Raw genomic sequence first — 121,896 nt, 5'->3', positions numbered from 1 at the left:
ATACATTTTTATTGAACATTTTCCTGTGAATTATCTCCCCTTGAACAAGGCTTACAACAATTCATGTTTGTAATTTTACCATACAAGTTTTTACATCAAAACTTGGAGAAAATAATGTCAACATCATTTTCACATCATTTAAACACTTTTAGTTAATAGAAAATATTTATGTCTATGATTTTGCAAGATGACAGATAAAATAGGTATTATTTACCTGAAGAATTACTTGTATACATCTTATATGGGAAACATGAAGTAGTTGAGTGAGGAAACTGAAAAGGTAAAACATGGTACAAGTAATGATTGCAAAGCAACATGACAAGATATTGAAGCATTCCCTCTGATAGGAGCCGAGAAATCAGTAACAGATAAGTATGATGGACGGATGGACAAGGTGATTGGATACATGTATAGAACACTTCAACAGTTTATAAGCAATCTATTCCTTTAATATGGCGTATATGTTCTCAGTATATATTTTTATGTTACTTGAGTATATAGGGGAAACTCTTTCGCTGTACTTGTGTATAAAGATGTTTTGGGACCAGCTGCTGCCAGTCCTGTTGTATGATATCCTTGTCATTCATTGAAGACCATTGGGTGGCCTTGGGCAGTCATTTTCATCCCGGTTGGGTTTTTTCTTTTTACAAATACACCATACCTGTTCTTGTTGTATAATAACATTATTTACAAGGTCTACATTGTGTGTACTGACCTTCTCTGTTTCATATGTTCATGTTTTTGGATTTTGATGTGTACCTTTTTTTGTATTCAAATCATCCAACTACTGATGCTTCAGTATTTTTTTGTCAATATTTACAAGCGCCACCAAATAATCTCTTTTATCAAATACACATAGTTTGAGTTCATAGAATTTCATTGTTATAATTAAGTTTGAATACTATCATCATAATCAAAGTGCTGCATGCAAACTGAAACAAAAGACAGAATGAGATAAGTGTCAAATGATAAATCTCACTAATGGGCAAGAGATGAGCAGTCAGGTAAAATACATGTTATTTAACTTGGTGAAATGGCCAAAAAAAAACATTTCACTCTGATATGCTGACCAATTACTATCACCTACATGTACATGAATATACTTGTACTGGATGTAACTAACAATCAAATACATGTAGGATTTAATATATTTATTATGTTGACTGTACATTTGTTCACAACTTCTTTGACAAATCTCTTTTTTTTTTTACACATCCTTGATTCATATAACTTACAAAATAAAAACAGTCCTTTACAATTAATGCATGATAATCCAATTTTTAATAAGTATGCCAAATAAAGATAAAAAGCTCAACACACCATGAACCAGAACCCTAAAACAGAATAAATCTGTCTCATGATTTTTCAATACGGAAATCTTAAAGTAAGCATTTTTTAATATTACACAATTTAAAATATGGAAACATTTGCATTTTGCAAAAATTTAAAAACAGTTTCACTATCACAGACAAATTCACAAATAAAAGCACGAAAACATACCTGCTATATTTACATAACGCTAAATACTACACTGTATAAAGTGAGAATAACAAGAGAGAGATTCATGATTTAATATTGGTTAAAACACAGGAACCACTAGATCAATCTCCTTTATATTTCAATATCATCTTGGGTTTCTTTGTAAATTATGATAAATTTCATTCAATTCATGGTTTATTAAAAAAACAAAACTCTTGTCACCTCTCAATCTATAGATAATCGGTTCTCTCTTGTGACCAATATCCAGCTGTCTGTGCCACAAACTTTTTACACTTTCTTGACTGAATAGTCACAATCAACATATACACTTATTCATTGAAACATGATTTTACTGAATTTTCTATCCTAATTCAATTTCAACTAGCATAGGTGTTAAGTCTCCCGCGTTTGGCAAGAGCCACCCAATATTTCATGGTTAATTCTACAATGGTCTCCTGTTTACATGCCAGTGTCAAAGTGTGAGTATAAGCTGAATACGCAGAAATTTCTCGTCTTATTTGAATTTTAATCACAAAATCATAAAAATTGCTTCGATTCTTGTCAAAACAGCAACGAAAACAAAAATTAGGCAAATCACCCACTTTGAGAAATTTTGAGAAGAAGATCTCAAGCTTCAGAATTTTCAAAGGTTTACACCTATGGACCAGTCACAGGTATTTAGGGATGGTATGTAAAGATGTAATTTGTTCCTATAGATATCAGAAATGCATACAGCTACCATAACAGTATTCACTGCAAATATATGCCACTGGCACAATCCAATTTGAAAATGAATTTTATACACTGACATAAATATTACCGACAATATAATATTGCTACCTATCAATGAAACTACTATGTAAATGATATCCAACATGGACAAATTCAATACTGGTTAAGAATAACAGATGACAGTTCCACAATATAAAATAGTTTTTCAGCTAACATTGCATTCTATATTGCCATCATGGTCAGCTGGGATGTGAAGTACATTAGCTAGAGATCGACATAGATATGACATTGTCCCATATCTACCACTAGGAGCACTGTCATAGAAGTGTAGACATATTCCTGTTGATCCTTCACACTGTTTAACACTTTCCTGTGGTATGTCCTGAAATGGTGAAAGAATAATAAATAGAAATTTATCTATTTACCTTCTGGGTAACACTCACAAATTTAGCTTGACACCCACATCACTCTGATGACCTGCTAGGTTTCATTAAAAATCAGCTCTTCTATATACATTTGTATTGAAAAAAGTCTAAAAAGAGTTCAAAGCCAGTAATTCTGTTAAAGATCTGTTTAGCTGAACAAAACATATATGTAACCCATCAAGATGTACATGTACTTTAATCAACTCAGTATCTACAAAGGTTTAGAAATCTATTTAATGAGGAAGGACACATGTGGAATAAGATATTGATGGATGGATAGACAACAGTGAAACTATCAGTCTAGTCACAATGCCTTGGGTTCAATGAAATTAAATCATTGAATCCGCAACATTTGGTGACCACATATATGTATCTAACACAATACCAACTGGTTACTAGTAATTTAAAATGTTTTCCATAAAATGAACTAAAAGGATGTTCACAGCTCTATATAAGAATGACAAAGATTTCAAAGGGTTATCTTTTTTGTAAGATATTTCACACTAGAACAATATAAGAAGAAAAAAATAGATGGGTCGGTGTTTGTTTTTTGAGATATAAGCATTTGAAATTATGGTGGGAAAAGATTTTCTCAAGATTTTTCATAGGTTTTTGTCTTAATAGGTTAAGACAAGAAAATAACAAGAATTTCACAAAAAAATTTCCAAATAACATTTTACGGTGTGTGTAAGGAAATTTTGAAAGAAAAGTGGGGGGTCACTGGGCAAAAAATATTTAATGCTCAAAATGGATAGAACCAGAGGAGTCCAAAAATCTGACAAAAATGGCTGGACACTACCTGCAAACGTCCTTAAATAAAATTCAATCCAAGTCTGAAGACTGTTGAACTATATAATCAGCAAGCCAAACAATTACCAGTAATATCTTGATCATTGTGGTTAAGGTACAAGATTATGTTTTGACAAATAGAATGTCCAAACTCCAATAAACTGCAACATGAAATTTGAATTTCATATGTAAACTGGCCATGTTTTAATATTCTATTCTACCCTGTATCACTATGATACTACTATCATGTACTGAAGGTGTTTTCTGTAAATGTATTCATTTTCACAGTGTTTCGATTTGTGCTTATTTCATGGCGGACTGAAAAGCATGAAAACAATTACCAGCGAAACTAATTTCTAAAACTATGTAACACTACTCATTGTTTTAAACCATGAAAATTGACATCCACAAATATGTCTACTTGACAAAATCTATGAAAATTAACAACCCCGAAAATCTATACATTTACAGTAATCCCTTCTTTTGGAGTTTGCAATAATCGGAAATAAACAGGTAATACAACAAATTTTCTATGAAAAATATTGTTATCATATAATATATGACTGTATGTTAACTAGAGTGTATGCTTAAGGTGAACCTAAAGTAGAGTTCTAGTCCATTGGTAAAGAAATTAACCTGTATAAATAACAAAATCAAATTAATTTTCCCCTTTCACAAATTTATCATAAAATGCAGCATAGCATACTATGGCACCACTACATAATTCCTGTAAAGTTACTGAGGTCAGAGATTTAGTATCAAAACCACTGAACTAAATTTTATTGTTTGTATATTTATCATTTTCAAGCACACATCTAATTTCATCTTACCCTGTAAGACCCCTGTTCCTATGGTATAACAAAAATTATCATAAAAAGGAAACCAAAATCTTTAAAACGTAAAATCTACATGTTTAGATACTATCATACATGTATCAGTAATTTTGTTCAGAATTTCTCAATCTAATTAAAATTACACGTATTTGTTATTCAATTCAGTCACAGGATCTAACAACACTCCATTCTACTGTCTGTTCAGATGACCTTTCTCATCAGCCAAATATATTTTAGCTTTCAAAATTGTGAAAGCATTATTGAAAGGAAAAACATGAGTATTATCATTGGCAGTTTTTAGTTTGTTTTATTTTTTTTTAGTTACAACAGTGTTTTACTATATAATTAATTGAGTGCTATAAATTAGTATACATTACATTCCAATAAGAAAAACAAGTTTTGACAGAACTAATTTAAATCTGTTTCCTATGGGAGTGTAAGAGGATAGAACATTTTTAAACTCTAAATGCAGTGACTGAATTAAATTATTTGTAGGTAAACTTTTGTTTTGCTTGCTAGTCCTCACATTAAATGAATTAAAATGGTCTTTTTTTCAACAATTATTCTTTCCATTTTAAACTACCATGATTTTGTATAACATTTTAATATTCACCTTTTGTTTGCTTTGAATAACATAAAATGTACAAATAAAATTATAATTTACAAAACAAAGCATGATGAGAACTGAAAAGGTGGAAAACCTTTCCACAAACATAATCATACCTGGTCCTTGATGAACAAAGCATTAGCTTCATGGACCAGTTTATCTACATGAATAACGTCCATTTTGCCTGACCAATCATTCTCAGCTACCATGGTAAGTACAATTAAAGCTTCGACCATTAACTGACGATATTCAGGCTGAGGTATAGTGTTTAAGACTGTTTCTACTCTCAAGGCAAACTTGAATTCTCCAGGCGTCATCTGAAATGAGTCATTTAATGAAGTCAGCTCATAAAATTTTAAAGTCTAAAACAGCAATAAGTAACATTAACATAATTTGGTGGTCTGGAATCAAGTTTGAGAAACCATCTTACACAAGAAACTTAAGTGGGTGTTTATTCTTATTCATCTATAACAAAATCATTTACAAATACTTAAGTGCAACTCTGCCTTAAAACCAGATAGATCCTTTTGATTAGTCATTCATGCCTTTCTTATTTCAAAAGATTTTTGATTGAATATCCTTCAGTAGGCCTCATTCAAACTGTATTTGAAAAAAAAAGTGCAAATGAAAGTTGTCCACTAGTGATATAATCACCTAAAATGTGGTTATGTTCTACTACAGAAAAAAAAAGTACAGGAAAATTTCCCATCAGAATTTTTTACACTTTGACCAGTAAAAAAACATTTCACGATATATAGCAGATACAAAAAAAATGAACGTATGAAGAATTGATTTTAGGACCCAACAAATGTATTTGAACAGTTTTATTGCTTTTCTTGAGATATAATGAATCCTTCCTGCCTGGTTTTTAGGCAGAACCATACTTGAATCATACGATCTTGATTTTTCATGTATGCATTGACCAAAATAATTAAACTACTCAAGTTAGTTTTTGAACTTTTGAATGACAAAGAGTAAACATTTGCAATCGGTAGAAGGGACATATTGACAGTTAATTATTCCAGGTTAACAAGATTAAGGTCATCTTCCTCGCTTAAATCTTGTTTTCTTTTTCAGAATCGTAATTTTGACCTTTGATCTTAAATGACCTCAATATCAATAGTATTCTTCTATGTTAATAGAACTTCAACCTGAGCAAAGTCAACTGAAACTAATAGGGACTGAAGAATTGACAGCTGAATTTTAAAACCAACCACTTGCAAAGGAACTGCATGTGATAAATAAAAGGATTACAAAATAACAAATGAGCAATATCAACATACCTCATTTGTCAAACTTCTAGGTAGGAACTGCCCCTCTATCGACAGACCAGAACACTGTAAAATTTAAATGTAAAGTTCATATATGTTCAATATATGTATCAAAAAGGAATGAAAGTATTACAGGTCAAGATAATTAGGACAAAAACTCAGACAGACAAAGTGATTCCAATATACCAACCACTTGTTGAGTATGGGTATAAAAATATCAAAGCCTTTGAGTCAGGTGACATTACATTGAAAAGTATACGGGTAAAGGCCAACTCCAAAAATTGTTGTTGAACTGAACAAAATTTATGTAATAACAAGAACTTTATACAAAAGATGTAACAATCTTACCATGGACAGCACCTTCCAAACTCTGGGATAGAATCCCTCAGGTACCCTGTTTAGTGCCCCATCCAAACGTCTCCTTCTCAACCATTGCCCCTGTCTGTCAGCTGATATATCTTCCTCTTCAGATTCTGGTTGGATTAATGCCATGTCTACCATCTAAATTATTAATTCAAATAATGATATCATTGCACAAGCAGATTTTTTTCATAACATACATTAAAATATTAAAATAGAGCATCTAATGATATCCTACCACTAGAAGTCACTTATTACAGCAAAATTCAATAAATTATCAGAAAGAAGCTAAATTTTCAATCCTGTCATAGTTAATTTTGGCTTTTCGATGGAAAATAGTCCTATGGAGAGTTGTCATTCAACATTTATCTTATTGGGACCTTTGGTCATTCAGCAACTGAAGATTCTTTCTATCTCTAAAATAAGAATTTGCAGCATCACTAGAGCCCAGCAGAAATATTTGTAGAACTGGAAAAGTAAGGTAGCATATAATTTTGTGCATTTCTTAATGCATATCTAACACACACATTATGTCTATTATTATCTTTACCTTGAAAGATACAATAGAAAAGGGGCACACATATTTGTAATTATGTATAAAAATACTACATCTCTGCATGTTTAAACAAAAACATAAACCATACCACCTGACACACATCATAATACTCCAAGACCAACTCAACCCAAATTACTGACCTCATGTGAAAAAAAACACATGAAATTATGAAGAGCTAGCTTAAATTCCACAAGGAAGTTTACTTAACACACAGACTTACAGACTGAAAATCCTTAGCCCTCATCTTTATGGTATCTTTTCTTACAATACTTTGTCCAATTGTGAAGAAATGTCCATCCTCTTGTTGAGAAAAACATAAAAGACCAAAAATTAGATTCAAGGAAGTGACAGTTCAAACAAGGAAATCTTTAGCAGATGCTAAGCAATGCTAAAATCCTTGCAACCACCAAGACAAATTGAACACATGACTACCCTAATTCACACACCCATGCTATCTGAAATTGATGAAATTGAAAACAAGGTTTCAAGACCAACACCATCTTCACACTTAAGTCAAATATAGTGTTGAAAGGCATCAAAGATTCAATGTACACAGTAAAAAAAACCTAATTTTTTCAAAGTCTTCTTAAAAATTTGCAACAATGTGATTGTAGCTGTTTTTGTGCTTTTATTCAAAATATGTAAACTTTTTACAAATAATTTATGAATTTGATTAATTTGCTTATTGAAACAATGAATGTAAAAAATCGGATATATAATGCAAAAATTATGACTTTTTGATTTTTTGTTTATACAAGAAAATGTACATCATAGAACCTTAAATGTCCAACAATACTTAAAATGTCACATGGCTAGTTGGCAATAATCATTTAACCTTTTGAGGAGACTTGCTGAGCCGCCGTGCAAACTGACTTGCTTCTTCTTGTTTTTTCTTTGATTTCACTCTTAAGCAGCTTTCATCTTCATTCTCTGAATGCACTGCAAATACACATGTAAATCACATGCTGAAATAATTGAACCTTTTAAAGCAAAGCAGGAATACAATTACATGCAGTGATGATATTTAATCTACAAATTATGTTGTGTGAAAGTGAATAAATGAAGAGCACCTGTGGCTAATTTTTATAATTCTTAATGATATGTACATTGTTTGGAAATAAAGATCCGAATTAATATTTTGAGTAAAATTTAAATGTTTGCAAAATGGTGTTAGAGATATAAGGAAAGAACATAGTAAAACAGCAATAAAATTACAAGGCACTTGCCTGACATTATTAGAAAAATAAAAACATTGAAATTTCTTTTTTATTTCTGAATACAAGTAAATAATACTAACTGTAACAAGAAAAATAACAAAAAAATACCAAAAACAGAATAGAGCATACCAAGAGGAAGTCCTCCTTTAAAAAAAAAATCATTCATTGGTATATTTTCAATTTAAATCAATTTATTATTACAATGATTGCTCTATAACCTTAATTCAACTTCAAACAAATGATGTTATCCTTAAATATTAAGTTTTCTATCACACATCCAGGAGAAATTTTATGGAAGACTGAAGACATAACTCATCTTTAATTGGTTATATCATAAATAAAAAACAGAACAGATATGATAAAATGCAACAAATCCACCTAAATAACCTAAATACAACATAATCAATTGAGAACCAATATTAGAAAATTAATAAATAATTTAGTACAGGAACTTGGATAACTGTAACATGGATTAAAGAACTGAGCTATATTTACAGTGTATATAAATACTAAATGGAAATTATAATATCATTGTCTTTTTAAAAACACAAACGATAAACATGACAGCACATTTTAAAGTACAGTATAAAACAGTAGTAAAGAATCAAAGAATGAACCTAAAAATATAACTAAATAGCAATAATTTGAATAAAGCACATCTCAATCAGAAGCTTTCATAAGTAAGCACAATAACAGCTTTTAAAGCGTTTAAACTATCCTTCACACAATCAGACAGGCCAGTGTATAAAACATGATCATTCTTATGCATTAGAGTTTATGTCTCCAAAAAAAAAAATACTTCAAAATACAGGGTGTATCATCAAACAATCACCATTTTTACTTCCTCAAATCTACAGGAGGGGAGCACTTTTGAAAATCCAACATACATGCTAATGTTTTTGATTGGATAACTTGCTGCCATCCAATTAAGAAATGACATACTCTGACAGGATTTACTAGGTCTCAGTATCGTATTAATTTTCCCATAGACTTCTATAGTGAAGTGCATATTTTTAGTTTTTTTTTAAATATATGTAAATTGATTCAATAAAACTTTCACTTATGTAGCATTTCTAAGGACATGTGAAAAAATAATTTCCTGCAAAGAAAATAGGGTGAGTCCACAAAGATCAGACAGAAAAGTAGTCTTTAATTATAAATAGCCATTTTCTCTACTTTCACTTTCGTTTTGCACTCATCAAACCAACCTTTTCAGTGGAACATTTTTATATTATAATGTTAGATTTTCTTTTAAAAAAATTTGTCATCTTATAGTGTGATGTTTGCTCTATTTCATGTCATTGTTCATATCTTTTGACAAAACACAAGTTTGTAGAGAGGCAAAAAGAAAATGCACTATATTTTTATAGCATCCATGATTTGATGTACACCCACTCAGGGATATGCAATGCAATACTGTTACCATAACCTTGTGTATACAAGCTACAGTCATTCATATTTCTGACATAGCATCAATACACAGAAATTTATAAATAGCCTAAAATTAAACAACAAGTACAAGCACTCCTATGTAGATTTGTTTTGGTGGGACCTATTGACAGATGTCAAAATAAAGAGCTGTGATATAGCACAAGGTATATGAAAACAGACAGGAGATGTGGTTGGTATCAAAGTCAATAAAACAGTCATCCACCAAAAGTCAAGCAACAAGCAATTAATGCACTTTTCTTCTATTTAAAGTAAAAGATCCCTTCCTCTAAAGAAAAAGAAAAAAGAAAAACAGTCAGGAATACACAATTTTTACCTCTAAAAACATTTTTGAGGCATTGTACAAAGATATACAAGTAGAATGTCTTCAGTATACCATAACAGCACATGGGAAGAAGATGTATAAAAATGGAATGATCATGATCACTAGCTGTCTGGCTGACTACTTTCTAACTTTCAAACATATAGCTGCTGGAAGCTATCACTATCAGTGATTTAATCATGCACCTCAAAACATTTTAAAATGTCAGTAAGAATCAGGCAGTGGGTATGAAAAACCATTCACTTTGACATAATATTACTTTTCATACCATTAGAATCAAGGAATAAGGACAAGATTTTTAATATCATGCAGGTAAAATTTCATTGGAAATGAACATTTCAAGAAAAATGTCACACAATTTTTCTATCATTTTAATAAAAATTTTCAAACATATCAAGTGATGAAGAAAAAAAAAGTGGTCATTTCCAACATAGAAAAAATCTTTGAGTAAAATAATAGTGTCAGATTGGTGGGTCTCTGACATGCATGTTTTTTAGTGTTTTCCATTTTGCCTGATTCTTACAGAGACTTGTACTTAAGTAAAAAAGAAAAAAAAAACTCTATAGCTTGAACTTTCTTTAGGTAACATTCAATCTTAAGAAACCTAAAAACTCCCTCCATAAATTTATTTCTCTATCTTACCTATGAAGTCATCTAGTAAAATGTGAAATTATACAAGTCATTTTCTTGAAAAAAAACTTATTACCAGAGGATTATTATCTTTCAAGACGTTAACACAGGTAGTTAGATAAAAAGAAATCAAAATGTCCAAAAATAACACACATATTCAGATTGGTTCCAAAAACTTAACACTCCTCAAAACATTTCACAAAACCACAAAATTGATATCCCTAAAAAAACAAGTAATTTTACAGTATGTTGTGTTCATTAAACACACCATATCACTTGATTAAATTTATTTGTGTGATTTTTTAAAATCTTCATTTAAAACTATTTACCTAAACATTACCATTAATACACATTTAGAATTATTTTCTTTGCTCCAAATATTAGTATACTGTGAACATATTAATTTTTGTGGTGTACTAATTTTTTCTACTTTTTTGCAGTTGAAAGAAAAGCGTGAAAAATAGTACCAGCAAAATTGAGTTTTAACACTATAGAATGCTTATCATTTTTTGGAAACCTAAAAATTGATATCCGTGAACACGTTCACTTGACAGAATCTTTGAAAATTAATACTTTTTAGTAGAAAAGTACAGAATATGTCAACATAAATATCTGGCACCATATTTTTTTGCCTGTATAAACAGGTCAGCAACACTACTTAAATATGGTGATTAACAAATAACCTATTTTTAAATATGTATAAAAAAATCCCATTTATTAAGGACTTTCCAATACTTCTGAAGTTATTTAGCCATGCATGATTATGGCTCAAATTAGGCCTTGAATCTTTCCAATTCCAATTTCATATAAGAAATTTACTGCTATTTTAATGGCATAAAAGAAAAGAAAAATACTGACATTGAAGTACCATATATATGAAAAAAGTCACCAGTTCAAAATCCAAGTAATATAGTGCTGCCTACCTGATAAATTGTTTAAAGAAAAATCTGGTATAAAGCTGTCATAAAACTTCTAAAAGTTAGTCAACTGCCTTATTCTTTCATTTGATAGAGATGAAACTATATGAAACATATAGTTTCACCTATAGCCATTGCAGATTGACAGAATATAATTATTTCATGACAACTTGTGAAACACTAAAATTTTTTAACTTGAGCAGCATAGAAAATACCCCATAACATAAGACAGTCAGATGATTACTGCAGTAAAGGAAATCGGATCATTATTGGCTAACAGTGAGTAATATAATTAACTTCAGGGAATACGGTTGGTCTACCCTTGATTGAATGACATTTCTTGATGAAATGTCTTTGGTTGTTAACTTGACAATTAACAAAGAGATTCCAAAACTGTTTTAATCTAAATTTAATAGAAAGTTTATATTTTGCAATTGTCCAGTTAAGTTGACTATCTAAGGAAGTTAAAGTCATTTAATCAAGGAAAGGCAAATTCGATTCCCTGGAGTTAACCATACTGCTCGCTGTAAAATTTCATAAAATTTGAATGTGATCTTCTTTTAAGATGGAGTTAAATCATAATATGCAGTGAAAGCTGTCCTAACCAAACCCCTTCTGCTTAAAAATTGGATCAGTTTAGACTGGTTTACTAAAGTTCAAAATATATTTAAATTGTAATACATTTAAAGGGAGTTTAAAAAGTGCCTGGTTTACACAGGTAATCAGTTATTCAGGGTTTGGTTTAGACAGGTTTTCAATTATTCAGGTGGTTGGTTTAGACAGATTTTCAGTTAGTCAGGGTTTGGTTTAGCTAGGTTGGCTGTATCACCATTAGTGCTATAAAATATTTGTAATTTTGTTAGAGTAAATAGTTGGTTTGGATTTGCTTATCCCTTTAAATTAACAACACTACACATTTTCAAGAAGTTACTTGTACCATATTTCATAAAGCATATCTAACTTAATAATCATCTAGCATCATATGTTTTTCAGGGGAAGAAAAAAAAAGAAAAGAAGTGTTTTTACCTGATGGTGCTGAAAATATTATATATATACATGTATATATAAATGGCAAATATCGAAGTTAATATATAAACCCTACAGTTCAAAGTGTGATAATTGAAAATGAAGTAACATGGCAAAAAATGAAGATGTGTTTATCTATTGATGTCAATATGTATGTGGATACACTAAGATTTGATCAACTAAGTAGCAAGGGTCATCTGATGGGTTACAGAACTCAATAACCATAAATATTCATTCATCGCAGTAACTAGAAAAATTATGAGCAACCCCCACTCCCCCACAATGGAAATAGTGTTACAAGAGTAGTAATGGAGAAGAGCTGGGTACCCTTTTATAAGATGGAAGAAAGGATGGATACCCCATTTACTACATGTATATAACCCCACTTGCAAGGGATTATAATTTTTAAAAAGTAGAATCAATTAAATGCAATTTATTCATTAGGTATTTATCAGACTTTCCACCAAACGACCAGACCTGCTACTTAGTTGCAGCCTATTCCACAAACATTAGCAATGGTTGTACTAAAGACCAAACACCATGCAATTATAACGGCTTAATCACAATATCGTACATCTCTAATTCAAATATGTTTTTAATTCTTAGCCTTTATTAATTTCAAAATACCAAATAAATAACCCACTTACAAGATTGTTCTAAGTTAGAAAATATCAATTATTATTAAGATTGAACCATAATAATGAAATAGCATGAACACATGACATCATTTGATAGTAAATAGAAAGTTTATTATGCAATAAAAAGATTTATTGATATTGAAAAAAGGAATGGTATACAGAAATAATAAAACTGATCAAAGCATCTACTTAAAAAAGTATTATTACTACTGTATATTTTCCCATAGAAAGCAAGGTAAAGTCAACGTGCAGTATAATCCCATATTGCATTGAGTGCAATGTAGCTTCAAAATCATGATATAAACAACTACAAAAAAACTTTATAAGTTTGTATATGCAATATAATAATAGGTTATTGCATAAATAATGGGAAGTATATTCCCTCCTAGAATATATATTGCACAAGCAAGCTCATGCAATATAAAATTCTACTTGAGAAAACAATTTCATACATAATATTTATGCAATAACCTGATAGTACAAATTGAAGTAAGGCCTACCTGCACTTATTATAAACTCTTTGCCACTAAGTATGTGGTGGAGTAAAGTTTTCATCTCAAATGGACTCAGATTTAAAAGGTGGTCAGATGCCTCTTCTCCTGAAATATGCAAAGCTTATAAGTAACTTAGCATTCAGATTTCCCCTCTTTCTTAAAAGATACAGATATATCAGTTTTTATCAAGAACAAAATAACACCGTGCTTCAAAGCACTTAAATTTTTTAGCATAACATTGTAATTTTTCTTTTATTATGAAGACCATCTAAACTACGACTACTACAATATCTTTATAGCATAAAACTGTGCTACATGTAGGATATATATGATTATTCCATCTACTAGATTATGTATTCCTTGTACATTATTATTATTGTTTACATTTTTTGCCTTAAGTGATGAACCTTGTGGATTTAGCAATTATCAAGTTGTTATTAAGATCCAAAATTTGCTGTTTTGACCATTTTTCAACAACCCTAACCACTGAGTTTTCTGGCTAACCAATTTGTCAACTGAATCATTTTCCATGATTGTTCTAGCTACATGTAGCTCTGACATTCTAACCCAAGTAACTTTTTACAAACCTGAACATTTGAGTGTTCTAGCTAACTCTGATGCCATAACCTGTATGATCAAACCAACTCTCAATCTCAACATCTCATTAAATAGTTTGGGTTCTGTTCTAATAAACATCGCAAGATAGATCAGTAATTCCTGAAATAAACAAAAAAATGAACTGATAAAAATCAAAGCGAAAAATCCTAAATCTATAGATGATTAAATAAATAAATATCGTCTCTGCTATAAATTGTTGAAGTAAACTTAGGGAGTTTATCTAATGTCAATCAGTAAGGCTGGGAAAATTTAAACTTCATGTCCCAACTAGTAAGTGGGGCAAGGAGGGAAAACCAACACATTTTTTAATCACAAAATCTACACTTTAATTCAGACTTCCAAGACAGTACATGTATTGAATGGTTTGAAAGATAGTTATCTGCTCTGTCCATTTAACTTTAAATATCATGACTATAGCTGTGAGTTATTTTAGGTACATGTTGGTCATTTGCATACATGTATGTTTACTGCTGTTTCATATGTGTTGCATGTTTTCATCCTTTATCATACCAGGGAACTTTTCTTTCCTAATTTTTTTTAAAGAAAAAAGCTTGATGAACTTAATTGTATGTCTGTCATGTCCAATATTCATTCTCAGTTGTCACTGTTTCTTTGTATTCAATGCTAAGCATTTTTTTAAGTCAGAGTGCATAGGCTTCATAACAAAATGTGGTTTATTCTTTTACTACAAAACCTGAGTAAGTGATGCTGTGCTCAAATCTTCACCATAGACCTCAAATATGATAGCAGCAAGTTCACCAGGGGGCAATGGTCTGTAATAAAGTAATAGCAGCAATTAATAGAATTGCTTTGCACGAAACAAGGCCAAACTTATAAGTTAATAAAATGAGAAATATCTTATACTGACGACACTTAAGTTTAAATAAGTCTAATAAATACAAAAAGTACTCTATACAAAGCCCTATATTGCCACCAACAGATTCAATGAAACAAACACAGTTAACTGAGCTTTCTTTTCATAACATGATGTTAATGTATTTCCCCCATTCTATGCCAGTGATTAAAAAATACAAGACTTTTAAATTATTTTGTGGTGAAATAAATTTCAATGAGATTTCCCTCCATTTTTCAATTTTCAAGTTTTCTACATATTTCAATTCAAGGGAAAAACTTATTCTCTTTCACCTTATTCTTGATATAAACTACATGTATTTCTCCAGTCTCTATGGTAAAATTTAGACTTAAACATGCTTGCTAAAGCTGGAATGTTGAAAATACTAATTTGACCATTCTCAGGTGGAGAACAAATTACACCTCTCATAACTGAAGGAAAATCTATACTTATACTGAACATGTGAAGAAAAATGAAATACAGTTGTACCATATAACTGGAAATTTTTGTGGCTATATAATTCTTGTGTTTTTTTGTGGTTACTAAAAGACTGCAAAAATTAAAATTGTAAAATAAAATTTTCTTTTATCTTGATAAGAGATCCATGACAAATATCCTTAAATACTGCTATATCCTCAGGTTATACTGGTATACATATATATATATACATGTAGACAATCGACCTTCCAAATTGCTTCTTTGCCATTATGGTGATGTCTTATTTGGCATATTTTTTCAAAGCAGATTTTGCATAATGTATATATTTATGCTACCATATTATATTAATTAAAATAATATGATGCTGGTTCTCTTTAATAGTTCAACTCAAATATTTATATTTCCTGTTGTGTGGAAATAAAGGGTATCACTAAAACAATGTAATCAATATCAACACCATCATAGTTATTAATAATAGGATAATCAATTGTAAAGAGTGAATAACCAAAATATGATTACGAGTGCCGAAAAAACACCTAGATTTAACGAGCATGTGGAACTTGTTCCGTGCAAAAGTTAAATCTTAATTTTTGGCATGAGTTATCATATCTTGGTTATTCATAATAACCAATTGATTATCCTATTTATTACATAGATTTTCTCAATTATTCGTTGCTATTTTCAACATAAATTTAAAATTTTGTGAATGGCAGATTGATATTAGTGTTGTAACGATTTGACGGGAGAAAGTGCGAGAGTGACATTACCGAATTTATTTCACATTGTGAATTATCAAAAATTTTTACACTGGGAACATTCGGTACACCAGTGCCAACTACATAATAATAATGTGATATTTTATATATGCCAAGCTCATTAAATTAATATTTTGACATCTAAATCATTTTATCATTTGGATTAAAGGATTAGTGAACATTGTTTTCACCTTTATAAACGATCTTTTATTATCTGATAATTAAATGGCAAAGTGCTCAAGGATAGCTTGGCACTCTCGTTACTGTGTGTTACATGCTCTATTGCTCACATAAGTGAAGATGTTTTGAGGAAATACTTTTTGTAAGTACATGTGTGTTAATATGTTTGATTAAATTTAAATGCATTTGAATTCAAAGTTATGTATGTTCCTCCCCCCCTCCCCCCCAACAAATACTGGTTATACAGTAATTCTTAACCGTCATTACTATCTAAAGAAAACAGGTGAACTTACGCAGTTATAACTTTTTCACTTGCCGAAGGTAAACCAACAGATAACTGTTTCTGTCTTACCAGGAGATCTGTAGCTGACTGAAAAATACAATTATCATGTATTTCAAGTTAACTATTTGTGAAAATGAATTAAATAACACATGCTTAGAACTCTGATACAGCATATGTCAAAGTCAACTTTAACATTCCATCTTCACTCCCTCTTCAAAGGTTTGAGGAAGTTAAAATGACCATAACCAGTAAATATGCAAAAACTCAATCAACTGCTATAACTTAACTGGTGGTAACAGAATACAGATAAATGCCCATTATTTTTTTTTATGATACGTATGTATACTTAGTAATAATTTTTTTTTTTTTATCTCAACAGGAACAAACTCAGAGCCACAGAAATGTTAAAGCATAAAGAATTTCAATTTTTACAGTCACTCTATCTAATACAGCAGAATTACACTCATGCTTACCAAGGCCAATTCTTCCACTCTTTTCTTTAACATACCAGCTGTATGTCTGACTAACCACCACTGCTTCCAATGTCCAGCCTGTACAAATAAGTTTTTAGGGTAAATACATTTTCAACTATGCATACTTTCAGATGATAGATGTCTAGGTATTTAGTCTTTTTCATTAAAAGCATGGCCACATGACAGTAAGGTAAACTTAAGGGTGTTGTGCTTGGATTTGTCAGTAAGAAGATATTGAAGTATTTTTTAATCATTTGCTCTCAGTGATAAATACTGTGATAATAGCACACTAAGGGATAACTTACAAACTTTGCATTACCTTTTCATAAAGTTCTACCAATAATTCTCTAAGGGAACATGGCTTTTTTCCAACTTCTGTCTTCCAATCAGGTCCACTGAAAAAGAACATGAGATTGATATATATAGAATCTATAATGACAGCAAGTTCATTATGGAAATTTTTCTTGATGTGAGATAAGTGTTGAAATAATCAACTAGCTAAAGTTGAAGTTGTAGATTCTGCTTTTTTTTTTTTCATTCAGCATCTACGTCATAGCATAAATTCTAGCTTTTGTCACTCTAAGATGTCAACAGTTGTTACTGCAGATCAACATTAGAAACATCACAACATAAATTTTGGACCAATGTGATACAAACACATAACAACCAATTGCCACTTTCAATTTTGGCCAATTTGTGCCTGAGAACTTAAATCTCTCTAGAGACAAGAAATATTTTTCTCACACCAATCATGAAATGTGAAAATCAATTTAAAAATTAAGAATTATGTATTATCTATATAGACTAGCTTGTGTACATACAATAAGGAACTAAGCCCTACATGTATATAACTGAATACTTCAGATTCAGATATTCATGCACACATAATTTAATAATTATATCATTTGCTTTTTTGGGGCTTAAAGCAATAAAATCATTTGAAGTTTCAGGGTAAAACTAAATTTTGTAATAATGAAGATTCCCAATTGTAAAAATCTAACTGATGGTTATAACAGTGTAACATTCTTACATATAATAACACATAACATTGATTAATTATGGTGTATTTCCAGAGGAATATCTTGTGAAGTCGTCAAGTATATGGTACTGAAATACACACTTTTTCATGACAAGATAGTGTATGATATCAGCTTGTTCATGTAAACTCTCAGTCTGGTTGAGTTGTTCAATGAGTTCCTCCTGGTTAATAGAGCCTTCACCGTTGAAGGGGAACTTGTGTCTAGGTACTGGGGAACCAACAGGACTGGGTGCCAGATCTGACTCTGAGGGATGGAGACCTCCCTTCAGGTGGTGTAATAAATGATCATCAGAATCTACAGAATAGATGTCAGAAAGTATTAATGAAGAAACTCATGCAATAAAAAAATCTTTTGAAGTTTCAGCTGGCTGAAACAGTTACTTCTAATAACAGTGTTATTACATTTTTAGTGAGTAGATCTCAATTAAGCTTAGCACTGTATCCAAAATACTACTAATTCATCATCTTAGGACTGTATGCAAATAATACTAATTTATCACCTTATGACTGAATCCAAAATGATACTAATTTACCACCTTCAGACTGTATCCAAAATGATTTACCACCTTATGACTGTATCCAAAATTATACTAATATACCACCTTAAGTCTGTATCCAAAATGACACTAAATTATCATCTTACGACTGTATCCAAAATGACACTAATTTATCACCTTATGACTGTATCCAAAATGACACTAATTTATCACCTTACGACTGTATCCAAAATAATACTAATTTATCACCTTACGACTGTATCCAAAATAATACTAATTTATCACCTTACGACTGTATCCAAAATGACACTAATTTATCACCTTACGACTGTATCCAAAATGATACTAATTTATCACCTTACGACTGTATCCAAAATGATACTAATTTATCACCTTACGACTGTAACCAAAATGACACTAATTTATCACCTTATGACTGTAACCAAAATGACACTAATTTATCACCTTATGACTGTATCCAAAATAATACTAATTTATCACCTTACGACTGTATCCAAAATAATACTAATTTATCACCTTACGACTGTATCCAAAATGATACTAATTTACCTTCCAAGGACTAAATTCAAAATAATTCTAATTTGTCACAGACCATAAAAATAGTTTTTTCCCAGTACTGATTTCTGGTCGGGCACATTTATATTTCCAAATATTTTCTAATTTCTGTTACTAAATCAGGAGAACAAAACACTACAAATCTAACGTAAAACAAAAGATTTAAGAAGTATTACACCATAAACATAACTTTCATGCTAAATGCTGATTAAAAAAAAATGATAGAAAACAGCAAATGTGTAATATATTAATACATATCTGAAGAAGTATGAAAAAAAAAGATTTGTACAGTTATTATTCTCTAATATGAGACATCCGTCTAAAACTTTACTGCACATGTAAAGCTGTTTTGCTTTTATTTATGGCTACTAGATTGGTAAAGGGTATTTGTGTAGGACAATTGCATTTCTAAGTGTGACAGGCTGTAAGCTACCCACTCACCTTTTTTTCTCATCCCACCTCCCCTTGCATCAGGCCCCTTCTCTATCAAAAGCAGAAAACAAAGCAAACTATCAAAAGCAGAAAATTAAAGCAAGAACTGTAATTATTGAAGTTTTTGTTTGTGTTGTACCACTTTTCATATACAACTTATATATATATCTATAGTACTACCGGCAATTCATACGAATTAGCTCAAAATATTATATGTGGTGAATACTTTATTATTTTAGACAAAAACTTCTATGATCACAGCAAGCAAATTATGGAGAAAATGCACATACAAAACTTGATAAAATACATGCAGTGATGCACATATAAAATCACCTACCATCAATGGGGGAAGAAGGGTCACTTAACCCTGGACTTGTACTTCCATCTATTAGTAGAAAACCACATAGTTATATTATATATATATATACACCACACACTGACATCACAGAACATTAGCAACTGAATATGTATTTACATCCAACAAATGTTCTTTCAGAAAGCTATGTGAAGTTATTTTAGATGTACACATTGTAAATTTTTAGTTATATCAGTGAACATGTATAATTAGCAAGGATGATAATAAAAAGGTTAGAAATCTTGGTATTTCTATTAGGCTATAAGCCATAAAAGTTTGTTAATAATGTAATAAACCAATAATTGGGATCAGAGGGGACCATGTGCTTTTTATCACATTCCTGCAGAAAATGTCCCACTGAAATCAGAATTTTTTACAAAGAATGTTAAAGAATGGCCCATAGTAATTACAAAGATCACTGAAAATAGCCCATTCCCAAAATTTTAATCCCAATCATTGATAAATCTTCAAATGAAAGATATCAAGTTACTTTTTATGAAAATGTCTTAAACAGGATTAAAAGTAACATAATGGAAGGGTTTTCTGCTAGTTTATCTTAAAACTGAATAAAAATTCTCTTAGGGTGCAGACTGTAAAACTTTATAAACCTTGTTGGTAAATAATTACTAATTATAAATGTTCACAAAATATACTTTTGTATGCATGAATACTGTGATGAGCAAAGCTTACAAAAGGATAATTCCAACACCCTTAAGACATACCAGCAAGCATATACTGCTAGAATTTCAATTTAAGAGGGACTTGTAGATACACTGTAGATACCATATGGGTATCTCATACCAACTTTTAACAAATGGCAAAGTCCATGTTATGCTATTTAAACCATTACTAGTAACTCTTTTGGAATAAAAATCAAAATATCAGGAGCACAATGGCAAATCCTCATAATAATTCCTAGGAAATCTTAAAATTAAATTATCATGTGAGGAGTTGCACATATAAAATTGTTACCACCACTACCAATCAACTGAGTTAAAGGTTAAATTTAAACTAAAAGAAACACCAAATCAATTAGGGTGGAAACTAAAATTAACAGGCCGACAATTGCATTATCTAATTATTAATACCATTCCTGTTAAGTGTCATAAAATGCAATTAGACTGTTCATGAAGAATTAAAGATACAAACAAAAAATAGATGATATATGGAAGAACCAAAGGAAGGACATCCTGATCACTGTATACTACCCAATTTAAAGATGAGTATGTATAATAAAAAGAAATCATGGGCTAAATAGTTGTAATGACTTTAATTTTCAAGTAAAAATTACCACACTTGTAATTAGTTTTTCCAGTTTAAAAATAATGTTCTTTAAAAACCAGTGCAGATTGCTCAATATCAGCTTCTTGTAAATTATTTGTTATTGTAACAATAAAATGAATAATCTTTACAAGTATAAGACATGGTTTTCTTGTATTCAGCCACAAGTCTTTTTATATAATATAAAATTGGATCAGCTACTGGAATAGAATGCATCATTTAAAGATGGTAATACTAGAGATTTGTTGTCAGTTTTACAAGTCAGAAATCTAGGTATTTATCTACTTATTTTTAATAACTATGATGTCACAAAAGAAGAGAGTCTAGTCCAATTACATACAGACAGTATTTGAAGGCAGGAAGCAGCTTAACAAAGACTGTAACCTTTATGTTAAAATAGAGAAAAAATGTGACATTTGATTATTATGGCAATTGCTATAGATTATCAATCATTATACAGTTACACTTCATGTTTACATTAAAGAAACTAATACTAGGATGAATCACAAAATTAAATACCCTTAAAACACTGAGGCATCATTCTTTGTATTGATATGATAGAACTTCTTGGTCCTAAATTTGGCTTACTATTTCCATATTTATGGTTTTCAGTACTTCTTGTATACAATTCATTTTGGATTTAGATCTTCCTATGCATGTGGTTTTAATGCTCTTAATGAGAGGTTACTCCTTGAAGTATGTGTACATTATAATGACATTTGCAATATCTTTGTTTTCTATACGCAGCCAATTTTCCTTATATATAAGGTTTCTACAAAGGTACATGGCCGTATAGGATTTCCATCGTCATAGAAATAAACTCAACCAAAAACCTGAGTTGTTCTTACTTTTTTTTAGAAAATTATAAAACGTTAAGACTATAAAACCTTGTCACCTGAGATTGGTAGAAAATTATATAAGTGTGTGTGTTATATATATATAAATTAATGAACATTATGAATAACCATAGTTTTCAGGAATGAAGTACTCTTTCAATATTGAAAGAAGAGAAACTAAATAAGTGTAGGTGAAATTTGGTGCTCAATACACATATGATGCTAAACTTAAGCATAATATCTTCAAGTACATAAAGAATCTAGAAATACCATATCAATATATGTTTTTTTTACAAAGTTATCTAGTTTATATTAAAATCCTTAAGACAAAATAAAATCAATTAAACATTCATAATCTATAATAATAATTAATTTTACTGTGAAATAATAATGAAAGTCCACAGCCATATTATATAGAACTTACAGAAAAAATACATGTGTTCATAAATTAATAAAGATTTTTTTTATTAAAAAAAAAAAAAAAAAAAAAACACAAACAAAAAAAACAACATGAATTTTGTATTGACACAAATAATAACAAAGATCAGACTATGAGAACACATTATTTGTAAATTTAAACTGCTGTCTACAGAAATCAAAATTTTTTCAATCTATCAAAAACTGAAGTCACGAGACTGAGTCCTGAAACATGTTTGAAACTGTTTATGTTAATCACTTCAAAGATATTACAATGAGAAACTAAATCCTTATATTAGAAATATTATGAGAGAAAACATGCAAGTAAAACCATCTAACCTATACGGAGTATAAGATTGTGCCTAAGTGAATTGGTTGATTCTTCTTCAATTCTTATTTCTGGTACCTCAACTGAACAATGCAAAACATCATCCAATGTAAAAGCACTTTACATAAAACATTTAAAAACAAAATTTATCCATTACAATTTACATCTAAATATCACAGCTTTCTCTTTAATGTATATCTGTATTGTTCATCTTTAAATTTCTAGACAAAATCTTATCTGCAGTAGCAACAATTAATTGTTGTTGCGATTATCTAAACAATGGCTATAAGGGGAGATAAGCAACATCCAAAATATATTTTTTTTCTCAATAATTACAAACTGTATCTATTCTATCCTCTTTATAATGTAAATTAGATATAGAATTATATTAGACTATAATGGTAACATTAACTAACTAAATAAGTGAAAAATCACATCAAAAGTGGAAAAAAAATTGTTAAAGCAAACTATATCCGAAGAATCACTAAACAATGAGGCACAATATAAAGAACAAATTATATACCTGTTGATGATGTTGTGCTTTGAAACCTTTTCAGGTGAGATTGAAGTTCTCAAATAAAAGGTAAAAAATATTTAAATACTTTATCACAGAGACAATGCTAGGCACTGAACACATAGAGGAACATCAGTCTGAAAAAAAGACTTGACCCAACACGGGAACACCATTATAATGACTGGACCGACACATAATTAGTATACTAGCCAGCATAGGTGATTGGCTGCATCAAAATGTAAAATTCCAGTTGGTGTACTGGAAAATCTTGATCACGTGCAATTTAAGTGTCCAGAAGGATTGTTTTAGGGGGTTGTATTTAATATTGCAAATGTAATGAAAAACAAATTCTACATAAAATTTCAGTTTAGTACATGTATTCTGGTTTAATATCTAGAAATTTGGCTAGTGCAGAAATATGCAATTATTAATAATGCAATGTAGAATCATTTGATTACTGCTTAAGCACTTTCTGTTTATATAAGTATCAGTTTAAAATATAAATGATGTCTCTAATGCAAACTTTAATTTTTAATGTTAAAAGAAATAGACATAAAAATAAAACTACAAGTCTGTACATATATCACCATGCTAAAGATTAGCCTAATAAAACACTAAGGCTGTGCGGTGTAGTTTGAAACAAGTATTGTCTGATGTTAATTTTCTTCATATTATGATTGAATGTCTTTTGAAAGCTATATATTTTGCATGATAATGGTGTTAATAAACAGACGCTACCTTTGTTAGGTTGAAAATTGAAAGGGAAATTTAAATGTTATAAAAAGCTATGTACAGATAGGCTAAACAAAGGGCAATATCTCCATACCCTGAACATTAAAGTAAAAATAATACTTCGATATTATACATTATGCTTTACTCTGTGATAGAGTTTCCATGTCTAAATGATCATTGTCTGGCTTCACACTGGATTCAACAAAATAAAAATTGTGTGTGGTTCTGTCCCACCCTTCAAGATATGTAAGGTATGAAGATGAAAGGGATTTTTTGTTATAGAAATTTTAAGATACAAATCCTTTAACAGCATCTCTAATATCTACGAATTAATGTGTGTATATAAAATATCTACTTTATGAACTAGAAAAATATCTTTGAGCAAATTAACTCAGAAATATGACACATCAACTATACCTAATCTTTAAACTAATGAATCTCTAAATTTAAATTTTATCCAACTGCAGGCATGCAATAATAATTATCTTCATTAGTTTATGCACATCTTCATATAATGCCTTCCTTCCAAACTTCTCTTTATAAAGCAAGAGAAGCTGTGTTTTTGTGGTTTGACTATGTTAAATCCTAAAATGTATTATCATCCCATTTAATCACTCTATGCACATCTTACCAGACTTCAACATGCTAAATCTTAAGTTGGATATTCTGCACTCACAAACATCTGGACATGCCTAACCTTTTTATACAGTTTCTTCAAAATCAGTTGTTGGGTAAGCAGTTTAGGACAACAGGGTAAGTAGATGATTCATAGTTAAGTGTAAAAAATAGGGGAAAAAATTAATGTAGAGAGTATGAACAAAGGAAAGTAGGTTTACTAAAATAACATTTTTTTTTAACTTGATCAAATGATACTTGAGAATTAGAAAAGAAAATCTGAAAACTAATCAATAATTTAATTGGACTTAAAAAATGAAAATAAGCAAAACTAAACTAAGAGTTGATAGAAAATGAGTATTAATGAAAAAATATACAAACAAATCAATCTAATCAAAATAAAAAGATGCAGAATGAAGACTTATCATGCTTGAAAATCAACATCAGACTTTGACAAAGATTCATATATTGTTCAATGCATACCTGAGACATAGACATCACTGTTTACATTCCAAACTACACATTGTACACCTATTTAAACTTACGCAAAAATTTCTTCCTGCCTATTGAAACAAATCACATTACAACAGAAAAAGCTCCCATCAACAGGTGTCACTTATTACAACAATGATTAATTCATATTCATCGGTACAGTAAGTTTTCAAAATTATCAAATTATTTCATTCTTCCTTATTGTTGTATCCTACAACAATTGTCGCTATGTATTATGATGAACATTGTCCCATAAACATTTTGCCCTATTTCAATTTTTCTTTAAAAAATATTTTTTTCACTAAACAAATCTTAAGTATCTAAAATGAACATTTGTGTAATTGGTATTACTTCTTGCCAGATCATATTACACATTCAAACAATAACTCGCACCATCTATAAAAGTAGGCAAAATCCTAATACTGATAAAAAAAAGCTACAATTACCAATATGCTACCATTTCCAATCACTATTACAATAGCTACCTTGTATATTTTCTGGATCAATTTGAATTGACCTTGACCTTCTTACACTTCCATGTACAGACAAAGCTTTCCTAGAGAGAGGTCGTCTCTTCATCTTTTTACCAAATGACAGAAGTTTTGGTCTTGGACAGGTGGCTCCAGCAAGACCCTTCAGAATCTGATTGATCTGTCCCTCTGTAAAACACATTACACTACTTAAAAAAAAATGTAACTGGCTAGTATGCATCTTAAAATAATTTTCACAATACCATTATAAATAAACCATGAAAATAAATACAAACAAAAACATATTTTCTTTTCAGAGCACAGTACTACACTGTAAATACAGTTTGAGCTTTGCCTTTCTATTTTCTGTCAGCCAAAAAGTTATTTTACTAATTACAATCAAGTGGTTTGAAATCAAACCTAATAATGTAATCTGAAATTGCTTCTGGTTTAGCTTTTATGTGCTAACCTAAATATCAATTCAAATTCATGACATCATCAATAACAAATGGACATTTTAAACAAAATTTTAAGCTTTGCTGCACAAAAACAGGTTATTACATAAATATTATCCTCTCCTTAGTACAGATATATTTATATTGCCTTCACTTCACAAGCTCAAGCAATATAAAGTACCAAGAGTAACAATAATCTCCAATTATTAGTAACCCTATACTATAACTAATGAAAGGGCCTTTATAATACATGAGCAGTAGCACAGCCTCAGGCTCTAAAATAAAATAATGAATAGAGCAAAGTCTAAAAATTTATAGAATATTCTGCAGTACTAACCCTCAGTTGGATCATCAGGAAGGAAAGTAAGTTTTGTGACACATGAAGTGGTTAAGAACTCTCTCAATCTTCCCATATGTACCCTGTAATGAATGTCTAATAGAGTTCATAACTTTATATACATTTTAATTTATTATTATTATTGGTCAATAGCTACAAAGATTTGCTTGTGTTCAGACTTGTTGACTTGTTCTCTTGACACTCTTATAGATTTTAGTGCTTCTTAGAAGCTTTATGTTTCAACCTGTTTCAAATTTGTTTTTATTATTGCAAACAATGTGACTGACTTCTATTCGCAATAATTAAACTCACAATTATGGAACTGTTACTGATCATGAATATTTATCAAAATTGCTAAAATTGCAATATCACAATAATGAATGCATGAAATAATTCTGAAAATAACAGTACATGGTCAATACATGTACCTATCACTTTTGTTGTAGGGCCTTTCAGAGCTCACTTAAAGATGTGTTTACACTCTTTGAAGACCTGTGGTGATCTCTGAAAGTGTTTACTATTTTGTATTTAGGTTTTGTTGTGTTTCACCATATCCATTCCTTTTTCTAATAGTACATTTTTTAGGAATCAATCAATGACATACTATTAGTTCTCACTTCATTTCAAAATGAACTCCAAAAATTCTTTTTGTGAAAATATCATGATTCAAATCTTTCCTGAAGGGTGAATTCACTTAATGGCAAAAAAACTGAGTCATTGAGTAAATCAGGAGTAGAAATATGCAGCAATATTAACCTAGCACATTTCACCTATATCCTTCACTTCTAACTGATTTGATACAGGGTTCGTTAACGATGCAATTCAAATTTAAGTTCTTCACATTTTTTCTTAATTATTTGGATCTAGAATCTAAAAGATATATAATGTAAGGTCTTGAACTAATTGGGTAAAAGCATCTCACAACAGTTTTGTTACATATCCTCATTTTACATACAAATGAATTCAATTTGTGACATTTTCTATGCCTATGGTTGCATCAATACCTTGTTCCAGCAATATAGCCACTCTGTAGTTTCTTTATGGTTGCCACTAAAGCTTGAGGTAAATTCTGATTGGAATCTACAAATTAAACCAATAAATTATTAGGAAAGAAAAATTGCATTTCAACATCTTAAATGAATAAGGAAGATAAAATTTAACACTGAGCAAAATGATGTTTTTCCCTAAATATGTTTTTTTTTTAACAATTAAACATTGTTACTCAAAAGTAGGAAATCAATCATGGATGGCATATAATTATCAACAATATTGAATTATACCTAAAATTTAAATGAAACACAATGAACATTCAAGAGAAATGGAATCTTCAATCATGAAAATACAGACTTGATGACTATCATTTTCACAGCAAACTACTTGTAGCCTTTGGCTCATCATTTAACAAGATGCGACAACATGAATGTATAATACAAGGCATGCTAGCATGGCTAAGCACAGTAATGGTATGCCAAGTATTTTCTTATAGCAAGCATAGTAATGATGTATTGTAGTATTATCTTCTACGGTGAAACTAGATGGCAGAAATACTACGAGAAAATCTTTGTTCATGTGTTAAACACTACTAATTGTCGATGTTACTATAGCCAAGTTCAACCATTGAAATTTAAAAGTAAAATTTAACCAAACTTTGTTTGCAGGGGGTGAGTATAATAATTAAACCTGTGAAATAAAAACCAATGAAGTAAAACCCTCCCCCCCCACTAAAAAATATTGTATCAGGTATGAAGATGATATATACCCTTAACTGTAAATACTTTCACTGTGATTCCTACAGTACATGTACTTCCCAATTGAAACCTTATATTTAGGTTATACTAAACAGAAATTTCAGATATTAATACATACAATTGCAACAAGCTAATATATATATATATATGTGTGCCTTCACATTCATAATATTCATTCAATACATTTTTCATGCTGCTCATGCATGTATATTTTTTCCTTGACAAGGCAATTTAATTGTGTATAAATCCTATAAACCTAACACAAATAAAATAAATCTGGTATCCACAATAAGTTATTGAACAGCCTAGTTTCCAGATGGGTTTACCATTGAGTAAAACAGTTAACTTAAGGGAGTTGGTCCTCCATAGATAGAATCGATAATTTCCTTAGATAGTAATGTGGAAAGCTTTAAACTTTCAACCAGACCAATTGAATAAAAATCAGAACTATCAATTGTTCCATTTGGTCACTGTACTCTCCTTTGGTAATGATGGAAAATCTAATTTTACCATCACGAGTGGACAAAAAATTTAAACCACTCATTACGGAATGAGAATCTATTTATCTCCCTGGTTGTTGTCCAGTTAACTACAATTCAATAATCAGTATAACTCTCCATGTCAATTGTCCAAGTAACTACCTAAGACATTATATCAGGTAATGGTAATTTAATCAAGGGAATATCAACTCTATTCCATGAAGTTAACTATTTCATTTGCTGTAAAGTAGAAATGGCTTTTCCTGGTGAATTATTTTGATTTAAGATTTATGGCATTATTCTGCTATAAGGTAATGTCTTCATGGGACATAAGTAACAAAGCTACTCTGATATACTCTTATATACGCAGAATATAGTTAAATGAGAATTCTAAGATGTTTCTGCAAAATAGTGCTTGTACATAATTCATGTAAATGTAGTTTAGTTTTAGAACTAAAATGGTTATTGGTACTACCATTTTGCACATACAGAATACATTACATTTGTATACAAATAGACATATAGTTAAGTATGAGTTGACATACCTACAACACTAGATGGTATGACAAAGGTCATGGTAGGGCGTCCTAAGCCTTTCCAACTAGATTTCAGATAAGATACTTCCGTACGAACCATATCCACAATAAATTTAGAATCTAAGGATAGGTAAAACTGTTGTAGGTCCATAAACTACAAAAAATAACGGATATGCCAGGAGATTTTTAATAAGTTAATTTCAAAACCCTTAACCAACCTTAGAAGGCTTAGTACTGGAATAAAACTAATTTTTTCCTTGTTTCTTCCACACATAAGTGATGTAGAAACTTTTTTTCAAATTAAACCAGAGACCAATTATTTTCTCTACCCTCTATCCTATTTCTGAAAAACAAACCCTGAAACAAAAATCAGTTAAGAAAATGGGTTTGTAATTTTATCATTCAAATACTTTGACTTCATTTCATTAAAAAAAATTCATGCTCGGAATAATGCCCCTTTATAATTGGTAAATTGCATTTGACAAAGTTCTAAAAATCCTTATACCTACATAACTTGTAACAGTAATGAACAGACAGACAGACAGACCATAAGTGAACAGGTTATTGATTTAGATTCGAATGTGTAATTGAAGAGGATGAAAATGAAAATTGTAGCTTAAAAAAGAAACAATGAAATGATCAAGGTATACACACACTACACAGATTAGGTAACTTGGCATCCATAAGAAGTGGACTGTAGGGAGTAAAATACACCAATAACCATCCTTTACTCTGTTTCCTGTATTAGTGATCTTTATAACAAGTAATCAAATACAAAAACAAAAATGATTTCAGGCATCAAAACCGCAAAACATACCGTAGAAATAAAGCATACAGACTCATTCAAAACAGTTGGAAATCAAAGACCATCAAATTGTTTAAAGTCAAATAAACACAATATTTCCATCATCCAAACAATGAAAGGGTATGGAGCAAGCATTAGTTAATAAATTAGCATAATGAATGATGCACAATATACTATGAGATTGAAAAATGCTGATACAAAAATATTTAATATTACAATCTACCAGTAATTAGATTTTATAAATTTATCACGTACTTCTTTTGTTATGAACTTCTTTATGTTTCTATTGCATTTGAAGCCATTAAATTAGTTCAATTAATAACATGGATTGTTAAATTAAATTTTAAATAAAAGTGATCATAAATGAGGGAAAAAATAAAAAAAATATAACTAATGAGTTAAAATATTGCTAATGTGTAGTTTACAGACATGCATAGAATTAAATCTAAAAGCAAGCTAACATTCAGGAAAACTAACATCACTGATTAGGATTAATAGTTGTTAGTCTATACCACAATATTTATCATCAAGCATTTCAGAAAACCAAGTGATTTGGATGAATGGAGAATTGACAGTGAGTTCTCTATTTACAAATAAATGGTCATTCATTGAATGAACCAGTCTTCACCTCCCACTTCTATTAATAAAGGACAATCATCATTATGGTAAGCTACCCCCAGTTTTAAAGCAGGGTATAATAAGGTGCACACTAAAATAAAAAGATATCACGATCTAAAGAAGATATTTGTAAATCAGGATTTCTTTCTTTTAATTATCTTCCTTGCACTCTAAAATGCTTGAAAAGTGTAAAACTTTATATAAAGATCATAAGGCTGTAAATATGGATATGCAGACCTATAAAAATAGAAGATAGTTGAAATATAATGGTTGGTCTTCCGAGCATTCTCCAGTTCCTGGATAAGTATTCCACATCTGTCTCAAACATGTTTACTAAGAGATTATAATCTAAGGGCAGATAAAACTGTCTCTGATCAACAAACTGAAATAGAATTTGTAAATCAGTTTATACAGCACATTTTGTTTGAGAGAATACCCAGAAATTGTCTTTTGTTTAGCACACAAAAGAAATGCAATGTGTAATATCCATATGGAGAAAAGAAGAAGAAAAAAAAGAGATTAGTTGCTCTTTTTGTATTAATGTCAGTCTTTATTATTTACTACTGGTCCAAAAAACAAATTAATATTGACCTGTACTGAACAGGTGAGCCAGGAACTCCCTGAATTTGCAATGGAACATCAACATTTTCAAATGTTTTGTAGCTAAGCTTAACTTATTGCCATGTTACAGTTAAATGCATAAATGATTTGTGGAAGTACAGAAATTGAGGGTATGGTTCATGACTATTCATGACTAAGAATAATGTTCACAAAACTATACTAAATTTCATAAACAGGTTACATGAAGTACACAGGATCTGCACCCCTCCTAAATATAAAACTTTTTATGGTAGGTAAAATTGGACAAGGTGGGGATAGGAGCTCATGGTTCCCCCCCCCCAAAAAAAAAGGAAAACAGCACCAAAAGCTTTATTTTTAAAGTCAAATGAATACTTTCTGGGTTTAGAAAAAAATTCCAAATTTGACATTGAATTTCTTAATTATTTGAAAAATGTTACTTAAATTCTTAAGAGATATATTCAAGCACATCAAAAAGAAAATATCTCATAAGTATGAGGTTTTAAAATAATTATTTGAATCAGGGCCAATATAGGTGGTTCTTGACTCTCCTCCTTTAACTGATACAGGTTTAGTCCATTTCAATATAAAATTTCCTGAAAAATGTTGTGCAGGCCTGTAAACAAAGAAATACACAGTAAAAACTGTAGAGTGACTAACAACAAAAAGCATAATTTAATGAATAGACAATGAAAATGTGTTGAATTACAAAAGAATTGCTGCATAAATGTCATCCAAGGACTGTAGTAGCACTTAGTACAATCACAACCATTTAATGACTTTAGCTGATACTTCAAGTGACACCTACATTTTTTTTTGGGGTACATATGCCTAAACTATCACAAGGCATATATTGTATTTGTACTCCAAAAATTGAATGTCTTTTAGAAATAATGGTTAGAAATTTTTAATGAAGTGTAAGCCTATGCCAAAAGAATGCTTGATGCATTTATAATCTTAAGCAAAATAATCATGATACATGTAATGTTGATTTTTTATAAACATGTGCACTGAGTAAGTTGAAAAAGCAGGATGCAGTCTATCAAAACTTCTTTCTTTGTACATTCATATTTAAATCTGCAGTCGTGACATTTTGCCACTTTTCACCATTATTAAATATCTAAATCAAAATGTACACCAGTAGATAGAATTGATAAAACACTATTAACTCAAAATCTTGATTAACATCTATAACAGATTCATGGTTTGATGTCTGTACAAATGTCGGTCACACTGTCTGGCCTCCAGTTCAAATCAAGAGTCATTTAACACTATGGTTTCTTCATGTCAGAGCATGACTACATCAGATTTTTTATTTTAGAATATCAAAAAAAAAAACATAGGTAGCCATAAAAATCATATCACATTTCTATTTTAGTATGTACAGACTAGTCATCATCATTATAAAGGTAAATCCAATCTGTTTTGAAGTTATTCTATTTTTGAAAGCTCAATAAGGTATGCTCCAGTCAGATTTTCAAGGATGCTGCCCATCTAATGTTATCTAATGTTTTAAGTGTTAATCTACAAAATCAGTATTAAAAACACTATGCATCTATCCTCTATAGTAGAATAAAGAAAATGTATAAAAAAGCATTCACATTAACTGTTTTTTTTTTAAAACAACCATTCTTACTGACAAACTAATAAGATTTTTTTCAGTCATGCAGCTATACTAGATTGAAATACAGGAAACATAAGCCAAAACTGTTACACCTAGCCGTGTGGACCCTCATTGTGGTCAACTTTAAAGATGTCTACAGCAAATACCTTCTCTAAAATCAGATGTCTGAAAATTACACTTAGAGATGACTAAATACATGTAGATTTGGTCTAAAACCTGATGGACACATGACACAGTCCATTATATATTTCCTCAGTTGAGTTAATGCTGGGGGGAAAGCCTGCATTAAGCTATACAAAATTTGTTACTCAGTACATTAAAGGACTGCTGCTTTCATATTGTATTATTTATTCTAGATTGAAGTACCCTCAAATACTACGGGCCTACATTTCTTTTTTTTTAAAACATCATTTAGTTGACCAATACTAAAATATTTATAACACCATAAAAAAATTATTCATTAATGAAAAAGAAGAGAAGAAAAATGAAAAGAAAGGTAAATTAAAACAAAATCTCTGGTCTATAAATGACATAAAAGCAGTTAATAAGCCTGGATGATGGAAATGTTATGTTAGTTATTAGGTTATTTACTGAGAAATGAATTTAAAATCTAATTTGTCATATTTGATGGGTGCTTTAACTAGATACTGTTATTTGTTAGTAAGCAACTGCAACAGACAGTAAATCTAGAAGCTATAAAAGGAGTCTAAAAAACAAAAAAAACAGGATACCATTTTGAGATAAAATACAAGCACAGTTGTGAATTCTTTTCTCTTTTTTCTATATTGCCAACAAATTGATCAAAGGAATATTCCAGCAAGCAAGATTTCCAAGACAAATTCTAACTGGTTAAATAGCTTTCTGAACATTACCATACAGCCTACTGGCACAACAAAGTAAAGAATTTGTAGTCTGACAGTCAAAGTTTCAAACAAAGAATAGAGGTTTTTAATTGACTAAGAAAACTGTAGCAGATTCTAAAAAGGCAGTTTAGGAAGGTGAAGTACCACAAACTGGTCTATGACAGATACATTACAGTCAAATAGTGAACAACCACCCTGAATGGTTCAATAAATGATTCCAAACATAACAATGTACAAATCACTAGCAAATTACACCATCCTTCAATGGTCCATACGCAATATAAGGGCAGGAAAAATTTTATAAGACAATATATATTGTCAACCAAAACCATTTTGAAAAAGAGAAAAAATACTTTATTCATACACAATAAAAAAAAGTACTTAAAGAAAGGAAGAAAATGTGAATATGAAATTTCTGTGTAAGCCACCATGCAGGTAAAAAAATATAGAAGTGAAGTGTCCCATGGCACAATCACCATTTTCTTCATAAGGCAACATTTTTGCAAGCATTACGACAACAAATAACAAGCAATGACCATGTGTTCACAATCCTCCATATTTGGAAAAGCCACATATACTGAATCAAGTGCATAGTTCTCTATAGAAAGCTTTAGCATTACACAATAGCCTAGTTCTGGGAATCGGAAACCAGACACTGGCATAACTATGGTATATGTAGATCTAGTTTGCAATCAGAAGCAAATCTACAGCTCTTAAAATAGACAGATAGCCTACAACACACCATATAAAGCTAACAACACCTTCAGTTGGGTAATCCTTGAAACTGTTTGTTTGCACTTTCCTACTTAGCCAATTTATCTTCAATTTGAAAAACATATTTTAGTGTCCTCTAAAATTATCTATGAATAACATCAAAACATCAACAATTTGCACTTGTTCAAACAGCAATAAAACCATATTGTAAATATTCAACTAAGTAGTGAGCAACAGATCTAGGGAATTTGTAATAAGTGAAATTTCCCCTTTTTTAGAACACTATCTTAGCTCCTTTGATTTTTTGTAGAATAGAGTGGTGACACCCATTTGTATTATTCATATTGTGTATTAAATTCTCATTGAAAAAATCTAGTTAAAGTACAGAAGAAGAGGTGAACAAACAAAGCATTAATCGAGACTTATAGAAATAAACCTAAAGATTCTGAAGAAACAGGTATAGTAATAGTAGGTCTGCCCATCATTCTCCAGTTATGGCAGACATAATCCAAATCCTTCTTAAAAGCATACACTTTATAATCTTCATCCAATACAAGATAAAACTTGTTAGTGTCCGAAAACTGAAAAGGAGATCATATTCAATAAATAAGTATACTGGCCAGAAAGCTTGCTGATAAATAAAGACTTTCATTAACACTGATGAATGTTCTGCCCAATGTTAAATTTCTTTAATGTGCAAGTACCAATTTTTAATGTTTATCAAAGCTTCACTATGTTTTTGAGTTTTGAATTCTTGGACTTTATGAGAGCCTGTAACTCCACTAATTCTACAATGGAAACTTTACATTTCATTTGGGATGCAAGTTAATTGTTTATCCAAACAAGAAAAACCATAAAAATTTGCACACCATGAAAAATAGACCTAACAAATTTGGACCAACTTGTCATAAAAGTGTGTAATATTGCTATCATTAAAAAAACATTTGGCGATTCATTCTTAACATACCAAATTGGTATGATACTTGGAAATTAATATAATAAATTATCATCATTTGTAAATACAGGTGGTTTAGGACTCTCAAAACTGATGACTAAAGTGTATAGAAACACTGGACCATATCAAATATTTAGAGGAAAGAGTTTTTGTTTGTTTGTTTGTTTGTTGGGGTTTAACGTCCGAGCAGCAATATTTCAGCTCTATTCAGACGATAGAGGAAAGAGACTAAGTGATATGATTCACCAGACATCAAAATATAAAGTAAGTTGTTGTTAACTGTCATGGTCTCGTCAAAGCCAAACAATGAAAACTGAAAACTATTTTTTAAATAAGCAAGTTATACAGAAATCAGACATGATTTTACTCAGCTAACAAAAAAAAATGGATATTAACAATCCGAAGAGTTGAACACACGACAGTATCAAAAATCATTACCGTTAAATCCTGAATGAATTAAGCAGAATTTCATACGAAAACAGAAAAAAAACATATAAGGGAAATGGCCTAATTCTAACAAAATTAGCAACTACTGCGACTTTTATGTATAAAAATCATCTATTTTTGAGGTGATAGAAGCCAAAGCTTTATTTGTAAATAAGCATCAGAACTGCATTTTTTTTTAAACAGCTATCCTTGAACGTACTATCATTAGCACAAAAGTTTTAAATACTGTAAACATTAATTTTCAGTGTACTAAATTTGGCAAAAAATAATTCCCACAAAATTGATTAATCCATTTATAGTTACAGTTGAGCCTCAGTTTTTGTAAATATTCCTACAAAATTCTTTTGAAATGAACTTATAATTGTAAAAGTGGATTCAAGACATAAACCAATGAAAACAGTTCAGTTGTCCTACACAAAGACATTGAGGCCTACAGAGGAAAGATAAAATAATGTAAAGTTAAGGTATTTCTTTAAACTGATGTTGTCAATTAGATTTTTGGAGAATGACACTGTCTGAATTCTAATACCTCATATATCTTATAAGACTATTTTTTTTTTCAAATCTTATCAATAAATGCTAATAAATTATCTTTTATAAAAACCCTATTATAAGGATACTGACAAATAGCGAGTTACCATTTATATACATGTATATTGAAATATTATTTCCTTGAATACAACATAACATTTTCATCTTTATTGCTAGTATAGTACTGCAATATAACCATGCAGTAGATGTGTTCATTTATGCCATAAAATAAACCTTTGAAAAAAAAAAATCCTGATTTACATTTACGTAGATAATTACTCCAATACCTGAGGTATAAAAGCCAACATCTGATCATTCATCACATAGAGTTTACTGGTTGCTAACAAACCAATCTCACTGGAAGGTCTACCTGTTAAACCCAACTTCTTATTTTTCCCTAGAAAAAAAATGCCAGAATATTTGGTTTGAATTAAATATTGACATATAGATTCATTTAAACTGTAGGTTAGAAGGGAAATGTTCCAAACACACTGTATGTAAAATGTTTCAAGTACATTGTATGTAAAATGTTTCAACCACATTGTATGTGAATTTCAACAAAAATTATTGCAATTTGAAACTATCATATCACATCTTGCAAAATACTCTAATCCCAGCAATTGTTGTATGAATCATAAAAATTTTGAAACTTTCTTCAACAGAGTAGAAGTCATCACTACAGAAGTTTAATGGTCGCCATAATGAACTTGTTGATAGTTACAGTGTATCCATCTGCACCATAAAAACTGATTTGTTCATCATGCCGGTTTTCCTTTCCTCTTTCATCTACCCAGACTTGACTTTCTATTAGCAACTCTGCAGGTTTTTCTAGAAAAAGCAGAGAACGCTTACCCTACCGGTGCAAATGGTCCATGCTCCCAATTTTTTTGTGGAGTCAGAGTTGGTCACTTACTTTTGTTACTTTGTATATACTATTTTAGTTACTTAATGTTCTTTGTTGTGTATGTCTGTTTTCCATGTCTAGTCTTCGTCCCTGGATTACATTTTTTTTTATTTCCACTAGAATCTTGGTTCCCTTGATTACTTCTTTTTATCAAGTTGTACATTTAAGAGACAATCTATTAATAGCAATCCAGTGTTTTACAGTGAGTAATAAAACAAACTTATGGAATAAAGCTGATCTTGACTTGGTTAAATGACAATCATCTGATGAACTTACTAGAAAACTGGAAAACTGACAAAGAGATTTAAACTTTATATCACACATATATAGATATACCTACGAGTTTAAACCACTTTAATAATAGTTCAGTTAACTTCCTGAGATACTTTACAAGGTAATGGTCATTTGATCAATGGAAGACCAACTCTGTTCCCTGAAGATAGTTATATTAATTGCTGTTAAATCTACAATAGAATTGTAATTTACCTAATAAAGAGTATATTTGTGTAAGAACCCTGGCAGGGTAGACCTGTATAGGTGCCACTTCATTAACTGTTTGTACATTAATCCCATGATCTATCAGCTTATCCTGCATCCATGTGTCTTCAGCCAATACCACAACTGTATAAAAAAAGCAAGTTTCACAGAACATGTCTACTTTCAGTCAACAAGAATATTAAAAAGGGGCATCTAATGGGACATTAAATGATACCCCACCACTTTGCAAAATATTTTTTTTTTGTAAAAATAACTTAAAATGACCACAACTTTTGTATAAATAATCCCATCATACAGAAATTTGCACTTGATCGTTTATTTTTGATATTCAATAACTACAAAAATTTTGAAAACGATCCTTCAATATCTTCTGAAGTTATCATCTTGAAACCATCGAGAGACTAACAGACATCTAGACACTCAACTTTTTGATAGGTATCACATAGCACCTCTCCACTTTGTGTAGCAGGGTATAAAAACCATCACAATTAAAAACTGCACTGTCTTCACATCAACCTTTTGTCCATCAATAATACTGAATTTTTTTCATAAACTACTACATAAGCCATTGATAAACTTTAATTTTCAGCCTTCAGCAAACTTCATCTTCTTACAAGTTACTACACTTAATTACAATCTTTATAGTTTAAGCTAGTCAAGTTCAGCCATTCATTCATTATTCAAATTAAAATTTTAAGAAAATATAAATAACAATTAAATTTTTCTCAAACCCGTCTAGCAATTATTTACATTCGAAATGTATGTTTCTGAATACAAATATTGTGAACGCTGAAAGACCTAAAGATTAATGGGTACATGCTACAGTATTTATTTCTTACATTAGACATGTCTTACCTTGAACAACTATATCAGGTTTAGGCTCTGATGTTAGCCTTCTGTTTAATGGGTCTAGTTCTCCTGGGGACAGGAATCCCTGTAAATAATACAGCTTATAATTGTATATAAATTGTCCATCTGCGTAATGAGAGTACTATGGATACTAGAGGAATAGAACTTAGGATTCAACTCAATTCAAACTGCGACAAGATAATACAGTATCACAGAACTAAAATATCACTAAATAAATTATACTCAACAAAAACATGGCATGATGATGTGTATAACACCCCTATGCCATATGCACTAAGTTTGACATTTACCAAAGAATATTGATTCTAGAGAAATCATAAGTGTGTAGAAGTACTGGTATTACCACACCCTTTTCCAAATCTGTAGGCAAGGCAATAAAAAGGAGAAATAAATTACTTGAACCCATGGTTGGTTCCAGAAACATCCCAAGAGTTCCTCCATGCCATAACAATTAAGTGGTACACAGTAAACCTTGAAAGACAGGAGACTATCACATTTATCCTAAGAAGATTTTATTCTTACTTTTGAGACCAAAGTATTCCTATTCATTTTCTCACTAAAGAGAGAAGAAATTTTTCATTTTTAGCTTTGCAAAATTTTCTTATCTCACCCATGGGTTGAGGCAGAACATGTGTGCTTTCCAGTAAAATATTGGCACAACTGAATAGAGAGTTAATGAACAATCATAAAATTTAAAAAAGAAATCTTTGGTGTTCACAGCAAGGCAACAGATTCTGCATGCTTAGCTGTTTGTTTGTTTGTTGGGGTTTAACGCCCGAGCAGCAATATTTCAGCTATATTCAAGCGAGCATGCTTAGCAGAACTGAAAAGATAACCTCTCAAAGTCAAAATTATGGTTCAAGTTATTAAATTCCAGGAACACATTATTAACTCCAATAACACCCTTGTAAATGAAATATATAAAAATATTCCACAAAATAATAAATGGTTAACAACAGTTCACAATTGGATAAAAGAACTTGGTTTTAATTACATTTTAATTGATACAGATCTACTTAAACATAATATATAACATATAAAGCAAAGAATCATTGATCAAAGTATTCAAAATCAACTCATTGAGAGATAATAACAAACTTCTGTTTTTTAATAAAATCTATAAGGTTAACAAAAAACCATCTCATGTTGATACATGTAAATACAAATCAGACAGATCTATAATTTGCAAATACCTAATTAGTACCCACTCTCTTTCAATAGACAGAGGACGATACAAAAACCTTCCAGCTAATTAACACATTTGCAAATCATGTCAATTAAATCAAATTGAAGATGAAACCCATTTCTCCATACACTGTCCTGCCTACATTAACTATAGAAATGATTTAATAAATAAAATTGAAAATAAAAACCACTTCAACTAACTAACAGAAAACAACATAAATTCGATTTTTAACTCTAACTCACTCCCAATACTCAAGGCAACAATTGATTATATCAACAACTGCCAAGTTTTCATTCAAAGTACAAAGTTATAATTTTCTGGTTGGTCATCGTTGTCCACAACAACATACATGTAAATACAGTCGACTCCACTTAATCGCATATCGCTTTATTGCATATTTCAGTTATTAGCATAATTTTCTCCTGCACAAAACCATTTCCTATTATTCTATTAGGGAAAAAATCGCTTATTTGCATAGGCCTTGCAGGTGCATTTCAGTTTATTGCATAGAGAATTTTGCCTCATCGAGGTAAAGACAGGGTTTTAAGCCTTCGGGTCATAAATATGTCAATCATATTTATTGTTGTAAAAATTAGGTTATCATCAATTAGGAGGTGTTAATAATGGATTAAAAACATAATGGACATAAAAGACAATTTAAATGATTTCTAATTGCATTAAAATAAACAAGCACCTAGGTCAACAATGACTTCTGACGACATGCCAAACATCACCTTATGATGCAGCTTGGGGTTCGGCTTGGGGTATTTTTTGTCCCTATTTAAATTTTTCTGACTACAAATGATTATCAATGTAAATTTAATTTTCTTTAATGAGCTGAACAGTTTTTAGTGAGCTTGGGTTACTAGGCATAAATATCAACTGAAAATTAAAAGTCATCATTCATTCAGTACAATGTCTAATGAAATTCAACTACCCTACGGTGCCCCATACTATACACACTTCATAGGAATATATTGAGGTCAATGACACATATAATACACAACTATCAGTGTACAATGGTGATTGAACAGAGGAATAAAAACACACAGACCATTTCAAAAGCCCACAAACTGCAAACATTGATGAATATTACACTGAATCCTGGCTGAAATATGAAATACAGGATTTTCTTTCATAAAAAGGTCAGGAAATTACTGGACTATTTATAGATGAGAAACACGTGGTTTTACTTATAAATACACACGACGTAAAGAAGGTCAACAAACAAGATAAACACAATATATATTATTATTTATTGATAAAAGAACAATACGATGTGAAGGTCTATAACAATTAAATACCAGATCAGAAATGTTGAACAGTGATATCCCTGGTTGATCCACAGTATCATCGTCTTACCTGAACTCACACTTCCGGTAAATCGTAATTTCGGTTATAAGAATAGCCCGGTTATTTGCATAATTTTTACTGGCAAATAGGCTATGCAATTAAGCAGAATCTACTGTAATAGTAATGTTTTGTTTATACAAATGTATGTGCATTATATTATTATATTATTGTTGTGTCATGACCATTTAATGAAAATGTGTTTGAACAATAAATAATTTGAATTATCTTCCAAAGTCAAATATGCGTTTGAAAATTCTATTAAATAATAAGACCAAACACTTGCTTTTTTCATGCAATTTTGGGAAATCTCAGACACTACTGGGTAAGATATAATAGTTCTCTAATTTGGTGGAGCCTTGTTAAAGAACAATTTAATCTTACCCTCAGGTGTCTGAGATTTCCCTATCTTGCACTCATACAGGTGTTAGATTCTTAATATCTCATCCAAAGGGATATATGTGGCATCACAATAAAACATTTTATGACAGCATATAAATTACTAGCAGTAAGCAAGGTTTTCTGAGTGGTCATACTTTTAACAAAGTCATAACATCAAAAGTGGGAAAAAGAACCACCAATAGACAATGCAGGCCTGTGAAATCCCAGACACAGGTAAGATTTTGATGTTCTTGACAATGCCTCATTTGAGAACTTGAGTTTTTATCCTTTAGTGTCTGAGATTTCTGACTTGCATCCTCAGTAGTACTACATACTTAATAACTTCCACATTACCTCTGTTATAAGCTTGGCAAGAATAAAAAGAGATTCTCCCCATAAATGTGGTAATTTTCCAACAGCTTGCCTTTCTTGACTCTGTGGATATTTCTTTTCCATTTCAACCTAAGAAATACATGTACAATGATGACACAATAAGTAATATTCATAATTCTTTCCTCAAGAAAATTTAATCTTTTAAAATATACCAAATGTAGACTATGTACCATGTGCAATGTATTACCAATTCCCTTAAGACAGATTACAGTTGAAGATCATAGTCCTACAGAAACATTTTTTAACAAGTTTTCTGTCATGTTAGCAATGTACAGATACACAATTTTTTCTGCATATTTTCCAATAGGAGACTCTGCTTAAAAACAAAATAATCATGATAACATGTACAATGTACATTATCTGTTGACTGATCAAATATCTGTGTGGGTCATGGCTCCTTCAATTTTGCTATGTTGGCTCAAAGTTATTTTACACACTGCTGATGATACAAATCAAATATCAAAAAGCAAAAGTTTCCCAAATGAGATAAGACTTACTCGGTCATTAGGAACTGCATACATTTCAGGAATTAATGGAATTCCTTCTTCCGATTTAATGATGACATCTTCCAGTAACTTGGAATACAAATTAATCTGACAAAAAAAAAAAAAAAAAAAAAACACATTTAATAGATCTGATGTCCTGTGAATTTTTAACTATTAGAGTATTTACATTTTGCTTGTGATCAGCAAATACATGTGTAAGACAGTAAAGATGTAGGACTGGAGAGTTGTAAAACCATAAAAGAGCCATTACATAAGAAACTCATGTACAGTAATTGGTTAATAAATGTGTAATTGAAAATAAGGATTTTGGGGTTTGATGCTGAATTAAACAATTTACTGAACATCCTAAGAATACAAATTACTTTAACAGGGCATAAACAGGAAAAAATACTAATCTTTTCAAGAAAACAGACCATGCTCCAAATTCTTGAAAGATTGTGGTGTGCTCACTGACATAATTTCGCACATTATTTATGTGTGTTGTTATTGTTTTCATCTTCTGCTTCAGTTCTCTTTGCTTGGTTTTGAACATTCAACTTCCTTGAACTAATATTGTAGCCCTTATTTAACTCATTAAATAGAAACAACTAGAGAGTTACCATTTTAATGTCATTTGAGTCATTAGCAACTTTTGACTTACTAACCTCATCTTTATCATTCTGAAACACAGCATCAAGTAGTAGAAGACAAAAGAACATTGGCCACTGACATTCAATATGTTCAAAGACTTGTAATTCCCATAGCTCATAATGTAATCTGTTACTATCCTGAAATAAGAAATCAGATGCATTGAAATTTGTTTTTGCTTTTTTTGTTTTTTGTACTATTAAAATCTTTCAATACATGTAGTGTCCATTTTGGTCATATCAAGATAACTGCAAACATATTAATATCTGTTAATGCTTCTTTTCTTGGATTTTGCTGAATGAATATATTAGTGGATTTTGATTTTTTGTAGTATAAAAATGAACTAGATGAATATAAAAAATGATTTTCTCTCACTTACATGTATCAACATTGTCTATGGGAAAATAGCAAAAACTAGTATACTGCAATTAATGGTATGTTTACAGAACTATGAACGTAATGTTCTTTGCCTACTTTAATCAACATTTCAGACTTTTTATTTAACTTTATTTTTGCTGTGATGTACACGTAAAATGAATTCTTAGCAAATTAATTAGAAAAGTCATCTTTGAAAACAACTTTAAATATGTGATATTTTACAGTGACTTCAAACTTGGCATTCAAATTAATTCCCTCTTGATAAAAATACATATCATACTTCTTTGGCAGTTTTATAACCATCTCTGAGAAACCTGGCACATCCGTATTTGCCCTGCAAAAGAGACACATGTCTATCAAATTTAGGACTACATGTATTACCAGAAACAAAATGTTAAAAAAAAACATACTGATACATTAGTAGAACAGACATTGTCTGAGTAAATCATTTACTAGGTGCGGTACTCAGTAAAACTTCCTCTACAGCGTGCACTACATGTATGTGTATAGTTATACCTGTATCACAGGGGTGATATATCAACTACAAAATGTATTACAAGACTGTTACAAAACTTATAGAAGGGTCTGAAAAATTCCCAACGATGTTAGAACTGTCAAAATTGCAAAAATTTTTGGTCATTCTCTCTGAGGGATTCGACCTTGTACCACTGTGACATCTACACATACATACATACATACATACATACATACATACATACATACATCTACACATACATACATACAGACATACAAACATACAAACATACAAACATACATACATACATACATACCTGCAATTTTTCTTTGATCATCTTTTTTGTTTCTTCAATAATGCGAGCATCATCTACTGCAAATGCAGGATAACTTAACACTGAGAGAAGTGCTGCATCAATTTCCTGTAAAATATGGCGTCTTGTAACTACAGATGTAGATATCATAACAGAATAGTAAAATATATCAAGACAAGCTTTGAAACACAAAAAAATGTATCTAATATATCTGTAAAATACTGTTCACAAAATAACAATGTACATGTAGGAGAAATCATTGTTGTGGCTGTGTGTAACTTCAACCATAAAATTAATTTAAACCAAAATTTTGAGAACAAAAAGATACTGAAAGCATTGAAGAACTTCAAAGGCTGCAATTCTCATTGCGCTATTTCAAGATGGGAAAAATAAAAAATACCACATAATTTGTATTACCTGCACCAGTACAGAGTTATAAAATATATCAACTATATAAAAACTGTCATAAGCAGTACCTAAATAATCATGTAATGCAATGAGATTATTAAAATTCAAATAGAGAAAAATAGGAGATACAATGAATTGTATTTAAAGGTATCAATCATGCCTTTACTGGTACAGCCTGTAAACAGTTGAAATACAACTATCTCCAGTTTAATGTAGCTGTTGAAAGTGTAAAATATCTTAAGAAAAATGTTGCTCATGTATAAAAAAATGAGGGTCCATCATGGTTTCTGTAACCGGGTTCGGGCTGTATTGATATAAGCCTTGGAGGTGTAATATCTTTTTTTATAATAAGAATCAAATCCATGATTGATTGATTGATTGTTGGGGTTTAATGCCCGAGCAGCAATATTTCAGCTATATTCAGACAAAAACCCAGCCCAGGCCAATTTCTATACCCTGAAATTATGTTATTCAATGAAATTCATCTTTACCAGGTTTACATTGTGTACTGCATTGCGATTACAGTTTCAATCATGAATATAATGTTTCATTTAACTTATATCTTACCTTAGAATAGGATTCTCTTGGCAACATGGAATGCAAGATTGCCTATAATAACAAAATACCAAATTAAATTAAGGCAATGAAACCAAGAGTATAATACATCAGTTCTAAAGGATAAGACTAAATATCTTCATATCAACTTTCCAAGAAATTTTGAAATTAACATTTACAGATCAAATCATCAAGACAAAAAAGAGGCTAGAGTATCCATTTAATATATTTTTTTTCGAAACAATTAGAAGTAACAAAAAAAAATAATTTTTATAAATATATTCTTCTGAAACTTAACCAAGTACCTGACATTGTTGTGCTTCATCAGGAAGAACATGAACAATAGAGTGAGGACCTCCTCTGGAACCAAACAGATCTAACTCATTAATAGCTTCTAAAGCAGCCTGAAATACAATAATTATAACTAACTACTTTGTTAACATTGTATACAAGTAATGCTTTAAGTGGAAGGATGTCCTCTTGTTTTATTTGTTTCAGTATTTTTTGTTTTATTGGTTGGGAAGTTTTCTACAACAGTGAAGTACATATGTAGGGAAATATCCATGCAGTCATGTGCAAATAAAATAAAAAACAAAAGCAAGGACTGTCACCTGCAAAAAAATACACAGCTGTTCTAGGATTACCAAGATTAAAAAAAAATTATAGCAGCAAATGGAAAACTATTTAATTTACAGAAATTGTTGTTAAGAACTCTTAAAAGTAAATAGTATTCAAAATCTGCTGGTTTTTCCTTAAATACACAAAAAAAAAACATGTCAGTCCCATTACTTCCTTAAAATTGGTTGAAAAAAATGGTTATGTCAAATGACCAACTTGGTGTCTAACCACCATTGAAAATTGTACATCCAACCGTCTTGTCTACGAGAGAATGCATCCAGAGATGCATGAATTGACACAGACAGTTGTCCTTCTTTTACATTGAAGGGAACAAATTTGTAGTACCTTTGCCATTCCTATTGAGCTTGAGTTAAGTTCTGGGTATCCATGGTTAGTTTTATCACCTCTTTCCCATATACCATAGTCCTATAATAAAAAAAAATCACTGGAATTTGTACGTCAACTAATTTGAATAAAGTTCACATTTTTGAAAATATTACACATGTAAGTGTTGAATTCTGCAAACTGAAATTATTTATGTTATTATTTTCTATTTTCTATTTGTATGTCTGTTACCTACCCAAAAACTAAATAACTTTTTAATGGATATTACCAAAATGTCAAGGTAGGGTAATTAATTTTGAAGAGTTTGTAAACAAAATAAACAAGAAATATTGCAAGTTAGCTAACAAAAGAGATACCCCACATCACATGGACTTTGAAGGTGTAAAATCCCCCAGTTGGATTCTCTCCCCTTGCATGAACCAAATAATCATCATCTATTGTCAAGCATATTTAAAAGTGTAATGCCTAACAAACCAAGTTTTACAAAAAAAAAAAAAAATACACTCAGCAGTTTAAGAGTTCAGATACAGGATTTAAGTCATGTCTTTAACTTGTATTATCTCACCTTGCAGACATCTGACATTATGGAATCAATTTATATTGTTTAATCTCTCAATACAATTGAGCAGTTTAAAAGAAGTCACACATACCAGATGTGAACATGTAGAACATGTAAGATTATTCCAATAAACAGTCTTCAAACCTTTTTTGCAGGCCATATTGTAAGTGGCAATTAATTTAAGTGATGTTCAAACACTCAAAATGATAATATAAAAATTTATGACATAGATTTATGATAGATGAGCAATTTTCAATGTACCTATAAACACAGTCTGTCAGTGTTCACCTTATGAATTTGACATAATACAGGCGTTATACTTTTCCCTCAAATAAGAGCACACTGCTCATAGGGCAGTGAAAGTGCAAAACATAAAGTACATGGCAATAAGTGGATAGAACTTAAATAATTCTTTTGTTTCCCAAAACCTGAACCTACAAAATAAGTTTGGGTAGGTTGGTAGGCAACAAATTTTATTTTTTTCAATGTAGGTAAAATCTAAGCAAGTGTATATCTCAAATGCATTTAGAATAGAAAACAACAGTAAAATTTGTATCAAAAGATTCCAATAGCATATTTTTCGGGTAGGGGGATTTTGACTGGTTTGGTCAGGATTTGGAAACAAACAAAACTTTATTTTGACCTTAGGGAGGACATATTTCCAAATTCTCAAATATGAATGAGAGTTTTTTTTTCTGTAATGATAAGTTTGTTCATTGGTTACTTACAGGAGTTCTGTATGCAGTTTCTATATAGAACACTAAATTTTGAACAAAAGTTACTTCATCCAATGTATACACTATCTGTAAACCTGGAAAATTAAAGAAATCAATTGAGGAATTCAGCTCACCTACCAGTATATATATTTTTTTTCAAATTCCTTAATTCATATATACATGTATGTTCAGACATTTTTTGAATTTAGATTAAAGGATTATTGAGCTTTATTATGAAATCTTTAAAAGCAACAAAGACATAAGGCAAAAAAATGGTTGATGACTGATTAAAACAAAAGTCCTACATCATAAATATGGTATGAACTATAATCTGAGGCTGAATACACAATCTGAATTTTTTCCACTAACGAAATGTTGAGTTTTGTGGTAAATCATGAAATCTCCCAAGACGGTTTGCTCAGATTTGTGTAACAAAAACTTTGAAATAAATGAACACATGTATGCTATGTCAGTGCTGAAACTTTTATGTCCCCATACCTAAGAGTAAGGGACAAAATTAAAGAAATGAATTCTGTAGAATAAACAAACATATACCTGACAAAATATATCTATATTACATGTATATAACATTTACATGTATTTGCTCTCTTAGACATAATACCAACCTGAAGCAGTCATCTGAGATAACATTAATAAGTAGAGAGATGTAGCATCAATCTGTAGGTGACCCCACTGGTTATCTCCAACCACTGTTTTACCAGTCTTACTGCAGTACTTTGCATGGAGGGAATCAGTTTTGTTCTGACCATACTTAAACTTCTCCAGTTTATTTACTTGCATCATCATACTTCTTAACAAGCCTCTCATAAGCTTTACTACAGACTGAAAAGAAGCATTTGAAACCACAAGAGAATTTTTATACTCATTTTTATTTTTTGATAAAAAAAACATTATTTCTGTTTCCATTAACAAAATTATAGGTAATTTTAAAGCCATATGAAAATTAAAACCAGTGGTCCAAGCTTTGATTAAGTCAGTATTTAATATTAGAAACATCACAGGAACAGTTGTACATTATCATTATGTATATAATTTTCTTGATCACATCTAATTTTTCCCAAGCAAAGATTGTAAAAGACACATCAGTAAGCATCCAAATCATTCAACCAACATTAAATACCATTAAGGATTGACTGATTGTTGGGGTTTAACGTCTGAGCAGCAATATTTCAGCTATATTCAGGCAATACACCATTAAGGAAAGCAACTTCAAAATGTTACACCAGTAAACTGTATTTGAAATGTTACAGGATTTATCAAAAGGGGTCTGAAGTTAATGATATGATTATGTTTTTAAAATAAATATATGACTGCCAAATTGCCTATTTGAATACTTAAAAAGAAGATTTGAATTGTTTTAGAATATATTTACTCACTACTTCAAACAAGACTTGTTGATGCCTTTGAATTGAATTGTGTTAGAATAAATTTACTAACTACTTCAAACAAGACCTGTTGATGCACATACCAGTACATGTATTGTTTTATCTAAAGTTCAACTGACTGATACCATTTTACCTGGAGTCATACTGTGTCATTCAGAATAACATAAATTAATTATGTTGCAATGCAACAAGTTGTTTCTTTGCTTTCTTTATCTTCCATGTATATACCAGTATATGACAAGTCATAAGAGGCTGTGAGTCTAAAAAAAGTCACTGTAAAAGCACATGTTTAAGATTTCACTAAATTGGGACAGGAGAGTTTGAGTTCATGGCAGGCGTATAAATATAACTAGATTCTAATACCTGTTCTAACTCGAAGGCTTTGGCTCTATCCTCATCTAAATCTGCTGTTTTCCTGTAGGCAAGTGCCAGTCCCCATACAGCAAGTATACAATATACATTGTCTCTGACCCACGCATGACTGTTTGTCTCACTTGCAGGGATAAGTCCAGTGATTGGGTTCTACAATTTTCAAGGAAGAATTTGTTCTAAGATTTGCATATCACTCTGATTCTGATTACTTATATCACTGATGAGAAAAAACTAAAAACTTTTCACATTTACATGCAGTTTATATGTTGTTGGTGTTTTTTTGCAGTAAGAAAGTGGGTTTTACAAGACAATACCGGATATACCCTCATGCCAAATATCAAAAGCATACACTAAAAGACAAAAAAAGTAACAGCCTGGACAGTTTGATACCGACAAACAGGTGGACAGATTAATCACTATAGGGTGCTTGCCATTTTTCATGGCAGGGCTCTTCGAAAGTTACAGCCTGGACATAATTCAAGTTTCGGTCATATCTACTTCCAACATCTGAATCAATTTTATTTTTAAAAAATCAGGAACAAAGTTTTATGGGATGAAATGCTTTTGGGATAAATTATCGACTTGCACAACACAAACTTCTTGTTTCCAGTCTACGTTCAGATCGGGGGTAACAGTAAAAATCACTGTCAAGGTAAACGAAAATATACGTTGTTCTACTTTCGATCCACATAACTGGTTGGTTAATATCGGACTGAAATCCTGTGAAAACAACAACCAGACATCTGGTCAGAGTAGAAATTTCTACCAGACCCAGTGTGGGAAACCAGTTTTTCCCCAAACTTGCCATTCTGGCTAGTGGAATATTGATCTTGCTAGCCAAATAGAAATTCAACTAGCCAATTTTTTTGAGTTATTTTTTCTGTACTATCATCTGTTTTTTCTTGGATTTGACTATCTTCTGCCTTTCTTTTTCTTTCTTCAACTATCGTTTCATTTGTTTTTAAGTTTATCAAAAACTTTTCCATTTTCGAATATTCCATCCCATTGAAGTTTTTCATGTACTTTACAGTAACAAAATAAGTACTCCACTTCTGAACTCTTATTTTAAAAATAAAACTATATTTCAGCAGATTCATCATTATGAAACAAGAAAATGTTTATCATTTGCTTCTTGTTCATTCTTATTATGACAATAAACAACTAATTTGCAAGGTAACAAATCTTAAGCTACAAAGATAATTTCGTTTGAATACTAATACAAGATCTGGACCATTGTGTAGGTTTTGGCACATCCCATTTACCGGAAACTAAAATGGCAGATCGTAAACAATGCTTTACAATTCAATAAAATTATGCACATCATGCCAAAATTCACTTGACATATTCAAACTTAACTTCTTAAAATGCAGGGAACACATTTTTAATGTATGATGTTTAGGGATGTTTTACTAAATAACCTGTTGGCTGGTTAACTTCCCTTGGAGCTTGCCAATGACAGTCTCCAAATTGATGAGAGTAAGCTAATGAGAACTCGCCAAAATATACATCTACTCGTATTTGGTGAACTGGTGAGCGGTGGTTTCCCACACTGCAGACCCAGCACCCAATTTGTCCTCCTGTGCGATCGGTCCAAGGGATTTCCACAACTCTGTCTTCTGTTCCTGAGCATGTATTGAATCTGAATTGCGGACAGTTGAACCGCATACCGAAAGTGGAAAAAAAATGTCATTTTTCATTACTTGGCTCAATATCCTTTCACCCCTTCTTCAGAGGACCATTATACTTTCAGAACCAGTACAATTGTAGAACATTGTATTATAAGTCTGTGTATAAATTATCTTGCATTTGTAGCTATTCTTTAGCTATAGATTGGGTTCCCATACAGTTTCTGAGACAGGTGGAAACATCAAAAGTTTTGTACTTATTTAAAACAGCTTCTTATAAAAATATACTATTTTATGAAGTTCATGAGACACTTGATAAAACTGATTTTTGTAGTCATGTTACATGTAGTGTTAGACATTCTTAATTTTTTTCTGAAATTTCATTCATTGTTTGTTTGAATTAAAATATTGAAATGTTTGTTTCCCACCTTCAAAACTCATACGAAATTGTATGTTAATTGATAGAAGTTCCCAATTTAAGTTTTAACATGTTTAACATCCCTCTGCTCTAAACTCAGTTGGATGACATGCACATACTTGTTATACAGACAACTGCTCTAAATTAACAGGGGGTAGAATACAAAATTCCTCTTGTTTTAGTTTTTATCATACATGTACACTGTATCTTCTGTTACTTAGAGAAAATAACTTTCTTTCTTAGCCATGGCAGGGCGGCCTACCTGCATTGTAGTAGGTAGTGAGATTTATATTGCCAGTTAATTGACTTGGCTAAATGATTAATTCTTTAGCCAAATCAGTTTGTCACTGGCTATTTACAAAGTGGTACAGGGTTCGATCCTCAGTGGTGGAGTATAATTTTGTGAGTCAAATCAAGCTCTCCCGTTACACTACTAATAATATTGTTAACTTTAAAATATTCAAATACTTCTTCTGGCAATTCCCTAAGTGTCCAGATTCACAATATGGCTCTTTATGCTTTTGTGAAAACATGATATTCAACAAGAGGTCATAACAACTAAAGTGAAACTTAAAAGTTAAATTAAAGGATGTAGAAGTTCACTAGAACTGCCTGTAGCTGTTAGAAAAATCAAATTTTAAGTCTGTTGAAGCTCACAGTGGTTGCAAATATAGGCAATGCCAACTCCATTTCAGTTTAATTTGAAATTAAAGACCTGAAGACTGTCTTTCCTAAGTTTGGCACAGGTGTATGGTTATCTATCTGAGTGTGAAAGTGGAAGAAACTTTCGTACCTGGTGTTTTAAAATAGTTTTCTGAACAAGACGTTGGTAATAGTCTAGTCGCACTCCTGAGTTACTTCTATTCCTCATTCTTCTTCCCAACTATGATTTCTGCGTCTCCATATAGAAAATTCAACCTCTAAAAAGAGGTAATCGAGTTATATCCTCCATCGTCTGCATTTGGGGTAAATAAGGTCAAGGACGTACTTTTCCGAAAATAAGACTGTAATCAGACAAATCATTGTATTGGAAAAAGTATTTCTTTTCAGATGAATATTATCTTTTTTTTTCATTTTCTTCAAATGCAAATTAACTTTTAAGTTACAGATAATAAAAATTATCCGAAACAAATATTAGTCTTTTTCATTTCCGGTGTTTAGCAGCTGAAGGTCGTTTTCACAAACGTAATTATTTTTATATTATATTCTTTGTGATGTTTCATGAGTGAGAAGAAGAAAATCGACAATAGGCTCCTAGATAAGAAGTCTTGTTGAGCACTCATTTGGGTTCCATAATTGCAGTCACGAGTGTTGAAAAGCTAATCATTCATTATGACTATGAGACATGACCTCCCTACCTTACGTCCTTAGGCTAAGGCCTTGGTACCTACTGCGTCTAGAGAGACACTGGATTTATAAACATACACATAGACCTGTAATTAAAGAGATTTGGAACTCACTAAAATCTCACATAAAAGTGTGGCGGGAAATGACCACAACCAAAAGTATTGCGAAGTCTAGACTATAATATACATGTAAAACCTTCAGTTTCCTATTCTGTGATATCTTAGCTTCATGTTCATACCACATTTTATTTATCTTCCTACAAAGACAAGTATTGTGAACACAAGTTACCTACCCACTGATTTTTACAAAAATGGAAATATTTCGAAATTATATACATTATTTTCACATTAATCTATCACAACTTTTTTGTTTTTAAAGATAATCGACTAAAATATTCAGTTTCCCATTTTCATGTTTTCTTGGTGTCTGCTACAATTATTTCAGATCATTTCCTTAAAAGGGGAAAAAGCAGTGTGATAAATAAGTGGAAAGGTCAGGACTCATTCTCCGCCACATCATAATTTTATCCATAAACTGGCTAATTAACAAGTTTCCTATCTCTTTAATTATAGGTTTCTGACATACATGTACATACATGTATCTACTCCTTCCTCTTTCTTACTTCAAGGTTAATATGAGGACAACAATGCCCTTGCGTACATTTGTATGAGCAAAGTCCAAAGCAAAAGTATCAGGTTACTTTTTCAACCAATTTGACTTCATGCCATTTATCATTTGCCAGTATTGTGTAGGAATTTTTCTTCAGTAATAAGTAGGAGATGGGCAAAGAGCATTACAAATATTTGTAAAATTATCGGGAGAACTGTTCCAGGGTTTTGTGAAGATCCTTCCAACCTGAAGTACAGTAGCTTTTTAACATAGACATCTTTTGACCTTTTGTCTAGCCTGCATTTTTAATATTTCTGAAGCTCCAGTGTACCCAGATTTGGTGTTTTACTTGGATGAAAGTGTCTCAAGTGTCATTATGATGATTTTTTAGACGAATTTCTATACATTTCAGTGCGAACTATTCTCGCTTGTTAGGTTCCCTAATTTTTCTGCAAATTAGACTTCATGTTCAGATATTGGGGGAGACAACAAATTTGTAGTAAAGTTTTGGGTTTGGCATAGATTGCAGGGTTTAATCAAGATCCTTCCATTCGGAGGTAGCATTTATTGAAAATGTGAGAGTAATTCTAAGTACATTTTTTGTAAATAACATAGATGCCTTTTAAACATTTTGTCTAGCCCACATTTTCACTATTTCTGAAGCTTCAATGGGTCAAGATGTAGTGTTTTGCTTGGACAAAAAATTTTCTAGTGTCAGTATGATAAATTTTTGGACGAATTTCTATACATTTTAGAGCAAGATATTTACTTTTTCCCCCTTATCCACTTTATCTCAATATAACTGTGATCTTTTTCTGTTTTACATTTTGAGGACCAAGTGGCAGGTGGCATTGTTGCACTTTGAGATTTCTTCTCATCTTCCAATAATATACAGGGCACTGCTTTGGCATAATCACACACAAAAAAATCGAGTGCATGTGAGTAAAGATAAAGCTGAATAAAGCCATGTACACTACCATCAACTTAAATTTTAATTTCTCCACTTTTCACAGTAGAGTTAACATTTTACTCCACTTAATTAAGATCTGAGATAAAATTACTTTATTCTTTGGTCAATTGATACCAGGAATACCACTGTTAGTATTGGTGAGACAAATTCTGCTATTGTCTTCAAGAATCTTGTTGAGATCTGGTCTGGCCCTCTTGTTTTGTGAAGGTTAGGTCCGTTTTTAAAGCAGTTTGAGTATGCTCATCTCTGATACAGTGATGTGAAGAGCTGGACTGTATGATGATTACCACATTTTTGGGATGCCATCCTATTGCTCTATGTTGAAGGCTGAAAAAAATGGTGGTTCAGGATCTCTGCTTTCTCTAGAGGAGAGGAATGTAGAGAGCCTTGAACTCAGTGGAGCAACGACAGAATTGTCTGATATTTACTCGTGGTAAATGATAAAACCTTTTGTTTGTTTTGTCATCTGAAATCATGTTATTGAATTGATGTAGTTGTTATAACTAATCTTGCAGCTTCTTTAGACTTCATACTTGTCAATAACGTTCTTGCATGTTTTTTTAACTGACATTAAATTATGATTTCAATAACGAACTATAACATAGTTAACTACATGTACATGTACATGTACATGTATGTAGCAAAACTCAGAGTGTGTACTTTGTATATAAACATGAATATATTTATTGGGGATTTTATGATTGTAAAATTATATACATGTAAAAAGGTCTTATATTTATATTTCAATAATAAATGTTTTAAAATACTTGCATAATTAACTTACATGCACAAGTACTGACTATCTTTTGTTTTTGTTTTTTTTTATGTTTTAACAGATCCTTCAAGATGGGTAGAGAGTTTGGAAAGATAACAACTTTAAAGTCTCAGCAAGTTAGCTGGACTTTATCACCTTTTGAACAGAAAGCTTTTGCTGGATTTTTCTCAAAGGGCATACCTAGATTATTTCAGAGAGTGTCAGCCTCAATATTTAGAGGAACACCTTGTAAGTTGTTTTTTGTTTGAATTTAGATTCCCTTTAATGTGAGAGAAAGTATTTTGTTATAAAATTGTCTACTAGAGAAAACAGAATTTTAAATCACACAAACTACTTAAAATGGCATGGAGTTTTTTACTATGGTCTCAATGAAAATACATGTAAGCAACGTCACACTATTTGATCTAAGTAACTTCAAAATCAAAGATTGAGGTACATTTACGGGTAAAATTGTCTCCCTTATTTTCCTTAAAGTTAATGTTTGAGTCAGAGCAAACTTTTACTTGCAGAACAAAAGTGTTTACATGTAAATCTAAACTTCTAAAATTTTCTATATTTTCTATATTTTATAATTTATAAGTTTTCTGTACTGCACATTTAAGTCAAAATTATTGGGTCTAAATAGGTGGTTTTCTTAAATTTTGCAAAACCAGGAAGAAAATTACCCATTAAATGTGAAATACAAGTAGCATTTTTGTCTATTTTATCAGAATTCCTGAAGATTTGATGGGTCTACATTGGGGCAGGCATGATCACAAATTAAAAAAAAGATTAATTTGTACCAAATTTTAGCTGTTTTTGCCAAAACTTGAGTTTTAAAAACTATGTTCGACTTGTCATTTCTCAATAAGAACTATCTAAAAAATTCTAATATGCATGTAGTAATGGTGTTGTTCTACATTAAGTCCTCAACAGATTACCATGTTTAGAAATTCCACTTATTTGGGGGGCCAAAAACATCCCTTAATGTACCTCATCCTTTAGAGCCAGTAAATGTGCATATTTATAAAATTGTACTTTAAATTCCACTTTAATCTCCAGGAAAAAATCCTGTGATAACAGATGATGGAATTGAACTATTTTTGTTATTGCTTCTACATGTAACTTGGTATACAGTGATCCATTGTTTTAAAATTATTACAAATGGTACATTGAACCTGAAGCATCTTTTTACTTCTATTTCAGTCTTTATTGTTGGATACCTTGTATATGATTGGGGCAAAACTGAAGGCGAGAAAGCACTTAGAAAAATACCAGGACAATATGACAAGGAAGAACCTTAATTTGATTTTAATTTTTGCAAAATGAATGTGTTGTATGAAAGAATAAAGTATGTTAGTTTGTTTATTTTATATTTTTTTGTGCTGTCAAAGAAAATTTACAAAAACTTTTTTAGGACTAGAATATTTGAAGAATAGAAACAAACCAAATATTGCTTGAATTTTAGCTAGTTTACAGCATGCAGGAAGGACAATGTAACCACTCAGACACATCACCAGTAGGACTCCCAGTCAAATAAAAATCAAAATAAAAAATAAAATATTTACTACAAAAGAACAAGACAGACTATTATCTTTAACTTCTTGCAGAAAAATGTGTTCTCAAAACCCACTAACTATGTAATCATGGCATTATTGTTTCATTGAAAATTTATAAGAACTTTTTCCTGAAGGATTACAATTCATATAAAATGTACTTCAACTTATTAAATCCATTGACCCATGGGTGCATAGTATGATAAATAAATACACCATCAAACATTGGCATAATAATTAATATAATTACTGAATATAATACTGAATTATGTAAAACATGACCTACCATGTTTAAAGGAAGCCCAACTTTTCCAGGGTTTTGTTCATTGAAAAGTACTCACAAGAAAAAAACTTCCTCACAAATTGATTATATATTTGCCTGATTGGGGAATCCAGGGACAACAGATGTTATAACATTACAAAACTGAACTTTGACAAAGAAAGACAAAGCAGTGTGGTAAAAATTTCGAACAAAGCACTAGGTAACTATAATGAACCAGAATCAGGATCAATCCGAAAACCTAACATGTACATTGAAAAGTCGGAAGAGGGAAAGAATTGCCCCTAAATACTAAAAGTGAAAACAAAACAAGACTTACAGAAGCCAGAAAATCATGATTTGGGACAGCCACAATAAAATGTGGGGGTTAAAGTACTTTGGCGTGATCACAACCCTCCCTTTAAAATCTTGCCACTGTGGAAAAAATTACACAAACGCACCCAAGAATCAGTTAAAAAAAAGTCCCTTTTACAATGGAAATAAAGAAACTGAATATAAATTACACAAATGTAAAAAAGTAAAGATTACTAGCAGTTAACCGAAATGCCAGCTCTAGACCAGTTTAAACCTACAAAAATTTGTTTCTTCGATCCCTTTCTGCCTGCAGACATCAAAAACACCGTTCACAAAGAATTGAGCTGTTTTGTAAGCCTTGTATAAGATTTCCCTTCTACATGTAGTCTAACAGCTAGTGTCCAATAAGACTTTCTTTTTAGTAATTAATATATGTAAAAATTAAAAATCTGCAGCAGATACAGCAGATTGTTTAGGGCCTGAAGCCCTCCCATCTATCAAGCATACACAAGACCTGTAAATCATGCACTGCTAATCATCAATGTATTATGATTGCTTACGAGCTAATACCGGTAGTAAGCGGTAAGTACAAATCATTACATTTTATACTGTTTGGAAAATTTTGTTTGTTATATGTAATGGTATGGCATTGTTGTCGGCATCATTGTCGTTGTTGTCGCGATCATCCATAGACATTTCATCGGATAAAACTTCATCATCCTCGGAAGCAACAACCTAATAAAAAATATGATCAGTCAATTAAGTTTACATTAAAACCAGCACAGCTGCTGAAGACAGAGTTGATAAAACTAATTCTAGTGTGTCATAATCAAGGGAACAATCTTTTTATAGGATTAGGTGTCTTTTTTAACAAAATATATGGAAAAGTCTTTTTTCAAAGCAAAATATATGGTGGGGTTACAGAATCCCAGTGGCACCCTATCAAAGATGTATTGGAGTGCCTCCCCCAAACGTTTCCAGTATTCCGACGATATTGTATGTAACTTGGTTATCTTTGAAATTAGGACACAAGATGCCAACCGACTAAAGGAAGGCTGGAATACTGGTTGGAAGGGTTGAAAATTGAATAAGGAGGAAACATATTTAAAAATGTGGGCTGAGATAACATTCCATGCTCCCCTTATTCAGCAAATCCGGTGTGATTTTCAGGTATCCTTACATATTATCAAGAGGCAATTTGTCGCCACAAATAATCTGAAGCAAGTTTGTACATTTTTAGGCCACTTTTTGTACCTCGTTGAGGAAAAAATTTAAATGTTGATGTTTTCTTTTTTATTCTTCAAACGTATACATTTTCCGGAAGTAAATGTACATCAATATAGGTCATAATGCAGACCAATGTGTCAGCTTTTCTCAGTTTTTAGTTAAATAAATACACACTATATGCCCCAATCACACTAATAATCGATATTTTTCAATTTTAAAACCCCATTAAGTATATGTACATTTGTATACTAGTGAAAGTAATATATGATAGTATCATAACGAACACTTTGGCATTCTTTTAATGCTTTGTGGCGATTTTCATAGTTTGAATTAAACAAAACAAAAAAAAAACACACACAAAAAAAAAATGCTGAGCACGGATTTTCGAATTCATAGCAATTAATACATGAACGCCACAGTTAGGTTTCATAAAAGTCGATTTGTGGTGCGTCGAAAATCGTCTTAGATTTGCAGGGTATTATCGATGCATAATTCTATTCCATACATCATAACACAAACATCGACTACTTTCATTGTTCCATTCAGTCACTGCCTACATTGCACATGTAGTGACTGAATGCAGGGACACACACACATATATATATGATTAATCAAGTCTAAACTACACCCGAACTCTAGAATCGATGCGAGGTTGCAAATTTGCGATGCAAATTTGGTCGCTTCCTCAGCGGGATTCGAACCCCTTCTCTTCTCTGACATCTGTTGCAACACCGCCTGCACCAAGTCCAACGCTCTAGACCACTCGGCCAACTTGGCTATAAAATAGCTTTTGTTAACCGAGTGATACTTATTGGAAAGTAAATCTAGAGCGCGAACATTAGCACATGATGTAACTGAACAGGACAACCTCTGGTATCGAGTAAGACAATAGAGAATCTGTAACAGTATACAAATGCAGCCACACCAAGTATATAATACATTTAAGAAGTCTAATGGAGTGAGGCATCTCTACCATCTTACTTGCTATTACACTACTATTTATATATATGCCCCTGCTGAATGGAACAATAAAAAAGGTCTAATTTTAATTAGATTGCGGGTCCTACCTATAAACACTAGGTCTTGGAATGAAATAATTTAAATGTCAATTCAATGCAAACAAACGCGATGTTAATCATGCTAGACATACTTTCGCATTTTTTGGGCCTGTCCCCAGTCAGGAATTTCTGGCCTCTGTACATGTATGTCTTGTTTCGTTTACACCTTTAGTTTATTTTATGTTACTTGAGTATATAGGGCAACTCTTTTGCTGTACATGTGCATAATGATGTTTTGGGGCCAACTGCAGCCTGCCTTGTGGTGTGAGGGTTTCCTCGTTGTTCATTGAAGTCGTATGGGTGGCACTAGGCTGACATTTTCATCTAGGTGGGGTTGTTGTTGCTTTGTTGCTTTAGGCAAGTCGTTGTGGAATTTATTACCTATTTATTAATATCAAAAAAATTATTTATTGATATCAATAAATGAATTATTGATATTAGGGATTAATAATTGATATCAATAGATTGTCATTTATTGATATAAATAAATACAGCATATTTATTCACACGTTAATAAATACATATTGATATACTAATTTATCAACTCGTTGATAAATATTATCAACATGTTTATAATTAAATATCAATAGGCTGATAAATATCTATTAACATGTTATTAAATCATTTATTGGTATAAATAAATAGATGAATTAATGACATGTTAATATAAAGAGGGTGCCACTAGAGGTGGTTTAATCGTGGTCAGAAAAGTGTTTGTAATTGCTTATTTTATTGGATCTTGCTCGGCATGCATAATATAGAATTAGATTGATAATATGTTCATTAATATTTATTAACATGATAATAATTCGTCCAATTTATTGATATCAATTAATGATTTATCAGCATGTTACTAATTCAACTATTTATTGATATCAATAAATCATTTATGCACATGTTGATATATATTTATTAAAATGTTCTTGAATTTTTATGAACATGTTATTAGATATCTATTAATATCAATAAATTGGGAATAAATTCCACAATGGCTTGACATGTTCACCATACCTATTCTCGTTATATTTATATAGTTTATAAACAAGATGATGATGTATTTAACAAATTTGGTTTTTGTTTTGTTTTGTTTTGTTTATTTTTTTGTTTTTATTGTTGGAGGTACATTATAAACATAATATAGCTTCTAAAAATTGAAACGTTTAATTTGATTTTGCAAAGATAATCAAGGCTTACCATAATTCTGATGAAGGCTAGGCATGGATTGGATGGGCATTATTGTTTCTGTTGTGCACAAATATTCGCATTAAGCATAACTATTTTTTTAAATTTAAAATCAAATTTCAAATAGTTTTTATTAGCCGGGATTTTTTGTTTTAATTTTTTCATGAACTGAAACTATCAGTCATTTTAGAACTAAAATTTAAAAAAAAATGAATGTTACTTGAGCTGTATTGCATTTACAATCATATGTATATTGTAGTTTGAGAAAAGATATATAAATCAACAAGACTGAGTCTGACCGAGGCATAACTAAATAACATGTATTACGGAAAAAAAGTCCATGTCCGTTCACGTTCCATAATTAAAACTCCCGCCTTTTTTATCGGAAGGTTTCTGGACTTATTATACTTCAAAAATACTATTTTCAAAACAAGACACTCAGTCTCAGAACAGAATATGGCCTAATGGTTATGCACTACAATGTCAGGTGAAACATTCAATTCATTCAATAAGGACCTTTACAGTTTTGTGAAGGTTTTTTTTTGTCTACTGCCATGGATTGGTTTTAAATTCCCTGTCTTATATTTCAAATGTGAATCTGTGATATGTCATGAATCAGTGGCAGATCAAGGATTTTGGAAGCTAGAGTAGGTCATACATTCATGTTTCAGATCCCCTATATATTTACAAATGATATAGGATTTCACTGATACTCTTTCCCTACAGGATTGATGGAGTGAAAGTTAAAAGATCCCATGGAAGAGTCATGTGCCAGATATTTCTTTATGTTTACAGAGACAACTTGAGTCATGCACATAAGCTAGCAGCTTCTCCACATGGGAGACCAGTTTTACTCATACATGTCATACCTGTCAACTTACATGATTTTAATTTTGTTATACAGGATTTTGACCACTTTGTTCTGCAAACTTGATTTTTAAGGTCAAATTTGACCAAAAACTCCATTTTGTAAAACTAAACAAGAAAACAACAAATTTAAACCTTATAATTAATGTCTCTCATGCACCTTTTGGTAGTGATTTGATATTCAGCATTTATTAATTAGATAACGAGGGGATTATACATGTAACCAACAAAACCTGAAGTGATCTTGATATGCATTTCAAGTTAAATTTCAAACCTCTACATTCTAAATCAAAGCAATATGTATAAGTTTCTGTTTTTTTAGTTTCACACATATTGGGTTTTCGTTTTAATGGTTTTTGGCAATAACCACACTTGCATGTAAGTCAGTTTCACAAAACATTGTAACAATTAATTTTATTTAAGTTTTGATATGAAAATGTACATGTATTCTGTGAATCAACCAGTGCATTAGATTTATGTGCATCTGGTGAAGATTTGATTTCATCACTTTATATGTCTAAGTATAGAATATTTTATAATGTCACGTTTTGTTTTTATAAAGAGATCTCAGTCATAATTTTATAGAATCAGAGGCAACCAAGAAGCAACAAATGAGTATATCAGATATTCCAGAGGAGCTACACATGTATATACTGAGCAGACTGGATGGAGCCTCCCTTTATGCTGTGAAAAAGACATGCAAAATGTGGGCATGCCTCGTTGAAAACCTAGAAAAGTACTTCCAGATTTGGCTGATGTGTTGTTTGAAAGAGATACCATTTTTTATGCTGACAGAAATAATGGGATACTGGCAGAGAACAGTTGATAAGAAAACCTTGATTAAAGCATACAAGGAGATGCCATGGATATTTTGGAGAGAGATTTATGCAGAGTATACCCGAAGTTGTATGATAGAAAATACCAAGACCAATGTTATTGATCTTTATTACAACCAAGCACACAGCATGGTGACTTCATTAGCTTTCCAAGGTACAAACAGTATTTTTTTTTAAATACAGTGAAACCTGTCTAAACCAAACCATGAATTGTTGACATTTTGAAAATCCCATTGTATTAATTTGAATGTATTTTTTAATCTCCTGTCTTGACTGAACCAATTTTTAAGTCTAGTTTTCACAGTAGTACCAAGTCCTATATACATCTTGTATTATTATATTTAATAATTTTTATGTCCTCATTTTTGCATATTAATATTTAATCATATTGTTATTCCCTTAATAAATATAATTATTCAATAAATAAATACTCTTTAAATAATGCCTAGTAAAAGTTTCATAAGTCGCTTAATTGAATACAGCACCTTGCAAATTTAAGTTTATACATTTTTAAAGATTTTTATTGACTGTAACTTATTGACCTGCAGTATACATGTAAACATTATTTGAAAAAAGTTGTTAATCCTTTTTTTTTTCAGATGGGAAGTTGGTATCAGGTCATGAAGATGGTAACGTATTCAGTTGGCGACGTGTCTCATCAGATAGTGTCGACCTAACATTGATCCACAAACATCAGCGACGAGTCACATCTATGGCTGTCACATCCACATGTAAACATTGTTTTTTTGCCACCTAAAGATTTCAAACATTTTTAAACATAACATGTAGCCCTATCAACCTCCTCAATGGTGTCAATAACCATACATTTAATTTGGAATAAATTGCTGGTATTTAATGTGACAATATGACTTGAATTTCTTTTTAAAAGTATGAAATGAATAGCAAAAGAATAATATTTGAATGTATCTTGATAATTAAATACAAGTTGGAATGTGTATTGATTTTTTATTTTTTTCTGACATAAGTACATGTGCAGTCATTCGTTTCCCACATGTATCATATTAATTATTCCCAGGTACAGATGTTAGGACACTCATCTCTGGAAAGCACCATTCCTTAGTTGTTACTGGATCTCAGGATTATGGAGTATTTATATCAGATTTAACCAATCAGAACTCAACTGTTATAGAAAGGTTCTCTAAACAAGTCAACTCGGTCAGGTAAAATTGAATCATTACACCTTAATTTTTGTACGGTTTACAAAATATACATGTATTGTATTTAGCAGTTTTGAGCAGAATATATAGTCATGTTGAAATAGTCCAGTCAATCAAGAATTTTATCCGTAGTCTGATCAAATTGTAACAGGAGGTATTTAAATTCTATTCTATAGCATTATGACCCAAATAAACACAAAATAAAAGTCAGATTAGGAGAAACTTCAAAGTAAGCATTACGATTTTCCTGTGTAAATTAACATTGGAAATGGGTGATACATAGATTCTCCTTCAGTCTCAAGGGGATTATAGGATTTCTCCACTCCAGATAGTTAAATTTTAGATTTTAACCCACGAGCTTTAGGTTAAAATCTAAAATATAACTATCGAGAATGGAGAAATTTATTAATACCCGAGAAAAATGAGGGAGAATCTGTTTCTCCCATGAATAAAACCATAAAAAATGAATTAAACAACACCCTAAATTCTCCCAACATCAACTACGTCATCAAGGACCTCCCCTTCAGTCATACAATCGTTGCATGATCAAAATCACTTCCATTATGATTAATTGATATGCTACCAACTAATCTGTTCACATATGAATAACATTAGTAAATCAACCAGTATTTAATTGATCAACAATAATTGATCAACAATATAAAATAACAACTGTAAACATGGAAAGCGTGGTAAGCATGGGAGTCTTCACACGACATTTCAAATTCACGGCACCTGGCGGGAAATTAAAAATTCTTAATCACTCTCTTATGCAGTGTGAATGAAGCCTATGAGTGGGAGAAAACTCTGCAAAAATGGATGAAAAAAACAGTAAAATTTTATATAAAATCATAATTATGCCTTATCTGAAAAATGAAATGTAGAATATGTTTTTTGTAATAGTACACATTTTAGTATTTTTTAGACAATCATCTACAACATAATCCTTTATCAAGCAACAACCTAGATTTAGAAACTAAACAGTAAATCATATGTCCATTTTCAAAATAATGAAGTTCAAGATTTCTAATTTTGATAAAAATGGTGAAGTAAATATTCTACTTTTTGTGGTGAAAAGATTCTGTCAACATAGGCAAAACTGTTGATAAATAGTTTGCAGATATAATCAGTACGAATTTTTTTTAAATTTCAAAATGATGAAAGTGCCAGAAAATAAGCATTTTCTATAATTAAAAAATACCCCAAAATTTAAATATTCTTTAAACATTTTACATGTACATTGTAACATATCATGAGCACCAAAATATGTGAGATAGTCAATAAGGACAAAACAGTTCAATCAAAGTATAAAACACGTACTTAACATGACATTTTTATAAATGAAACAAAAATTAAAAACATGACATTTATAGAGTTATCTCCCTTTCCAAAGTAAATCTCCTTAGGAATTTTCAAATGCTTATTTTGAGGTTTCCATGACACATTTTTTGAAAGTTTCTTCTGTTTGTATATATGTTGAATAATGCTGTACGTTTATATCAAATCATTTTCTGTTGCAATCTGTTTAAGTTAAAAACTTATTTATACACTGGACTAAAAAAATTGTGCAGCGTGAAAAAGTTTGTGTTTTTGAACTGTTCTCTTTATGTATTCATTGAAATTAAAACTTTTTTAGTACATAAGCTGTAGAAATGTTGAATTGCAACACAAACAGTGCATTTGATCATGTTAATATAATGATAAGAGCTACTTTATAGGGGCATCATGCTTTTGTGCCAGTCTTTCAAATATTCACTCTTTCATTTGTGCCACAAGGTTGTACTTTAATTACATTATTATCCAGTAAATAGTTTCATCAATTTAGATAAATACAAAACTGTAAGGGTCCTGTGTTAAAGTTGTATATGATCTCAAAGTTTTCCAAATGTACTCAAAATGGAAATTATGTTCCACTTTTATATGCATTGCTACCAGGACTAAGCGAAGAAAGCTATCAAAGGATGTGGAAATGGAAAAAGTGCAAGTAAAATTAGAAATACTGTGAGCAAAGCACATATATTGATACCCCAACTCTCCTCCCAAGAAACTATAAAGGATTAGAATTGGAGTGAGATGAGTGAACAAATGGACAGCATGATTACTATATACCTCCCCCTTTTCAAATGGGGGTATAATAATGATATAAACATTTTACTTTATTTTATTAAAGTCACCTTTAATGGGCACAAATGAAAAAAAATATTTTTGTCGCAAGTGATATTTGAGTTTTGAAGCTCATTTTATAACATTCTTTTAGGACATTTTTCTATTCCATTGAAAATTAACTAATTTTCTTTTAGCTGTTTAGGACCCTTTGTTACCGCTGTGGCCAGTGGAAGTTTTCTCCAGGGACAGAATGTATGGCAGATATTAGCAGAAGATGATCTCACTGTGTCATCAGAGGCTAAATATGAACCCCTAAATAATAACAGTGACCCTGAACATGTGGTGTTGACAGAAAACAAGGTAAAATGTCCCCCCAACTGAAAGTAACATGAAAGTTTTTTCCCCTCTGCCAAGATATATTCCAGTGGATGATGATGTCACAATACTTTGATATACGTCATAACTTACCACTAGTTTCAAACTTATGACATGTGTGAAACTGACTGCTGGATCTCAAAATTTGCATTGTGTGAAGTTAAGATCACCCATTTTTAAAATAATAATGCCAAATTTTCAACCCATGAAAAAAACGTATTGATATTGATAAAAATTTGAGAATTAAGGGGTGTCTTGTCAAAGTTATAAACTTCCTTAAAAAATCCTCCCATTCTTTGAAATGGGTGCCTGATCTGTAAGAGTAATCAAGGGAACCAAGGTTATAGCGGTAATCAAAAGAATGTAATCCAGGGACAAAGACCAGACATGGAAAACAGACATTCACAACAAAGAACATAAAGTAACTAAAATCATACATACAAAATAACACAAGCAAATGAGCAACTCGGACTCCACTGAAAACTGGAAGCATGGACCAGGTGCACCGGTAAGGTAAGCGTCCTCTGCTTTTCTAGAAACACCCGCCGAGTTGCTCATAAAAAGTCAAGTCCGGGGTAGACAAACGAGGAAAGGAAAATTATGATCCATTGAATAAATCAGTTTTCATGGTGCTGATGGATACACCATAATGATAAAATAAAGTAAAACTGTTATTTTTATCTCACCTGACCAAAGGCCGTGTGAACTATTGCTATCACTTGGCATCCTTCCTTGTCATCATCCGTTGTCGTCGTTAACAATTTTTCATAACTCTTCTCCTCTGACACTGCTTGTCCAATTGGAACCAAACTTGGTATGAATGTTCCTTAGGATATCCTGCTTAGAATTGATTTTGGGGTTTTTTATCCATCAAAAATCAAGGCCACTGTTACTAAAAATAGAACATAGGGGTCAGACCATTGTTTTTCACATATATCTTCAAAACCAAAAATTGTTTCAATTGTTTCAAAGTTGTCAGAAGACTCTTTGTAAGAGTTATTGCCCTTGATAGATGAAAAATGACGTTTTTATACAGTTTTCAGCCAATATCTTGAAAAATATAATAGATAGAAAGAAACTATCAATTACTGAAATGATCCTTATGATAAGTCCTACCAAAGTTTTTGTGATTCAAAATTATTAGACAACTCCTTGTTAAATTAATTGTCCTCGAAAGACAAAATTTAACCAGGTGAGCAGTTCAGGCTCTTGGGAGCCTCTTGTTGTTAATTCAATAAATTTTGAATATCAGTAAGAGATTAAATTGATAATGCTATATAGTAGACAGTATGTTTAACTATCAACTTCTTGTATCGTTAGAAAATGTGTTGGTTTATTGCAGGTGTATGTTGGAAATACTAATGGTAAAGTATTTACTTGGAAATGGCAGGATGGCATTCCTAACAAGTCAATGGTCAAGCATCAATTTCAATCACCCATCAAATTCATGGTGGTCAAAGATGATTGTATAATTTGTCTACTAGGTAGGGTTGCAAATTGTTTGCCAGGTAGGATTGTGTATTGTCTACAAAGGAGAATTGTAGTGCATTTGCTGGGAAGGATTATAATTGCCTACTAAGTAGAGTTGTGTTTTGTTTGCTTAATAGAATTGTACATGGTCTACTAAGTAGGGTTGTAGGTTTGTCTACTAGGTGGGGTTATAGTTTGTTTGTTGAGTAGGGTTGTAGGTTGTCTATTAGGAAATGTTGTGGTTTGTTTGCCAGGTAAGGTTGTAGGTTGTCTACTAAGTAGGATTGCAGTTTGTTTACTAGGTGGGGTTTTAGTTGTACTCCCCCTAACTTTGTTTGTGGGGTATATAGGATTCACCCTCTGTCCATTTGTCCATCTGTGTGTCTGTCTGCCTTGCGTCTGTCTGTCCACATTTCTTGTATGTGCAACTTCCCCTAAGCTGCTCCAGGAATTTTGTTGTAATTTTTTTGGAAGGTTGGCTGTCATGAAGGAATATAATTACTAATGGAGGACTCCATGGGGGGATAATCTATATTAAAGGTTTTACATGGTAAAACCTTGTAAGTGCAACTCATCCACATAATATGTGAACCTCTATTGATTTTGATGAGAATTTTATCAGAAGGTTGGGCTTGAAGGAATATAATTACTGTCTAATGACGCCAAAAGGAAATAATCCAATTATCATTTTTCGTATAAGTTCATTTTAAGCAGGGGTATTCTCTTCATGAGCTTGCTCACAGTATTTCTATAGTTTATTTGCTGGGTAAGATTGTAGTTTGTCTACTAGGTAGGTAAGTAGGACAATATTGATTTGTTGACTATGTAGCTACATGTATTTAAGATTGTCTTCAAGGAAAAGGTATTGTTTTACTAGGTAAGGTTGTATGTTTGCTGGGTAGGATTGTAGATTGTCTAAAAGGTAGGTTTGTAATTTGTCTACTAGATAGTAATTAGGTTAGGTTGCAGTTCGTTTTATTAGGTAGATTTATAGCTTGTCTACTAGTTAGGATAAGGTTTGTTGACTATTTAGCTAGATGAATTTAGTATTTTAGATAGTTTACTAGGCTAAGTTGTAGTTTATCTACCAGTAAGGATTGAAGTTTTTCAACTAGGTATGGAAACAACTAGTTTTAATGGTGATCTTGATAACTAACACATACAATTAATAAGTGTGTGAGAAGATCTTATCTGTTGTAAATATTCTGCAACCTGACATTTTACCTGTAGCAAGTCTTTGCAATATAACAAAACATTTTATGGGATATAAAATATATTGTCTTACTCTATACCGTCAGAGGTTGTCCTATTCAGTTATATCATGTGCTAATATTAGCGCTCTAGATTTACTTACGAGGAAGTATCACTCAGTTAACGAAAGCTATATTTTTATATAGCCAAGTTGGCCAACTGGTCTAGAGCATTAGACTTAGCGCAGGTGGTGTTGCCATAGATGTAGGAGAAGAGAAAGGATTTGAATCCTGCTGAGGGAGTGACAAAATTTGCATCGCAGATTTGCAACCTTACATCGATTCTAGAGTTGGGATGTAGTTTAGACTTGATTATATATATATATATATATATATATATATATATATATATATATATATATATATATATAAAGGTCTGAAAAATTCCCAACAATGTTAGAACTGTCAAATTTGCAATGCAAATTTTTGGTCATTCCCTCCGCGGGACTCAAACTCGTACTGCTGTGACATCTATGGCAACACCGCCTGCACAAAGTCCAGCGCCCTAGACCACTCGGCCAGCTAGGCTATATAAAATATAGCTTTTGCTAGAGCGCTGGACTTTGTGCAGGCAGTGTTGCCATAGATGTCACAGCAGTACGAGTTTGAGTCCCGCGGAGGGAATGACCAAAAATTTGCATCGCAAATTTGACAGTTCTAACATCGGGAATTTCTCAGACCTTTCTGTACGTTTATATATCTTCCCTGTATCAATTTGATCCGATGGAGCAGTGTAGCAAATAGAGTCGTCACATTCTGAGACATTGTATATATATATATATGTATAACGTTTTCCTTTTGGTCTGATAGTCTCAATCATACATCAGGATTTGGTCACACATGATGGTATTGATAAAGAAAACCTGTCAATATGACATTACGCATTGTAATTTCACACCTGATGTATTTGACTTTCTTGTAATTTGTGATGTGGAGAAATTATAAAACTCTTTTGTTATCAGACTTTTGAACAAAACCATAATGTTACGTTTTAAGACCTTGTACACTTGCACATTTTGCCTGATTCTTAGACAGAGAAGGACCTAGAATACTTTCACTTTTTTTGTAGAAAATGGAAATCTAGATGTTGCATGTGACTCAGAAAACAGTGTTATATTAGACATATATAAGATATTAGAGAAACAGCCTGAATGTTTTGCATGGAGGGGTCCACTATTAGCTCTTGGTACAAAAGGAGGTCAGTATGATATTTTAAAGGGTAGTTTTCAGTAGGTTAAAAGGTACTAGATACTATGCATCAATTATTTAGGATATATAATGTTAACAGTATTTAAGTATTCTTGTATTTATGAGTGATTTACATATGATTACTGGAAGCTTGCACAACCAAAAAGCTAATAGAAATTCATAACATATTGTGGTATAACTGAGTTCGTCCTTTCGTCCTTCACACTTTGCACAATAACTCAATAATGCTGCCACCAATTTATGTGAAACTTTGATGCGTTGTTTCTTTTGATTGATGTGAGATCTTGTTCGAATTTTATTAATTTCTAATTTTCGTTTTTGTGTTATGGGACTTTATTCATACAAATATTGGGTGATTTTCTGTTTTCAGACTATATTGGGCAAACATAACGGTTTTAGAGATATATGCAAAAACCTACTGTATGACTCCTATGTTATATTTTTAGCAAAGGCGGCCATGTTTTTTAACCAATTAGAAATCCAAATGATAAGGATACCCTAAAAAACAAAAATTGAATTCTGTACTGTAGTTTCCTAGAAGATTTTTGAAAGCAATAACATCAAAAACAGCAAAAAATGTCTAAAAAGGGCAATAACTCTGACATGGGTCAACAGATTTCCACCAGAATTTGCCCACAGATATATCTCACCATGCTAAATACTATTACCTATGTCAGAATTTGGCTACACCTTACGGTTTTGGAGATATATGCAAAAATCTGTCTGACCCATTTGTACGACTTTTAGTAACGGCGGCCATGTTTTTTAACCGATCAAAAATCAAAACAGTCATTTTGTGCAGAATACTCTAAGGAACAACCATTATAAGTATCATGCAAATCTTTTCTGTAGTTTCAGAGGAGAACATGTTAGAAAAATTGTCGACGACGGACGCCAAGTGATGGTAATAGCTCATGTGGCCTATGGCCATGTGAGCTAAAAAGGGGAATTTGGAGTTTAATAGTGGTTCCATCTATTTTCATGAAACTTTATATTAGTGGATTTCTTTTGATTAATGAGAGATCCCTTAAAGGATTGTTTTTAATTTTTGGCCAGGTCATGTGAAATAACCAACTTTTGGGCAGTTTAAGCTTCTTATTATCTGAACAAGCGTAACTGCCCTGAAGTTGGTGAAGCGAGCTAAACTTGGTAAAAAATTTAAAACATTTCTTTTGATTTAATTTCTAATTGATTTAAAGTCGAAATTCAGGTTTGTCCCTTCATCAAAGCCTTACCTACATTTAGTTATAAACTAATTGAATTGTGGACTGTGGACCATTCAACGTTAATGATGTCAGAGTACAAAATTAGTTCATGGAAAATGACCTATCTTGCCTTGATGAGAAATAAACAATCACATTAAATTATTTCAATTGATATAAACATCTGATTTTTCATTTTGAGTTGTGGGACTTAATTCATAAAAAATTAGGGTATTGCTCATATTTTTGCAATAACCTGAAAATGCTTTAAGCACTTCTCTTGAAACTTTGTTGACTAGTTTATTTTCATAAGTGTAGGCTCCCTTTTGATTTTTATATAGTTTGGATTTAAATTTTTTGAGTTATAAATTTCTGTTTTTTTACTTAAATTTAAAAACACTTCCATCAAACGTCATGACATTGTGAATTGTTTTCTTCATTTGATCTAGGCTTTGGTTATTTATATCAAACAGATACAAAAACAAAATTATTGGACTTATTGAAAGCACTTTGTCCGTCAATCTGTTCATGTATAAATAAAACGTAAAACAAAAATATAAGAAAAAACACATTTTTTTTCTCCGTATGAGCTGAAGGATGTGGATGCTTCTGATTAGGTGATGTTACAGTTTTGCATTTTTTTTATGGACATTACAATGTCAAAAGTTTTAAACTACAATGGAATCAAGCAATAGTGTACCCTAACTTATTGATTACATATTTTATCTTTATAGGTATTGTGTATCTGTATGTAGTGAAAGACATGGACTGTTTTAAAACTTTAGATCTGACTTGTCCAGCTGCTAAACTGGAAGTAGAAGGAGAACATGTTAATCATCTTGCTATTGGAGATGATGGGTTATGTCCCCTTGTTGCTGTGGCAACAGAAAAGTGTTGTATATCACTTTTTAGATTCGTCAAATAGCTTGTTGTGATATGATAAATTAGGTTACTTTACTTTCTGATGAGGGTTCAACTTCAAATATATTTCTTTGTTATTGATATTATTTAGGCCTGTTTTAGTTAATTCTTTGGTTCACTGTTCCTATCTCCATCTTCTTCATTTACAACTTTTTGTCATATGAAAACTCCCAAACCAAACAGCATAGTTCAGAAAATGAACAGTGTACAGATTCCGATCGATTTTCAGGGGCAATGCAATGTAAAACTATGCTCCGAAATTCGGTAACCTTTCAGAACTAAAGATAACACTTTTAAATGTCTCATGTTTTGATTTTATATGATAAAGTAGGCTTTGCAGTAGTCTATGCTTCATGTCATTTGCTTTTGTTTATATGTTAAGCTTAAGAAATTCTTAATATGTTGACAGACTTGAAATGTATGTATATGATTTTGACCAATTCAGTGGCATTCTGAAATTAAAATCAAAGCTTACTATTGTACAGCAGTCTGTGGTAGTTGGTGGTGATAAAATTAGTCAAATGTAAGTACAGATTTTCAAATATTTAATATAAAGAGCAGTTTTAGTTGATAAATAAAACAACCTACAGTTTAACACAGTTGATCATACCAATTACATTAAGCATCGTTTTGGGCATTAGCAGGTAAATAGTGTTTGATAATGTGTAATTTAAAAAAAAATATTTGACATAATAACATTTTAGATATGGTAAGTTTTCTTTCTGCAAATTTCTAAAATACATGTATTTTGTAGACCAGTAATTTCCATATTGTATAAGAAATCTACATTATCCCTAAATAATCTAATAAAATCAACAACATTCAGATTGTGTTTTTTAACTTGATATTTTACAGTATGTTCATCAAACAACCTATTTAAAGAATATTAAAAATCTATGGAGAAGTATTGGATATTTATTTTATGTGATCATGACACTGAGATAGCAATCAGAAAAATGTTTATATATATATATTTGAAATTACATGTGTTTTTGTTTTATTATGATATTATGTTCAGCATTTTATTTATTTCTATTTTAAGTTGATATGATAAGATTTTAGTATTAGTCTTATTTTTAAACTAAGTCAAGTTTTAGTTCGTAAATATTTTTTCTAGTAGGCCCATTACCTCTTTTTATCAGTTAATTTCATTGAGCCTTAAGTGTGTTTTCTTTTAAGTTTTGACTCAGTTTCATTAGTTTCATCATAGAGTTGATTGGACAATTTGTACAAGAGCTTAAAAGCATATAGCTCCTGCTTCACTGTGGAAAATTAAACATTTAATCTGGGCATCTATCATACTATATGCATCAGTTCATAAATTATAAACAAACATTTATTTTTAACAAATCCAAGAAAAAAGTAAAGATGATAGAACAAAGTCATGTTTTAACAATTGAGTGGAAAAGAACCAAAACTATAAAACTTTTCCTCTAAATTTTTTGGCAAGTGTAAAAGAGAAAAAGAGCCATGTTTTTCTTCAAATTGTGGAAGAGTAATCAAGGGAACCAAGGTTACAGCGGCAATCAAAAGAATGCAATCCAGGGACAAAGACCAGACATGGAAAACAGACATACACAACAAAGAACATAAAGTAACTAAAATCATACATACAAAGTAACAAAAGCAAATGAGCAACTCGGACAAATTATACTTCTACTCAAGATATATTACTACATGATAATGATACTAAGGTAAATTAGAAACTGTTGTATGCATTTTATATTGTGATTGCTTCATTTCTGACCACAGCTCTATTATTAATTAATTTACAATATGGCATATAATCTGTTTTTGGTATTAATAAATAAAAATATTAAAATTATTGTGATAATAACCAAATAACATTTTTAGCATAGAATCATTATTAAATTCCTTAATTGAATCTTGTTTCTAATTTTTTGTCACAAGTCATTGAATCAATCTGTTTTAGTTTTGTATCAGCTTTTTGTTATGATGTTTTTGTAAATTTGATAGTTTCAAATTATTGTTAGATAATAATTACTAAAAGATTAAATAATTTTTAGCCTAAACTGTGCTACACATAGATAAGATTTTTGAAGAAAAAGACACAAACATTCAATCCAAATTCCCTGGACTTGACTTTTTATGAGCAACTCGGCGGGTGTTTCCAGAAAAGCAGAGGACGCTTTCCCTACCGGTGCACCTGGTCCATGCTCCCAGTTTTTAGTGGAGTCCGAGTTGCTCATTTGCTTTTGTTACTTTGTATGTATGATTTTAGTTACTTTATGTTCTTTGTTGTGTATATCTGTTTTCCATGTCTGGTCTTTGTCCCTGGATTACATTCTTTTGATTACCGCTATAACCAAGGCATGGACCATCTGATTTTCTTGGATAGGGGCTGGAATTTTTAAGGGGACCATAATTTCTTTTCTCAAGTTTTCCATATGATTAATAAGACATTTTTCCCCATCTGGAAAAGGTGGACAGAGTTTTTTTCCTTTCAGTTAACGTTGGAGGTCAGATTTTGTCGTGAAAATAAAACGGTCTGTGCTAATACATATTTTTACTGCTTGAATATAAATGTTAAATAATTTTTCAACAAAGAACATCAGATTGCAATCAATAATCAATATCAATTGTAGGAACAAAAAATAAATACAATATTAAAATTTCAGAATTATATTATACTTCCGTGACCATTTCTCTCATGACTTCTCATGACTTTTTTGAGTGATTAAAACAATTTAGATTTTTTTTTAGAAATATTGATGTAAGTTTTATTAAAAATCGAACAACGAATAGTCCTGTGAGTACAATAAAACAAAACAACAAATACTACTAAATTTTCGTCAGGATAGAGAAGTAAAATATCACAGACAATACAATGATTGCCACAAGTTACTCGACCTGTGCTACACCTTTATACAACACAGGACCATCCTTATGTAGGTACAATGCAGGCCAAACAACATACGTCACCTTCTCTCCACTCTTGGTAAATTCTCGATAAGAGTTCTTATCCATAACTGTTCCTGTTTGAATTTCATCGTCTATACACATTACCGGATCCTGGATTGCCATACACCAACACAGTTCGACACATTTCTCGTAGAAAGGGGATGAAACAAGTTTTTTTGTAACCTCTTCATGTTTGAACTGGTATTCCCATTCATCTAGCAGTGTGTCACAAAAGGCCTGAATAAAGGTTTTTTTTAAAATAAATGTTCGTTGGTCATTATCACGGTTGGAGGAAATGGCCGTTATTTATCAGGTGAAGGGTTTGGAAAATTTCAGGGGTCAAACATATTAGCCTGACAGTGCGGCGGTAATGTCTTATTTCCTATAAAGTTTCTTTCATTTTGGATGGGTCGAATATTCTGACCTCGAATGTTCAGAAATCCCCGTTTCTATATGAAACAACATATACGACCCATATGTTAAAATATGATTTACTATTAAAAAGAAGTTAAGCGTATATACTTAAAGAATATATGGATGTCCTGGCCAAATATAAAGGTTGATTTTATCAACATGACCCCATTTGAATGACAAAAAAAGATCCCCCTAATGCAATAACTTGTAAATAAAGTAAAGAAAGAGAGAGTTTTTTTTTTCAGCAGAACAATGATATCACTTTTACTATTTGACATTGATCTGATTTTGAAACACTAGAAATTTTACTTACGTCAGGCTTCATTTGTACAAGTGCCTAGGATTGTCATTTGGTCAAAGTTCCCCAACATAATAAACAATATATATATATATATATAATAACCAGGGATTGGAGTGTCAGAAACAATCCTAAATTTAGTGAAAAGGCTAAAATAAAAGTTATCTTGGGTTCTGGAAGGGGATACTCTTAAACCGATTTACCGTGGAAAACCCCCCAGCCCGTCACCTGATAAGCAGTGACCTTTCCCTAAAGCTTGATATAGGATCTAATCCTTATTAACATTCATTTTTCTTAATCAAGTTAAATAAAGTTAAATTTTAGCTGTTAAACATATATTGAAAAAACTTGGTATGTGGTATGTAACAGGTCAATGGCTTCGACCCCTTACTAAAGAATAACTGCGTAGTCTGTTTTGATCAGCAAGTTCTTGTGCAAATTTGACTTTTTAAAGATGCTTTGGAGTCATAAATGCGATGGTACAAAATCCAAGTGTTTTTAAACTATTTGTCAGTTGTTTATACCTATATTTTCTTTTGACTTTAAAACAATTGACGGTTCAGAAGTGAAATTATTTCCATTGTATCTTAACATGTTAAACATATTCTGCTCCGCCAGCGGCACCGGTCATATTGCAAGCGATTGTAATCCGGTAATAGCGTAGCATTATTAATGCAACTCCCGACACAATATCAATTTACGCTTAAGATTTACCATTAATTTAATGTAACGTTAAATGTTAGTGCTGCTAACTAAATATATAATTTGTGTCAAGTGCGATCCTTTTAACGATACCTTCTCATGAGCAAAACGTTTCGAATATGCTTTTGCGTTCCGATTTCGATATGCCAGAAGACCACTGAAACTGTTTAACTCTGCATCAGCTGTCGCCTACGAATGTAAATAACTCAGTAATTCATTTTTAATTATATCATATTTACGAATTTGAAAATATATCTGTGAGTTAAAAAATGATTATCCTGCAGTTTTCATACTACAGTTAAAGAACATTTGTTTTACTTGTGGCAACGGACATCTTTCTATTGTCTGCCACTCACAAATTACTATGTCTTAGTTGATACAGACACAATCTTTCAAATAATCTTTTTACTTGACATAGCACTAGTATATTTCCATAAAGCGAGTCAGGGTAGACAATGCTAAGGTATAAACAATAAATAAAGAATTTTCATATATCACATAACTTGCACAGTTCAAAGAGTAATCAAGGGAACCAAGGTTATAGCGGTATCAAAAGAATGTAATCCAGGGACAAAGAACAGACATAGAAAACAGATATACACCACAAAGAACATAAAGTAACTGAAATCATACATACAAAGTAGCAACTCGGACTCCACTAAAAACTGGGAGCATGGACCAGGTGCACCGGTAGGGTAAGCGTCTGCTTTTCTAGAAACACCCGCCGAGTTGCTCATAAAAAGTCAAGTCCGGGGTAGACAAACGAGGAAAGGAAAACTATGACCCGTTGAATACATCAGTTTTCATGGTGCTGATGGATACACCATAACGATCCACGAGTTCATGATAACGGCCATAAAACTGCTGTAGTGATGACTTCAATCTTGTAACAACATAATTCTGGCAAAAACAGTCTTTTGATTAAACAAATACGTTTATTCTTAGCCTTTGGAAATTCGAATCTTTTACCTCCTTTGTTTGTTCGCCAACTGAATTCATCCCAATTATAATGGCAATCTCCTCTATCTGTCTTGCTGCCTTCCTGAGGCACCTTTGGTAGCAGCTCTAAAATTCATAATGGAAAATGGAAAAGTTAAAGAAAACGAATGTGCAAGATAAGATATATAATCACACACAGACACACACACAGACACACACACAAACACACACTTAAACTTGCTCCTACCGTTGTGCTTACCCTTACTATTCTGTGAAGGTAGTGTATAATTATTTCCTCAGCATCAATCTTTATATCGGGAAAATATTTCTTAATATCATCAACCTTTTCCATAGCATCAGTCCACTGATTATCATACAATTCCCCATATCTTTCACCAATCTTGATCGGTCTGTTGGGATCCGCCAGGTCTGTGATCGACGGATTACCTCTGGTCAATTTGTCCCCAGCGAAACTACTTAATCTAAAATATCAATGGACTACGTAGATGATCGTAGAACATTGTATTATACATGAAAAAAGTGTTTAATCAGGAGAAAAAATGGTAATAAAAGAGTTCTTTTAAAACTTATAATAAAAGTAAATCAGCATTTTTACTGCTATAGTTATAGTAAATTTTACTAATCTTAATCATTTTTGAAAGCATTTTTTTGCGAAATCGATAAACATAGTATTTGCTCCATTTGTGTAACTTAAAATATTTCAATTTAGTGAATCGATTCGATCCTTAAAATTGAATTCGGACTAATAAAGATAACTCGTACGATTATTGCACATATTTTTTATTCTGCATGACTGCATGAAATTTTCATGAGTTATCTAAATAGTATTCCACTACATTTGTAATGCCGACTTGACCTTAATTCAATCACCTAAATGATAAAGTGTTGCAACAAGATTTTCTCTCCTGAAATACACAGGTAAAATATACAAAATGTAGAAATGATACATGCCTAGTTTGTAAATCGTCTTTTTCTGTTTTGAGAGAGCTAACGACTTTTTCCATCTCTGATATCTGATTGCATCTACTCTCCACCTCGACTTTTGCAAATTGTAGTTGCCTATTGATGTCCTTTTCTCTACAAAGTGCTAAAATACTAAAGAATGTGATAATATCTTGACAGCATGTATAGAAAATCCAATGTTGGCCTGATAGTTCCATATAAACAATTTAGAAGTATTCCAAGTTAGTTTTACAATGACCCCTTAAAAGTTAATTGTAAGTACTTTCAAATGACAGCCTAATGAATACAAATGAGTTCTAAACGACGACTTCTGAACAAATGCAACAAGTGAAAATGAATTAAGACCTTGAAGAATATAGTACAGTAATAATTTATTATAAGCTATTTTTCAATTCAAGAAAGTGAGTGGGTAAAGTTACGGGTATGGTTTATATTTGAAAACAACAATTGCTAAGTTTGTAAACCGAGCTATCTTTCAATGAGTCTAGCCATAATAAATAGACAGCCCGCTATACTATACGCTGTATCTATATTTTAATATAATAATTCACGATTGTTATAATTAATGTCTAATAGGTAGAGAATACTAGAATACTGACGTACGTATGAATGTCGTGCCTCTTAGACCTAATGTGGAACAAAACAATAGACTTCATTCACTTGTTATCAAATGAAGAATCACTTCAATTACTGTTGTACACTACTACAACTGTACTGACAGTTCCTCAAGTGTAAATTATGATAAAACTATTTTCAGTTTTTCGGTTATGTTTCAGATCCGATTCAACTTTATTCTTAATACATATTGGGTTTAAATATTAATCTATCGCGATTCCATGCTTGCGTAAGAGAAATATAGAAATTGTATCTCGCCGTAAGGATTTCTCTTTCAAGTAATTATTTGATAAATCATTTCTACTGAGGCACACGTTTCTTTTCAAGACCCGTTATCACCTTAATAATGACAGTCAATCGGTTCATGGAAATACTACAAAATTGCAAAGAAAAGACAACAATTAAAGTTGTGAGGCGGAGACATCAACTGAAAATGAAAAAGAGTAATCAAGGGAACCAAGGTTAAAGTGGTAACCAAAAGAATGTAATCCAGGGACAAAGACCAGACATGGAAAACAGACACAACGAAGAACATAAAGTAACTAAAATCATACCTACAAAGTAACAAAAGCAAAACGAAAATGGATCATTACAAAATCGGACCATAAATATAAAAAAAAAACAATGTACATGTGAACGTTCTAAGGACAGTTTATACTACAAATAGAAATCCAGCGATAACAATGTAAATTAAACAATAAAGAGTGAAATTCAATATTAACAGGGTAGTATTCCTGGGGAGCACTTGTTCAACTACATATTATGTATGTGTCTGAAATGATATAGGATTGAGGAAACAGGGAGTGAATATTAGAGGGAGTCCCTGATTAGAAAGTATTAATATTCTTCCATTAAAAGAGCTTTTTAAAATTTTAAAAGTCAAAGATATTAAAATTCCCTTTATGCAATTAGTTTTAAATAAAACAGAATATGCTATTAGAAAACAGGGACTTTATATCACACACAAATTCACTCCCTGTGGAAAATCACTCACATAAATTTATTTTCATTTTATAATTTCAAACCAAAAAATCCTTTTCTAATCATGTATCCTTAAATAATGAGTAAGCATAAAAATTTAATGTATTGGTCCGATTCCGCCTTGAACAGATTTTGTCATGGTCTGATTCTTGACAACAGCAACAGTGGAATAGCGGAGAATAGCGGAGATACACGTACGTACATCCACGTGTTTCCCGAAGTTTTCTTACAACATCACATTCACTTATTTAAATAAGTTAAAAAAAAAATTAAAGACCTGAAAACTATGATTAATTTATTTTTACTGAAACGTAATCTTAACCTATATTTTTTATTTATTTGATTGAAGGAAATGATGAATTTTCTTCGCAAGGACAGTCACTTTTTGTTACTTCCGGGACATTTTATTCGTTGGTATATTGGGGAACCTTAAGGAAAATTTAGAATGTACATGTAATAACCGTAGAGCTCACCCCGCTTCGAGGTGCTTGCTATTAATATACCGTCACTTTCATTTTTATCAGGCCACATTGATGCAAGAATTCGATATAGTTTCAGTTAAGGTATTTTCAAATCTTTACCGAATAATTCCAAAGACATGATAGCTTAACTGTGAAGTTACAAAATGAACTAGTGACATTTTAGTTCAATGTGCTCCGATTTAATATAAAAATTCTTCCAAAAAATCCGAATCGAACGTAGTGTTTACTTGGATGTTCCAAAAAACATAACTACGGTTTTTTGCGGTTTATAAGTGTAAAATGACCAAACCAGGTAATTTCGTATAACCTGTTTGAAAATATATAAAGATCTAAATATTAAACATTGATTCATAAAAAATGACTTGATCTTTATTTTTACATATGGAAAATAGATTTTAGCATACAAAGTGTGACGGATGTCAAAATCTTACTTTGTTTTTTATCTGAAATAATTCGACTTTGTTTTTATTGTGTGTTTTTGTTATGAAGATTCGTACCTTTAAGTGCTTTACTTGCCGACATTCCAGGGATTATGTATAGGCTCAAAGGTTTGTTAATTTTCTTTAATATGCATAAATACCGTTCAAGTGCACTCTTTTTCTCATCTTCTAAATTCTGGACGACTGTCTGTAAACGTTCAAGTATTCCATTTTTCTTTTTGTTATCAATTATATTACGCACCAATGCTTTCTGTGTTTCTTCATTGCTGCATAAAATAATAATCATAATAGAATATATTTTCATTCATATTCTTTTATGTCACTGAATATACATTGTGATCAAGAATTTTTATGAATTTTTTTTCTATGAACGTGCACCATACCTGAACTAGAAAAAAACTGAGCAATGCTCAATAACTTGATACCATCTACTCCGACATTTGATAACATACACTTTTTAACCTCCATATTGATTGGGGTCAAAATTTGAAATAGGAGGCGCACAATACGAATATGTAATAAAGATTCAGTGAAGGTTTCATTCATTTCCATCCATCGGTGTAAGTGGACTAACGGATAGAGATGGGGCCCACCATGTCTCCATTTTCAAAAATAACAAAATCGATGTTTTGATATGTGAATTCTCAAATTGATTCAGATCAAAATCCTAAATAGAAGGTGCACAATGGAAACATGCAATAATGATTCTATGAAAGTTTCATTCAATTCCATTCAGTAGTATAGGAGGAGTAAGGGATAAGAGATGGGTCATCCATGTCTTCATATTCACAAATGACAAAGTCCATTCAAATATTACTTAAAATACCATTAAATATTTGAAGAAAAATCAATATCAACAGTTTAATGAAAACTGCTTATATTAATGGTCTTGATTGGGCTCTTTTTTTGGGGAGCTCAACATACTTTTTTTGCGCTATATTCCTTTCTGCCTCCATCTTCCTATTTACTTTTTCTATATCATCAAACCACCTATCTCTTTCTTCATTATCAGACTTGTGTTTTATTGCAGTTTTTAAAGCGTCTTCTTCCCTATATTATAAAAAAGAAATAGCTTTATAAGCTAGTCAGTGAGAGGAAAAATGACTTAAGAAGACAAATTAATATTGTTACAATATGTTATCGTGATATAATGCAAGTAAATAAAAATACAATGTCTTTTAAAAATAAAACAGAGGGAAAATAATGTTCTTGTTATACCAAATTAAAAGGGAGACAGGGTTATATTCTGTGAAATGTGCTATTAATTAAATAGTTTAAAAAAAATAATTAAAAAGAAAAACAGAAAAGAAAAAAAATAGGTTAAAGAAAATAGTTGATATATTTGAGCTAACCTTCGTTGTAGTTCTTTGTTCAAGGCCTGTATTTTATTTTGATAATCAGAAACTTCTTGTTCCTTTATCGTAAGCTTCCGTACATATTCTTCTTTTTCTTTTTTCTTTTCTGTTTCCAGGTTTTGAACAAGTGACTTTGCACTAAAACATGAAACATGATAGACTTCAAAAATCGAGCTTTAGTACAGAAATAAGCTTATTCTGGACAACTGATATTTTTTGCAACACTCAACACATTTTAGTTCACTAGTAATTGGGTTATTTTAGCTGGTATCATTACAGAGAAAAGCTATTTTTAAAGCATGGTTTGTGTGCATCCCATATTATTGTATCAAGTAGAAATACTTTATTTTTGCCATTAACATTACACATGAACTTAGATGGTAATGCAACACAAGCTTTTTTGTTAAGTATCATAATTATTGAAAAAAAAAATTGCTTCGAGAAGTAAACATTTCTAATGACTACTGTCTCGTTCTTGCAGATTTATTTTGTCTTTCAAAAAATATTGAACCTCTTTTCTTGCTTTTCTTTTTCTGCATTCAGATTTTTCTGCTCTTTAACTCTTCATCATTTGTTGTTTTTCTAAAACACTTTAGTATTGTATATAGTGTTGTTTTTGATATAAAAAAAGATAAATACAAAAGCTAATAAAACTAGAAAATAAACAGGTAATAATTTATTTCTTTAAATAGCCATTTAAATTGAACCAGGCAACAAAGCCACACAAAACTGCATGGATAGAAAGCGAATAAATATAGAATAATTGTTACTTTTGGTTTTGAAACCGACACTATAATGTACAATATCTAAATGAGCACCAGTGGAGATGTTCCACAAGGTATTGTCAGTATCAATCGAAATAAACTATTATTCTGTTCATGGGTAATCTTATAGTTGCATTTTTGATCATTTTAATGTACTTTTAGCACAAAAAATTCAGTAGTGCAAGAACAAACTGTTAGTGTGTGGCGTCATTTTAATTCAAAACTTAAAAAAAAGGTCTGATAACGTCAAAATCACTCCCAATGGTTTGACGGGTATTTTCGAACATCTTGTCATGTACATATCTGTCTATAAACCAACATACAAAATTACAGATTACCAATACAAAAAAGGTGATGTGTATGACATCAAAGTTCATTCGATTCAGTTTTTACCACGTCTCTATAAGATAATTTTAAATTCAATATCTTTTGACTCGAAATAGACAATTTTTTATGAACAGACAGAGCACTATTTTTTCATTTTAAATTTCGTTACTATAATGAGATACACAAGAAACACTTAAAAACCAAAAGAAGTATCCGTCCATCTAAATATTTATTATGTTAATAACAAAACACAATACTTATGAATAATTGCATAGATATGAACAGAACAACAACAGGACGGGTAAAGTTTACAATAAAATTATACTACTATACTGGTCAACAGTAAAAACTCTTAATGATAACATGCAGTGATGTAAATGTATTGGGATTATCTGCAACGCTTCATCAAATAGTTACAGTGACATAAAAAATTAAATAAAAAACGTTAACAAAAACATAATCAAAGTAAAGGATCGATAAAACATATATTGAAATTTTTCAAAAGTGTAGAAAGAATTTCCTCCTAAAGGGCGGCTGATTCATAAAATCGCCAGCCATTCTTGCTATTGTGACAAAAAGATTTGTATAAAGTAGTTATACCTTTCTTTTAATTCTAAATTTTCTTCTCTCAGAAAAACGTTAAAAAATGAATTTAATGTGTACCAACCAACCAAGCTGTCACATTCTAAGTCAACATATCATAAAAGTGCAAAACGGAAATTGATATTTTGACTAGACCAGAGACTATAAACATCACTGCATCGTATTGAGTTTAGATTCATATTACAGTCATGCAGAGGATGGTGTCAATATTTCTGTAAACTTAAACGCATTAAGTATGTCTCACTAGTGGTTTTTGAAGCAACAAAAGCAGTGAAATTCCAAATATTTGTGGAGGTTATATAAGATGAATGCATATCTTCTTAAACAACCTTTATTTTGAAACTTGAAATATTCGTCTTTGTGATCAATAATCCAATAAGGACACACGATTTACAGAGAAATAAATATAACATTGCATGTCATATAAAGCTAAATAAACAATTGAGTTCAATAAAAAAGTAAGAATAATAGACACATCCACGGTCAGGTAATTAGATAAGTCGATTGTCAGAGGTAAAGAAATATCATATATAATTTTGCTAAAATTTAATGGAACCTTGTATCATTGTCAATAGTCATCACACATTACCTTTCCGTTTGTATTTCAACAGATCTCATACTCAATTCATTTTCAGTTCTTTCCTTTTTCCGACTTTCGATATTATGTTGCAGTTGACAGAACTGTGCTTCACTTCTTTCAAATTTGGTGTTGAGATCTTTTTCTCTACACAAATCAGATTAAAGCGTGAAAGAAATTGCATGCATTTACCAGTCTCAATGTTTGCTATACAATGTCCTCTAGTATGAATTCCTTTTATTTCAATATCTATAACAACTTCTTCACCTTTCATTATTCACTTTCAAGAGGGACCTCTTACAAAAACATAATCAAAGTAAAGGATCGATAAAACATATATTGAAATTTTTCAAAAGTGTAGAAAGAATTTCCTCCTAAAGGGCGGCTGATTCATAAAATCGCCAGCCATTCTTGCTATTGTGACAAAAAGATTTGTATAAAGTAGTTATACCTTTCTTTTAATTCTAAATTTTCTTCTCTCAGTTGTTTTTGATCAACTAGTAGATCGTCGATTCTTGTTTTAAGTCGACCCATCTCTTCATCCCTTAGACTTCTTGAATATAATTTAATTACATTGTATGTAAAATAATAAATGTCATCATGCCATTCAAAAAAAAAAAAAAAAAAAAAAAAAACGTTAAAAAATGAATTTAATGTGTACCAACACCGCTGTCACATTCTAAGTCAACATATCATAAAAGTGCAAAACGGAAATTGATATTTTGACTAGACCAGAGACTATGAACATCACTGCATCTTATTGAGTTTAGATTCATATTACAATCATGCAAAGGATGGTGTCAATATTTCTGTAAACTTAAACGCATTAAGTATGTCTCACTAGTGGTTTTTGAAGCAACAAAAGCAGTGAAATTCCAAATATTTGTGGAGGTTATATAAGATGAATGCATATCTTCTTAAACAACCTTTATTTTGAAACTTGAAATATTCGTCTTTGTGATCAATAATCCAATAAGGACACACGATTTACAGAGAAATAAATATAACATTGCATGTCATATAAAGCTAAATAAACAATTGAGTTCAATAAAAAAGTAAGAATGATAGACACATCCACGGTCAGGTAATTAGATAAGTCGATTGTCAGAGGTAAAGAAATATCATATATAATTTTGCTAAAATTTAATGGAACCTTGTATCATTGTCAATAGTCATCACACATTACCTTTCCGTTTGTATTTCAACAGATCTCATACTCAATTCATTTTCAGTTCTTTCCCTTTTCTGACTTTCGATATTATGTTGCAGTTGACAGAACTGTGCTTCACTTCTTTCAAATTTGGTGTTGAGATCTTTTTCTCTACACAAATCAGATTAAAGCGTGAAAGAAATTGCATGCATTTACCAGTCTCAATGTTTGCTATACAATGTCCTCTAGTATGAATTCCTTTTATTTCAATATCTATAACAACTTCTTCACCTTTCATTATTCACTTTCAAGAGGGACCTCTTACAAAAACATAATCAAAGTAAAGGATCGATAAAACATATATTGAAATTTTTCAAAAGTGTAGAAAGAATTTCCTCCTAAAGGGCGGCTGATTCATAAAATCGCCAGCCATTCTTGCTATTGTGACAAAAAGATTTGTATAAAGTAGTTATACCTTTCTTTTAATTCTAAATTTTCTTCTCTCAGTTGTTTTTGATCAACTAGTAGATCGTCGATTCTTGTTTTAAGTCGACCCATCTCTTCATCCCTTAGACTTCTTGAATATAATTTATAGTCGGCGTCACATAAATAACATACTGTTAAAATTTGAATAAAACTATTTTCTACGACTTTATTGACACCTACCATCGTTTAAATTGTCTTAAATGACTTGCTCATTCGTTTAGTCCTCTAGTATGAATTCCTTTTATTTCAATATTTATAACAACTTCTTCACCTTTCATTATTCACTTTCAAGAGGGACCTCTTACAAAAACAATATGAACTTCACACGTACAGTTTGCCAATAAAAAGTAACATGAAAGATATTGAAAATATATGAACAGTTGAGTAAATAGACTTAAAATGCATCAGATTATTGTCCGTCATGAACTATAACCTAATCATTTTCAAAAACACCCATGAGATTAATTCATGATTATGGCGATAATTCCTCCAGTTCAATTTGTATACTTCTGGACATTTTGTGCTGAATGTATTTTTTTCACTTTTTTATTTGTGCATTCAATTGGTCTATCTCTACACCACTTTTATTACTTTGAATAATAATCTAACAAAATGTTAACATCACAAGACAATAAACAAATGCAGAAAAATGATAAAGGAAAAAAACAAATATATATAAACGACATCTGAAATAAAGGGGTAGAAACGAAGCAAATGTATTCATATTCAATTATCTTTCTAATGTAATACAAATACATTCATGAAAGGTTTGTTATATGTAAAATACAGATTTATACTTTCCTGCAATTTATGATAAATTATGATTAAGAAAATCCCCACCAGTCATCTAATTAACACCAGAAAAGCTGGTTGTGATAGTAATAACAAGAAAATAACAAATCAGCCATTTTTAGCATACATACTCTTAAAGTTTTTTAATTGACAAATATATCAATTCACTCGGAAGGTGTTTCTGGAAAAGCAGAGGACGCTTACCCTACCGGTGCACCTGGTTCATGCTCCCAGTTTTTAGTGGAGTCCGAGTTGCTCATTTACTTTTGTTACTTTGTATGTATGATTTTAGTTACTTTATGTTCTTTGTTGTGTATGTCTGTTTTCCATGTCTGGTCTTTGTCCCTGGACTACTTTCTTTAGATTACCGCTATAACCTTGGTCCCTTGATTTTGTTTTTTTGGTTTGAGTAGGGTTCATATTACCAAAAGAAAAGACGTAAGCGTTACTGCAATGTTAAAAAAACTGAAACATTGGACTACATGATGATACATATATATTTTAAGTCTCCCAATACGGTGGTGTCCCCAGGAGGTTGCTCCAGCAAATGAGTCTCAAAAATCGTTGCGTATTGACCCAGTGGGGTAAAACTATAGGCTCATACTGAAAACAAGTCCGAGAATATTTTTTTCCAACAAAAAACATTTGGTAACGGGAGGTATCAAGGTACCTAAAAATCATCATAAAGTTGACGAGTAGGTGGGTTGGGGTGGAGGTGCACGGTGCACGTGAACTCTCCCATGCCATGGAGTACATTTTTGAGAGAAATGTTCGATGTGAAACATATTCTATATTGTCTTGGTGTGCATGAAGCCTAGATAAAACAAGAGCACATCTAACATATAGTTCACCATTAGTAGAACCTTAACGAAAATAAAATTCGATCCGTATATTATGGTCAATTGTCATTACAGTGTGCCTTTCTGTTTATACTTTTAAAGATTCACTAACCAGGTAACTCTCATTTTAACATCTTGATAAATGTTGCAGTTCACTTGGTAATGTATCACTTGTTTTTCATCTGTTAAGGAGGTTTCTTTAGTAAATTCGGATATACCTATACTGCAGTGTCTAATCTTAGGTCTGTTCTTTTAAGTATTTAATATAAAATTGATAATAAAATCATTGTCCAATACTTTCCTTGTGATCGAATTATCTTGATATAGCGCATACTAATACCTAAAAATAATGGGCGTGGTTTAACTTGTCAAAAGTCTAAAGCATGTGTTATCATAACCAAACAGTTTTACACTATGTACCAATTTTTTGTAACTAGATATGTGGCCATATTACTGTACCTCTCCGTTTGTACGGTTTGTATTTCAACAGATCTCAAAACCAGTTGAATTTTGGTTCCTTCCATCTCCCGATTTTCGATGCTTTTTTGCAATTCACTGAGGTTTGCTTCACTTTTTTCACATTTACTCTTGAGATCAATTTCTCTATAATAAAATGATATTCACATGAATATATCTTCAAATTAAACGATATGTACAAATTAACCAGTCTCATTGTTTGCAATATAATGTCATGTGTATAACTTTTTCCTATTTATCATTATGTTGTCCGATATCGACCTAAGATACAATCATTATGGTTAATTAATTGTTTGTATATGACAATTTGGAGATTGTCTTATTAACAGTTTCAAACCACTTACATTATACTTGGGAGGAAATGAATATGAAGATTGGTTATATGTTTTCATAATATTCCAATAAGTCTACAGAAACACAAAAGTATAGAATATATGATGACTAGTTGTGTGAGGAAACATGAAAATAGGATTTTATTCGTCATGAATAATTACCTAACCATGTTAAAAACATCTGATTCATTAATTCCCATTCAATTTGTATATTGTACATTGTTGTGCTTGATCTATTTTACCTTTGTCTTAGCTTTTCAATGTCCTCTCTTAATTTTGCTTTAGTCATTTCTAACTGTTTGATATTGGATTTCAATTGGTCCATCTCTTCATCACCTCTATTACTAAATTGAAACATAATGTGGCAAAATGTGAATTGAACAACACATTGAAAAACAATGATGAAAATAAAAAGGAAAATAGCAAAATCTACTGACAAAGTTATGTAGATACAGAGAATTTGGGATACTAAAAATGTCGATATTTGCAATACATATGTTTGGTATTTTTGTATTTATACACCATGCATCATTCTTTCGAAACTAAATATGCTACTTCATTTTCACTTTGGAGATATTTTGTTTGTGTACATTGCACTAAGCATATATTTTCATTTCAATTGATTTTATTGAAATCAAATATTTCATGCTATGTTCTTCTATCTCTAAGTCTATCTATTTGAATTCACAAAACAATATATCTCATGAACCATTTTACTTTGGGAATTGCGTACGATATTATATAAAAAGATTTTTTTTATTATAGTTCAATGTCTGTATGAACAAAACTTATTGTCATTATCCCATTAGCAAATTACACAAACAAATTCGTTGATTTCATATAAAAAATTTTCTTTTAACATGTTAGGGTTGTAAACGGGTATGCATTAGAGGTATTGAACCAAGGATATGCAATACCACTCAACAAAATAAAAAATACAATTCTGCATTATAATTTGAGACGTGTTTTTAGCAGTCAGTTTGTTTTGATATCTCTTTCTAGCGATTTATTCTCATTGTCGTACCTCGTTTTAATTTTTTCGTTTTAAAATACCGGTTTAACCAAATGCTCTTATTTGACTTTCATCTCTAACTATTGACATAAGTGTATCTTCAACCCATAACAGGGTTCTAAGTGATTACAAACATTTCAGGCCTTAAATATTCGTACAAAATCGTTCTACTTGACGATTTTTTTCGGGGAAATTTGAATATTGTGTGTATACTTTTTGAGAACGTAGTTACAGTGGCAGTTTAAGCATTAATAGATCTGCAGAATTCCAAAAGCAAATAATGTGTAAGTTAGATCACACATATTACAAGCAGTATTCTTTCTTTTATCTATCAGAAGTATTTTAAGTTTTTTTTTACATGCATATTTTACATAAAAATATGTACGGTAAAATTACTAACTGTTATTTGTTTAAAATGACTCCTTCAAGAGGTTGCAAATTGGCAGGAAAATATTCTATAGTTAAGTAATGTGAGTTTTAGTGTTTTTTTCTTTAAAAAACTACATAAAAGGTGACCACTAATTTTCATCTTGAAATACAAAGTGTGGAGAAAGTGTATGTTCCAGTTTTTATAATAGTTTACTAGAATCACTTAAAATGTTATTAAAGAATGCGTACATTAAGGTTCGAATCAATTTCGGTGACCTATGTTTTTACATTAAGTTCATCATTCATGGTCATCTATAAATAAAATAGGAAAATCAATATACTTATATTTTTTAGGTATGATCTACCTGAAATTAAGACTGAATTCTTATTGTGAATTGGAAAGTGAGTTGAAAGGATATGGACATGTTCACCAGGATTCTGACCACACGTATGGCCAATTTCAAACAGATTGTTTAAATGACCAACACTTTCATATCAATATGCAGAAATAAAAACCCTTATTGTCACCAAGAGTGCAAATTTGTGCAAGAAAAAATCAGATAAAGAAAAATAGTAACATTATCGACAAAAGTCGTAGGAAATGTATTTTTTTTTTGCGTTGTTGATTTACATTGAATATTTTCTGTCGCATATTTCCAAAGAACCATAATGTTTTAACCGTAAAGATGGAAGGTACTCGCATTATATAATTTCAGGGTAAAAAAAAATTCTTCTGAAAGTGTAAGATTTTTGATAAGATGCTTTTGGAGGAAAAATTAACTTTCTGGTTTTAAGAAAAATAAGACACATGAACAGTAGACCTCATCAAATTCACTTCATGTAGTGTCCGTAGTCCCACTGAATTGTCCGTCGTACTAATTATTCATTATTAAAGAAAGGTTTTTTAGTTAAAGCCTGATCCTGGCATATTCTCTAGTGTGAGGTTTTGGTGAATTATTTATTATTATAGAGTTATTTATTAGTTCAAATAATCAACTTGTCATATTTTTGGATACATCAGTTCGTATTTTTAGCATTTCATTTTCAAATCGACCAAATATTTCATGGATTAGTGACGTATTGAAATGGATTAATTAGGGCATCAACTGGTTACTACTTTTCTATGATCAAATCTACCTGGGTGTTTGGCCCAAGTCCTTTATAACTGCTAATGAAATAAATAATAATCTATTTTGGACAGTTTGAAATATTTCAAGCCAACTTACGAATGACAAACTGTCCTTAAATATCCTTAAATATATAAGTTGATGAGTTACATTCAAAATACATAAAATGCATAAAATCATTTTTTCTTACAGTTGGAATTTTTATTGATGATCTGGTGGGTCATATAATTCATTTGAAGCCGCTCTAGTTTACCTGACTGTCTGTATTGCAGCTGATTTCGTATTCCCTTCGAACTCATTTGCTTTTTGCTTCAGAGTTTTGATAAGTTGTTCATAGTTTCTGACTTCCTTGGTACGTTCATCATATTCTCTGCGTAACTTGTTTTCTCTGCAAAGTAAAAAAAAAAAAAAAAAAACAAAAAAACTGATATGCAATTTTGTTTTTGATAATTGTCTTTAGTATAGATTTTGACCAAGCTCGTTTTTCCTTATTTATACATAAGGTTGCGCTATACAGATGGGATTGAGGTGCACTGTTTAGTACACTAAACTGACACGGTTTAATTTTGGAAAACTTAAAAATAAAAGGTGAAACTTGGTGGAAATAATGATTGTGGGTAGTGGAGCATTCGTACACAAGTAAATGCAATACTTGTGAAGATAAAGAGGTGTAAAATGCATGTTTTAAGCTATCTGGAAAGATTCAGGTCTTCACCGGATTGGGTTCTTTTCCTTGCACCAACTGTTTTTCAAAAATACTAAATTTCGCACGAACTTTAAGAGCAGAAAAAGGTACACTTCTTATTTGTTTTTTTTTACAATAATACCATGCCTGCTTACTTTTTTCTGGCAAAATGGAAAGAATATCTATCTATTTTTCATGGATCTCTATAATGTAAAGTTTTGAAAAATTTATATATATTTTACAGGAAAAAAATGTTGGGTTTGCGTGTTTAAGTATTTCAATACAGCTTTATTTCCACACATTGTTATAAAGTTATCTGCAGTGACCTATCTATATAGTCGAACCTAAACCATGGGCAAGCATACCCCATCCAATGCGCTTTTGTTATATCTATTTATTATTCTCTTTTGGTGTATCTTTAAAAACATCTATAAAAATATGTCTATGTACTGGATTCCTTAACTTTACAAGAATCCATACAAACAAGGTTTCATAGCTGGATCTGCAAAATGTACCACCAAACCTCTTTCAAAACTTTTAACTTCTATACTCACAACTGTCAAAGAGGGTCTACAGTCCTACCACAACATTTGTTACTCCCGTAGTGGTATTGATTCAATGCGGATCCTGAAAAATTCGAAAGATGGTGGTGGACGTGTTTTTCAACAAACGGTCGGCATTCCAATGGGAACAAATTGTGCCCCTTTACTAGCTGACATATTCCTTCACTCTTATGAGGCTGACTTGATAGCTGATCTGATCAGAAAGAAAGAATATTGTTTAGCTAGATCCTTCAGTCTCAGTTTCCGCTATATAGATGACGTGTTATCTTTAAACAATCGTAATTCCGGGAATTTGATACATCGCATCTACCCAAAAGAACTTGAGATAATGGATACTACAGACACTGTGAAGTCAGCCTCATATCTTGACCTACACTTAGAAATCGATGGTAAAGGAAAACTATTGACCAAACTTTACGACAAACGTGATGACTTTTCATTCAGAATTGTCAACTTTCCTTTCATCTGTGGCAACATCCCTTCGGCTCCTGCGTATGGAGTGTTCATATCACAACTCATACGTTATGCCAGAGCTTGCAGAAACTACGCAGACTTTTTGTATCGCGCTAGAACTCTAACAAATAGGCTTCTGGAACAGGGTTATGTTGCTACAAGATTGAAGTCATCACTACAAAAGTTTTATGGTCGTCATCATGAATCGTGGATCGTTATGGTGTATCCATCAGCACCATGAGAACTGATTTATTCAACGGGTTATAGTTTTCCTTTCCTCGTTTGTCTACCCCGGACTTGACTTTTTATGAGCAACTCGGCGGGTGTTTCTAGAAAAGCAGAGGACGCTTACCCTACCGGTGCACCTGGTCCATGCTTCCAGGTTTTAGTGTAGTCCGAGTTGCTCATTTACTTTTTTTACTTTGTATGTATAATTTTAGTTACTTTATGTTGTTTGTTGTTTATTTCTGTTTTCCATGTCTGGTCTTTGTCCCTGGATTACATTTTTTTGATTACCGCTATAACCTTGGTTCCCTTGATTACTCTTGCAATGTATGGCTTTTCACCATATGTCCGATAAATAAACACGACAGCAATGTTTTAACGGAACAAATGCAATTGCATTTTTGTGCAAGATGACATAAGAAACATTCATACAAACTTTTTTTTAAAAATCTGTACAGTTGTTTCACAATATAAGTGTACAGGGGACAACGACAACGACTGTCGTTAAGAAGTGGCAATATCTGACATGACATTTTGGGTCAGGTGAGGTAAAATAAATAAGAGAACATCATTTAAGGTATCTCCTTTTCTACCTTTCTTTTATATTGCAATTTTCTTCCTTCAAATCCTCCACAGTTGTTTCAAGATTGTCTACACACGATTTGAGTTTTTGCATATTATCATCACTGATTTTACTGAAATATTAAAATATATGTTTTAAGAAACGGCATGAAAAAGGAAGATGGCACAAATTGTTTATTTTTTATCCAGGCACATTTTCCCTTTGGTACAAGATGTTACAATTAATATATACCGGTAAAATACACTCTGACGATAGTAATTCCCATAGTTTATACACATTAAATCAGTTAAAGAACATTATCAAAGTTCCATTATAGACAATAACTTCATATGAATGTACTGAATTACAACTCCGTATTTTAGTCTCAGACAAATTCAGTTGTTTGTATTCCATAATACTAAATTATTCACATTTCCCACCACTGCCAATAGAACTTTATAAACATTCGGATCTAATTACAATATATGAACCAATTGATATTAACATCGGAATAGATCTATGACTGTGTTCGGAGCGACATATTAACTTTAATACGTATAAATCACTATAAGGTTCATGTTCGATTAAACCTTTAAAGCAAATGTCTATATGACAAAGAACGTGCATATATCTTTAACATAATATCTTCTGAATATGCACACAAGAACAAGTGTTTATTGAATAAATAAATACCTTTGCTTTTGATATTTTGCAATTGCCTCCTCTTTGACAGACATGTCTTTCCTTAATACATCTATTTCCTTATCCTTTTTATCACATAGATTTGTTGTTTGTTGAAGACTGAAAAAAGAATAATAATTTTTTTTTAATTCTTTATTTCCTGTTCCTTCTCTTGATTACTCTTTCTTCACGCACGACAATGCGCTATTCAATATCAATTTCTTTTGAACACCAAAATAATACTTTTATTTACTTCAGCTCTTGGAAAGCTGCACATAGAGGAAAATACAAGGAAAAGAGATTTAAAATGAACAAAGCAAAACTAAGAAAACAGTCATGAACCATGAACACACTGTAAAAATGTGAACACGCAACTAAGTAAAACCCAATCAGCATTTCGGACTCTAAGTACACAAGGTTATTTAGTGTTGCTCTGCAGAATGAATTACTCACTCAAGAGGTTATAATGAATGATACCATTTTTGCTGACAATTTATTATGGCCTCTTCCTTTATGTCGTATACAAATTTACAGTGAAAGAATAATCCAGGGAACCAAGGTTATGGCGGTAATCAAAAGAATGAAATCCAGGGACAAAGACCAGAAATGGGAAACAGACATACACAACAAAGAACGTAAAGTAACTAAGATCATACATACAAAGTAACAAAAGCAAATGAGCAATTCGGACTCCACTAAAAAATGGAGCATGGACAAAGTGCACCGGTAGGGTAAGCGTCCTCTGCTTTTCTTAAAAGACCCAGCGAGTTGCTAAAAAGTCAAGTCCGGGGTAGACGAAAAAGAAAAGGAAAACTATGACACGATGAACAAACAAGTTTTCTTGGCGAAGATGGATACATCGTTACGATTCACAAGTTCATGATGACGACTATAAAAGTTCTGTAGTGATGACTTCAACATTGTAGCAACATAACCCTGTTCCAGAAGCCTATTTGTTAGAATTCTAGCATGATACAAAAAGTCTACGTAGTTTCGGCAAACTCTGTCATAACATATGAGTTGTGATATGAACACTCCATACGCAGGTGCTGAAGAAAAAAAAATCAAGGGAACCAAGGCTATAATGGTTATTAAAATAATTCAATCCAGGGATAAAAACCAGAAAGAGAAAATAGACATAAACAACAAAGAACATAAAGTAACTAAAATCATACATACAAAGTAAAAAAAGCAAATGAGCAACTCGGACTCCACTAAAAACTGGGAGCATGGACCAGGTGCACCGGTAGGGTAAGCGTCCTCTCCTCTTCTAGAAAGACCCAACGAGTTGCTCATAACAAGTCAATTCCGGGGTAGACAAACGAGGAAAGGAAAACTATGACACGTTGAACATATCAGTTTTCATGGCGCATATGGATACAACATAACGATTCAACAGTTTATGATGACGACCATAAAACTTTTGTAGTGATGACTTCAATCTTGTAGCAACATAACCCTGTTCCAGAAGCCTATTTGTTAGAATTCTGGCGGATATAAAAATGTCTGCGTTGTTTCGGCAAGCTCTGGTATAACGTATGAGTTGTGATATAAACACTCCATACGTAGGTGCTATAGGCATGTTGCCACAGATGAAAAGAAAGTTGACAATTTTGAATGAAAAGTTATCACGTTTGTCGCTTATCACTTATCACTTTTGGAAATGCCGCTATGTTGCCTGTCTCTTAGTCAAGCCTGTGAAATTTATGACTATGTTGTGTGGTTGTTTGGTATTTGTTTAAAGCTTTACAGAGCATACGACACTTATATTTGTATACAAGTTATGTATAATAATTTCTACAATGAAACCAGAAATTTGGTCTCCATGTCTAGTCTGTCAAATGCTCTGTGTACTATGGTTTCAACGTGTACGAGTTTGTATTGTTTAGTAGAAGTAATTTGGCATGTAAAATTTTTAGATCTAACGATGTATTGTAATGATACTTAATTGAAAGTAGAAAGGAAGGGTTGGCAACCTGGTACTATAATTATAGGTTGATCATGGATATAGTAAATCTTAGTAATTCACATTTATTTATAAGTGGCGCATGATTTGTACGCATTGCTATTTAATTAAGCTGGTGTGATAATTTGATATACAAAGAATCTAAGGCCCAGAGCTTCCATAAAATGTTATAAATTTTACAGCTGTGTCTTAAGATAAAACACAAAATAATGTTGATCAACAAGACGATATATGCACTTCCAAATCCCGGCTTAAGTTATTTACTTACATTATATACATGCTTGTTACAATCCCCCAAATATTTTTTATATCAAACGAAGCATATTATAGTCATAGTTTGTAGCATTTTTATTTTTGTCCAAATTGTTGTGTCCATTTCCAATACGAGAAACAAACCCCATCTGTAAAAACAATACCGCCTACTTCATCGGACTTAACCCGAGAAAGTAATTATACAAGAAACTATAATACATATGAAAGTAAATTATAACCATCGAAAGCAGCCTTAGATGATTTGTTTGGTATTGTATTTACAAAGTCCAGCTTCTAATTTAAGAAACTCAAGGAGAGTTCCATTGAGTTATATTGAAGTATAAAACCCGAGCGAGACTCTGTTTATAATTTCACATTTTTAAAGAACAGTATTTATTTTCCATTTTTTGAGACACTCTAAATTTGCCTTAAAAAGAATGATTGAAAATTGTACAGTTGGATTATCAGAATATTTTCTCTATCATTAACTTGAACAGATTTCATAGAAATAGATGCATTACACGTCTAACCTTTGCACGTGTGGTTCATACAAAAGTTGTCAACTTAGTTAGACGTATATATATATAATGCATCTATTTCTATGAAATCTGTTCCAGTTCATGATAGAGAAAACATTGTGATAATACTTTTTAAAGTGTTTTGTGTATTTAGAATACATATATTGGTCATTAGTTGGCAACAAACTCATATACTTTAAATACACAAAACACTTTAAATTTAGAAATAGTGAACAAATATTGTTATGATACCGCAAAAAGTGCATCTTTATGATAATTGTTTTGCAACAGTCATTGATATAATGATAAAATACCAGAAGCAATACTTTAAACAAAAAACAAATCAACAAAAAACAAACAAACAAACAAACAAAAAACAACAAAAACAAAACAAACAACAACAAAAACAAAAACAACAAAAACAAAAACAAACAAACAAGAAAGAAGAGGTGGTAACATTTAGATAAAAATTATAATCGTGACTTAACCAGGGAAACACCTTTTCTTACCTTGTTTCTTTTTCGTCGTGTTCTTTTTTCATTCTGTCTTTGGCTAATTCACTTTGTGTGACCTTTTGTTGCAGGACATGCACCTCGTCTTGGAAACTCACCCTTCAATAAAACGTGATCCTTTCATTTTAGAGTTTTTTCTGAATGGAATTTTTCTGAGATTGACTTAATAGAAACACACGTTTCGCATACATTTTTGAAATCTGTAGGAAATGACAAAGACAATGAGATGAAATGGATATCTTTTGTTTTCATCTAAAAGCTTTGATTTAAGATGATAACGGAAGATGAATTTTGGGACGGTCCTTTTTTATTCATTGTTAACAGGGCATACATTTATGCCACCATTTATAACTGACGGTAAACATGACAAAGTATAATTGTCATCCATGGGTGATTTTACATGTATTTGGTATAATAAATTTTCATTCATTGCTCCTCCAACGGCTTGCTTAAACTGAAGTCATTTAGCCAGTAGACTTGGAGTTCGATCATGTATGTATAAAGTGGCAATGGTCTAACGGAGTTTTTTCTGATTAATTCATTAAAATCTTTTATTTAAATATATCTCCTGCGCCGAATACCAGAACAGGATTAGGTTCTTGAAATGAATTACACGAATAGATAATAATAATAATAAAAAAGAAAAGAAACACAAAGCGAAAACGCAAAGCACATAACTACTTATAATTAATGACTACAAATTTTCTTTAAACATATGACCCCGGCCATATGACCGATTGAAATGTAGCAATCAAAAACAGAAATATATAAAATAAAAATGGTAACCTGTTTAATCCCTAACTTATCTCTTACAGAAGCAGAAGTTGGGTTCTTTCGTTGTAGGTTTCTGTTCATAGATATCTGGCAGTGTATTATTTAAACTGATATGGACATCATTTTCATGCCGTTTCATCCAAAATAAATGTCATTATTTTCTTCTGTGGATTGGTCTGCTTTTTATTTTTTTTATTTTCATGACAGGCATGGACTCTTTTATTATATACTCTTGAGGATAATAAGTTTTGAAGATGTTAGGCATCTATTTATTTCTTCTCCTTAGCTTATGCAAATCCCTACCAGAGATTTGATTACATTTGAAATACTTTTTATTGTTCATGACCATGCTAAGCATTCAAAAAGAATAAGAAAACAGGGAACACGTTTGTTTTTTTAATGTTCTTGTTGATTTATTAATGGTATTGGAAACATTATAGTGAAATGGTATAAAAACTAACGGTGTGGATGGTAAACGAAATTCCATATTTGAGCAAATAGACAGAAAAACATCATTATTCAATATTTCATCAATTACTTACAATGTAGAATTTCAAATATATTTTGTACCTCTGGCTGCTAATGAAACAAAAATTATTTTCACGCTTGCGAAAAACTCAACATAAATCCCAGGACCCCCCGCTCGAGAAGAGATATGATCCATGACTTGCGGGCTTTTTCTAATGTGTTAAAAAGTATAAAGTGCACTTACATTTGCCGGTGAACATTTTCAAATGACTTAAAAACGAAGGCAGTCATTTCTATGAAGGATTTAGAGTCGACTATAGGTAACACAATCGGATATTTCTTTGGCGAAAGTTTTAAAACAGATGTGCACAAACTGTTTGCTGCTTCAATCATTGCAAGCATGTCCTTTTCCATCGATATACTGAAAAACAATGTGTAAATAATATACTAACAGTAGGTCTAATAGCAAAACAAACTTACCATGATACTTTCAGTTATTTTAAAATTGTCAATATTAATTTGCCAAAATCATTCAGCGATTTACTTTAACTGACTAATATATGTCCGATCCGGTACGGATTCTGTAAAACATTATTTGAAAAGAGTAGTTAAATTGGTAATATACTCGAAATTATTACCAATTCCAAAAGCCATAGATTGCCAAAGATACCAAATATGCATTGACATCCTAATAACTGACAATGCTAGGTCAATAACTTAGATGAAAATTTTAAAACATGTTAACATTTGACAGCCACACATGCTCTGTAAAAAATCATTTACATGTTTTATAACTTCTTTATTAATGTCTGGAAAAATATAACATTTTAAATATATACATTTAGAAAAAAAACATACTGCTCAAGATTTGAAATTGTATAAATACACTCATGATTCAAAATGATGCATATCGGTAAAATGTACCTAAGTGTCAATAATGGGACAATACAGAAACAATTAAAATCCAAATACATGGCTTATCCCCGGTTTCATAAAAAAAATCTCAAAATTAGATTGTCCTAAAATCCTTCCTTAACTCATGTTTTGACAATCACATCACTTGAAATTGAAGATTTGAAGAAAGTTTCGGATTTGAGGAAATTCAACTTGAGATTTTTTTCATGAAACTCAGGCCTGAACGTGAAAGAGTAACCAAGGTTTTGGAGGAAATCAAAAGAAAGTAATTCAAGGACAAAGACCAGACATGGAAAACAGACATACACAACAAAGAAAATCAAGTAACTAAAACAATACATACAGTGTAACAAAAGAAAATGAGCAACTCGGACTACACTAAAAACTGGGAGCATGGACCAGATGCACCGGTAGAGTAAGCGTCCTCTGCTTTTCTAGAAACACCCACCGAGTTGTTAAAAAAAAAAGTCAAGTCCGGGGTAGACGAAAGAGGAAAGGAAAACTATGACACGATGTACAAATAAGTTTTCATGGTGCTGATGTATATACCATAATGATCCACGAGTTCATGTTGGCGACCAAAAAACTTCCGTAGTGATGACTTCAATCTTCGATGAAAACATGAGAAAAGACGATCTACATACACAATTTAGCAAACAGAATAAAATACATCTACAAATGAAAACAGTAGATAAGAAAAATAAGACATCACGCCATAAGGCAATAGCACTATAATATGAATTCCAACAAAATAGTCGCGAGTGACATCAGGTGCTCAAAGAAGGGTAAGCATGTCCTGTTCTACCAGAGGCACTCGTCCCATTGAAATATTTATAATGTAAATAACATACATGATATTGAAAAAAAAAACATTATAAAACATTTGTTGATACAAAATATGAACTATACAAAAGTTGATCTTGAACTTAAGATCACATTGCAAAAAATCATGCAAAATTCAACAAGTGCAATATCAAAATTACCTACCTTTCCACATTCTCCTCATACTTTTCCTCCATTATTCCCTTTGCTTTTTCCATTTTTTCTACATCCTCTGGCAAAAGCTATAGCTCATTCGTGTTTGATGAACTATAATAACAAAGTAGTTTTATCTCATTCATTAATAAGTTGGTGTTAGGATAATATTTATGTATGACAGTACAACGATAAGACTTCAGATGATTAAAGAAAATAAAGTTGAAATAAAAATAATTAATTTACAAATTTGTCATGTAAATAAAGGTAAGGTATATTAAGTAAAAGATAATTCTATTACACTACATTGAAGTACCTATACTTTTTTATATTTTACTCACTAAATACTTTCAAATAACTCAGTATGGTAGGTTTCATCATCACTCTTTTTTTCATTTCGTCATTTCGTTCTTTAATCTCATCAACAATTCTTAGCCATACCGGTAGGAAAGTTTGAGGTTTTTTCTTGTTGCAGTGTGCAGAAGTTCTCAATTTGGACTTCGAGGTAAGGTGATTAACTTTCCAAGCTTTTGCATTTTCTATTTATGTATTTCATATATTCCTTGCAATAGCTCTTAAGTTTATCACAGCTTTCTAATCAAACAGACTTGGTTTTTATTTGATCTATTTCCTTATAGTTTTCATTGTATATTTGAATATGTAGATGTGTCTTAGTTACTTTTTTCTAGGTCACGAACGGTTGTTGATTTGTTTTCTTTTTATCTTATTAGCAGCGGTAGTAGATGAAACTTGTCCTTGCTGTGAGTTGCAAGGTCCTGTAAACATTCTTTACACAAAGTTAAAAACAGGCTTCAGAAAACGAAACTAGTTTATAACCGCTAAGGACCTTATACACATAACTCAAGTACTCACGTGTTTTTTAATTGACTCACACAACTTACGTTCATGGTGATCAAAACATACATTATGTATTCGTTGACCACACCCTACACATTCTGTTCAAGATGCATGTGTGACACAATTGTTACATATTTAAAACTTGTGGATGGACATGATTTTATTATATCTATTTACCTTCCTCGTTAAACAGAAAGTAGTCTGAAATATCAAGGTAGATAACAATTCAGATTGATAAATGAACTATATTTAAAGTGATTGTCGACAGTTTAATTCCATTCTTGTTTTGTTTTCGTTAAACGAGAAAGGCCAAGAATAAATACATTTTTTTGTTTTCTTTGTATTTTTTTTTGTTTTTTGAACGTATTTAGAAGTTGAAGACCGAGTTTTCCGTACCGAGTGTTTAATTTCATGAACTTATTTATCATTCTTATTTTCGATAAACACCGCTTAAGAAGATTAATGTTTATTCGGATGCCCATCAGCTATACTAAAATAATTCTTAGGAGAAATGGTACATTTACACAAAATAATAGTGGGTATATGTTAAAGAAAAACAAAAGTGTAATATTTTGTAAAACATAATATAAGATTAAAAGAAAACACTTTATCTCAGCGGAAATGAAAACTGCCACGCATATAATACCACTGCTAATATCATTTTTGCGTGTTTTTGTTTATTATACTAAATAATGAAAGTGGTATTTTTCTAATAAAGACGTAATTGAATAGATTTTTCCAAATACTTAAACGAAATATATAAATATTATCAATAGACATTACCATAAAAAGCTGACTCGTAGGTTCGCAAAGTCATTATTTTTTTTCAATTTTCATTATTTGTTTGATCAGTTTCTTACTATGCAGTTTCCAGTTTCCAACCTCGTTATACTCTGAACATTCAAACTCTGGAATGACTTATTGGCATAATAATGTGTAATAACTACTTAAAACCCTTGGTACATACAATGGTTTCAACTTGATACCATATTGATGTGTCAAAGTGAAGTCACAAAATAATGGTTCTATTCAGCTTTTAGAAACTTTAAACCAAATAAGAGATTCTCGCGTAAATTTATCATACGGGCAGTTGACCATAAGCTTCAACTAACTAAATAATTTGTCAAAACATGTAATTAGAAAATAACCTTCTTTGGTTGGAATAATTAAGTTGTTGACACATGTACCCATAATCTCCTGCAAAGAAAAATGTGAAAAATCAGGTGTTTTACCCAAAGTTTGTAAAATTAACACTTTTAGTTCTATTTTGCGCTTTCTTAGGTTTCCATGTTATGCATAGATGAACTTCAAAAGGATTTTTTTTAAGTGAGAATTTTTTTTTTTTTTTTTTATAAAATTTGCTGTAAATTCCTTTTTAAAGTCTTGTCGATTGATCTTGCTGCTTAAATTTGTTTTTTTTTTATTCTGATTGAATGTTCCCTGAGACAATTCTTAGTTGTTTTTGTGCGTTTTGTATATTGTTATTTGATTTTGTCTGCTTATCGTTCCCTAGTTTATATCTGCGGACTTCTTTTTATTGACGCATCAGTTTGACCCCTTTTCATGGTATCCTGCAATGTTTTATTCAAAACAGAGAATGTTTTATGTAAAAGAAATAACTTCAACGACATTTTATAAATAAACTTTTTAAAACTAGACTGTAGGTTTAAACTGATCTTGAGATGGTATACCAGATAACTGCTAGTAGTCCTAAGTTTGTGCATTTGTATAATTTATATTCAGTTTCTATATTTCCGTTCTAACAAAGGACCTTTTTGAACTAATTTTAGGATGCGTTTAATTGTGCAATATGTTTTCCAGAATGGCTAGATCTTAAAAGGGGAGGTTGTGTTGTGATCACGCCAGAGTACTTTAATCCGCGGCATTTTTTGCGCATGTCCCAATCAGGAATTTCTGGTCTCTATGTCTTGTTTCATTTCTAACATTTGTTTATTTTTTTATGTTACATGTCATACTTGGACAAATCTTTCGCTCTACCTGTGTATAATGATGTTTTGGGTCGGCTGCAACCTGCCCTTGTGGTATGAAGATTTCCTCTCGTTCATTGAAGACCAATGGGTGGCTTTGGGTTGACATTGGTGTTGTCGTCTCAAAATTATTCAGCATAACTTAATACGACATGTTAATAGATGTTTAGAATCGTTAAAGATGCCAAGCTGACAATAAGTGTAATTTTTTATACGCTGTTTTTCATTCTTGTAATTTGTCATAAATGCATTTTCAGGTTTGAAAGAGAATTAATTTTGACCTACAACATGTATTAGTATCACCACAATCCTAAGAATACAATAAACCAACGACTATTCATCGATTTGTTTCTCTTGATCACTTTCAAAGTGGAGAAAAAGAATCTATAATCATTTTAATTTCTATATTATAATGAGAAACCAAACTTAAACTCCAGATATAAACCCGTATTCATTATATATTTGACAAAAACAAAAACAAAAACAAAAACAAAAGACAAACAAACAAACAAAGGAAGACAAAATACTCAAATACAAATATTTCATTATCCCAATTTTCCAATCTTAATTGTAGGGTTATTAAGGTAATGGTACGGCCAAGTATAAGTATAAACAATAGATAATGTGATGTTACAATATTATGTGTACACGGACAAATTCAAGAGAGATAAATCCAAATGAATACAAAGAAAATCAGTTGCAAATTTGTATCTTTATAATGATACGTATAATATCAAACAAAGCATGATAGTTATTTTGTATTTGACTGAAAGCACCTGGTGAAGGTGAAAGAAAATGTACTTTTACAAAATAATGATGTTATTTAACAGTCAATAGAGTTGACAATGTCTATAGAGCAGTTTTGACTGAATATTTATTAAAAATGTCCTGCCCTGCACATGTATTAGTTCATCTCTTCATTCACTTTAATATTTAAAGAGATAAAAAATGTTTGGAAACATTTTCACACACTAGTGTGCTAAAGAAAATGATATTAATGTAATCATTTAATGTTTGCAGAACGTGCACTATTTACATTTTGGTTTGGCAGTAACAAAAGAGTAATCAAGGGAACCAAGATTATAGCGTAATCAAAAGAATGTAATCCAGGGACAAAGACCAGACATGGAAAACAGACATACACAACAAAGAACATGTAATAACTAAAAGCATACATACAAAGTAACAAAAGCTAATGAGCAACTCGGACTCCACTAAAAACTGGGAGCATGGATCAGATGCACCGGTAGGGTAAGCGTCCTCTGCTTTTCTAGAAACACCCACCGAGTTGTTTATAAAAAGTCAAGTCCGGGGTAGACCAAACAGGAAAGGAAAACTATAACCCGTTGAATAAATTAGTTTTCATGGTGCAGATGGATACACCATAACGATCCACGAGTTCATGATGACGACCATAAAAATTTTGTAGTGATGACTTCAATCTTGTAGCAACATGAAAGGTGCTCAAATGCAAGCACTATCTGTGTGTAGAATTAATGTTGATTTATGAACATTGGGTTAAACATATTGATTATCTGCAAGTTAAACCATTAAAGTAGAAACTAAAAACAACAAAACACTATCAATGTCAGATAAACCACAAACACAATTATTATTTATAAAAAAGTTAAACGACTTATTCCACGCCTTTGTATAATACAGGACCATCTCTATGAGGAAACAATGCAGGCCAAACAACATACACCACCTCTTCACTCTTTGTGAATTCTCTAGGTATTCAGATGATAAGTAGTCGTACATAAAAGCCAAGGTAAAATTATATACCTTGACTCTGTCATATTGGTACAGATTAACATTTTAGAATTAAGAGGTTTCTTGTCAAAGTTATAAACTTCCTTCAACAATCCTATTTGTTTAGAAGACAAAGTGTAAATTCTTTGAAATAAGTGTTATTTTTCTTAATTCCATAAATTTTGAATAACAGGTAAAGATTGATAATGCCATACAGTGCACCACAAAACAGCACATTAAATTTATATTTTCTATCTCTTGTATCTCTAGAAAATATATTACTATATTGTAGGTATATGTTGGAAATACTAATGGTAAAGTATTTACCTGGAAATAACAGGATGGTATACCTAACAAGTCAATTGTCAAACCTCAATTTTAACCATCTATCAAATCCATGGTCAAAGATGGTTGTATAATTTTTCTACTAGGTAGGGTTGTTGTTTGTTTGCCTGGTAAGCTTGTACGTTGTCTATTAGTTAGAGTTGTAGGTTGTCTACAAAGTAGGGTTGTATTTTGTTTGCTGGCTAGGGATGTAGGTTGTCTATTAGGTAGGGTTGTTGTTTGTTTGTCGTGTTGGGTGTTGTAAGATTTCAACTAGGTAGCGTTTACCTTGTTTGCTTGTAGGTGATGGGTTGTCTCATAAGTAGGGTTGTAATTTGCTTGCCGGTTGGGTTGTAAGATTTCTATTAGGTAGGGCTGTAGTTTTTTTGTCCAGTAGGGTTGTAATTAGTCTACTATGTAGGTCTATAGTTTGTCTACTAGGTAGGGTTGTAGTTTGTCTACTAGGTAGGTGTGTAATTTGTTTGTCGGTTGGGTTGTAGGTAGGACTGTAGTTTATCTGCTAGGTAGGGTTGTAGTTAACTGGCCTGAAAGGGTTAAAGCATGTCTATTAAATCGGGAAGACTAATAAGGAGAACCGAGATTTTCAAGAGAAAATCCAAAGAATGTAATCCAAGGACAAAGACCAGAGGGATAGTTTGTCTACTAGCTGGGTACTACCTAAGGTTGTAGTTATTTTGGTAGGTATGGTTGCAATTTGTTTATTATGTACGTTTGTAATTTGTCAAATAGGTAGGGCTGTCTTCCAAGCAGGACAAGGTTTGTCGACTATGTAGCATTGTAGATACAATGTAGTCTACTAGGCAAAGTTGTAGTTTGTCTACTAAGGAGGGTTGAAGTTAATCAACTAGATATGAGCAGAAACGTACAGTTGAAGTGTGTCAGCAGATTTTACCTGTAGCAAATCTTTGACAACTTAAAATTTAACTTGCAACAAGTCTTTGGGACATACTTAATTACCTATATTTAAAAATATTCTGCCTTTTAGTATGGCTTTCTCAGTCACACACCATGATTTGGTTTGCGTTGTTAGCTTTGCCTATGGCAATTGAATCACATGATCTCCTTTAAACTTTGCATCCTTATGCATTTTGATATGATCAGAGATGATGGCTCTGAAAAAAAGAACTGTCAAGCATGACATTACACATATGTAGATTCAGAAATGACTATTTTATTTTCTTGAAATAGATGATTTTGGAGAAATAGTATAGCTTCTATGTTATTAAATTTCTAAAGAAAACCGTAATGTTACTTTTTACAAATGTAAGAACTTATAATTACAAACTGCTGATATAGTGTCAGCAGAGTTATACTGATTTAACATTTTGACTTTATGATTCAGGCACAGAAAGTATTTCAATTGCTAAGTTCACAAAATTACTGATATTATACCAAACTTCCATAGCTAATGGAATTTACATAACATTTTATCTTTTATTTAGTTTTGTCCTTTCCCACAAGTTCATGTGCAATGACATTAGGTTTTCTATATCTACTTTTATACATTAAAACCAAATGCGTTCTATTTTTGTATATAAGAACTAAGAAATCAACTACCGGGTAAAAGCAACAAGCTTACATACGCAAAATTACCCCCAAATTTGAGCTTCTTTTGGCTCAAAAACTCTTACACTAAATCTATTTTTAATATCCAACTTATTTACAATGAATATATTCCAAATTGATTACCAAAATATGCTTGGGAAGTCACAGATCTAGAAGCCTCTTTATTCGTTGCTTATCACCAAATTATTTCAATATGGTCAAAAGAGAAGACATGCATCACTTTTTTACTTTGCAGAGCTTTTGCTAGTAGTGTCATGTAATGAAAGTTAAACTATCATTTTTTTGTAGAAAATGGGAATCTGGATATTGTATTTGGCTCAGAAAACAGTGTTGTATTAGACACATATAGGTTATTAGAAAAATAACCTGAATGCCTGGCATGTAGGGTCCACTATTAGCTATATGTACAAAGGAGGTCAGTATGATATGTTGAAGTATTTTTCAGCATGTTTGAAGGTGATATTCCAATACGATGCATCACTGATTTAAGATATATAATGTAAATACAACTTTGATGTTTCTGTTTTATATACGAGTCGTTTACATATGGTTACTAGAAGCTTGTACCTTCTGGAAGAGTAATCAAGGGAACCGAGGTTATAGCGATAATCAAAAGAATGCAATCCAGGGACAAAGACCAGACATAGGAAACAGACATACACAACAAAGAACATAAAGTAACTAAAGTCAAACATACAAAGTAACTAAAGTAAATGTAGAATTAGCTTCATAGCTTTTTTAAATTGTTTTTCATTAAGTATCCTCATCACTTTTCTTTAATCTATCAGACAATTTGAGGAACGTCAGAGCAATGTTAGACTTACATACATAATATAATTTAAAAGAAAGCAGAATCTAAATGCCAGAAATTCACCCGAAAGCCAGGTCTTGATAAAATTGAAATACGTGTACAAAATATTTTAGCCCATGCAAGGTTCACAAATGTCATTTTGTATCAACTGCTCCCTGCCTTAATCAAAATAAAGAGTATCGTGTTTCTATTTCTGTCCAAGTTTTTTTTGCAGCATAACTTTCCCTTTTGAAGAGCTTTCTTTTTTAAGACACCTGCAAAGATAGAACCATAGCGTTATTGAAAATGTCGTATTGCTAAGCTTTTATATCAAAGGTAAATGTTGCAGTAACTTAGAATTGAGTATTAATTGGAATATTGGTTGACTGCTTATTTCCATAGATAGATAGAACAGTTTGTTTTACTCCATTTTTTTATAATTTTGCATTTTTGTTACTTTGGTATTACAATGTCAAGCATTTAAATTTAATGAAGTATGCAATAGTGTTTTTTAGTTATCGATAACATATTTTATCTTTAGGCCTGTAAGTAGTAAAAGACACATACTGTTTCAAAACTTTTGATCTGACTTGTCCAACTTCTAAACTGGAAGTAGGAGGAAAACATATTAATCATCTTGTTATTGGAGATGACGGGTTATGTCCCCTTAGTGCTGTGGCAACATATATAACCTTTTAAATTTGTCAAATAGCTTATTGTGATAAGAAAAATTAGGTTACTTTACTCTCTGATGAAGATACAACTTTCATTAAGTTTAAATGGGATACTCTTATCCTATGAATCATTTATTTATGATATAAAACATTAACAATATTTCAGCATTTTTGTTTATATGAGTCATATACATATGCTTAGTGGAAGCTTCTGATAATTCAGGAATAGCTTTAAAGCTGTTTTTTTTGCATCCGTCGTTTATGACAGGACATATTATGGTGTACCGGAGTCTGTCCTTTCGTCTTTCACACTTTGCACAATAAATCTAATGCTGTCACCAATTTATCTGAAACTTTGTTGATCTGTTTCCTTTCATTGATGTGAGGTCTCATTCGAATTTTATGAATTTCTAATTTTTCGTTTTTGAGTTGTGGGACTTTATTCATACAAATATTTGGTGATTTTCTGTTTTCAGGCTATGGTTCAAGAGCCCATGCAGCACATTCAATGAACCTTTTGGGGAATTGTTTTTTATATTGATTAAAGCTCCCTTTTAATTTCTAAAAAAATAAGATTCAAAGATTAAGAGATAAGAGACTTTATTCTTAAAAAGGGAGGATTTAGCAGTTCAGTAGTGGTTTAGAAATTATGATTGATAAGACATCCCCTTAATTTTTTGCCAGGTTTTGGGAATTACCAACATTTAGACAGTTTACGCTTCTTGTTTTATAAGCAAACGAAAACGGTCCTAAAGTTGGTGATGCGAGCTAAACATTTCATATAACTTGATTTCTAATCCATTAAAAGTCAAAATTAAGATTTGTAACTTCATCAAAGCCTTATTTAGTTTGAAACTATTTGAATTGCGGACTGTGGATCAATCTACATTAAATATGTACAAGTACAAAATCAGTTTTTTTGGAAAATAACTTATCTTGCCAAGAGAAGAAATAAACAATGAAATTACAGTATTTCAAATTATATAAATTTCTGAATTTTCATTTTGAGTTATGGGACTTAATTCATAAAAAGTAGGGTATTACTCATATTTTTGCAATAATCTGAAAATGCTCCAAATAATTTTCTTGAACATTGGGAAAAGAACAAAAACTATGACACTTTTCCTGTCAATTTTTTTGGCAAGTGTAAAAGAGAAAAAGAGCCACGTCTTTCTACAAATTGTGGAATTATACATATACTCAAGATATATTACTACATGATAATGATACTAAGGTAAATTAGAAACTGTTGTATGCATTTTATATTGTGATTGCTTCATTTCTGACCACAGCTCTATTATTAATTAATTTACAATATGGCGTTTAATCTGGTTTTGGTACTAATAAGTAAAAAAAAATATTGTGATAATAACCAAATAACATTTTTAGCCTAGAAATGTACAATATGCAATCATTATTGAGTTCCTTAACTGGATCTTGTTTCTAATTTTTGTCATAAGACATTGAATCAGTTTATTTTTGTATCAGCTTTTTGTTATGATATTTTTGTACGTTATTCCTAGTCTGTAATTACTAAAACATGATTTTGGCTACCATGAAACTGACAGAATTAAGAGTGATTACAATGTGATTTCTCCATTTTTAAGAAACGTACAAGATAATATAGTTTTGTTCACCAAACATGGACACTCACGAGTAACAACTTTAATACAATGATTACAATGCCCACAATACAATTGTACATTTTATGAATGCTTTTATTCTAAACTTCAAGATTGATAATCAACTGAAGTCAGTATGTTCGATCAAAATGAATTTATAGTAATTAACCCAATATAGTGTCATGAAATATGATGTTTCCATGACATATTACAGATTTTGATTGCTATGCTACTTATATATTTTGAATGGTCTTCAAAAATTGAGTATACTTTCATTTGGTAATAGTTGCAATCCAATAAAAGGAAGAGCATCAGATATTGACAGAAGTATGCAAATTGTTGTTGAAAAAAAAAAGATATTGGAAGTTCTAACACTTGTGTTTTCTGGCTCTTGCATTGAAGAAACAATATTTTAAAAGATGATACCAACATTTGACAAAATCGCAGATAAGAATTTCAAATGATAAAATGATTTAAAAAAACACAAACGTAAACTGTGCTACACATACATACGATTTTTGAAGAAAAGGACACTCACATGAGTTCAAATAGAAATAAGGCACCAATTGATTTTCTTGGGTCGGGGCTGGACTTTTTCAGGCGGACCATAATTTGTTTTCACAAGTTTTCCATTTTTTATAAATAAGAAGATGTTATGTTTACAAAGTTAATGTTTTCCCCATCTGGAAAAACGTGGATGGAGTTGTTTTCCCTTTCAGTTAACACTGCTGGTCAGATTTTGTCATGAAAATAAAATTGTCTGTGCCTAATACACACATTTTTGTATGCTTCAATAATGTTAAATGTTTTTTAACAAAGAACATCAGATAAGAATAAATATCACATAATAGGAACAAATACAATAAATACAGTATTGAATTTCTTGATTATAATGTACTTCTGTGACCATGGCGGCTTTCACGAATTACTGGACCTGTGCAACACCTTTGTACAACACAGGACCATCTTTATGTAGGTACAATGCAGGCCAAACAACATACGCCACCTTTTCACCCTTCTTTGTGAATTCCCTATAGGTGTTCTTATCCATCTCTCTACCTGGTGGAATTTCATCGTCTAAACACATTACCGGATCTTGGAGTACCATATACAAACACAGCTCGACACATTTCTCGTAGAAAGGGAAGGATATCAGTTCTTTCATAACCTCTTCATGTTTGAATGGATATTCCCATTCATCTAGCATTGTGTCACAAAAGTCCTGAATAAAAAAGTTTATTGTAAGTGTTCGTGGTCAGTATCATCGTTGGAGAAAATGGCTGTTATTTATTAGGTGAAACGGCTGGAAAATTACAGAGGGTCAAATACATTAGCCTGACAGTGCGGCGGTAATGTCATATTTCCAAAAAGGGTTCTTTCACTTTGGATAGGTCTTTTTCTCGGACCTCAAATAATCGGAAGTCTCTGTTTCTTTATTAAACAATATGACCCATATATTAAAAAAAGTTTCACAATTAAAATGAAAACAACTGTATATACTGTTTTATATTTATAGAAGTCCTGGTCTAGTAGAAAGGTTAATTTTATCAACATAACCCCTGTTCGAATAAAAAAAGATCCCCTAATGCAATACCTTGATAATAAAGTGAAGAAATGAACTTTTTTCAGCAGAGCAGTGATAATTGACATTTTGCATTATCACTTGTACAATTTGACATTGATTGTTCTTGAAACACTCGAATATTTACTTATGCCAGGCTTCATTTGTACAAAGTGCCTTGTGATTTTGTTTTTGTATTGCCTAAGTCCTCCAACGTAACTGAACAATATATATAGTTAACTTTTTTTTATCGGGGGTTGGGGTGTCAGAAAATAATTCTTTATTTAACGAAAATGCTAAGATAAAAATTGTTTTGGGCTCATGAAGGGGGTCATCTTATACTGACTTACTGTGGAAAATCAACCCAACCCACCACCTGAAAAACAAAGACCTTTTTCTAAAGCTTAATGTAGAATCTAATCCTTTTTAGCAATTCATTATATCTTTTAAAACCTCTACCTGATAAATGGTATTTTTTAAATATTTTTCTAAATCAAGTTTAAAAAAGTTAAATTTTAGCTGTTAAACATATATTGAAAAACTCAGATGTGTAACATGTCAAAGGCTTCGATCCCTTATTAAAGAATAACTACTTAAAATGCGGGTCTTCTTTATTGGCAAATTCTTTTGCAAGCTTTTTTTAATGAAACATAGAGTCATAAATGCGATTGGTATGAAATCCAAATGTTCTTCTAAACTATTTATAGGTTGTGTATACCTACATATGTTTTTGACTTTAAAACAATTGCACGGCGGTTCAGAACCGTGATTATTTCCATTGTAACACTAAATTAGTTCTTGGATAAGTATGAAAAGCTATCGTTAGAATACGCCATGGTTGATGTTGAATCAAAGTTTATATTTGAAATTATTTGAAACTATATAAGCATCGAAGATGATGGAATAACTCAATTGGTCACAAATCTAAGAACATGGTCTGAACGCAAAAACCTGAATTAAACACGATCTACATACACAATGTAGCGAACAAAAAATATTATGTTTATAAAACAGAAGATATGGAAAATAAGATGGTCATAAAATACGTAAGCACAAACAATATGAAATAAAAACGAAAACCAGTTACATCAGGCGCTCAGGAAGGATAAACTTGCCTTGCTCCACCAGCAACATCCGTCATATAACAAGTGAGTATGATCCGTTAATTGTCTTAACAAAAATAATGGATATCCCCGACACGAGTCGCATAGGTCTCCAAACAAAATCAATTTGCACTTTAATGTAACATTAAAAGTTACAGCTATATATAATTTGTGTCAAGTGGAATCTTTTTAACGATACCTTTTCATGAGCTAAACGATTGGCAAAATCTTCTGCGTTCCGACTACGATATACAAGAAGACTTTTGAAGCTGTTTAACTCTGCATCAGCTGTCGCCTATCAATAAAAATAACCCATTCATTTTTAAAATATCCATTCTAATGGGAACAAATTGTGCTCCATTACTTACTGACCTATTCCTTCACTCTTATGAGGCTGACTTTATACCTGATCTGATCAAAAAGAAAGAATATCGTTTGGCTAGATCCTTCAATCTCAGTTTCCGCTATATAGATGACGTATTATCTTTAAACAATCCTAATTTCGGGGATTTGATACATCGCATCTATCCAAAAGAACTTGAGACAAAGATACTACAGAAACTGTGAAGTCAGTCTCATGTCTTGACCTACATTTAGAAATCGATGGTAACGGAAAACTATTGACCAAACTTTACGACAAACGTGATGACTTTTCATTCAGAATTGTCAACTTTCCTTTCATCTGTGGCAACATCTCTTCGGCTCCTGCGTATGGGGTGTTCATATCACAACTCATACGTTATGCCAGAGCTTGCCGAGGTTGCTCAGACGTTTTGTATCGCGCTGGAACTCTAACAAATAGGAACAGGGTTATATTGCTACAAGATTGAAGTCATCACTACAGAAATTTTATGGTCGTCGTCGTGAACTCGTGGATCGACATGTGGTATCCATCTGCACCATGAAAACTGATTTATTCAATGGGTAATTGTTTTCCTTTCCTCGTTTGTCTACCCTGGACTTGACTTTTTATGAGCAACTCGGCGGGTGTTTCTAGAAAAGCAGAGGACGCTTACCCTACCGGTGCACCTGGTCCATGCTCCCAGTTTTTAGTGGAGTCCGAGTTGCTCATTTGCTTTTGTTACTTTGTATGTATGATTTTAGTAACTTTATGTTCTTTGTTGTGTATGTCTGTTTTCCATGTCAGGTCTTTGTCCGTGGATTACATTCTTTTGATTACCCCTATAACCTTGGTTCCCTTGATTATTCTTTCAAATATATTTTTAAATGACATTATTACTAGTTAATTTCCATGAAGTTGTGTATAGTGGGTCAGGGAAGAAAATGTTAAGGTATAAAAAAATAAAGAATACTTTCACATATCACACGACTGGTGCTCACAGTTTTTAGTCAGACATACTCATTTATTTTTTGGTGCTTTGTACGTATTTCTTGGTTATTTTATGTACTTTATTGTGTGTGTGTGTGCTGCTATGTCTGGTCTTTGTCCCTGGATTACATTCTTTTAATTTCCGCTAGAATCTTGGTTCCCTTGATATTTACTATTTACTATTGTCCTATTCGAAACCAGTCATTTGATCAATCAGAGACTTTCATTCTTAGGATTTGGAAAATTCGAATTACCTCCATTGTTTCATCGCCAGGTACATTTATACCCATTATAGTGGCAATCTCCTTTATCTGTCCTGCTGCCTTCATGAGGCATCCTTGGTAGCAGCTCTAAAATGGAAAAGTCAACACTTTGCAGAAAGCGAATGTGCAAGTGTAATCAAGGGAACCAAGGTTATAGCGGAAATCAAAAGAATGTAATCCAGGGACAAAGACCAGATATGGAAAACAGACATACACAAAGAACATAACACACACACACACACACACACACACACACACACACACACACACACACACACTTGCTTCTGTCGTAGCACTTACCCTTACTATTCTGTGAAGGTAGTGTATCATTATTTCATCAGCATCAACCTTTATATCGGGAAAATATTTCTTAAATCATCAACCTTTTCCATAGCATCAGTCCACTGATTATCATACAATTCCCCATATCTTTCACCAATCTTCATCGGTCTGTTGGGATCCGCCAGGTCTGTGATCGATGGATTACCTCTGGTCAATTTGTCCCCAGCGAAACTACTTAATCTAAAATATCAATGTACTACGTAGATTATTGTAGTACATAGTTTTTACCGGTAAAAAGTGTTCAATCAGGAGAAAATATAGTTACAGAAGAGTTCTTGTAAAACTAAACTAAATACTAAATCAGCATTTTTACTGCAATTGTTATAGTCGATTTTACGTAACTTAAACATAAATAAAATACATTTTTGTTTTCGCTAATAGACATAGTATTTGCATTTATTAGTTCGCCCTAAAAATATTGCGTCTTCCAATTTGAAGAAATCTTGGTGAATTGATTTCCTAAAATCTAGCACTAATAAAAGGAATAACTATGACGACTATTGCTCATATTGCATATTCTTATAGAGTGCATATAATTTTGCATTTTAGGAAGCATTCCTTAATTGGCATTTCTTAGTATCGAACTGATTGTTATTTAACTTTCTTGATATAGTGTTTCCAATGGAATTTTCTAGTAGGAATTTGAGATATTGCAAAATGAGTTATGTAACATAAATGGGTAACATAATTTATTTGGATATCTGTGTGTCCAACACAATAGTTCAAACATCCACCTAAAAATATCTGACATTAAAATAAAGAAATCGATTTACTTAACATATCCGCCCATTTAAGGCACCAAAATGTTTTTTTTTCTATTCAGGGTCGTCTTTTGAAAAAAAAATGAAGCTGATATATTAAGCACTTATGCTGTGCAATACTTTGGAAACAAACATATTTTCATTTAGATACTGAATACTCATGCGTGTGCTTTAAACGATAATTTCCGTTCATAGCTATGTAGTGGTACTTTTTCTTAGCTAAATAAGTTTAAATATTCATAAAGAGTATTCAAGTGAACCATGATTCTAGCGGAAGTCAAAAGAATGTAATCCAGGGATAAAGACCATACGCAGGAACCGAAGGGATGTTGCCAAAGACAAAAACAACAAAGAACATAAGATAAACAAAATAATACATACAAAGTAACAAAAGTAAATAAGCATCGCGGACTCCACTAACTACCGAGAGCATGGATAAGGTGCACTGTTTGGGTGAGCATCCTCTGTTTTCTTGTAATCCTGTTCCAAAAGCCTTCTTTTACGAGGTCTAGCGCGATACAAAAATTCTGTTTAGTTACGGCAAAGTCTGCCATAACGTATGAGTTTTGATATAAAAACATACGCGGGTGCTGAAGGGATGTTGCCGCAGCTGAAAGGAAAGTTGACAATACGGAGTCAAAAGTCCTTGCGTAAACTGTCGTATAGTTGGGTCAACAGCTTCTTAAACAATACAACAATTTAGATTATTTGAAAATTTTAAAAGCTAAAACACTATAAAGTTAAGCGTTAAAAATCTGATTCAAGCAATGCCAATTACACCTGAAATTAAGAAAATATGAAATTTGAAAAATTCATCATTTTAAGGTTGTCACCTAAAAATAGAGAATGTGTTTTTAAATGATCAGATATTTTGATAACATAAATTTTTAAAATCAGAATGCCCAAAATGTCTTTTGAACAGGATTTTAATGGCAAAATGCTACATTTTCGTTTACATTGTGTTGTTGGTAGTAGTGGGCTGGGCGGGTCCACCGTGCACCCCCACTCATCAATGTTATGGTGATTTTTCGATACCTTAATATCTCCCATTACCGAATCAATTTGTCGCTAAAGAATATTCTCGGATTATTTTTAAGTATAGGCCTATATTTGTACCCCACTGGGTCAAAAAGCCAAGATTTTTGTGACTCAAATGCTTGAGCGTCTTGGCCTTCCTGGGATAGCAAGTGTAAACAAACTAAACAAATATATATATCATCGTATAACCCGATGCATCAGTTTCACAATGGTGCCAAGAAAATTGCGATTAAATATAGGGTTTTACGGTTAAAAGAAAAAAAAAACCACAAACCCCTACCCCACCGAAAAATCGCTTGAATAGACATATCTTTCAATGTAAAAATCCCTAGAGTATTAATACTTCAGTGAAAAATGGTTTATTTGGTATTTTCTGTTTAGTATTATCACAATTTATGATGACGACCATAAAACTTCTGTAGTGATGACTTCAATCTTGTAGCAACATAACCTGGTCCCAGAACCCTATTTGTTAGAGTTCTTGCGCGATACAAAAAGTCTGCGTAGTCCCGGCAAGCTCTGGCATAACGTATGAGTTGTGATATGAACACTCCATACGCAGGAGCCGAAGGGATGTTGCCACAGATGAAAGGAAAGTTGACAATTCTGAATAAAAATTCATCACGTTTGTGGTAAAGTTTGGTCAATAGTTTTCCTTTACCATCGATTTCTAAGTGTAGGTCAAGATATGAGGCTGACTTCACATTGTCTGTAGTATCTTAATATTTGGACTTTTTAGTGTTGTATCGTGTTCAATTAGGGGAAAAATGCCACCCCTACCCCGGACAAAAAAATACCTCAACATGAACCAGAATGTTAATATCTATCATGAAAACAATTTTTGAAAAGACATGTAGGGTACTGTTGTTTTAATTGATGATTTAATCAATATATTTACTAATTTTAGAAGAGTTTTTCTCGGTTTTAAGATGACAATAATAACTTTTTCATGAAAATGGGAATTTTTGGAATTTCAAATTTTCTTCAATTTAAGCTGTACTGGACATTTTCTTTTCAAATATCTTTCCCCAAACAAGCCTTATATAACATCTTACTCTAATTAGGCAAATTAATCCATGAGTAAAATTATTGAAGCCATTAATGCAAAAGAAGGGTACCGCGTACTCAACTAAGATCTGTCTCAATATGACCATATTTGAATGGAGAGTTTTTGCAAGAACAAGCAGATGGTTTAGCCTTGAAGTACTCAATCTCGAGGTTCTGCAATTGTCTTTAATTATTTTGGATACAATAGGTGAAGTATAGGAATATGAAAGCGTAATCAAGGGAATCAAGGTTATAGCAGTAATCAAAAGAATGTAATCCAGGGACAAAGACCATACATGGAAAACAGACATACACAACAAAGAACATAAAGTAACTAAAATCATACATACAAAGTAACAAAAGCAAATGAGCAACTCGGATTCCACTAAAAACTGGGAGCATGGACCAGGTGCACCGGTAGGGTAAGTGTCCTCTGCTTTTCTAGAAACACCCGCCGAGTTGCTCATAAAAAGACGAGTCCGGGGTAGACAAACGAGGAAAGGAAAACCATGACCCGTTGAATAAATCAGTTTTCATGGTGCAGATGGATAAACCATAACGATCCACGAGTTCATGATGATGACCATAAAACTTCTGAAAAAATCGGTATCAATATATTGGAATTTTGTTGGTTACGTGTTTGTAATGGAGGATGTTAGCCAAATTAATTGCATCTTTACCTTTTATTGACAAACGGTAGTTGAAGAAAGATGAAAACATGAAAACAATACCTCAACAAGAACCAAAATCTATAGCATATAAACGGTGTACAATAGACATGTTGGGTACTATTGTTTTCCTTATTGATATATCCAACATATCTGATCATTTCAGTCGAATATTCAATGAGTCAAAAAAGAGTTCTTAAAATAAAAAGGGGTATTTTCAGAATTACATATTTTCTTTCATTTCACCGGTAATTTTTTCATGTGTTACCGCAATTTTAGTGGTGCCATTGTAAAGCTGAGAGATTTGGCCACATTGTGAAACATGTATGTATTTTAGTTTCTTTTCATATGCTGTCCCATGATGACTTAGACGCTCGAAAAATTGAATCACAAAAATCTTTTTGACCTAATATGACACAAATATAGGATTATACTGAAACGGAATACGAGAATAGTCTTTTGCGAGAAATTGAATCAGTAAGTGTGGGTATGAAAATCACCATGAAGTTGATTAGTGGGGGTGCACGGTGGTCCCTCCCAGCCCATGGTCTATGTTTCATAGTGCTGTGAATAAAAATTTTGTTCAATACCAATACCAAATTTCTTTCGATAGAAGTAATATTTTTAACTTTTGGTTTGGTTTAATCATGTCGAAAAGTTAATTATCAGTTAAATGACACCGACGTTGAGACGTTTTGGCCGAGAAATAACTTGTAGAGTCGAATTTATGCCACTTTTAATGAGAAATGGAAATACCTATTTTTTTGCAATTTTTGATAAATCCCGACTACGAAAATTGCCACAAGTCATCAAAAAACCACATAAGTATAAATTATGAAGGTGAAAAACAGAAGATACCAAATAAGCCATTTTGTACTGAAGTACGAATAATCTAGTGTTTTGACATTCAAAAATATGTTAATGTATGCAAATCATATTTTGATTGATGAGTGTGGGGATTGTACGGGGGTTATCTCAGCCCAATTACAATGGTATGTCAATATTCGAATAACATAATAGACGACCATTAACAAGATTTTTCTACTTGGATGTTTGGACTATTTTGCTGGACACACAGATCTCCAATAAATTATATTACCCATTTATGTTTCATAACTCATCTTGCAACATCTCAATTCTATGACTCATGGATTTATAAAGAGAGATAAGTTTTAAACATTGGGAAGAGATGGAGAGCTCCAGATGATAGACTTGTAATTTAGACCTGACAGAAAGTATGGCATGAACTTGTTAACTGAAGGACCAAAATCAAGACGAACACAAAGACGACGATCAAATGACTTGGGTAGAGGGGCACTTAAAGTAACATAGATAAAATGTTGTATATATTAAAAGAACATTAAGTATTCCATTGTGTCGTCTTTCATTTGTTGGGTGAATCGTTATCTTCTTCTAAATGACCTTAATGTGAGTGTTGTTATGCTGCTATGCTGCTAAATGAGCATTTTGCTTCATACTGAGATCTGTATTGTAGGGGTTGGAGTAATATCGAACTAGATTAAAAATGTTTAGTTGAAAATTAGTTTCCCTTGGTTTCATGTTTTAGAATATTGAAATGTCAATCGAAACTTCTTTGTGTTATAATGCGTCGTAGTATTGATGCGATTTTTAAGATAAAACTCGATAATTCTACTTTGAGCAATTTTTAATAAATTATGACAAATTGTAACAAGTCCTGGAAATGATTCAAAATGAATAAATAGGGAAAACATCAGAAAAGAACAATACAAATAAGCCATACATTTGTAAAGCATAAGTATGTTCAGAGGTTTAGGCATTGCAAAAACAAGTCAATTAGAGCGATTTTCCCGTAGGGTAGGGGTACAATGTCGCTAAGTGAAACGCATAACTGCGACCTTTTGATAACAATAAAAACGATTAGACATCAAGCAACTGAAGATAATCAAAAATGTTTCTTCTTTCATTTGTGATATCAAATGATGACAAATACGTTCGAACAATTCGCCTAACCAGATGGTATATGAATGTAGACTTCAACTAAAAGAGTTACACATTGATTCTTAAATGGGACATACAAATGTATCTGAAAACCAACGTAAGTTGATATGTAGGGTGGTGCATGGTTGACTCGCCGAGCCCAATGACTATATACATAAAAAGGGAAATGACATAAAACGTTAAAAAAGGAAATGAATATTGAAATGATATTTCTGATCCCTCCCGAGTCGATTGCGGCCATTCCCGACTGTGTGCGACCTAAAATGGCAAATAGGGAAATCAATGCTGAAAAGGGAAATGAAAGTTGCAATGAGATCTGTGACCCCTCCCGAGTCGATTGCGACTATTTCCAACTCTGTGCGACCTAAAATGGCGAATAAGGAAATAAATGTTGAAAAAGGAAATGAATGTTGAAATGAGATCTCTGACCCCTCCCGAGTCGATTGCGACCATTCCCAGCTCTATGCGACCTGAAATGACGAATAAGGAAATGAATGTTAGAGTAATCAAGGGAACCAAGGTTATAGCGGTAATCAAAAGAATGTAATCAAGGGACAAAGACCAGACATGGAAAACAGACATACACAACAAAGAACATAAAGTAACTAAAATCATACATACAAAGTAACAAAAGCAAATGAGCAACTCGGATTCCACTAAACACTGGGATCATGGACCAGGTGCACCGGTAGGGTAAGCGTCCTCTGCTTTTCTAGAAACACCCGCCGAGTTGCTCATAAAAAGTCAAGTCCGGGGTAGACAAACGAGGAAAGGAAAACTATGACCCGTTGAATAAATCAGTTTTCATGGTGCTGATGGATACACCATAACGATCCACGAGTTCATGATGACGACCATAAATCTTCTGTAGTGATGACTTCAATCTTGTAGCAACATTACCTGGTCCCAGAACCCGATTTGTTAGAGTTCTAGCCCGATACAAAAAGTCTGCGTAGTTTTGGCAAGCTCTGGCATAACGTATGAGTTGTGATATGAACACTCCATACGCAGGAACCGAAGGGATGTTGCCACAGATGAAAGGAAAGTTGACAATTCTGAATGAAAAGTCATCACGTTTGTCGTAAAGTTTGGTCAATAGTTTTCCGTTACCATCGATTTCTAAATGTAGGTCAAGATATGAGGCTGACAGTGTCTGTAGTATTTTTTATCTCAAGTTCTTTTGGGTAGATGCGATGTATCTAATCCCCGAAATTAGGATTGTTTAAAGATAACACGTCATCTATATAGCGGAAACTGAGATTGAAGGATCTAGCCAAACAATATTCTTTCTTTCTGATCAGATCAGCTATAAAGTCTCTGGGATCTCTGACCTCACCCGAGTCGATTGCGAGCATTCCCAACTCTGTGCGACCTAAAATGGCGAATAAGGAAATGAATGTTGAATAAGCCCTTGGTCCCTCCCGAACCCCTTCTCAACATCCTTCCTCACAAGATGCT

The 121,896-nt window shown here is 31.7% G+C and overlaps 5 protein-coding genes across 29 annotated transcripts in view; 2 read left to right on the top strand and 3 right to left on the bottom strand.

Moving 5' to 3' along the window:
- Positions 1–1,136: 1,136 nt before the first annotated feature.
- Positions 1,137–52,505, bottom strand: LOC148604442 (putative phosphorylase b kinase regulatory subunit alpha). Of its 18 annotated transcripts, none has more exons than XM_088548998.1 (35): positions 52,317–52,505; positions 49,472–49,630; positions 48,329–48,545; positions 47,715–47,797; positions 46,428–46,508; positions 45,770–45,868; positions 45,477–45,518; positions 44,505–44,609; positions 43,994–44,047; positions 43,353–43,475; positions 42,700–42,795; positions 42,164–42,271; positions 38,878–38,956; positions 38,011–38,145; positions 36,908–37,017; positions 35,124–35,268; positions 27,726–27,801; positions 26,722–26,804; positions 25,945–26,118; positions 25,513–25,530; positions 23,630–23,677; positions 23,118–23,189; positions 20,227–20,274; positions 18,466–18,679; positions 17,665–17,740; positions 17,346–17,423; positions 16,883–16,959; positions 15,058–15,136; positions 14,333–14,462; positions 13,752–13,850; positions 7,888–7,991; positions 6,485–6,637; positions 6,149–6,202; positions 4,982–5,182; positions 1,137–2,593 (listed from the first exon to the last, which is right to left on the bottom strand). In XM_088548998.1, the coding sequence occupies exons 1-35, from the start codon at positions 52,392–52,394 to the stop codon at positions 2,417–2,419; spliced, it is 3,675 nt and encodes a 1,224-aa protein (XP_088405124.1). In that variant the 5' UTR covers positions 52,395–52,505; the 3' UTR covers positions 1,137–2,416. The 18 variants fall into 18 exon arrangements, with proteins under 18 accessions (XP_088405124.1, XP_088405122.1, XP_088405127.1 ...); XM_088548996.1 differs by lacking the exon at positions 35,124–35,268 and adding an exon at positions 31,145–31,289; XM_088549001.1 differs by lacking the exons at positions 7,888–7,991; positions 35,124–35,268 and adding exons at positions 7,273–7,352; positions 31,145–31,289.
- A 152-nt stretch (positions 52,506–52,657) lies between these two features.
- LOC148604441 (cytochrome b-c1 complex subunit 8-like) lies at positions 52,658–56,571 on the top strand. The gene is made up of 3 exons (XM_088549860.1): positions 52,658–52,708; positions 55,286–55,452; positions 56,410–56,571. The coding sequence occupies exons 2-3, from the start codon at positions 55,296–55,298 to the stop codon at positions 56,505–56,507; spliced, it is 255 nt and encodes an 84-aa protein (XP_088405986.1). The 5' UTR covers positions 52,658–52,708; positions 55,286–55,295; the 3' UTR covers positions 56,508–56,571.
- A 4,607-nt stretch (positions 56,572–61,178) lies between these two features.
- On the top strand, positions 61,179–74,869 carry LOC148604440 (uncharacterized). Of its 2 annotated transcripts, none has more exons than XM_088547832.1 (8): positions 61,179–61,287; positions 62,253–62,657; positions 63,103–63,234; positions 63,540–63,684; positions 65,982–66,147; positions 67,505–67,646; positions 69,952–70,080; positions 72,028–74,869. In XM_088547832.1, the coding sequence occupies exons 1-8, from the start codon at positions 61,281–61,283 to the stop codon at positions 72,216–72,218; spliced, it is 1,317 nt and encodes a 438-aa protein (XP_088403958.1). In that variant the 5' UTR covers positions 61,179–61,280; the 3' UTR covers positions 72,219–74,869. The 2 variants fall into 2 exon arrangements, with proteins under 2 accessions (XP_088403958.1, XP_088403959.1); XM_088547833.1 differs by lacking the exon at positions 61,179–61,287 and adding an exon at positions 61,340–61,447.
- An 84-nt stretch (positions 74,870–74,953) lies between these two features.
- Positions 74,954–101,798, bottom strand: LOC148604439 (uncharacterized). 6 transcript variants are annotated; one of them, XM_088547825.1, is made up of 21 exons: positions 101,653–101,798; positions 100,763–100,864; positions 99,105–99,281; positions 97,616–97,717; positions 94,383–94,490; positions 93,721–93,822; positions 91,455–91,589; positions 88,936–89,037; positions 88,344–88,487; positions 86,243–86,344; positions 85,804–85,938; positions 85,069–85,170; positions 84,630–84,764; positions 82,344–82,484; positions 81,916–82,041; positions 81,132–81,257; positions 78,462–78,587; positions 77,749–77,971; positions 77,520–77,615; positions 76,644–76,739; positions 74,954–75,373 (listed from the first exon to the last, which is right to left on the bottom strand). In XM_088547825.1, the coding sequence occupies exons 2-21, from the start codon at positions 100,813–100,815 to the stop codon at positions 75,077–75,079; spliced, it is 2,628 nt and encodes an 875-aa protein (XP_088403951.1). In that variant the 5' UTR covers positions 100,816–100,864; positions 101,653–101,798; the 3' UTR covers positions 74,954–75,076. The 6 variants fall into 6 exon arrangements, with proteins under 6 accessions (XP_088403951.1, XP_088403954.1, XP_088403955.1 ...); XM_088547828.1 differs by having other exon boundaries at positions 85,069–85,167; XM_088547829.1 differs by having other exon boundaries at positions 86,243–86,341.
- Positions 101,799–109,705: 7,907 nt separating this feature from the next.
- LOC148604438 (uncharacterized) overlaps positions 109,706–121,896 on the bottom strand; it is a 26,240-nt gene continuing 14,049 nt past the window's right edge. Inside the window, exons 4-7 of one of the 2 annotated variants that reach the window (XM_088549629.1) lie at positions 114,903–115,124; positions 114,594–114,689; positions 113,209–113,304; positions 109,706–111,567 (exon numbers count right to left, since the gene is read on the bottom strand). In XM_088549629.1, coding sequence (XP_088405755.1) covers positions 111,271–111,567; positions 113,209–113,304; positions 114,594–114,689; positions 114,903–114,932 — 519 coding nt within the window. In that variant the 5' untranslated portion in view covers positions 114,933–115,124 and the 3' untranslated portion in view covers positions 109,706–111,270. The remainder of the gene's footprint in view (positions 111,568–113,208; positions 113,305–114,593; positions 114,690–114,902; positions 115,125–121,896) is intronic. The other variant, XM_088549630.1, reaches the window with a different exon arrangement.

Source organism: Perna viridis, chromosome 10, assembly GCF_037379345.1.
Source record: "Perna viridis isolate PV_CMFRI_1.1 ecotype Kerala chromosome 10, ASM3737934v1, whole genome shotgun sequence".
Lineage (NCBI taxonomy): Eukaryota > Metazoa > Mollusca > Bivalvia > Mytilida > Mytilidae > Perna > Perna viridis.
Note: the sequence above shows the minus strand (reverse complement) of the source record. Positions and strands in the feature narration are given on the sequence as shown.

Coding starts and splice junctions, on each gene's coding strand:
- LOC148604442 (XM_088548998.1), bottom strand. CDS start 52,394: ATGAGGAATAGAAGTAACTCAGGAGTGCGACTAGACTATTACCAACGT. Junction 49,631..52,316: donor AAACTATTTTAAAACACCAG/GTACGAAAGTTT, acceptor TGAAAATTGTAG/AACCCAATCACTGGACTTAT. Junction 26,119..26,721: donor TCCTGATGATCCAACTGAGG/GTTAGTACTGCA, acceptor TGTGTTTTACAG/AGGGACAGATCAATCAGATT.
- LOC148604441 (XM_088549860.1), top strand. CDS start 55,296: ATGGGTAGAGAGTTTGGAAAGATAACAACTTTAAAGTCTCAGCAAGTT. Junction 55,453..56,409: donor AATATTTAGAGGAACACCTT/GTAAGTTGTTTT, acceptor CTTCTATTTCAG/TCTTTATTGTTGGATACCTT.
- LOC148604440 (XM_088547832.1), top strand. Junction 63,235..63,539: donor TATGGCTGTCACATCCACAT/GTAAACATTGTT, acceptor AATTATTCCCAG/GTACAGATGTTAGGACACTC. Junction 63,685..65,981: donor AAACAAGTCAACTCGGTCAG/GTAAAATTGAAT, acceptor ATTTTCTTTTAG/CTGTTTAGGACCCTTTGTTA.
- LOC148604439 (XM_088547825.1), bottom strand. CDS start 100,815: ATGGAAAAAGCAAAGGGAATAATGGAGGAAAAGTATGAGGAGAATGTG. Junction 97,718..99,104: donor GAAAATGTTCACCGGCAAAT/GTAAGTGCACTT, acceptor GTTTTATTGAAG/GGTGAGTTTCCAAGACGAGG. Junction 81,258..81,915: donor AGGAATATAGCGCAAAAAAA/GTATGTTGAGCT, acceptor TATTTTATGCAG/CAATGAAGAAACACAGAAAG.